This window comes from Cornus florida, unplaced genomic scaffold, assembly GCF_030987335.1.
Source record: "Cornus florida cultivar Cherokee Brave unplaced genomic scaffold, ASM3098733v1 CherokeeBrave_3.0.0_Hap2_Chr07, whole genome shotgun sequence".
Taxonomy (NCBI): domain Eukaryota; kingdom Viridiplantae; phylum Streptophyta; class Magnoliopsida; order Cornales; family Cornaceae; genus Cornus; species Cornus florida.
Genome location: NW_026775577.1, coordinates 266,149 through 397,680, shown reverse-complemented (window position 1 = coordinate 397,680; position 131,532 = coordinate 266,149). Strand labels below are relative to the sequence as shown.

Here is a 131,532-nt window from a genome sequence, read left to right as displayed (position 1 = left end):
CATAGGATGATTGCAGTGGAGAGGATGACTGTATGGGCATTTTGGGAAGAATAAAAGGACAAAATGAGTATTACAGCACTAATTTATGTCAGATTTTTGATAGATGGGTAATTTTTCACAATATCAAAAGATTAGAGATATTTATTACATACTTTTTTAAATAAGGGATAAAAATATACTTAAGGAGTGCCTTTTCACTTACCCCCCCCCCCCCCCCCCCCCCAAAAAACACACACACACACACACATAACGTCCTTCTTCCATTTGGCCTTATTGATTCGATAATCCACCACCACGTACGTAATACGTATTGGAAATGAATTAATTAGTTGATGATCTATTCTAATTATTAATTAATCTACCACTTATTATTATTGATTGGATATGTCGAAGCAAGAATGTGGATCCACATGGGATTGACGGAACAACGACTTGCACTCACGCTCTAACACGTACTAACACCAATTCAACCCGTCATAACTTACTTGGATTTTTATATACTATTATATGTATATAAATAAATGTTCATAATCTCAAAATTATTTTTTTTGGTTCACAAAATCGGATTTTGTTAACTGATCGATAATCACTTTCTTTTTGTAAATGTTGGTTGAATAGCAATATTACTGTACAGTACTTTTACACTTAATGATCACATTAATTAGTGCAATGCAGGACTTGTTTAATGATAATCGTTTAAATTTATTATGACTATAATACTATACTAGATAATTAATTAGATTTAATTAACAAAGTAAGACAACAAACTGTCCAGCTTGTGGGTATCACAATGATCAAGTTTGTCTAAGGGTTGTCTCCACAATCTCAGTTAAGATAACGACCTTGTTATTTTAGTGATCTGTTTATGTGCTTTTTGCACTTTCTTAGTTAAGACTTGTGCATTCTATATTAATTAATACAATACTTAGGAGTATAATTTTGTTAATTAATTTGAATTTCTTACATATATCTAGGTTTGTTAGGTAAGTTGCCGTTGACACCAGAAACCTCACACCACATGCACATTGGGATGGGACCCTACCACCATCACAACCCTGCTCACTTTACTTTATAACCACCCATTCACGTATGTTCTTAATTTAGATTAGTATATATATAGTGATGTTTAGTGGTAGAGATTAGCAGCGAATTGAAATTAAGATCATGTCTGGAAAAGATGAAGTCTATGACCGCGCCCGCCTATAATAAATTGGTCTAACCATATAGGTCTGTTAATTTACTTGGTGATATATAATTGGCATCATTGGCAAAGGAGATGTATCTGCCACCTTTTAAATCTCAAGATTGTTGTGTCATCCCAAAATCTGATCTGAAGTGTTTATACATAATAATAATAATAATAATAATAATAATATGGATTTCGAGAAATCAATTGATCTCCACATTTACTATACTATAAAACATGAGAGTCAATTAAGTTAAAAAAAAAAAAAGGATTGCTCAAGTTTAAGTTCAACAGTCAGAGCATCTTTAATCTATATGTCAAATTTTAGGTATTGCTTTTAATGGATAATTATGACATGAAAAACTCCTTCAACTAATATATCAAATTTTTACTTGGTATTTGGTATAATATCAAATATGTGAAATTTGAATTATTTCTATTATTTTAATATATGAATCCAATATATTATTAAAACTTACATGAATATATGTCAAAATATTAATAAATTTGACATATCACGTGGAGTTCTTATATATGGATATGTAAATTTTTTATATGTCAATTTGTCACATCATACCTAAAATAAATTTAACATATAGAACTGGTAAAAATGCAACAAAATCCCTTAAATTTTACCAAGTGAACAATAACTCTTGTGATTTAAAAGTGAGCAAATCAAGGATATGGATTCTCTAAGTTAAAAATTCTCTAAGTTATTCATAAGTTAAATTTCATACGAAATGGCACTTAACGTTAAAAACTTATCTACTGTTGGTATTAAACCACGTCAACTAATTTAAAGAAACTTTGAAAACTAAACCGTTTTAAAATAAGGAAAACTTACCAAAATTTAAAAACTGTACCGATTTGAATTAAGGAAAATTCACCATACTCTAATGACGTTTAACATCGTTATCTCTCCCTTTATCTTTTCCAAAAAAAAGATCCTCCCTCTCTCTCCTCTTTATTCTTTGCCACTTTTTTGGCGTTAAAAGCTTTGGAAATATTTCGTGCAAAAAATGAATGTTCATTGCCACTTTTTTTATGGAAATATTTTGCGCCAAAAATGAATGTTTTTTGCCACGTTTTTTTCTAAATTACAAAATTACATGCCTATGGTTGAGATGAATTTTACTTTAGCGGATCCATTACCTTTTTTAAATGATAAAAAAAAAAATCTAAAATCTAAAAATTTCGTGCAAACAATCCTTTGGAACGTGGTTGTGTAAGTACCAATTAGGAAAAAAAATCTAAAATTTGTTACTATTTAAAAGAGAATCAGACACTTGACTTGTTTCAGATATTAATAAAGAGGAGAGGAGAGGGAGGGAGGATCTTTTCTGAAAAAGATCAGCGAGAGATAACAATGTTAAACGTCGTTAGAGTATGATGAATTTTTCTTAATTCAAAACAGTACTATTTTTAAACTTTGGTAAATTTTCCTTATTTCAAAACGGTATAGTTTTCAAAGTTTTTTTAAATTAATTGACGTGTTTTAAAGCAAGTAGTAGATAAATTTTTAATATTACGTGTCATTCCGTAAGAAATTCAACTTACAATAACTTAGAGGATCCAAGTCTGCAAATCAGTCTCTATAGTTTCAAAAGTGAACAAATTGCCCTCCTACATTTTACCTCTGGCCACTTTCTGTTGGATGTCATTATACATTTACCAAACTATCCCCTATAATTAACTTTTTTTTCTTTTTTTTTTTTTTAAATATAGAAAAATATAAAAGGCAAAATATCTCAAATTCATCTAAAATAAACTAATACATTAAATTGACCAAGTGTAACTTCTCATTTGGGCCTCCGCATGGATTATGTGAACCCAGTTTTCCTGCTCTTTCTTTCCCAACATGTGTTTCACTTTTTTCTCATCTGTATATACATATATTTTTAATTGTGATGCTTTCTCATTTCTATTCATGGTCGGGTTCAGTAGAGAACAAACAGAGTGAAGCATACATAGGTTCTTGTATGTGGACTATGTACTAATAATGTATACATGTAATGTTTTGACAAGTTTATATCACAAGGGCATGTTCATCATGAGATCAACTCTCTTCAACTATCAATTTTCGAAAAAAACCTCTCTTCAACTATTGCATTGATAAATATTTAATGGTTATGGATGCACTTTTAAATTGAGAGTACCGTAATGATAACCAAACTAATTAGCAGGTAATAGAAGAAACAAGTGAAAGAAATGCATATAAACATATACATATATATATTTGATTGTATATACAACTTACCATAATAAATAAATAAATATATTTATTTATTTAAATATTTAAATCAAATTACCTTAGAGCGCATATGCAAATTAAAAGTAGAGAGCAAAAATGGGTTTGATTGGAACAAACGAATACAAAATATTTTTATAGGAAGAGGGGTATAACGGTCATATTAAAGGGTACTTTCAGTATTAATAAATAAAAAAATCAATAATCTGCATCACAATATTATGAACAAAAAATGGTTAGAGGTGAAATGCATGGGGACAATATGCTCACTTTTAAATTATAAAAAATATTTTGCTTACTTGGTGAAACCAAAATTTTATTTTACTATTATTATTTTATTTCAACTTTTGCCTATAAAATTTGAAGATCTCACATGAAGAAGATGTTTTTAGCAGTCCCCGGGGGCGTAGCAGCGATGGTAGGAGCTCGGCGCTTGCACTCCACAGGCCAATGTTCGAACCTCCCGGGACTGTGCTACATTACCTCCAGTTTAGCGCCATGGAGTGGGGTCCCCAAGGGGCCTAGTTTCAGGGAGTTTTGGGTCATCAAAAAAAAAAAAAAAAAGAAGAAGAAGAAGAAGAAGAAGATGTTTTTAGCAGCTAACTAAAATTAAGCTTCATATGTGTCTTTTATCAAATAATTTATCTTCAAAGATCGAGTTCCTAACTTGGTCATAATTATACTTTCCTTAATTTGTTGCGTTTAGCTTTCCCAGCACCGTGACCTTAGCAACCGATGATGCATCTATTACATATATATTAAAAGAATAATATATGGCTCCAATTCAGGTTAGATAAACTTTATTCAACTTATTAATGTAGCTCAATAAAATTGTCACAAGCGTTACAATTAAATATAAAATTAAATTGAATATTACCTAACTTTTACTTTTAGACACTTATTTTAAATTTATTGGACCACGTTAACAAGTTGGATGAAATTTATACAATTCGGACTCAAATATTGTTCTTATTACAACATAAATATTTTAAATTAATTAATCCATATATGGTTCCAATTCAGGTTAGATGAACTTTATATAAAATTAAATTGGATATTACCTAACTTTTACTTTTAGACACTTATTTTAAATTTATTGAACCACGTTAACAAGTTGGATGAAATTTATACAATTCGGACTCAAATATTGTTCTTATTACAACATAAATATTTTAAATTAATTAATCCATATATGGTTCCAATTCAGGTTAGATGAACTTTATCCAACTTACTAATGTGGCCCAATAAAATTGTCACAAGCGTTACAATTAAATATAAAATTAAATTGGACAGTGCTTAACTATTACTTTTAGACACTTATTTTAAATTTATTAGACCACGTTAACAAGTTGAATTAAATTTATACAATTTGAATTGGACTCAAATATTGTTCTTTTTACAACACAGGTACATTGACTATTGGGCCGGTGGCCACTAATTTTGCGGTAAATAAAATATTTAATGTCAAATTAATTAATCCATATATAGGAGTAAGTTGAGTAACTCACTAATGAATCATGTACAGTTCAATATTGCAGTTAAGAAAATTATAGTTGAATTTTATTTTATTTTTTCCGGAAGGATAGTTGACTTTTTTTGGAAGGGAAATCAATCATGTACAGTTCTATATTGTAGTTAAAGAATATTATAGTTGACTTTTTTTTTTTTTTTTTTTGGGAAGGATAGTTCACGTTTTTTTGGCAAGGGAAATCAAATTGTCCTTGCAACTTGGGGCTTATTTGGTACATGTTTGTTTTTGTATTTTTATTTTAATTCCACTAAATAAATTTTTTGTTTATAGAGTATTTTGAAGTTTAAATAGTAACGGAATCATGTTTGGTATCGCCAATTTGTTATAAAATTTTTAAAAGCAAAAATTTGAAAACATATTTAGTGAAAAAATGTTGCAAGTTTAAAAAATATATATTTAAAGGTTTTTTATAAAAAATTTTATTATTCATCGCTATAGTACTAAAACAAGTAAAAATACCAAATTGGTGTTTCAATTTTTAGTCACTATTCACGAAACATGATTTGCTTCGTATGCGTTTTGTTTTTGATTTTTTTGTTTTTTTGTTTTTGCCGAGTTTTGTAGCGGTGAATAGTAGAAAAAACAAATTTGGTAAACACATGTTTTGTTTTGCACAGTGTTGAAACGTTTGGTAAATAGTGTCCAAATATTGAAACACCCTTTTTACATGTTTCAGCACTGTAACAATGGGGGTAATGTAACAATGAACAGTAAAAAGAAAAATTAAAAATCTCATATTCTTAAATTAACCATTATATTTTTCAAGCATGTAATATTTTTTTTACCAAACATATTTTTATATTTTTGTTTCAAAAAATCTTATAACAAATGAACATTATTAAATGTACTTGCATTATTATTCAAATAACTCTAAAACAAAATATTTGTTTTGTTTCAAATTAAAACGAAATTCTAAAAACAAAACTTAGAATCGATCGTGTGGACACGTACATTTAAGAGTCTCCTCCATCTCTCCATCAAGCACCATATAGATCGAAATTAACTCCCTCCAATAAATATGACTTGACTCTCTACTTAATTAACACACTTTGTCTCTCTAGAAAAGGAAAATGGAAAAGATATCTGTATTTTCCTCTCTCTTCATTAGTCAGTAGAAGCTTTTTACCATTTTTTTTTTCGTTTAAATATTAATGTGATGGTGATGAGATTCAGTAGTGGCTCAAATTCATGACATAAATGTTCATGAGACCAATATAGAGGTTTTTCGAATTGTAATATATGGAGGTATTTTTAATTTCCATTTCTTTATATTAAAAGTAATAATTATCTGCAAAGCATCTCAATAGAAAAAAAGAAAAAAAAATCCTTTTAAGAAATAAAGAAGAATTAAAGAAGCTTCGTAAAAGAAGAAAATGTGTAGTAGTTAAATACGTAGTATATAAGAAAGAGGTCCTAATCTTTCCAAGAAAAAATGTTCGGTGTTTTGCTTGGTTTTGTCTTTTATTAGAACAAATAAACAAATGAGAATGAAATGGATAGTGTAGTGGGCCGGCAAAGTCATTAAAAATTTGCATGTTACTCTATAAATCATGAAAATATTATAGTACGTGGTATGGTATGATGTGTAGAGTACATGTTATTCTTAATTTAGAAAAAGAAAACTCAAACGATGAGGCATTTTTTAATTTACTTACGAGTGGGCCCACAAGATTGTTTAGTAGGGGTAGTGGGACCAGGGTTTCTGAGTGTTATTAATTTACGCTCCGTTCCGTTGGAGCTTGCTTACCTGTTACCAATACAGGCAGAAGTCGTCATTAAATAGGATGGGGTCCTACCAACAGAGAGAAGCCAGCTAGCTCACTCGCATGGATCGAGTCCGACTCCGTAATCAATACAGGCACAGGCCACTTTTAATTTCTCTACCTCTTCCAATCAATTTTGTAATTAATATTTTTCTTTCAACATTTTCCAACACCAATAACCTACGTGGTCACCATCTTTAGTAATTACTATCACCTATTTGTATAATTAATAAAGTCTGAAAATCTGAATTACATCAATCCTATGACTCATAAAAAGAGCACACCAATGTGATGTGATTTTGAATTCATTGTTAGGTGGTATCAAATTAACATTGAAGTTGTAGTATCATTTTTCATCCCTTATTTATTTATTTATTTTCTTAAGCAATAAAAATCATTACAAATTAAATTGTAGTGTGAATATTTTTTTGAAGGGATATAAATTGTTAAAGTGAGAAAGGGATAATTTGGTGTTATAATTTATGAAAGGGCCAAAAAAAAAAAAAGAAAAAGAAAAATGGTTAAAAAGAATTTAAATAATTATGCAAACTGGGTAGAAATAGTTATCTTTGTCCTTACGTACCCACCTCCACGTACATAAGTTTTTATTCCTTCACCTTGTTCATCTTGTCATAGGGAGTGCGCACATAGCTAATGAAATGGTGTAATTTACCATCATCCCTAAGCACGATAACATTAGTTAATTCTGTATGTTCCGAACACAATTACTACTGTAATATTGTTATTATATATATATATATATATATATATATATATTTGGGAAATAAGAATTTATGAAAAAAGAAAAGAAAAGAAAAGAAACAAACAAAGCTAAAAAGGCCATCGCATCAAGCAAGCCTGGCAAGCGGCAAGCCAAACAAAACTGAAGAGATTACAAACAAGTATTAGTGTTGAAAACATCAGATCTGTCAAGAAAATAAACAGCATAAGAAAGCTAGCGGAAGTTGAAAGCCGGACAAAGCTATCGAACCACAACACCAAGACAACTGAAAAGGCCAAACCACCCAAATGTCATTGCCAACACCCAGCTGAAAGCAGCTGAAGCAGGCATAACATATACTACTATTTTTTATTTTTTATAATATTAAATTACTCCACTAGGTAGATACCTCTATTCGTATTTAAAAGCTTGACCTTCCCACTGCTCTAAATTAAACTTCAATCCTACTCTGCCACTCCATCTCTCCTCTTCTCGCCAGCCAATCCCTCTCTCTCTCTCTCTCTCTATATATATATATATATATAATATGTATATATACATGTAATGTTACAGCAGGAACTTGCGGTATATACTATAAGTAATTGCGCGCGGTAGTCTGAGATCCATCGGAGCTTGACATCTTTTGCCAACCACAATGCTCAGATTACTAAACAGGTCTCTACATCTCATCCCTTTAGCTTCTGAATATATATATATATATATCTCTAAATTGAACCGTGTTGTTTTGATTATGCAGAGAATTTAAGATGATCTCTGATGAATTGTGGTGTAAGGGCTTGAGATATTATTCTTCGAGCACTGGGGCTAGAAGGTACGGTTTCGAATTTCGATCATCAACCCTACCTAGCCTATTGATTCCAATCAACTCATTATTTAATTTACTACTCCACTTAATTGGTACTACTACTACTGCTATATATGCTTTTCACACCTACAATATATAGCTGCTCTCTAATCTCATACATGGGACGGAGACACCCATTAATCCACATTTATATATGTATTCATGATTAGCCGGCGCTTAGCAACTTGAAAACATATAAACCCCACATTTCTTTCTTTAATTTGTGGTTGCCTATACCACTTAACACATCCATCATGTTCTGTGATTTACTTAAATAGCTTCGTTTTCTGATCAGTTTAGAATATTAGATTGATTTTCTTCGATTGATACTAGCTACTCTTAGAGTAACCGTAGTATTCCCTCTGCTCCTGCTTTTACTTTCAACCATGTTTATTTTTTATTTTTTTTTCCTGCTTAATTTGGCATTTCTGTGTAAAATTTGTGTTTGTATACATATTATATAGGTTTCTTATTCACTAAAAAGTGAAAATTCTCATGCTGCCTGAAACAATAAAAGTGGAGGAGCTTGCTTATGGACTCGATCAATCCAAATACATCCAGTTAGTTAATCTAAAACAATCTTTATACATCCGGTAGCTAGTAATAGTATGGCCGATCATTTGAGATATATATATATATATATATATATAGTTTTAGTGGCTTGTTATATAGGAGTAGGTTATAGCTAATAGCTTAATTCTCGTATGCGAATTGAATCAATCACTTTGTTATCTCTTACATCAAAAGACCAATCACCACATAATCTCTTCTTTTAGCATACTTCCTCTTAAATGGATGCAGTAAATGAGTGGTTTGAATCAGATTTTGTATATATATATATATATATGTAGCTGGAAATTACACTCTTCCTCTAACATTTCTTATAATAAAAATCCGGTGCCTGCCTTCAATTTATTTTAGTAGTTTTTGTGAATAATATATGGACAACAAGTTGTAGTAAATTTGCATGTTCTAATACCTTAAATTCAGCACATCATCATTTCTTGGCCGACTATGAAATGGATTGTCTCGTTACAATTTGGTTGGTTGGATAGAAGAGCCGCCGGAGTAGGAAGAAATTAATGATTAATAAAACAACAAAACGTGCTTTATTTTTTTTATCCTGAGGGAATATTTATGCATATATCATTGTACTGTGGCACATGCAACTCGAAATCTGCCACTTTTTATGGGGTTGAATTCAATATTGTGAGAATGAAACAGATCACCAACCTCTCTGCTCTCATTTTCGTCTCATCTTTAAAGAAACTGTCTGAAGCTTATCCCTTTTCACATTCTCATACGCATATGCATATACCTTTTTTGTGGCTGTCTTGCGCGCAATGATGGATTGATTGATTGATTGGTATCAAACGTTAGCTATCATGGACATTCGTTTCTTTCTCAATTTTATGTCGCAGTCTCATCCATAACAATAGTAGTAGTATTATTGAGCTAGTAGTGTTGATAAATTATTTGATTTGAATGACACTATGTGTTGGCAGCAGCAGGCTAGAAGGTAAGGTGGCCCTAATCACAGGGGGTGCAAGTGGGCTTGGTAAGGCAACGGCGTCCGAGTTCATCCAACATGGAGCCCAAGTGGTCATTGCTGACATTGATAGCCAATTGGGCCCTCAAGTCGCTCAAAGTATGGGCCCTAAAGGCCACTTCGTCCACTGTGATGTGGCCATTGAGTCTCAAGTAGCAGAAGCTGTGGACATCACTGTAGCCCGTTATGGCAAACTTGATGTGATGTACAATAATGCGGGAATAATAGGGCCAATATTCCCACCGAGCATCGCGGATCTGGACCTGGATGAGTTCGACAGAGTCATGCGGATCAACATTCGGGGGTTGATCGCGGGTATAAAGCATGCGGCCCGAGTGATGATCCCTGTGGGCACAGGCTCAATACTCTGCACGGCTAGCATAAGTGGGCTCATGGGTGGGCTTGGTCCGTATCCGTATTCCATCTCAAAATTTACAATACCAGGGATTGTGAGGTTCGTGGCCAGCGAGCTGTGTGGAAAAGGGGTGAGGATCAACTGCATTTCACCGTGTCCGATTCCGACACCGCTGGTATTGGGCCAGTTTGGCCAGTTCTACCGAGGAGTTGGGAAAGAGGAGATAATGAAAATGGTGAATGGGTTGGGAGAGCTAAAGGGGGCCAAGTGTGAAGAAATAGATGTGGCCAGGGCTGCCCTGTATTTGGCTTCGGATGAAGCGAAGTACGTAACGGGCCATAACCTTGTTGTGGATGGAGGATTCACTTGCTTCAAAAATCTCGACCTCCCCACTCCACAACCTTAATTCTATCCAAATGTCTTCTTGTACATCATCATCTGTTATGCTGCTGATTTAATTAACGCGTCCTCTGTTTGTTTCTCATTCACTATCATTTTTTCCCCTCATTTTATTCATTTATTTTATTTCTAGTTTAAAACAAAGAAAGAGGGTCTATGTTAACTTTCACTCTGTCCTCAATGTGAGTGAGTTAAGTCAATGATGACATTGCTTTAGAGATTTAAGTATTCATTTACACCAAAAAAAAAAAAAAAAAAACCAAATTTATAGAATATATAAACTCCTTTTTGACTGATTCAAAATATTTTTACCACGAGATTACTTTATCATATATGTTTGAAAAAATGTCCTCCAATATTGGTTAGAAGCACTGTTGAAAAGTTTATGAGGGATCATTAATTCAGAAAAAAATTGTTATTTAATGTATGTAATAGACGTGGATAATGGTGTATGTGATATTCAAGTGGACATATTGCAAATTGGGTATCAACCTCTTATTTTATTTCAACATTTAAAACAAAGGAATGTCCATCACAGAGTTGACATTGATGATTGGGCGAGGGAATTGATGCATGATGGTTAGTGGGGGATTGCGACTATTGAAGTAATGAGTGAGAGAGATGGTAACAGAGTAATTAGAAAAACTAAATTAAAATGGTTGAGTGGTGGTGATGAGAGAGCCATCTTAATTAATAATAATTTCTTTTTTTACTACGGATATTATTATTATTATTATTATAGAAGGGGGAAGAGAGAATTTTGTGTTGTTGAATTGTAAACCCATGTATATATATATATATATATATAGCATTATGAGTGTACGTATTGTCGGAGAAAAGAGGCAGAAGAATTAGAAAGAAAATTGGTCAGACTTGTCTGTCATATTTGCGCTTTCCCGGAAGGAGAGTGGTGATGGTGATGAAAGGCCACCTAAAATATCTCCGAAACGTTTATTAATTCATACGTACATACATAATGCCAAGTCTACGCACGCCGCGTCAGAATGTTGGACTCACAACAGCAAACAGGTCACATCACCTCAATATTCAACGCTAAAAATAAGTTTTTCAATTTTATGGCGTTGAAATTTCGCTTTACAAAGGCAGACGCATATCTAGCATAGCAATCCATGACTGAAAAAGCATATGATTCACAATTATATTATTACAAAATCAATTGTTAGATTTTGATTGGTCGGTCACCAAGTATTACTGGTATTAAAATTACACATTTCTTCTCCCTAATACCATTCATTCCAAATGAGAGGGCGGCGCCGAGTCTCTTCTGTTTCACCCAGATTTATTATTGAGCTTTTCTTCCTTCCTTCCCCCCCTCTCAAGCGGACCACTTGAGGGAGGAATCCATTGCAAACACCAAAACCCTAGACACACACATCCTTCTCTCTGTCTCAAAACCTAACTCGCATTGCCTCCTCATTCTCCTGCCCTGCCCTGTCCTGTCTCTCTCAAGGTACGTCCACTCTTTTTCATGTAGCCCATTTGCTTGCTATGGATCATATGTACCAAACCCTTTTTTTAAAATTTATTTATTTATTGAAACATTAGTCTCACATTTCCTCCTTCAGTTGAGATCAATCAAGCACAAAACCACCCTACTACTCGTAATTATACTTTTTTTTTTTTTTTTTTCAGTGTTCTTCACAATTAGAGCTATTTAGGCTTTTATGTAGTATCTCCATCTCATTTCTTTCTTCATTTCATATTTTGTTGATTTTTATACACAAAAATATTCTATTAGCTGATCAGATCTTTCAACATTTCTATTTCATCAGCAAACATTATTAGTTAATTCTCTCTGGTGGTTTTCGGAAAACACAGAGTACCTCATTTGTCGAAACAACTTGTTTACTCATCATCCATTGTGTCTTCAATTGGTATGGCCAATACAATGCATTTATGTGGTGTTAAAACTCTCTACCCTGGATTGTCAAAGAGAGCTTGGCACGGGCATCCGCTGCCGTTTTCACAGCAGCACCAGCAGCTTCATTTTGGAGTGTCTATGGCTTCGGTTTCTGAGTTATCTACAACGGTGTGGAATTCAAGTCGGAGAAGAGCTTTAACCATCAATTGTGAGAAAGCAAATATAGATGTGCTTGAACGGAATGATGCCAAGCATAAAACTTGTCACAGAGTAGCTAAAGAATTGACATGTGTGATGAAATTTGGTGGATCTTCATTAGCCTCTGCAGAGAGGATGAAAGAAGTTGCTCACCTTTTTCTCAGCTTTCCAGAAGAAACCCCAGTCATTGTTCTCTCTGCTATGGGAAAGACAACTAACCTCCTTTTGATGGTATACTCATTCATACCTCTCACTTTCTTTTGTAGGAGTGTTATTATTCCTTATCTTATTAATTGTGTTTGGTTGTTACTTCCCTCTTAACAAGTTTCTGAATCAATTTTGTTGCTTGTCTGTTAGGCTGGAGAAAAGGCAGTCAGTTGTGGCATTTCTAATGTCTCCAATATTGATGAATTCACATTTGTGAAAGAACTGCATCTCAGGTATGTGGATACCTAGAATCCATAATTGCCTTGTGTAAGTTGAATCCATTCTCATTTACCATAAATACACTCTTTTCAGAACCATTGATGAACTGGGAGTTGACAGGTCCACCATTGCATGTAAGTTCCTATTTTGCAATAACATTCCGTTATTGTATGTTGATGTGAATACTTTCGAGTTGAAGTTTCCTTATTGCTGTTTATACATTCTCTGTAAAGAATTTACTATATTATGTTCAATGCCTTCTGGTTGTTCTAACACTTGTGCAGTGTGCACTATGTATTACTTCCTCACCATTTTATGCATAAATACATAGATGGATATCAAATTTTATGACATTTGACTTGGGGTACATTTAGGTCATGTATTGTTTGATTTGCTAAAACTGAATTCCGGAAACTGTATTGGGGAAACCCCATTAATGATGTTCGCACCTCAAAAATTTGGAATTCCACTGATAACAGTTTGAAAATGTTTCATTAATGAAGTTAAAGAATTCATACTCTCTTTTTCTTCCCTTTTCGGAAGCAACTCTCCAGGATACAAGTTGATATGCCAGCCTTACTCATCATCTCTTGATGACCAAGTTCTTCAATAATATGCCTTATTATAGTACAAGTACAATGAAATATAGCTGTTGATATAGACAATAGAGGCTTTTCACATTGACAGCCCATTCTGTAAAACATACTCTCCATTTATGATTCTCTTTAAGATATCTTCTGATTTCCCTCTATTTGTTTATGGTCCATAAATTCTGTTATTTTTCATCATGTATGTTGAGCTAATATTCATGCAATCTTACTAGTGTATATTTTCACTTTCAATTCACTTTTTTTGTAAAACTATTTTGCAGTACACCTAGAAGAACTGGAGCAACTTCTGAAGGGAATTGCTGTGATGAAAGAGTTGACTCTACGCACAAAAGACTACTTAGTCTCATTCGGGGAGTGCATGTCAACAAGAATTTTTGCAGCTTATTTAAATAAAATTGGTGTTAAAGCCCGGCAAGTATGATGTTTTCTGATCATTTATATCAAGTATAGTATGCTTAGCAAGTTCGTATTCTCCATTAAGTGATAAAATAACTTAGTAATTTCTATAATGAAGAACGTGGCTAGAGATATGAATTCGGGTCTATATGTTACTTCTTGGTCAAACATCACCCGTCCTGTGATTTTAGATGTGGATTTCCCATCATTTATTTTTCTTTCATCTATTTTAATAAGACCATCATTTTCTTTTTATACTTATCCCAACTGCTGAGGAAGAGGTTTCATTGTATATAGAATTTCCAAATGGAATAAATGTTTATTCGTAAAAGGGAAAGAAATTTTCTATGAAAAGACATATATATATATATATATATATGCAGTATCATCAGCACCTCATGTTATTAATTTTGTAAGGCAAAGAACTTGCAAGTCTAGAGTTGCTTAACAGTACATCAGAAAGGCGTAAAAAACCAAAAAGAAAAAAAAGGAATATCGGATTGAAATGATTATTTGTAGAATCAGATGTTATTTGGTGGTTTCACAACTCGAAATTGTGCTTAATCTTGAAAATCTCTGTAATTAGGTTTTGCTTTATAATGTGTATCACTTCTTGTCTTCCTTGCACAGTTCAGATATATGTTTAAATTTAGTGATGTGTGTTGTGTTGTTTTAAGTCCATGTATTTTACATCTAAAAACTGCTGCTTTCAACCTATTCTCATAGTACTCTTGATAGATTATTGGTTTTATTTGTGGTTGGTTAGAAACAAGGGGATAAATGTGGTATTCTTTGTTACAGAGTTATTCTATGAAAGGCTCTGTGCAGGGAAAAAGAAAAAGAAAAAAGAAGGTAGTAACTCAGATGGGATTATGAAATAGTTGTGTTGAGCCGTCAATCATGGAGGAAGCCTATTAATTCTAGTTGATAGAAGTATGGTTGACCAATGTAATGGTTGACCAACGTAATATATAAGCTGACAGAAGTAGCCACTTGAACATATATAAATATATATTTAGCAATTTTAGCAAGATCAGATGGGAGTAAATATTTTATACTTTATACTTTCTTTTTTTATTGGTTAGGGCTTTGTAGATAATTTGAATGTCGTAAATTATACAGAATATTTATTTCCTTATGTCACATTACCTGCTGGCCATACTTTTGCTGTACTTGTAGGTGCCTTTGCTAGTACTGCTTTTGACAATGGCTGATTGTCACTGTGTATTGTTTTTGCAGTATGATGCGTTTGATATTGGTTTTATAACAACCGATGACTTTACAAATGCGGATATTTTGGAAGCAACTTATCCAGCTGTTGCAAAGAGATTACAGAGTGATTGGATGAGTGATGCTGCAGTTCCCGTTGTTACTGGCTTCCTTGGAAAGGTCTTTCTACTTGCAGTACCCTTATACTTTTTCTTTGTTAAAGGTGTCATAGTGTCTGCTCAACTTAAGTGGGATTTTCAATTTGTTGGTCTATAATAATGTGATATATTGGAATTTTGTGATTGCAGGGCTGGAGATCTTGTGCAGTGACGACATTGGGTAGGGGTGGTAGTGATTTGACAGCAACCACTATTGGTAAAGCGTTGGGGTTGCGAGAAATTCAGGTTAGTGCACACCACCACACCCTGAATGCATTATATGTTGAGATTTGTTGATAGAGCTGCACAATCATCATGAAAATGTGAACACACGGACAAATCAGAAGTATAGAGAAATTCGGTGTGTTATACTGAGGAGTTCAAAATTCTTTAAATATTTTAATAAGCTTCAAGATTATGTATATATATGAGTAACATGACTCCTATCTGATAATTCTAGGCAAAATATTTAAGAACCTTTTTCTCGATCCATTACAGGTATGGAAGGATGTTGATGGTGTTTTGGCTTGTGATCCTAACATATATCCACATGCAGAACCTGTGCCATTTCTAACATTTGAGGAGGCATCTGAACTTGCATATTTTGGTGCTCAGGTATCAAGCGATGTTGCTTTCAGAGTATAAGAACATTACACTCTTGTGTTTGATTGCTTGCACGGGTATTAATGGGCCAGGATCTGTGTTAGTTCTGGCTATGATTTTCATTTGAATATCATCTTTGTGCAAATTGTTCAACTGGCAGGATATTTGGCTGAACTTTAGCATGACTTTTTCTGAATAAATTTACCTAGTGATTGTATTTTGTTCAAATATTCATGCAAAGGAAAAAAAAAATTGAAGACACCAAATTTATGGAATTAACCAATGCCGTTTAATAACTATATTTTCAATCGTTTCATGCACGGTATCTGATTATTGGGGTTAACCATTGCTGTTTAATCAACTAGATTTTCAATTAATTCATTCACACTATCTGATTAGGAATTCCTAGAAAACTAAATTATTCCGCCCTACTTTTAGGTTTGTGGTGGGCTAAGGTTACTGAAAGCTTTTAGAAAACTAAAATGAATAAGAAAAGTTGGAAGTAGCTTCAGCATTTTATCCTTAAAAAGAGTAAAATTCAATGTTTATTTGGCATCAATTTTCCTATTAAAAAAAGTTAGATAATATTAAAATGTCCTGTTTCATCATGCCATTTAATCTGGAAACAAGTCTGCGGTAGTTCAAAACTTGAATTGGCACAATATCGCGAAGTGGCCGCCCTTGCTCAATTTGGGTCAGACCTTGATGCTGCGACTCAGGCCTTACTCAGTAGAGGTGCAAGGCTTACAGAAGTACCGAAAACCATCGAAGAAGATCTATAGAGGAAGAATCTCTCAGGTCCCTCTCTCTCGTCTCCGACACGATCTGATTCCTAGCTTGCTGGTTCGCTTACTATACCTCAAATAATGAAATTGATGGCTAGAATGACTTGCAAATTAAAAATATCTTTAGAGTTTCTGGGGACACATTGTTAACCAGATATTATCCTCCAATTGGACTTCACTGGCTTTAGTATTATGATCATCACTATTATTGTTTTCCTTTCTGCTTCTTCAGCTATCGCAATTTGCAACTAACTTCTACTTCAAATTTGGTACCAGTAACATCATCTTACTTGTCTTTATGTATAACTCAACAATACAGAGTACCAAATAAAAAAGGCAGCTGTTTCATTCCTTGATTTTAAATTTCAATTTTTGAGACTTCTTTTCTATTGGTATACACATCCAATTCCTTGACTTTAATGAAAGAAGGCAGGATCGTCTTCTGCCCAATGCGGTACCCCCCAGCAGAAGCCATTAGGGATTAAACTGTAGCCTCCAAAGAACCCATCCTCTTACCAAAATTTATTTTTCTAGTTTCAAAGCTCTTTGATCCGAATTCAAACTTAGATACAAGCTTTACATTAATCACCACAGTGGCAATATAAAAAAACAGAAATTAACATTGAATAAAAAAGATGGGAAATTTTATTTTATTTTTTTCCTGAATGGAAGATGGGAACTTTTCTTTGATAACAAACTAAATTTAGGAAATTTTGAATAATGCTGCCTACATTCAGGCTAATGGTGGAATAAGGTTCTGGAAGCCCTCAAAGTGTAGGGTTTTAAAGTTAGAGGAAAGGTCGTAGTTTTTGTAGATGGAAATGGTAGGATTGGTATCATTGGTTTTAAAAGTGATTGGTTGCAGGAATCACAGGGAAGTACTGGAAGAAACTAATCACGGTATGTGTGAATTAATCGAACGGGGAAATGCTAGAGAATGGTTTCAGGTCAATTTGAGATTAGATATGGTAGAGTTTAAGAAACCAAAAGGATCTTCAAGACAGTTATTAACAGTAATCAAGATAAAACATATGTGAAGTTTAAAAATAAACAAATAAAAGAGAATAGAAGAATAAGAATATAGAAATCAACGAATCTGTATCGCACGTCGCAATTAACTTAAAGTTAACTGTCAGATTCTCAAACTTTAATTCGATTGCACAATAGCAATGGTGTTCATCATGTGAAATTCCTGATGCGCCCCTTAGCATGTTCTGCATCTCCATCTTAATCGAAAAGTTCTAACTTTATGCAAATTGGTTCAAATTTATGATATACCTGTTTTAATTTGCCCCTATCCTCACCAGAGTGTGCAACTGATAGAGAAAAATTGGCTACTTACTGTCCCTTTCTGAGATGGTTCAAGAAGTAAGATTGGATACTTGTGTGTGTCATCATAATTATTTAGATTTTCAAAGTTCCTTCTTTTATGCTTCTTATTTTTTGTAGAGCATGTGTTATCCATCCAAATGCTCAAAATTATACTTTTTAAACTAAAAGTACCTTGAATGATCCTAATCTGGTGTCATTAACCTTGATGCCAATGTTCAGCAGTTATTCTCTATGTATTTGTGTCTTACTCTCTGTAAACTTTGGCAATTTCAGAAACTGAGACAGAAAGAGAAAGAAACTCAGAAATTATATAATAAATAAATAAAACAATGAACTTGCTGAATACATTTTTTGTGTCCTTACAGGTCCTGCATCCACAGTCCATGAGGCCAGCAAGAGAGGGAGATATCCCTGTTAGAGTTAAGAATTCTTACAACCCCAATGCCCCAGGTACCCTCATCACTAGAACAAGAGATATGAGTAAGGTTTGTTGCAGCACAATCTTCAATAAATGAAAATCATTATTGCATAAAAAATTGAAACAGCTGAACATGACTTCTTTCCACTTCTAGGCGGTACTAACTAGCATCGTTTTGAAACGGAATGTAACTATGTTGGATATTGTTAGTACTTACATGCTTGGTCAATTTGGATTTCTCGCTAAGGTAAAAGTTGTAATTGCTGAATCTACTGTTTTAGTCTCTGGCCAGCCAGCTCAATTTATTTTTAAGTCTAATCAATAATGCTTGGCATTGTCTCTGTGCAGGTATTTTCAATCTTTGAAGACTTGGGTATATCTGTGGATGTTGTAGCTACTAGTGAAGTTAGTATTTCCTTGACATTGGACCCATCAAAGCTCTGGAGCAGAGAACTGATTCAGCAGGCAGGCATATTGTTTCATGTTCTTGTTTCCCCTCCCCCCCCAAATTAATACAACTATCTTATAAGTCTCTCTTTCCCTTTTCCCGTGCTTTGACTTTTGACTTCTAAACTCCGTTGGTAATATGTTTCTTTGAGCAGGAACTTGACCATGTTGTGGAAGAACTCGAAAAAGTTGCAGTTGTAAATCTCCTTCAGCATAGATCAATCATCTCTCTCATTGGGAATGTTCAAAGGTCCTCACTGATTCTAGAGAAGGTGCTGTAAAACCTGCATACCTGATTCAGTGATTGAGTCAAGTTATTTTTATTCAATTTTTCTTTTTGTAGCTTTTATTTTATAATGACAACCATGTTTGTAGGGATACATCATTGATGTGTAGTCTCTTCATTCTACTCGTTCACCAATCAGGATCCAACTTCCCCATCTTAGGGTGTCTTGAATTGAAAGTTCATTAAAGAATAACCTGTACATAGCCTCTACTTTGAACTCTTAATGAATATTGGGTACTAACTTATCTTCCAAAGTGGAAGGTCAAGAGTTGAAGTCTCCGTGGGGCAATTTGGGTGTGTGAGTTTCTTGTCAAGATAAAGCATGTTCTTTTCCCTTCTCTCTCTCTCCCTCTCTCTTTTTTTTTTTTTGTTTCCCTGGGCAAATTTATTAAACAATCAACAGAGGAATGGCTCCTCAAACATACAAACCACTGGAAAAAACTCTTCCAGAAGCAACAAATAACAACAACCAAACAAAAAATAAAGCAAAAGATGGCATTGTTGGTGGGGGTGTTGAAGGAAGTGTACTCACTTCAACCTTGGTCTTTTGCGACCCCCACCAATGTGTTGGAAGAAAGTGTATTTCATCTATGTTGCTTCAGAGTACCCTCACTAACCCTCTTTTTTTCTTTTTAATCTTTGTTTTCCCACCATTTGCATAGTGATAATAGATTATCAGTCTGTCGACTCATTAGCCCTCTAATGCTGCTCGGTTTGCTCATCATCTATCTGCCCGTTTGTTTATGACAATTTACTAGTTGTATTGATTCTTGTTGCATTTTTTGGCAGGCATTTCATGTTCTTCGTAACATAGGAGTCAATGTTCAGATGATCTCTCAAGGTGCATCTAAGGTATTTGGCCTCAAACATATGATGTTCTCTGTTGCATATGCATTTTTGTTTTAAGTTGTTGGTCTGCTTTGCATCCCATGCATAGGTCTTAAAGCAACATGACAGAACACTTAAATATGTTGAATGGTCGGGGATCCATAGCTAAATGTACCAACTGAGGAGATTCCCGTGCCTATAAATTTGAACTAACAGATTTGAAGATTTTGGCAAGCAGTCAATATATACATATTCAAACGAACCAAAAAGGCATACACAGGCACCATTTGGTTTAGCATGATTGGGACAAATTAAATAGTCAAGATTTCTAATATGTGGAGTTCTAGGATTGGACCTCCCCCTCCTCCCTTCCTCCTTTTTTTGGTGCCCAGTATCTCTATGGAAAATCTTGAGAGCAGTAGATGTGATTATAATAATTAAGTGAATATGTAACTTATAGTATCTATTTAACACATCATTTTTTTTAATTTTTTTGCTTTTTCTGTCAACCAGGTTAACATCTCAATGATAGTAAATGACAGTGAAGCAGAACAATGCGTCAGGGCTCTCCATTCTGCGTTCTTTGAGAATGATCTCTTCGAAGTAGTCTTGAAACACGGATATGAGAATGATTCTGTTTCAAGATTGTCAAATGAATGTTCATCATGATGATCAATGTCTTTTTTATATATATGATCCATTTAAATTTGGGAACCTTTTTTTCCCTGTTATGGTTGATTCATGTGTTGTATTGTACTGTAGATCATTTTTGGATTTTGGATAATAATATTTTATCTGGGAGGCTTTAGTTGGGCATGCATGTTTCACAACTATATCAAAGACTTTTTGGAGTAGTGGAAGACTTTGACACAAGGGAGAAGAGTTGGTGTCAACTTGGTGCCAAACACAAAGCTGTTGCTTGCATCTTGTTGGTTGGTAATTCTAACTATAATTTTTGGGAGCTCTGCTCAGCTGAATGAATGAATCATGGGATGGGAGGATGCATTTATATTAAAAAAAGAAAAAAAAAAAAAAAGGATATTTATGAATGTCATTCTTGCGGATGATATATAGTTAGGAACACTGCCTCTAATTGGGTTTGGTTGAAAAACTCCAACCTAAAGAATCTAATTTAGAGATGGAAACGGTTTGAGTCCCTTCTCCGTTTTCGCTCCCGTTTAAGTTTTTCGATTTTGTCACAACAATGTTTAAGTATCCCTTCCCCTGCCCCATTTTTAAATTTTTTTTAATAAGTCCCTCTGCCCCATTTAAATTCCAACTCAATTTTTTTGTTCCTAATTTTTCCACTCAATTTTGTTTTTAAAATCCGTAGTTAGACATTAACCAAATAAGCATTCTTCCATAATTTACACAAATGTTACCAAATAAACATCAACACTTTTGGAACAAGAAGGGTAATTTTGTAAAGGGGAAAATAATATTTTTGCATTATACAAGACTAAGGAGTTATATTGAATAATAGGAATAACTAAAAAAACAAGATTAATGGTGTATGTGCGTGGAAAACACCATGTATAGAGTCTAAATAAAATATACACATGAAATTCGAGGCACATGATACTGAACCCCAAGTACAGTTTTTTTCGTGGACCAAAATGCCCTTTGAACTTGCTTGCTTTTTGATATTTTTCTTAGTTGTTAGCGTTGTTAGTGACAAAACTTGATAATAGGTATTTTTATCTAAGTCACAGAATCATTCTCAACAAGTGTCGCTCTCCTGTTCCGAACATGCTCTTGCTCTCACACTCCGCGTGCACTTTAACTCAAATTCTCACTAATTGTTACTTAATTTTATAATTTTTGTGCTCTCGCTTGACCTGACTTAGATTTTTGTTTTGTAAATTTTTGGCAAAATTTGCATCCATTTAGGCCATATTCAGTGTAATTATTAAGTCAGGAAAAAATAGTCCATTGGGGATAAATATTAGACCCAACTTCGAAGAAGCCCAGATGTGCAACTTTGGTAAGTGGGCAGGACTGATTTAGAAAGATCGCTTAGTTGGAATTAGGAAAGGAGTAGGGTAGCCTATAAAAGAAAGAATTGGCTACGGGGCAAGAGAAAGGAAGGGTTATTACACAACCTGAACAGAAAAGAAAGAAACCCTAATCAATCGATCTCTGCTTTGCTCTGTGGAAGGCATCATCATCATCCATGGAAGAAAGTTTTAGGGTTCGTGTGGACAAGGTGTTCGGCTCTCTCGCTTTTTCAAAGTCATCGTCATCTCCAGCTCCATCTTCGTCTCTTACTTCCCAGTGGTGTCTGACCGACGAAGAGAAGGAAAGAAGAGAATGGAACCGAGAAAGAGATAGCCCCGACCTGGACCATCTCCAGCCTCAACCCTACCCGTCCAACAACCGACAAAATAGACCCACCCGTATTGAAGACCTTTCGGAGGCCGACGAACTTGAAGACCTCAGCGACTTTGAAGAATCAGAAGATGATGGAAACCAGCGATCCTCACGTCAACTACTCAGACAACCAGATGACCTTGAATTCGACATTCGATCCTCCATTGGTCTCGATCCTACTCTAGACTACGAGGTATGCTACCACCATCTAATGATCTTCTTATTACTATTTCTCTCCCTCTCTATCTATATATATATATAATATGTGTTTGTGTAATCAAGACATGATCAATCTGTTATCATATCATCTTTTTGGTTTTCTAGGTGGAAGTGCATTAAAAAATAAAATTTTGATAATAATAAAATCCTTATAATCATTTATTCAATATAAGAAATTGAAGATGAACTCAATAAAAGATTCAATACAGGAAACACAATCCATGTAAGTTGCGATTTATATATGAGAAGGAGCCCCATGTAAACAAAAATTATAGTAGTTTCATATACACCCCACCCAAAATCTACAATAAAAACTTAACCAATCTCATATTCTTTTTCTCATTCCAAAAGTACAATGAGTTCAATACTGAATGCTATAGCTTAGCTATACTCCAGATGAAAGAAAAGATGGGCAATCTATCTTTTCAAAGATATTGCCCCGACAAAAAAATTATTCTTCTGATAATAGTCCTTGTTCCTGGTCAGAAATATACCGAAATCACCTTTCCTATTCTTTCCCCAGACCCCGCTGCGAAGAAAGATGCTCACTTCAACTATTCCCCTCCTTCCATATGCACCATCACAACAACCATACATTGATCCATCCATCAAGAAGACAAGAACTCACAATACAGTCTCTCTCTAGATGCACGTGTTTTTTAAAAGGCATTCATCCGTAGATCCATCCATATATGGCTTGATTGATTGGAACTCAATTTAACTCCGTCCAGTTTGCTTAAAAACTTAGTGTATGAGAATTGCTCTGCATACCCAAACGCATCAATGCATAAAATGTATACCCACTTTGGTGATCATGAAGTTAGTTTCACCTTTTTCAATTAATGACCATAGTTAATCTCTTTATCTTGATGCGTTATTATCAAAGGTATTCTCTGAATTTAAAATAAACAAAACTCAAACTTTGGATTTTGTTACAAAATTTGCCCACACTAAACGACAGCAAGTGCCAACAGTTTATACTTTTGTTAATGTACCATCTAATGTCTTTACATGATTTTTTCATATTGCCTGAGCGTAAGAGTTTATTTTTGCTCTTAATTTCTACATTAAGAGTTTATCCCTCTCAAATGGAGACTCTGGATCTGAAATTTTTATCTTCTCCAATTCTTCTGCAGGACGAGGAAGATGAATTTGACAAAGTGGCTGTTGGCAGGGAAGAGGCCGGTGATCGCTTGTATATGAGTGATATTACTGATTATGGGACAGATATAAATTCTCACAACGAACTTCCCGATACATTTAAGGATGTCACAAGAGACCCTCGTGCAAATCACTCGGCTGCAAAAATTAGGCTTAAAGAAGATGCAGAAGCAGCTAGTAATTTTGGGTTTCCACGATCTTCTGAATGTATTGGTCGACCTGCTGTGGATACCAACAATAGTGAAACGTCAGAAGATGTTGTACACTTGAAGTCGATTCTGAAGAGGAGGGAAAATCAGATGGACCCGAAATCACAGAAACGTGTTCGGTTTGACCCTGGATGTACAAATGATTGTGAGGAAAAGTCTGAAGGAGCCAAAGATTTAGCACTGGAAACCTGTTCAATGGAAAAACCTAGAGTGCCAGTAGGAGCATCTTCCCTGCCCCAATATTCTTCGGGTGTTCCTGATTATATACAGAATCCTTCGAAGTACACACATTATACTTTTGATTCATCATGTGATGTTGATGAAGAATCTAATAGGAAAGCCTACATAGACTTTCTGAATCTGATGAAGAGGTCAAACACCAGTGAGTCACAGCCAGATGACACTTCCATTGATCTACCTACATCAGTAACCTTCACTCCAAAAAAGAAGCTAGGTGACAGTTCCATGGTAAAAAGTAGGACTGAGTCCAAGCAAAACTCGGAAAGTGCTTGCAAGGAGTCTATGCACAAAAAAGGTTGGCCCATTAGCATTGCCTCTGGGTGTGCCGAAGAAAGTGAAGTTTGTGCAATGGAGGAAGATGAGGCAGAAACTGCTGCCAATAAAAGCAGGAAATCAGGTCGTCAGTATCGGGCAAAGGCCAATATGGAGTTAGATGAGACTGCTTCTTGATGGGCACTTGACCATTCAGTAAGGCACTAGGCCAGTATTTTATTTCGCATGTAACCCTGATTTTACTTTTTTGGAATGTTACTATGGTTTTTTTAAGTTTGCAACACCTATAATTTACCCTCCTCATTTTGCTCTATAAGGTTTTGACCGTATTAAGATGAAAAAATATTTTTATTTGTATGTATGCAAACAGGAATCAGACTGCCACATAGGAAATGAGAAATCGCAACCTAAGCTGGAAAACATTTTTCTTACTGTTGTTATAGTAAATATTGAACCTAAGCCTCAAGAGGGGAATGGTTCTATTTTTCTTGATGGCCAGAAAATGTTCTTACCTCCATTCCCTTTGTCATCACTTAACTGCACAATAGAAAACTATGAAATGTTAAAAGTAATTTCGTCATGTACATCTTTGTTGCGAATTGAACCATTTGGGCGCAGTTGTCATTTGTAGAATTAGAACTAAACAGTGAATTACTGGGAGGTGCTGATTAGGGCAAATGAGTTGTCAGCTCTCTCCCCCCCCCACCCGTGTGTGTTTAAGTATATGTTGCGCAATTGATGAGATGCATTTAAAATTATTAATTTCTGACCACTCCTCGAATGATGCTTTTGTGATGAAAGATGATTGGGGAAGGTTAAAGTTTTCTGTGAATCAACTAGTGGCGAGTAAAAACAACATACCAGGTGGTGGTAACTGAAGACCATATAGATGGTTTAGCTGGGGGCTTTGGTCCTGTAATATTGGTGGTTCCTTCTAGAGGTGAATTCGAGCTGATTTTGCTCACAAAAAAAGGATTACAGGGAAAGAAAATGGTCCAAAGTTGAGATAATTTGAAAGAAGATGATAGGCTACACCAACGGGTCTGTGCCTAGTGGTATTGGCTTCTTACTTTTCAAAGGAAGGTCAGGAGTTCAAATCTCAGAAGAAACATGTGCGCGTGAGTATCAACTAGGAAAAAAAGAAGATGGTGATAAGCTACTATTTACCATAAATAGTTAACTCGCACTTCTGAATCATATAAAAGTGGATTAATGTTACAAGAAGAGAGTTGTCCCACGTCGGATCCGGATGGGAGAGTGATTGGATATATATGGCCTGAGTGTCAACCCTACCTAATAACTTAAGTTTTTGGGTCGGATCGCGAAGCACCTACTCGTTACAACTGGATAATAGTGGAAGAAGCAAAATTACTTGTGGTTGCTATCCTAATCTTTGTATTTTGCTTTATACAATAACTATTGACATGATGCGAGTGAGAAACCGAAAACACAGATACTTTTTAGCAGGTTTGGGACTTTCAGATGTTTTCATTCCAATCAACTGCAGAAATTGAAGGAACATATAAGCAGTATAATCTCTTCCATTTTGTATCAGGAGGGCACTTTATCTTATCAATACTTGAGATGGTTTTGTGTGCATGACATTAATATCTGTTGACTCTTTATAATTAACTCCTGGCGTCGTGTACAATATGATCCCTCTTCTTCCTAGTTTCCTATTTGTTATTGACTTCACTCAACTATGGTGGTTACATGCGTGCATACTCATGCTCCCACTCGTGCAATGGTGACGAGAGTGCATAACATGATGTTAAAATGACACGGGATGCTTATTTGCCAATTAAACAAGAGAGTTCATGGTTTCACGTCCTGCTGCTCCAAAAGTAGTAGTACAAAGGAACAAAGTTTTCTAAATGGTAACAAAGAATAATTGCAAAGAATTAAACATTATGCGAAGGAAATATATGTAGGATAAATTCTGTCACAAATATATGGTACAACACCCTCTATGATTCTACAATACAATGAAACATTCTGTGGTTTCTGCAACATCTTTCTTTTTTAAGGGTAGACTGAGTTGTCTAATAATCATATTTCAAACTTTGAGCTTTGTAGCAGAGAACTTTATTCTGGTGGTACATGATCATTTTGCCCATGGCTCTCATTTCCAGTGGCCATCATTGGAAGGGAACAGTATAACTCTGGGTGGGGAAATAATAGCTTCAGTCGAAAAGCATCAACTCCATTCAGGTAGTAACGGAAAAGCCTTTTTGCCCTAATAAACCCAAGACGGCCATATAGTGCAAGTGCTCCCTTATTTGTAACTTCTGCTTCCAAGGTTACCTTGAGAATTACACAAAATCATGAGCTAACAACTTTACATTTTCAATTCTGACCATGAAAGATATAATGCATTGACAAAATAAGACAATACATCCAAATCACATTACTGTACAACCGGGGGATATGCAGTAGGGATTTGTTACATCAAATGGAGTATGGCTGAATCAGAAAGAGCATTAGAGTCGTAGACAATTTAAATAGGTTTCTAAGATTCCAGAAAAACAGGAGTTCCAATATATAGATTACTTGTGCCTGTGTAAAGTGTAGGAAGATTTCAAATTCTTTTCATATCCCTACAATGAGAATGTTAGAAGTGAAGAAATTGTACTGGTCTACCTGTCTTGGTGGCTTTAGGTCTTAACTTTCAAGCCACAGGTCAAGGTTTCAAGACTGGTAGAGAGAAGAAAGAAATAAAGTGAATAAATTGTGAACACATTCTTTGCTATTGTAAGAAACAAACAAGACAAATGCATCAATTATTCATGTATAAAACAAGTTTCTATAACATATATGTTTTGGATATCACAGGGCATCAACTCATGTGCAGAGACTAAAAATGTGTGAATGCAAAATACAGCAAGCTTGGATGGCTTTCAAATCCAAGAGTTTGGAAAGAAATGAGAACCACATGTACATATACATACATATATGTGTGTGTGTGTGTGTGTGTGTGTGTGTGTGTGTGTGTTATATTTACAAATTACAGGGCAATGACTAATGTGAAGAGACAATTAAAAAAAAAAAAAAAAAGGAATGCACATATATGTGATGCAATCATGCAACCATAGTAAGAGAATGGACTCAGAGATTATGTTGGCTCAGTACCTACCAAAGAAGAAAATTATTAGCACAGATTGATGGACAATGATTTCTCAGAGCAACTAATTTGGCATGGAATACATGTCTAAATAGTCTCAAGCTCAACACTGCATTGTTACAAAATGAGCAGTATTTTCTCTCCTTCAGTTCAAAATCACTAGGCTTGAGGCTGCATAATTATCATCCCTTGTTATATTTAGTAGACCACACATCCAGAAGGTTGGATTGAGGAGGATTTTCCAATAGAGATCGAGATGAGTAACTAGAGTGGAGATGCTTATCAAAAAATGTGCAACAAATGTAATAGAAATTAAAGACAACACTGTGTGGAGCTAGCATTGTTGAACAGAACAGGAGGCAATCAGATATAAAACTCAACAACCATTTGAGGAGCTGCATAGAATTGAAAGGGACAAGTTAATCTGCTGGATATCTAAGAAAAAAAAATGGGACATTTTACATAATATTCAAAAACTTAAAAAGAATTTTTCTATAATTTCCCTCTAAAAATTTCAAAAGTAGGTTGTGGCCAATCTTTAATATTGAAAAGTGAAAGTAGTTTTTTCATTTCTCAAATTAAGAAATTAATTTAAAATTCAAGCGCATGTTTGTGTGCAAGGGGGAGAAAAGGTAGAAAATAGGGAAGAAGAGAGATAGATCTTTGTGAAAAGGAGTTTTCAACCTTGTGGAAGTATTCCTTGTTCAATCTTTAAATTTTCAGAAACGTAGTCATGAAACAGCCACTACCTAGTGTTAATCTTGTCTCAACAAGGTGCGGCAAGGGTGAACTGAATATAAAGCTTTTGTTCTTGGGAGTATTGTGTGAATCCACTGGATTTCTATAAAAATAAATAAATAAATAAAATGGGGCCTATTTATAATATTCAAAAACTTAAAAGAATTTTCTATAATTTCCCTCTAAAATTTTCAAAAGTAGGTTGTGGCAAATCTTTAATATTAAAAAGTGAAAGGAAAGTTTTCATTTTTCAAATTACGAAATTAATTTAAAATTTAATTTAGAGGCCGTCTTTTCTCTCTAATGTTACGAAACCTTACGTGTGAATCGATAATACAAAATGATGGATAGATAGATAGGGATATAACTAGTAGAATTGGAGCAGGTTGGACAAATGGAGCCAACTAGTGGGATATTATGTGATAAAAGAATGACACATAGGCAAGAAGGAAAATTCTATAGGTTACTAGACTAACTATGTTGTGTGGAGCGGAGTGTTGGGATTTGGGCCCTAAAAAAGAAATAAGAACAATGCCTTCATGTAGCAAAAATGAAAATGTCAAGGTGGATGAGAGTGGTGTTACCAGAAGAGATTGGGTCACTAATTAAAGAGAGAGAAATTAGCCGTGGCATCCATTGGTGAGAAAATTAGAGAGAGTAGATTTAGTTGGTTTGGACACTTACATTGGAGACCTAGTGACAAGTCGGTCAAACGAAGAAGACTAGTTGTAATAGAAGGTAAGAGACAGAAAGGATGAGGTTATTAAAAATGACTTAAAAATGTTAAATATAGTAGGTGTAATGGCATGTAATAGAAAGGAGTGGAGAGAGAGAATTCATGTGGCCGGCCCCATTCATATGGGATTAAGGCAAGGATAATGATGATGTTATTAAACCTTATGTGTGCACCTAAGTGCATGAGCAGGTATGCACAAGTTCGTGTGCAGTGTCACTGTGTGCAAGGGTGAAAAAATGAAGACAATAAGGAAGAAGGGTGATAGCTCCTGACTTATAAAAAAAAGAAAGAAACAAGAAGGGTGATAGCTCCTCGTGAAAAGGAGTTTTCAATGTTGTCGTAGTATTCCCTGCTCAGTCTTTAAATTTTCAGAAAACGTAGTCATGAAACGGCCACTACCTGGTGTTCATCCTATCTCAACAAGGTGCGGCAAGGATGGACTGGAATCCTGGATATAAATCTTTTATTCTTGGGAGTACTGTAACATAAATTTTATTACTAATTTTCTCAATCTAGATTCTAGAGGCTCCTCAAATTAACATTATCCCATGTCCTTTCACCTAAATTTATGTCTTTTCTGTTTTGTCCCATCTACATACTAAATTGTGTAAAAGTAGATAAAGCCCCATAAGAAATGTCCCCTGCCATTGCTTCTCTTTCTTTTTGAGTAAGAATTGCCATCTACCTTTAAAAAATAAGAAGGTAAGAAAAATTTCAAAAAACCCTTATGTAGTTTTTGTCTTAGCCTCTTGTCTAGAACTCTATCTTTACGAAACTCTAAATATTCTAGGAACAGGAAAACTCTAGTATTTTGGTCATGAAGAAGCAAGTACGAGAATAAGTGAATTAAACAGATACACTCTTACATCAATATTCAAACCCCTGAGTTATAGAACTAAGAGTTTTTCCTCTAATAAAATAAAAAAAGAAGGAAGCAATATTGCCTGATTGAAATAATAACCCCAAGGAACAGCCACACTGCAATGACAACATACCTCTTCACAACCTGATTCCATCATAACTTTAATAGATCTGGTAACAAGTTCTGTAGCTGCAATAAGAGAAAATATTGACTTAAATAGCAGGAATATATATTAAACAAAAGAAAAAATTGTAGTTAACACATCATCTCAAAAAGAAATACTCTTAATCTTCATATTCAAACTATCTTTCTACATTTGATCTTATTTTTTAAAAAGTGATGATCTTTTCTACACATACTCCTACAATTTATTAACTTTGGATATAAATGATTTCTACTAAATTATGTATCGATAAAAGGGCTTTACCCAGCCTATGCAAAGATGTAGGCAAGGATTACAGGAGACAAAGTTAAACTTTGCATTATTTTGCACAAAGTGATTGCTCTGAGACTCAAACCTAGTTGAACTTTTACCTTTGAACAAAGCAATGACCTCTCTTTATCAACTCAATAATTTGTTTGTCCCATAACTCACATTAAGACATATAAATCGTATCATCACCACGCATTGTAGTAAAACCTTGCTTTACATTCCACTACAAAGTATATGATGACAATATTATGCAATGAGTCTAATAATTTATCTAATATTTCAACATTTTCTTATGGTTATTAGCATTACATATATATTAAAATTGTCATGAACTTTGAGATAAATGGAAGGTTGAGAGATGTATTAATATTTGCAGTTACATGGTTTTGGTCCTTTTGGAATATAATAGCTTCTGATTCTAGAATCATAGTTGGAAGTATAATCAATTAAACCAAGGCAATACATGTAGTTCTTGAGCATAGATTGGGATCTGTATTAGAATAGTAAGACTTGGGCATTGCCATGATTTCTACAATTTAGAGAGCTTTAAGTGTCAGAATAATGTAATTGTCGGCAATTGAAGGCTTCCTTATGAACCCAATGTAATTCCAGTGCAGTACTTATACCAAATATTTAGTAGATAATAAAAAGCTTAAAATAATATATATATATAGAGAGAGAGACCAATTCCTCTGCCTCTGTAAGGCTTGAGGACGACGAGCATTGCAATGTAACCTCTGAAAGTATTCCGATGCTCTCCCATCTTACAAACAACGGTGCCAACACATTTGCCTTGGTGAAAAGCCTGAAAATCACACAAAGCCCGCCACATAATTTATTATTGTTATTATATAAAATAAAACAAAAAACATAAAAAGTAATTAAGAATTATAATTATTGTAGGAAGAAAAGGGAAAGAAGTATATTATACCAAAAAAGAGAGTTGGGGCCAGAGGTAGACGAAGTATCGGTAGGTGAAGATGGAGTAGGGTTCGCTGAGTTCTTCATCCACAAGCCCCATGATGAGGGGTAGGTGATGCTCCCCACCGTAGCTCACATATTCTATTTTTTCCGACGATGCCTCCATCTCCATCTCTCTCTCCTCCAACTCGTCCACACTTGTCTCCATCTCTCTCTGTCTGTGTGTGTCTCTCTCTCCTCTCCGCTGAGTATACCGGCGTATGTGTTGTTGCTGCGCATCAGAGGCACATGGTACCACGTGCTAAAGATGTGCCGTGGAGTTTGGTCTGGGCTCGTCCTTGTGCTCGACCTAGCCCCAAGTGTGTTTCTTTACCTTTCTATATGGATCGGGTTGGGCCCATGCTAAAAACTTGGTTTTCCAAAACAACCCGTAGGCTCCACTTTGATTTGGGTCAATTTGTTAGTATAAGATTGGAGATGTAACATGCGCTTATCCATTTAAGTAAAAGCTCGACAGGTGGGCGCTTACCCATTTACCTAAAAGCTCAAATTATTGAGTAGTGTTGCATACCCACCCATTTATACACACTTCAATCCCAATCAAAATCTGATGTGGGACAAGTTTCACTTGTAACATTCTCCTCCACCCGAACCCGCGCAACGCCCTTGTTATTGTCGGACCACTACCTTGCTTACCCGGGGATAAACCCGAAAGCCCTCCGGGCCTGGCGCTTGGCGTGATGCCAGATTAAGAACTGATTCTGACTCTGATACAAACTGTAACGGGGTGGGCGCTTGCCCATTTATCCAAAAGTTCGAAGTATTAGGGTAGTGCTGCATATCCACTCATTTATACACACCATTAAAATCCAATAAGGGACAAGTTTCACTTGTAACACTAGGCCACATTTAATTTAATTGATAGACCAACTAGGCAATTGAATGACACAACTGCCACGACTAAGTCCTACCCTAATTTCTATCATTTTAAAAATAAAAATAAAATTAGTGTAGTTTAAACTTTAAATTCAATTCAAAAAATCTTGACAAATAAATTTAATAATTGTTATAATTTATTTTGATTTAAATGTTATAGCTAATTTGGTAAAATTATAAATTAGAACTTAAATGGAACAAAATTTTGAAAGTGGGATACTTGCTTACAGTAAATTGATGGAAACCGTAGAGACGGAACAATGGGTAAGCGAAGCAGATATCCGAATTCCGATTCGAATGGATATGGTATTCGTTCCTTTCTACCGGGCCCTCGGTATTTCTCAAATTAGACCACGCCACGCACCTCCCAACTCCCTGCAAAAACCAATGCAAATCAAAATATAGACAAGACAGAGAGAGAGAGCCATTTTTGAAAGGGGAGAGAGACTGAGAGAGAGAGCCATTGTTGAAAGAGAGAGCGAAGAAGAAGAAGATGTTGAGAGTCGCAGGTAGGAGGCTCTCCTCTTTCTCATCGTCATGGTCATCGAGGCCGCATCAGCTACCATCCTTAACCTCGTCGGCTATCATCTCCGACTATCCCATCAACGGCGTTGATTCCTCGTTGGATGACCTCGGATCCACCAACTTATTTCCATTAGCTCCCCAATTTCATCATCTTCCATGCAGAGGTTAGCTTTTCTCATTTACTCTTTTATTATTACAACTATCCAATTCTTTATTTTGATTAATAATGCGTTGGAGAGAGTATGGAAATGATGAATCTTTTGTGCAAACGCAATCTTTTTACTCAGATTAAATGATTCTAAATTGAACTTAAATTATAATACAGGCAATGCCCGGTAAGTTTCTGGCGTTGCCACTAGATCCAAATGATGCGTTTTTACTGAACCATTTTTTCTTCTCACTTGTGGTAATTTGGTGATTAGCAAGAGTGATTTTTGTTTCTAAATTAGGGTAGGGTCAGTCCAATAAATTATTTTTGGACAAGTCAATGAAGTCGACCTTTTTACCATGACTGATGACTGCATCTCACCAAGCAATGCTTACCAAAGTGCTGTCTCTACAAAGGGCTAGTGCGATTCGCAATGGACGGTGAAACTCTAGAGAGGCAAAAGCTTAATTATTTTTTAAAATACAAAAAGTTTTGTTATTTTTATGTTCATGAACAGTGATTGGTGTATAGGTATTTTCTCATCAGTGATTGGTGTATCCATATAATATTGAAAGGAAAGTTTCATAAAACAATTATTAGACTAGCCACATTTTATAGAATAAAATGTTGGACGACAAAGAAACAAATATGCATAAAGTGAGTATAGTGGAAATATGAATATTGAGATGGATGTGTAGCAACACAAAAAAGGATACAATTAGAACTGGAAACATTAATTAGATGATTGAAGTGCTACCCATTGGAGATAAAACAAAAATATCGATTAAGATGGTTTGGACATGTACAAAGCAACACCGTTAAGTGCACCAGTTATAATATGACGTTGACCACATTGATTGTAATGTTAGGAGAAGGGGAAATCAAAATTAACATTGGAATAATTACCGAGGGAATGTATTATAACATGTGGTTTGACTGAAAGATACTTTGGGAAGAGACTTTGGGTGTATTTTCTTCCCAAAGGAAGATCGTAGTTCTGCCTTGTTGGAGGATAAAAGTTGGTTGCCTTATGCCATATGAAACATAGAGACTTCTATAGAGGAGTTGTGTTTGTGCCCAACATTTTTTTCTACTACAACACTCTATAATTGTGTTTGACACAACAAAAATGTTAAATTGTGTATTTCAACATAATTTTGATATCTTATGCATGGCCAAAGCGTTCCTCATGCAAGCAAAATTATAGTTTTTAAAAAGAATATAGTTGTTAAAATATTTATATTTAGAGAGAGGTTATGGGGTTGTGTGATATAATTAGTAGTATACCTAATCAACAAAGCCTTTTGTTCTTTAAACTATTTGCAGTGGGTTACGTTGATTGTGTTTCACCATTCGGCTCTATCTAAAGTACTAGTCTCAATTAAAAGCACATTTTATCTTTTCTTTCTCAAGTATGTCAACTCATGTTAGTTTTGGTCAATAGTCTCAATTAAAAGCACATTTTATCTTTTCTTTCTTAAGTATCTCAACTCATGTTAGTCTTGGTCTTCCCATCAATAGTGTATTATGCAAAATGATATTTTAATTTATTCAAATATATATATTTTTTTTTGATAAGTAATAATGAATTAAAAAAAGGCGTTCAATTTATTCAAATAAATTAGTTTATGGAAATCTCTCTACATTATTCAAAATTAAGTTTTTCCCATGTAAAGGCATATATAGATATGAATTTGTATAAAGCCTTGTCCTCCCCATGTTTGTTGTACTTCTTCAAGGTTTTGTTGTGTAGGTGTGTCCATGTTACATGGCTTCTGTCTTTAAGATCATACTTCATAAATCCTTAACATAACTTATACTTCCATAATTCATAATACATTGAAAACAACATTGACATTTTAGAAGATCAGAGATTTGTTTTTTAAGCAAATGATTGGCTCCTAGGCAACTTATCAAATCTAAGATCTCTTGACTAGTTAAATTAGTCATCCAGATGGGTGTCTGAAATTCTCTACAAGCTTGAAGTTCATGTGGATTTTACATATCAGTCTTGAACAATGGCTTATAGTTAGCATGCAAAATGCAGCCTTTGTGTATTTGCCTTAAGTTCTGAACATGAAATATCCTCTCAAGAATCCATAGGAAGTATGAGAATGATATTGAAGGGGAAAAAGTAAAACTATATGAACTGACCAGCAGCCGATAATGTTGAAACATTACTCTACTCTCTCAAATCCAAATTGAGATAATCAACCTAAGAAGAAGAACTAACCGTCACATTACATTGATATTGAAAAAGAACGTAGACACAAACACAACCTCCTAATGCAAAGGTTGTCATGCCAACCACTAGAGAAACAAGGGAATTCTTAGTAATTGTCAGCATACAGAGGATCAGATACATTTGGATCGAGGACTTGAAGATAATTAGAGGAAAGGAGGAGGGAGGACTTATCTTGTGTTTGTTTTAAAAATTTGGAGGAAAGGACAGGAATAGGAGGGAGGAGGGAGAGCCTTACTCCTTGATAAGTGCTTTGGTTATCCTTTCAAAAGCTATGTTACCCAGACTCGGTTATGGAGCTGGGTACTGGTAATACATGTCTAGAGGTTGGATTAATTCATTTCTCAATTTATAGATACAGGGACTCAGCTATAAAGTTCCAAAAATTGGATACAAGTGCTTGGACAAATATTAGAGATTTAGAGTTTCCAACTAGCTAAACTAAGTAAACAATATTCTTGTTGAAATTAAACATTAATTTCCTTAAAATTATTTATTATTGATTTATTATTATCATTTTTTTTATAAGTAAGAAATATTATTATCATTTGTTGCACAGAGAGAAGATGTTGAATTTTGATTCTCATTTTTAGATGTAAGAGACATTTATGTTATTATATAAAAAGAATAAAGAGGACATATATTAGCTCATTTCTCTTACTAAGATGTTTAAAGAAACAATTTAAAATAAAGATGAGCGTGCCATCTTTACTGCCATCTCTTTAAAAAAGGAAAGAAAAAAAGAAAGCGACATGTTTTCTGATCTTTTAATCTTTTACAATGATTGGTTACTTCCAGAATTGGTACTTATCAGTTATCACATTTATTTATTTAATTATTTTTTGGTAAGTTAGATTGTATTAGAAACGTTCAAGCGGGGAATGCATCCCATAAAGCTACACAAGGCCAAAAGCCTCTACACTCTCAAAGAGTCCAAAAATTCCCCATTGATTTACAATTTCTCCCCAAAACCCGACAAAAAAAAAAAGAACAAATAATAGAGAACTTTAGCACCCCATTAGGATTCTCCTTGCCATCAAAAGATCTCCTATTCTTTTCAGTCCATAAACACCACCAAACACACAAAGGCGTTACCCTCCAAAAGTCATTGGCTTGAGCATCCACTGTACATCGTCTCCAAGCCTCAATCACCCCTGGAGGACCTAGGCATAACCCAATGGACCCAAACAAACCCAGCAATAAGTCCCAAATGTCCCGTGCCTCATGGCAGTGGAATAGGAGATGATCCACCGTCTCCTCATCTCTCTTGCACATACAACACCAATTAACAATAACAATAATTTGTCTCCTCCTTCTGAGGTTGTCCAGAGTTAGAATCTTTCCCGGAATAACTGTCCAAGCAAAAAAAGCCACCTTGAGAGGACGTTGGAGTGCCAGTATCACATTTATTTATTAAAAAATAATTATAAGTGGTCTTAGTCTTGAAGAAGTAAAAAAGATAAGTATTGTGGTCTTGTAGAAGTCAAAAGGATAAGAACGCATGGTCTAATGTGATTTTAAAACATGCTGCAACTAAGGAAACGTGGCATCAGGATGACCTTTAATTGGCCACCCATAGCAGGAGGATTTAAACGGACTTGAAAATTCCAAATGACGAGTGAATTTACACTTTGCCATACGTAGGAAATCATGCAATAGCAGCGTGCGGATGACACAATCGTCTTAAACCTTCAAAGAAACTTTTTTTCAAATTGGTAACCTTAATTTTGAATCAGAAACTATCAAACACATCATAGATGACACCCGATCTAACCAAGAAAGACAGAATTTTTTTTTCAAAACCCTCACCAGAATCCATCGAAACAATATTCCACGAGCATCTCTTCATTTGTCGTGTTCAATAGATGTGAAAGTGTCCGACCCTTGTCTTGTGCATGTGTCCGCATGTCCGTGTTGTGTCATGTCGACACGAACACCTTGGGGTAACGTGGTGATTCCAGGTAAAGTAGTTCAAAATGGGAGGATTTAGGAGGAGTCGATCGGAGATTTAATAATTACCAGTTTTATCCGGATTTTTTCTTCAGGTAAATTCTTGTTTTGCCCTTATAAGTTACAAATTTGAATCAGTATTCCCTTTTCTAGTTTTTCCCCTTTGCTACTTTTCCAAACACAATGAACATGGTTATTTTCCTCCTCTTTTTTTTTTTTTTGTTTTTTTCTTCTTTCTTTCTTTTTCTAAAAGTGTTATCCTTCACTTTCATTTCCCTTTTTTTTCTCCAAACGCACCATTGGCCTTTTTCTTTTTCCTTATTTATGGATCAATTGACTAGACATATTTAGGAGGAGCTTCCGTGGTTTATGTTATAAGTTTGATAATTTTGGTTTAGTTGAATAAAATAAAGAGAGATAGATGTTGTATTAAAAGTTGAGAGGGAATGATAGAATCAGGAGGATTTAGAATAAGTAGGATTAAAATTGAATGTGTGGAATGTGATTTTTAACAAAAATATATTTATACAACTGGGAAAAAGTGAATATTAGGATTAAAATTGCATTTATGGAATGTGATTTTAGCAAAAATATATACAACTTGAAGAAAAATGAATATCAAAAGCCAAGAGATATATAAGAATGAATTTGTTATCCAGTCTGGATTTTTAAATAGGAGAGATTTGACAGGATGTTCTTCACAGAAATAAAGTAAGATGAGTGTGGAAAAGAATAGGATGTGTTAGATAAAGGAATGCTATTGGAGTATTGCCTTTTTTTTCCTATTTGAAACTCAAACACCCCCTTTGCCTCTATGGGACTTGAAGGTGAGGAAGTACCACTAGGTTAGAGCCTGGACTATTGGTTGAGCAACGTTATTAAGAATCTGAAAGGAAAATTTTATAATATTTGAGCTACTAAGAAATGCCATGTCCGTAAGGTAAATGTGTTGTTATAGAATTATGGTAAGACAAAAAAAAATAGAGATGATAAAAGCAAACTTTAAAACAATGTTGAAATGATACAAATAGCTCAAATTTGATATAAAAGATGAGAGAATCAGCTAAAATGGTTGTGCGGAAGGAAGATTGGTAAATGCATTGGTTGATAACTGCACTTATGAGGTAGATTGATGTGGTTCATGTAGAGAGTACTGTTAAAGAAGAGGAAGAGGAAAACATTAAATTGATGTGGTCTGTAAACTAAGAAAGAGAGAAGCCGAGACCATAGATGGTTGAGTCTTAACACCACCTTAATCTTATTCTATGTACCGCGTGCATTTACTCCATATGCCCCCTTAAAACCAAAGACAATGGACAATTGCATATTTGTAATTCCTCAACTACTACCTGGCTTCTTTTGTAAAGACGAACATGAGCTGATTCTGTGACATATTTTCTTCTTAATAGTGAGAAAATTAGAGGAAGTAGACTTAGATGGTTTTGACACATACATCAGAGACCTAGAGATGTGCTTGTCAAATGAGGAAGACTAGTTGTAATGGAAGGTAAAAGACGGAGAGGGCAACCAAAAATGACATGGGAAGAGGTTATTGAAAATGATTTTAAAAAATTAAATATAGTAGGTGAAATGGTATGTAATAGAAGAGATTGGAGAGATAGAAAATTCATGTGGCTAACCCCATTCATATGGGATTAAGGCAAGGATGATGATCATCATAAATTCATAATCTAAGTAAGTCAGGATCTTGCGACATTTTATTTAATTTATGCAATTGATATTTTTCATAAACCCAAGACAAGATAAATTAACAATTTGTACTTGGCATCCTTTGTTCCTTGCCAAGATTAAATGTTTAGAGATTTCACATACTATTCGTGTAAAATGGTTGATTATTGGTGTTGTTTTATGGTTCCATATATGTTCATTATTTTCAGTTAGACTTTGTTGGTTCTCTTCCTTCCATAAGTAGTACGTATTATGTAATTTTTAAAGGGAAGCCATTTTGTGTAAAAGAATACCTTAAGTCAGGTCTAAACCTAGTCCCCTCTCCTAGCACTCTGGTGGTACTAATAATGACTTCACTTTTTCATCTTATTCACTCTATTGGTTTTTTTTTAGATACATGTAATTGGAGGAATGATGCTTATGTGTCGATTGGTTTTATAACCCAATTTTTTTATTTATTATTATGTTGATAAAGCAGCAGAGTTTGCTCAAATTTAATAACAAACGATAGTGTTTCCTTTTCTTTTGCATTCTTCTGGCACTTTATTGGATAGCAATGGCAACGGGGTGAGTTATGGATGATTTGTAAAACCCTGCCCCTACTCGATTACAAATGTCTTCTCCCGTCCCTGTCCCAAACCCGGGATGGGTTTATATGCCCACTCTCCTCCCCATCCCGACAATGGATTTAATAGCCCGTTCCCACCCCATCTCAACCCTATATACATATATAGATCTATGCATATGTATATAGATCAAGATACAAATCAGAAGAAAATCCTAGATATTTATGTATGTGTGTATATAATATATATATATATATAGAGAGAGAGAGAGAGAGATCTAGCTTATCATGACTAGCTGCTGGGAATTGGAGATGCTAGTAGAAGAGAGATGATTTTAGATGATCGCTGGAGAAGTGAGTTTTCACCATCGATGATTGTAGACAATTTTCTCGCCATAAAAGTGATTATTACTAGCCATAGACGATCGTCGACCTTAGACTCCTGGATGATTTCCGATTGGGGAAGGAATGAGAGTGGAGTGGAAGGTGGCTGAGAGTGGAATCAAGTGGGGGTGGTGGCTGGGTAAAATGGAAACTCTAAGTCCCTAAGGAAATGAGAATTAAGATATATATAAATATAGGTAAGGGCGTTTTAGATATATAATTATAAAATAAGTGTATCAATGTCATTTCATTATATAATAGGGGTTGGCTAGGCAGAACGATGGCACACCCGTTTATTTGATCAGTAATAGTAAATAACATATTTAAAAGAAGTTGTAGCTGTTATTCGGAAAAAGAACAGGATGATAATAATGAAACTAGTAATGAGTGGAAATTTATTTAATGCAACCATCACTCGTGTACACCATCTGGACTAGATAGACATGTTAACATATAATGTTTTGAATATAGCGCTAAATTATAGCAAATGAGATAAATCATGTATAGGAGGATAATTTAATGGTAATGTAGGAAAAGCTTGTGGAGCGTATGAGATGGTGCAAAAGTTATGATGTTTTCCTCCAAATGGGTTGGCGATTTTAAATGCATATACTAAAAAATTATAACTTAAGAATAGTAGGTAATGGAATTTTTTGAAAATAAGATGTTTAAAAGAAGTGCATGTAATTTACAAGACGAAACTAACATGTTATGATTATATGGAATAAGATTGATAAATGTATTTAAATTATATCAAAGCAGGTTCTTTTTTTTTCTTTTTTTTCTTTTTTTTTTTTTTGACAACTAATGTCAGAATAGGTTCTTAGAAAATCAAAATGAAAACCATTATCTAAAGTTTAGAATAATATTGTAGTAATCTCTATATTAGAGAATAATTTTTCACACTATCCGGTGTAGTGGATTATGGAGGTCTAGGAGAGAGGATGGTGTTGGTTGGACATTGGTGGTGGTGATCAGTTTGAGACAAAGAGAAAGAGGGCAGAGAACAGAGGACAAGGAAGGGGGGAGAGAAGGTTAAATTTGGGGGTAAATTAGTAATTCCACCCAATTATCAGCAATTTAGATTTTTATGGATATAAAGTAATGGGGGTAAATTTGTCATTTCACTACCAACCATCTACGAACAATAAGTTTCTTTCTCTGACGGTGTTAAAGTGGTTTTCATGAAGGTTTAAACCGATGGTGCTAGAAATTTAACCTTTAATTAAAGTTATGACCTCAATTTTTTTGATAAGTTAAAGTTATGACCTCAATAAAACAGAATGGTGAAATATGATTCATGCAGTGGACTCCAAATAGTTGAGACTGTGTTATATTTAGTTGGGTTGAGTAATTATGTGTATTGCCAATTTGACTAGTTATGTAATATTGAGGGAGGAGAAAAGCGGGCTAGTTAGGCTATATCAGTTGGTATGAGTTAAGGAATAAAGGCGTGATGTTTATAGAGTAGCTTTAAGGAAGGAATAAAGGTGTGATGTTCTCTCAACTCATATGAGACCCCTTGAGTAGATATTGAGTGCGCCACGCGTGCCATGTATTAAGTGTACCCACCCAATGAAACTTAACTTATTATCTCGTTATCAGCAATTTTGTAAGTAAGTGGGCCAACTTTTTTTGAAATAACACATTGTCATTGGGTAGGTACAGTGGTACACTAATAACATGGTGCGCCTGGTGCATCCAATATCTACTCAGACCCCTTTGACCCAATTACTCCTAGTGTTTCATTTGATGAGGGAATTCTTGGCACCCAAAGAAAGCATGAAGGAAATTTTTGAAGATTAATGAAGAAGATGGAAACACCACTCTTTGTGGGTTAGTTATTGCAACCTAACTTGGAAGATTAACTTCTTTAAAGCACAACTGGTGCCTTGTTTTAAAGTTACTTTTATAGTGATGTCTAGGAAATTTGTTGAAAACTGAGCTGTAATGTTCTTTTGAATGTATTCTTCGATAATTTTGGTTCTGCTCCCATCCTTTAAGAAATGTACCTTCTGTAAGTGGTTCAAACACATACTAAAATATAGAATTTGTGAACTCAGTCTTTGATTATGCATTTTGTTTAAATGTAACCTCTATAGCAAGTTTTTAATCTGATATTTCCTCCTCATGTCCTCTTTCCTTTATTCAGTCATACCTTCCCGTGCTAGAATGGCAAGACAAAAGATTTGTTTGCTTCCTGTTGACATGCAGTAAAGACATAGACTGTTATTGGTGATTGATTTATGTTGCAGGCTTTGCTTCGGAGTCGCTCACCCCAAAGAATGAAAATAACATTATTCCAGACACTCCAGCAACTGTAGCAGCTGTTAAGAACCCCACCTCCAAGATAGTCTACGATGAGCACAACCATGAGCGTTACCCACCAGGTGACCGCAGCAAGCGGGCATTTGCCTATTTTGTTTTGACAGGTGGAAGGTTTGTGTACGCTTCCCTGATTCGCCTCCTTATCCTAAAGTTTGTTCTCAGCATGTCAGCTAGCAAGGATGTTCTGGCTCTGGCCTCTCTTGAGGTTGATCTCTCCAGCATTGAACCTGGCACCACTGTGACTGTTAAGTGGCGTGGAAAGCCAGTCTTCATCAGGCGCCGAACAGAGGAGGATATCAAGCTGGCAACCAGTGTTGATGTGGGATCTCTCCGTGATCCGCAGGAAGACTCAGCGAGGGTTAAGAATCCAGAATGGCTTGTTGTTGTTGGGGTTTGCACCCATCTGGGTTGCATCCCCTTACCAAATGCTGGTGATTTTGGTGGGTGGTTTTGCCCCTGTCATGGTTCTCATTATGACATCTCTGGCAGGATACGCAAGGGTCCAGCGCCGTACAATCTGGAGGTACCAACTTACACTTTCTTGGATGAGAACAAGTTACTAATTGGATAAGCATCGAAGATGAGGTTTCTTTCCGGTGGATAATGAGACGTTAGGATCTCATCATTATGTATTTCATTCATAAATTGACTAGCACTTGTTGCATATATATTTATTTTTCTTCTTCCCCTATGGAAATGCTTAGTGATGGACATGTAACTATGCATATTCCCATTGCTATTGAGGATGGTTTTGATCTGAAACTCAATAAGTTGTCCACAAATTATATAAAAATGTTGATCTTTCATAGAGGCTGCTTTTTTGATAATTTAATAATCCAGGTTATGGTGTTCAATGCTGATTTTTCAATTATTATTATTATTTCTTTTATCCCAAATTATGTCTCTATTGATGAGGTGCAACCCATTGAACGATGAAGTTGCCTTGTTTGGTTCCATGTTGTGTAATAAGATATTAAGATCATGTTCGACTGGTTGCTGAGCTATTCTAAAATTCCAAAAAGAATGTTGAACCAACTCAAAAATAGATGGTGTTCTTATGATTTTCCAGGATAGAAGTAAAAAGAATACACAGTAAATTATTTTGAGAAATAGTGTATCTGACTTTTAATTATCCACAAAAGATGTGCATTGAACAAAGTCTAGTCCTGTTGTATGCTCACAGGGATGATGGACGTAATTGACAGACAATCATCATCACCGCTCAAAGATTCCTTTAACATACACCATGCCTTTCTCACTCAGCTGGAGCTCCTTTCTCATTTCCTCTACTTGCTGGTCATCTCCTTGAACGATGATCTCTGTCAGCGTTCCATCACCTGCAACTATCATTTTGACCTTGATCTGCTCCTTTCTTGATGCTCGTTTCCAGTAATAGAGTCCTCTGTTTCATTCCCAAAACATTAGTACGTTATCTCTAGTTACTGAGTTGGATGGTTGACAAGTAAACGGGATTCTAGTTACTGAGTTGGATAAATAGAAAGTACAAGATTAGTGCAGTGCAGCACTTACGCCAACGGACTTAAGATGGTAAGCCAGAACCAATTATTGCCCACATCTGGAACAGTTATAGTAAGTACAAGGGCAACGCTCGCTAGGCTTACGCAGGTGCAGAATGTGAGAAATGCTGCTTGGCTTTGGCTTGGAACCATCATGCCCTCAAACCTTCAAGCAAAGAGAAACATGTGTATCAGATACACACACTAAGCTAAAATAGCATGGGTAACGAGCTACGATTGAACCTTGGTCCGTGCTTAGCATGGCAGGGAATCAGAATCTGTAGGTAACAAAATACAGTACCCACCTAAACAATAATAATAATAATAATAATAATAATAATAGCATACTAAAAATGTGCGTTTCTCATGAGGGTTGAATTGAGGGCCTGTGGCTTAAGCATTGATGGTCTGAACATTGAAGGTGGTGGTGTTCAAAACTTCTTTAATTTGCCATATGAGAATTATCAAACTATTTGGGTGACTCCAGTGCAATTACAGATTCACTGTTGCTGGGTGAGTTAGCAGTTAGCACAATATCCTAGCAATATAACAAATTGAGCAAAGGATGTGCTTTGTCCAAACAAAAAAAAACAAACAAACAAACAAACAAGAGTTAGTAACAAAATGTAATTCGTAGAAGATAAAGATAAGCAGAGGGAGGGGGAAATGGTAGGTGGTGGGGTTAATTTACCCATTACTTACGTGATGGTTTCTCCTCTGTCTAACACCACAAAATTGTTGCGGGTGAAGAAAGAGAGAATTTCTCCAGCCAACTGGTTAGGCACTTTCTTCCCTTCCCCTTCTCTTATAAATGTCTTCTGCACAATCTGAGTAAACAAACCACAATGAAATTTTTAAGTCATCCCTAAAATGTGAAGACCACAAAATAACAATATATAACAAATTATCTATAAATTTCTCAGCCCAAATAATATAGCAACTTCATGAATCACTAATTTACTCGATCAACCAAGATGTCCATTAATTATTATTATTATTATTATTTAATTTTAAAAAGAAAAAGAAAAATTGAAACCCTCACCTACAAATTAGTCAAGTTATAAATCAAAATTATTGAGAAAAAGAAGGAAATTTAGTTAGGCACCTTAGATTTAACAGAGCGCTTGATGAGGGACCATAGGCCTGGAACAGAGATGACAAAGAGACCCAAAGAAGTGTAGTAGCTGGCGGACGAATAGCCCACACTGTCTGCGAGTAGAAAGACGAGGTTGTTGTGATTCTCTCCTCCTCCAAGTAGTGCCGAAGAAGAAGAAGATGATGTTAATGTAACAGCAACATCTTGGAGGAGGAGAGAGGAGGAGACTCCAACTACGAGCCTCCTCCTCCTCCTCCTCCTCCTGGTGGGTCTTATTGGGGTTTGAGCCGGTCCAAGCCACGGTTGGTCTTCGCTGAATTCTCTTCTGCTTCTGAATTTGGAAGGATAAGAGAGCGTATGGGATGATATTACTTTAGCTGCCATTTCCCACAACCTCCAGAGAGGATAATAGATGATAGATAGATGAGCAGACTGTACTTTACTTTTGTGTTGTGTTGTCTGCCTATTTATTTTACATTTACCTCTTATCTCACCACCATCCCTCAAATTATCCCATGTTACAATTGAAAAATATGAGATAAAGTTGGAACAATCTAATGATTTAAAATACCAATAATTACACAACTATTGGGAAAATAAATTGATGGAGGAGAATTATTAGGTGAAATCTGCGAATTAATGAAAATTACAAAATGAAAAATACACCCCTAATAAAAAGATAAAAAGGGAGTTCACTGAGAGATGATGTTTATTTAGAAAAGTTAATATACCACGTTTGCTACTAAAATTAGTAAATATCAACATGTATAATAAACAAATCTGCAAGTAATATGATTTATTTACCAAATTTGATAAACTTTTGAAAAAATGACATAAGAAATATATATTTGGACAGTTTATAAAGTGGAAAGCGGGTTTGATGTTGTTGTTACCATTAAAAAAAGCAAATTTCGTCAATAAATTTGCTCTTAATAAAATTTGTGATACGTTTTACAATTAATATATTTTTTTATTTATTCAGTAAAATATTTTTTAAAGCATTTTTATGACTAATTTTACAATAAATCCTTTAATAAAATGTTACCATACCACAACATTATAAAAGGAGGAGTAAAATTATCTTTATAAAATAATAAAGAAGAATAAAATTGTGCAAAAAAATTAATTATTTTATTATACAACCTCCACTCAAAAGAGCGCTTGTAAGAGCAACTCCAATGCTTTTTCATTTGGGCCTTTCAAACTCAAAATATGATAGTTGGGTAAAAAAAGGCCTCTCCAATTGGCTCTTATTTAAACTCTCAAAATTTGAGATTCTCAAATTTCTTCTCATATATGGCATCTGCTAAATTTTTTTGGCAAGTCTCATTTTCTAAAATCAAAACGGTGCCGTTTCTCACTGGTCATCACCCACTCGCATCTCTATATGTATATTATATTATATTATATATATAATATACATATATATTATATATAATATATATAAATTTTCGAAAAAAAATTATATAAAAAAAAATAATTCACAAATCGTGGTAAAAAAATTATAATTATTTATTTATTTATTTATTTTGTTCTTTTTTGACCAAATATTTTAAATTTGTACTTTTTTTTTTTTAATTAGGTTTAATTTTAGTTTCCTTCTAATGTTTACAACTTGACTTGGAATGTGCCTAATATTAATATTACTGATGCAAATATGAATGGTGGGAATGGTAGTTGAAAAAGAATAGTTGTTGTGTTAAAAAATAACGTTTTGCGTGAAATGTACCATTGGAGTAGAATTGCTAAAATGTATCATGTTGGCACTGTAGCACATGTCAAAATATAGATTTGGCATGCGAAAATAGATTTTAGCATTGCAGATACTCTAAGGCTTTGTTTCTTTCGACGTTAGATAAAATATATTTTTTTATTTTTATTTTTCAGTATTTGACAAAGGTAGAAAGTTAAGGTTGAGTCTATCGAACGGGAAATGTAAAATAACTTAACGAAAATTGATGAGCAAGTTATTTTTTTTTCTTCGTAAATATTTTTCAACAACCAAATAGTAAAAATATATACATATTTTTATAAATATTTTACATTCAAATAAACAAGTCTTAAGTTAAAATTTTTAACTTTATTCAAAAGTTATACGGAGCTACATTTTAGTAACTATAAAAGTTCCCTTGGAGTACTAGAGACAACCGAGATGAAGAATATAAAAATATGAATAATGATACTTGCACGAATCACTTAGGCAGAATTGTTAGGCCTACTTATTTGATTGGTCAATGCATACCAAATATAAAAAATGGGACGCTTTACTTCCTTATATATTGCATTAATGATCAATCAAATATGCTAGGTTTAACAATTCTATCTAAGTAATCGGTGTAAGTATCATTACTCTAAAAATATATTAATAAAAAAATTTAAAAATTATTAGATAGTCTTGCTAACATACACATTACATATTATAAGGGGAGTTTTGTCTCACATTAGATTCGGATGGGAAGTGAAATGGATTAGGTGTTAGCTCCAACTAATAACTTAAGTTTTTTGGTCGGATTGTAAAACACTCGATCTGTTATAGTTAATACATATTTTTTGATTTGATGTCACTCTAAGCGTCCAACCCTGAGTGTCTGAGCGAGAACCCTCGGGTAGGCATGGTGGCCCGACCACAACAAGGGTGTTGTAAATTTGAATGGAAAATAATTAGGGATGGTAATGGGCGCGGTTTGGGGCGAGGATCTCATTCCCCATTTTTATTCCTATCCCCATTTAATTTTTTTCACCCTCATAACCAGCCCAAAACCTGTCAAGTTTTTCAACGCATCCCCCCATTCTGAAGTCCATTTACATAATTGGTTCCCCAAAATTGTTCCAAGCGGAAAGCGGCCCCACAGGGCTGGGGATTTTTGCCATCCCCACTCGCGGCTCTCTTTATTTCACAAGACTAAAACATTAAACGAAAATGAGGGTTAAAGTTTTCTCATATTTGTGTATATATATAATTATCATATTTTAATAAAATGTCATAATATGTAAGGGTAATTTAAAAAATTTATAGTTTGTTCGGGACAGAGTAACCACCCCCTCCCCCCCCCCCAAAATTCAACAAGGTGTTTTTAAGTAGCCCTCGTTCCCATTTTCATAATAGGCTCTCCAAAACTATCCAAAATTGGTGTAAATTTTTGTCATCATTAGGGAGAACGTTATCAAAAGAGTCTTGTCTTGCGTTGGATCCCATTAAAAAGTAAAAAAAAAAGAATATAAATGAGTTTACTTTTAAACTTTTGGATCGAATCACACTTAAACTTTTGAATTGGATAGCCTTCTCGCCACACTACACCACTTGATAATTCAGTCTAATCAAAATTCGTGTACACGAACCAATGTTGAATTGGGCTGGAGCCAAGCCGAGCCCCAAGCGCGCGCAAACATGAGATTAATTTATCCAGTGGGAGTAAAGGAGTTAACCATAACGGTCCCGATAAACCACATCCGTCTGATCCATCCTTTCTCAATCTCAATCTATATCTCTATCTCTATGTCTATCTCTATCTCTACGTGTTGTTATGTTACTATGTTTGTGCGCCCCTCTTCTCTTCTCCTTCCCCAAGCGAATCGGATAACACCCCCCAACCCATTCCTTTTCTCCTTTCGCTAAATCCATCCAGTTTTCTGTTCTCTCCAAATTCTTTGTTTCTTAATATTTTATTTGTCTGTTTATTTTTCTTAAGGATCAAACTGTTGATTTTATGCGAATCCTCGTCTTAGGTTAGGTACGCTTCGACGCTTAAGAGTCCTTTCTATACTCCACCATTCACTACGTTCCAGGTAATGCCTTTTCTTCTGCCTCTGCTTTGATTTTTAGGGCTTTGTTTTATAGAATCAAAGGCAGTATCTTTATTGCCTATTTCTATTTTATTTCTCGTAATTTATTTTCTATATCGATGCATCTGTGGTTTCGTTTTCTTGCACTCATGAATTGATTGGAACTAATGTTTTCTCCCTTGTGATCCAGGCCTATCTTTTTGTTGATTATTGGTTAATGAGTTGAAGTTAAAGAAAAGTATCTTCTTCTGTTTTTCTTGCATGCAAGTTTGTTCCTTTTCTTTTTTCTTTTTCGTTGTCAAACTCTATTTGCTTTTTTAGGGATGAGGAAGAGAATTGCAAGTTACATTAACTGCAAACTTCAATTGCTATGTAATATGCACATATAATATTTCCTTACTTTTTTTCAGGTTTTATGGGTAGTATGTGTCTGACCAAATTTTATTCTTTCTGAGCCACAGAAATATTAAGTGTCTGGGTAGCATTCCTTTTTATAAGGTGTCTTGAGTAGTGCTTCTTTGCACTATCGGATGATATTGTGTATGTAGATCACTAGCCACCGATCTGATAGATACAACCCTCTGAAGTTGTTTATTTGGCCAGTGCCCTAAGTATATAAATAATGATGTAACTAATGGCTAGAAAATGAATAAGTTTTTTCTCAACTTTGCTGAATCTTTTTTTCTAGCTACACCAAATTATATCTTTAATTAGTTTGGATTAAACACCTTGCAATAGGATTAAAGTAGCCATGTGCATGCACACAAGTGAGCCCTTCCTTTGGCACTGAGAAGCATGTAATTCTATATCCCACTGTCAAAAAGATTGCAGCTGATTCAATATGGAAATTTTGTTTTTGTACTTGATGAGACTCAACATATTATGGAACTCCCATATTTGCTAGGGTGAAACTTTGAGGAATTAAAATTGGCTTGCTATTTGGGAGGGCAGGTAAGATGTCATCCATTAGAAAAGGAAAAAAAAAAGAAAAAGAAAGAAAAGAAGTGGGATAGAGTCATACAGTGGTGGTTTGGAGAACTTTGGATGGTTATTTTGAAGGGATTTGATGATTTAAAATAAGGAAGTGTGCTTCATCTCTAGAATAGTTGTTTTTCCTTTTGTAAAGAGCACATGGTGCAGAAAATAGGAAAAATCTGTAGGAAAAGACACAGATAGTAAGAATGCAATGGTTCACAGGAAGAACGAGAATATAAAGAGTTCTAGGGTTTCAATAAGACTGCAAAATGTCAATTAAATGATAATACGTAATAATATCACAAGAGCTTGTTCCTACAGTTAATATAAGCGGCAAAGAGCTTATTGTTGACCTCATGAAAGAAAAGAATACTCAATGACTCTCATGAGCAATACTTGACCATTAACCCTTTGAAAGAGATATGATGAGCACATGACTCTAAATACAGACTAGGAACTTAATAACATTAATAATAGAAACTGACACTACATAAATAATAAATCATATTATGCTACAAAAGAAGCAAAAGTGGTATCCTTGGGCCTTATTCAGTGCTACTTCCTAGAACTGAAGGTCCTTATGGAGATGGCTTTTATGAGGAACTTATAAAAAAAAAATTGATTGTCGAAACATATTATACAAGTACCTTTGAATTAAAGTTATATTAAACATCAACATATGTTACTAATCAAAATCTATATTAAATTGATTATTGAAGGCACAATACAATTAAAAACCCCAGCAATTTTGAAGAATCAATATAAACAAATAATGGAACTGTAGATTTTTTAATTTTTTTTTTTTTTAAAGAAAAGAAAAAAGAAACTTTTGAACCCTACTAATATGCATATACTCATATACATATAGAGTAGCGTGCATCTGCTCCCTGGTGTGCAGGGAGCATTATCCGCGAAATTGTTTTTGACCATAGGATATAATCCAACGGTTGCTACGTAATCCATCAATTTATATTGGATTCCGGTTTTTGAAAGTGCAAAAACTACCATTCAGATGAGAGACAAGGCTGATTTCTTCTACATAAATAAAGAAAGATAGAAAGGAGAAAAAATATCAAAGATTATGAAGAGCCACTTTTCATCTTCCTCCACCGAAACCCTCCGTTTACAGAGAACTTGAAATTGCAAGACTCGTGATCACCTTAACTAATGATTTCCAAAACACCACCCCCTTGAGCATCAGCAAAGTCAATCTGAACCAAGAATAGATCTTGTGTTCAGGATGCAAACAAATCTTACACTAAATTCATGAAATCCAACAACAGCCAATTAGCCATAAAAAATTGATGTAAAAGCATGAATTAAAGTAAGCAATCATTGCAATTGATGACTCCAAACACAGAAGCTAACAAGAAAACACTAGCCACGATGCCGTATCAAACCATAATAACTACTATTCCAGAATTTGATAACACCAGGCTTAGTGTCGTTCTTCTTGCCTGATCACACAATATTCCATGACCGCCTAGACCTAATGAAGCCATTTGTTAGCAGTCTTTGTCTCACTGTCTCTTTTGCAATAGATAATGTTTTGATTTTCATGTTTTACCTTTTTCTTTTTGATAATTTTGATGTTTACTTTTTAAATAACATAACCAAACTTTTTTTTTCCTCTCTCTCATGCGCATTTAATGCATAGTAGTTTTTCATTCTTTCCAAAACCAAAAGCAGAGAAAGGATGGTTTGCGTAATAGCCGTGCAATTTATTCCCATGGATAGAACTGCTCTTTGCATGACGGGGAGCAATTGAATGTCGCCGTATACATATATATATATGTGTGTTTGTGTGTATATATATAGACACAGAGAGAGAACTATTTTTGTTTTGTGGGGCTTGTTGGAAGAAAGATAATAGAATGTGTTGGAAAGGCAGTAGAAAAATTCCAGCATTAATGGAAGCATCAGATTTATTTTTATCAACAAAGCGATTTATGCAGGCTCAGGCTTTTGCATCTGTTCCCCATTTATTTATGCATGGAAAAAGAGAGAGAGCTAGATCGAGTTCGAGTTCGAGCAATTTGGTGTAGAAGAAAAAAGAATTATGAGAGAAGTACTTTGCGGATCGAAAATTTGTTGTATCAATATATAGATTAAGTTTGGAGTTATTTTAAAAATTGGGGCAAGATGGATATTGTTCTCTATGGAACGGAGTGTTGTGCTTTAAGAAAGAGACAAGAACAACGCCTTCATGTAGCAGAAATGGGAATGCTAAGATGGATGGTTGGAGTGACTAGAAGTAATAGGGTCACAAATGAAAGTATAAGAGAAAAATTAGGTGTCGCACCCATCAACGAGAAAATAAGAGAGAGTAGATTTAGATTGTTTGGACACATACAATGGAGACCAATAGATGCGCCGGTGAGAAGAGGAAGCTCAATTTCCCTAGAAGGTAAGAGATCAAGAGGGCGACCGAAAATAATGTGGGATGAAGTTTAATAGAAATGCCTTTAAAAAGTTAAATATAGTAGGCGATATGGCGGGTAATAGAAAAGAGTGGTGTAGAGAATTCATGTGGTCGACCCCATTCATATGGGAACAAGGCAAGGATGATGATAAATAGTAAGGACTAAACTTGGAATTTGAAATTGTCACTTTAATTGGTATGTAACTTTATGAGAACTCATTTCAAACCCACCCAACCTGCTTAAAAAAGACAGGATTCTGGTAGGAGGCTGTCATCTAGAAGCCCATTTGTTGGGTTCACCAAATGCACGTTGTTTCCTTAGAAGGGTTTCTAGAGCCTGAATGCAGTTGGTGGGCTCCTAAAATCCAGCCTAATTTTACCTTTGTCCTTGGATGGTGAATGTTATGCACTGTAATTTTAAGTTGAAGTGTTCTGATTCGTCCTATTCTTAAGCCTATTAGTATACTTTGTTGCTGAATGAGATTAGCCCTTATAAGTTCAGGAAAGCGATATTCGGAAGAGCTTCAAGTCCCCCTTTCCTCTCTCTGTCTCTTCCCCGTCGCTTTATCTCTTTCTTATCTTTATCCCTCCTCTTCTTTTTTTTTTTTTTTTTTAGTGCCTTGAAAGTCCGCTGTTATTCCCTCTCTCACTTCTTTATTTTTCTTCCACTTCTTTTGCGAATGAGAGGCTTGGAAGGCAATAAGGCATGGCACACCCTCCTCCCCTCTCTTTTCTATTTTTTTGTTCACTTCCTCCTATCTTTCTATTATTATTTTATATAATAAAGGGAAAAAATTGGTGTGGTTCACTTACTAACCATTTGCTCAGAGAAAATATCATTGAGAGTTTGATTATGTCAATTAGTTCTCTCCCGTGTGTTCAAGGAAATTATATTGAGAGAGGTTATGTTAGATCTGCACAGAAGTCCTTAAGGGCAAACTAATGGGGGACAAAGAACAGGAGTAGTGAAGAGAGAGCTAGGAAAACGTCATCAGTTTGGTTATAGAGAAGGTGTGTAGAGAAAAGAAGGGAAGAAAATGTACTTTCCTATGTAGTTGTACTCTAAATCAATTCATTTTTTAAGGTGATAAATTTTTTGGAACCAAAGAGATTTTATCTCTAATTCTCTATTGACTGCTTCATATCTTATCTTTTAGTATGGATCATTTCATGTCTTATCTTCTCTCCACATTAAGCTGAGTCAGCTGACAAAACAATGGGTAAGGGTAGCTTGTACAAAATTGTCCTCCCTTCTATTCTCTTTTCTTGAGCCTAATGGAGTATTATTGAATGGGGTTTGGAGGAATGGTGAATTTGTTTGCCAGGTTGTATGCTCTGGAATTTCTAGTGAAGCCCAGGAAGATGTGCTGCTCAATGAGAGAGTAGATAGAAGGTGTTTCGATGAAGTATTTTTAGTGGTAGAGATGTTCAAAAGAGTAAATTTAGGGCTTTATAACCCCTTCTGGATTTGCATTCTTTATCTGGATGCTGATCTTTGGATAAAGTCTCTACTAGTGGTCACTTGGACCATTCCAAATTGGTGCTGCTCTGTCTTTCTTTCCCCTTTGTTGTTTATATAATTAGGAATAGGCGTTCGTGGAAAAGAAAAATGTTGGATTGTCTGCTTATTCATTGCCTATGACCAGGTGCAATACATGGAATATTGGAAATTTTCTTTAATCATGCAGTGGGTGCCTATGTGCAGATAAGACTCAAGAAAGCTTTTTTTACAACTACTTGGGATCGGCTATAGAATCCTATTTCACCATTCTGCTCTATATAGGGCCAAAGTCTCGGTTGAAACATGTGCTATCACATATTTTCTTCGTAGCTCAACCCATGTTAGTTTGGTCTTCCCCTTTCCGTAGCATTATCCTCGGTATGAAACCAGTTTACAAATAGACATATCCTGGTAATCAGCTAGAACTTTAATTAGTTAAAATGTGCTGTAAGATTTTTGTAAGCTTTATAGTTACTTGCTGATGGCGCATGGATTATTTTGCTTAGCAAGAAATTTTTTTATTCTTTAGTAATATTTGAATCTTATCTCAAATTATTCCTCTTTCCCTCTATAAATGCATAAGAGCCTTCATTTAATATGTTTCTTTCAGTTGCTCGCTTCTTGTAATTTACAAAACACTAGGTTGGCTTATGTTCCAGTTGCATATTTTATGAATGCATGCTGGTTAGTATTGCAAATGCTGTATTGTACACTCCTAAGTTCACTTTAATTCATGCAAGAAAGCATAGAAAAAAAAATACTAAAAAGGTTTTTCGGATTAGCAATGAGCTGGCTGAATGTATTATCATATACAATACGGAACTTACAATGTTATCTTGTATACCTCTCTTTCTCTGTATTTACTTTTGATACATATTTTGGAAAGCTGATTGCGGTGTATGCATAATGGGAGTTCTTTTCTTATCAGAACTTCTTTTTTTTTTTTTATTCTTTTTTTTTTTATTTAATCAGAACATAATGTGCAAAATGAGAAGAGCTGTACTTGGTGAACTACAATCAATTAGCCAATGACAATATTTTCAGTTTGCGAAGGGAGGTTATTAGTTGATTTTGACGAGGACGCCATCTTGTTATACATTTGTCTAATGTTCTGTCCAAGATATTTATGATATTTTGTGCCAATGGCGACTGATCAGCGGAAGAAACGGTTAAATGCTGCCATCATTGGTAGTTCCCAGGAGCATTGCAGAGCAAAAAGAAAGAAACCTGGATTAGTACAGTATGGTTTGAACATGATACCTAATATTTCTCTTGAGTGGGATGACAAGAAGAAGAATGTTGTTGCCAAGAGGGAACAGATTGGTTTAACACGGAGGGACTTGATTCCATCCATTGATTATGTTCCTCATTGGCACAATAACTTGGCAGATGTTTCGACTGTTCCTTATGAAATTTTTGACTTGGAAAATTTAAAAGAGGTCCTTTCTTATGAGGTAATGATAATTTAATGTTGATGCACAATTACCTTGACTTCAAAAAATGATTTTTCTGCTCAGAATATTATGCATTTTATCTGGAACTTGTTATAGGTTTGGCAGACTCATTTATCTGGAAATGAGAGGAACTTTCTCTCCCAGTTTCTTCCTAAGGGAGATGAAGCGCATCAAGTTGTCAAAGAATTGCTTGCGGGGAATAACTTTCATTTTGGAAATCCTTTTCTCAAATGGCAAGTCTTTTTATGCTACACATTTTAAATTTGAACATATATTACATAGTTTTGTCATTTTATTTATAATAAGGTAACTATTTCACTATGTAACCTTTTTAGCAACTTGTCAAATCCTAGCTACACGTTTAAATCGAGTTTATGGATCAGTCACTTGATGATTGTGGATCTGCTTGTTAATCATTTAGCATCCTCCTTGTACTTCTGACAGTTTCCACAGATGTGCGTACTTGTCTTTTTACGAAATGGAAAAACTGATCTCAGCATTCTGGACTCTGAATTGATTGATATATTGTTCCCTTATTTTTAATGTATTCCACCAAGCGTTTTAATTTAACTTTATTGATTTAACTCTTTTATTCTTGTCCCACCTCCAAGTCTCTCAAATATGTGGGCGACGTTCTGATATCTTAATCTTAGCATGTCTTGTCCTATTATAACCCACTTCCGTATAATCTTGAGATCTTTTGAAGAAATGTTCCTTTTGAATGCAATGCTTTATGGTGAACTTTCAAATTTTGAATCTGTCAATTTATTTAGTATATATACTCGCAGGGGTGCATCACTTTGTTCTGGTAATCTTCATCCTGATGCTGTTCTTCATCAGGAACAATGTCTGAAGGCTAATAAGAAGGCATACTACTTAGAGTTACAAAAATATCATAATGAGTATGTATTCTTACGAACTTCCTCTTTTCCACTTTATATTCTACAATTTTTTGAATTGTCTTGCTCTAAATTATATGGTTATGACTTTTTTAAGCTTGTGGCAGCATGATTGGGAATTTACTGACGTGGAAGGAAACATGGTCAAGCGTCAAGGATCCCGAAAAGGAAATTGTGCAGAAGACATGGAGGTTAATACACTCTTGTATATTTTGCTTTATATAGAAATTGTTGAGTTTGGTGGAGGCAGGGTTCTCTTCATGCAATATGGGTAAACGAACCATCAAATCACAATGGCAATGCTTTGTCTTTTTGGAGCGCGCACTAAACCCGGAATAAAACCGTATATTGGTGTTTTTGGGTTACTAGCCCACAGGGACCACCCAGTGCGCACTATATGTTGTAGGGGGAGCTCTCATCCCCCGTACTAGAGCCATATCCTAGCCGTAACATACTCAATGTCCATGTAAGCTTTCCTAAAATCAACAAGTTGTGCATCAAGGTATAATACATATACGCAATATATTAGTCAACTACCATGCACAAACAAGTCAAGTAAAACACACAATATTCGTCCTATGTTTTCAAGCTACAGTGGCATATCACATGTCAAATATATAATATGTATATAAACAAGTTAAACTATAACTTCTACTCATGAAATACTATAATGTAATCATACAACAAGTTCCAATTTTACAAGTTAAGCATGAAAACAACTTTTTTTTTTTTTTTTTTTTTTTTTTTGATACGAAAAACAACTTCAATACTTAACTACTTTAATGGAAGCATATAATGGAATTTAATTAAATTAAATAATTAAATTCTCAAGATTACAAAGTAACTCTAAATATTCTAAAATTAATATAAGTCGATGGTCATGGCAAGGACTAGTTTAATATCACATTACAAGTTATTTCTTCCTAAATTACAATTATGTAAATTAAACTTCATACAAGAAAATAATTAAATAAAGTTCTCCACACTCATTCAAATATTCTCATTTTCATATATGTTAATGAACATATTAAGGCCTAATATCACATTGCAAGTTCATTCCATGCTAGGTACAACCATGTGAATTAAATTCCATACAAAGATAATAATTAAATAAAAGTCTCAAAATCTATTCAAATATTCTCAATTTAATGTATATGATAGTACATGCCATGCTCATCAACAATATCAAGTTAAAAATCCAATTGAGTGAGTAAAACACTTAAAATAAAATTAATTAACCTAATTAATTAATTTTCTCTAGATTTTAAAACAACTCCGAATATTCTCTAGTTCACATATATTAAAGAACATACCAAGGCCTAATTTAATATCACGTTACAAGTTGATTTCATGCTAGTTACAACCATGTGAATTAAATTTTCAGACAAGTGAAAGATTAAATAAAAGTTGCAATACTTATTCAAATCCTCCCAAGTTCTTTTCCATATTCTGATTACTGCTTTTTCGTTCAAACGAATATCTTTTTTAAAAAATAAATCAAACGAATATAATTTTCACTACCAAAAAATATGAATGAACACATAGAATGAAGACATATCTTTTATACTGTGTTCGGTTAGAAGGAGAATGAAGGGAGGAAGGGGGAAGAATGAAGACGCTCCCCCTGTTTAGTGGGGGAAAGGAGGAAAAAAGGGAGGGGGATGAGTTCTCTCTTCCATGCATAATTTTAAACCATGCAAAATTGGGCAGATAAGGGGACGGAAGCTTGGCGGGGATAAGGGGAGGAAGAAAGCTTCCTGTATTTTTTATTTCTTTGCGCATCAAATACAATCACACACATTACATATAGATTATATATGTACTATATATTCATATATACATATATTTATGGATTGTATGTATATGTATATATTATTAATTTATTCTGTATACATATATATGTATGTTTTTCTTGGGCATCTGTGTATAGGTCCAATCTTGGTGGGTGAACTAAATGGGGGGCTTTCTTATGTAATATAGTTGCATTCGTGCTAATAATGCAATCAAATATTTTGTATGCATATGCACAAATCTAAAGATGCTTTAAGCAGTAAGCTTAATTGCATTCAACATTTTAATGCGTCTTGTCTGAAAGTTGTTAGTTCAGTGTTTATTTATATAAGCATTTTTGCTCAATACATTGGATTAACAAATGTAATGGGTAAGAAGGGATCATACTTTATTATTGTTGATTCGCTTCCGATGGGTGATTTTACTTCTTGTTTGAATTTTGAATAGTGGTATATTTGAGTCAGTGATCAGTTCTTTATTTGATTATAATTTTTTTTTTCAAAATATGTTTTGTGTCTCACTTAGACATATTGTAATAAATTTTATGAGCAGCAGGGCAAGAAAGCATGCTGAGAATGAATATAGGTTTCATGACTCTGAGGAGAACCTTGCAGCAACATCTGAATCTTGTTCCTGGACCGATGAGAAAGCTTGCAGTAGTGATAATCAGAACATAGTGATGAAGGATGGAGAGCTGCAAAGACGGTAATCAAGCTCTCTAGCCTTTACCATGAGCTATTCCAGTGCGTTTATACTTTACACAGATTCTCTCCAAATTATATAATGTCTGCCACCAAAAATGCTGTTGGCATCATTGCCGTTGGCGTCGGTGCTCTCAGTGGTGGATTCAAGTTTGGGAAGTAGGTTTAGGTTGGTCCATCAATGTCTCTGCAATGAAAATTTTAAGTATGGGGTTTGTATTTGATCTTAGCTAGGATTCAATAGAGATGGATAGCAGAGGGATGGATAGACATAAGAAAGACAAGTGGTGAGGATGTAAGGGAATGAGAGAGAGAGAGAGAGAGAGGAATGAGGATGGTGGCAAACCGTGGTCGTCGATGGTGGTGGCGGTGGAGGAGCACGGAGGAGAGAGAACAGGAGACTTGGTGAAGGCCGGTGGATATATTAATGAATGGAGGGTAAATTTGTCACTAAAAAGATTAGGAGGATAACAATGTAATTTCAGTTCAAACAAGGGCAATCTTGACATTCAGCATTTAAAAAAGATTAGAAGGATAACAATGTGATTTCAGTTCAACTAAGGGCAATCTTAACATTCAATGTAAATTTTTTGACGGTCCTAATAGATAATTAATGGCTTGGGGGAGATTGACCACAATTTTGACAAAAGTTTGGTCTTTGGGTGCAAAAACCACACATCATGTCAGATCAGAGTAATTCACCCCTATGTTTTATTGTTTTCATGTATCTCTTTTTTTTTTTTTTTTTTTATACTCTTTTCTTATGCTGCTTGTGATTATTATTTTGTGCCATGTATATTTTATTTGGATACAGTTCTCATCTTCCAACTAGTCTTAAAGGAGTCTAATTATTTGTGTTGGGTTTCTTGATCTGCAGAAAAAATTCGATGGAGAAATATGAGAATTCATCAGATGGGCTTAAGGTGGTTGCAAGACCCAGAAAAGGAGAGAAGCTACACAAGCAAAATATCTATTGCAGTGATGGTGCCAAATATATGTCTTATATCAAGGTTGTTCATATAATATATCCTAAATTCTACAAACACCCACGGGATACTATGAATTTACTTGCCTCCTAAATTCTACAAAAACCCACGTGTGATACTATGAATTTACCAACAGGCCAGTGGCCTAGCGGTATCAAGCCCCTACTTCTCAAAGAGAGGTCAGGGCTTCGAGCCTCAGTAGAGGCATGTGTGTGTGAGTACCAACTAGGAAAAAAAAAAAAGATACTATGAATTTACTTGCCTGTACATTTGTTCTTAAACGTGGTTTTCTAGTTGTAAATATTGGGAATTTTGGTCTTCAAAATTCTTTCGCTTCATTCCATGCACACTTCAAAATAATTATTACAGCCCACTTTATTTTATTCTTGTCTGAAATTTGGATTTTGCCTTGACCGTTGTCTGGCGCTTCCAAACTTGTGCATGAAACTTCGGCTAGGACTTAAATCAAGCTCAAACAACTGTCTTAAGTATATGATTTCTAAAATTTTGGAATTCCTTTTCTGGTTGATAAGGAAACAAATAGGAACCTTTTATAAGAGGGTCTATAGCTGATCATTGGTCTATCTCATATTTCAGATTAGCAAGGAGCAGCATCAACGTGTCAAGAGTAGTATGAAGCACTCTAGCAATAGCATTCAATCTAGGTCTCTTAATCGTGTTTTAGGTAACCTTGATACTTTTCATGTGCAACCATATGAAGTATTTGAGGAAGAAGAACGGCAGAATTTGCATGACCACTGGTTAGTGTTTTGCAAAATGAACACCAAAGATTGTTTTACTTCAAGCTCATTGATTTCCCTCCTTAAATTTTGGTCGTTTATACAGGTTGCGTTTGGCAAACACAGATCTTCCAGCAGCATTTGTGAACTGGAGAAGAAGGCAGCTACAGAAATGGCAATTGATGCAGTCTTTAGAGCAAGATATGGAAGATAAACTGAAATTTGTTAAGGAGGTTGATACGAAGCCCTTCTTTTGTATGTCAGTGGATTGTCTTTTGGATTTTGTTGATAGCTTGAAGCTTTAGTATCGTCTTGGATGGCAGTTGTTTGGTTTGGGAGCGCTGCCCGTTTCAGCGTATTTATAAAATCTTTTCATTATCTATCAAAAAAAACGAAGCCCTTCTTTTGTCCTTGTTTATACGAGTGTATGTTGAATGTTAGCAGAGTTTTGTTGAGCCTGTATGTTCATCATATCTTCATTGGTTGTGCTATGCTCACTTGTCAGTTTTTAACTGGGTGATCAGGATGCAGAGAAAGAGAACACTCATAGCTTGCTATCAGAGCCGACGGATGATGGATCAGCAGACCATGAAACCACAAATACAACAGAGGTTTTTTACCATGCCCCCTCTTCTTTGAGTTTGTGATGTGACTATTGGAGGCTATGACATATAACATCAAATTGCTATTTGTTCCACATTCAGCAAATTTTCATTTTCCTTCACCGGTGATGCTATTGTTGGTAATCTTCATTAGTTGTTAAATTTTAACTTGGCAAATTTTTATTGGGTGTTCAGGGTGAGGGGAGAGAGAATTCAGATAGCTTGCTTCAGGAGATGGATAATGGAGCAAATCATGAGCCTACCACTGCATTAGAGGTTGGTACTGTGCTCTCTTTTTTGCTGTGTGTTGGGGTATCTGTGCATGTAAAGTTAACCTTTCAACTAAATTCATGTTTTTTCTAATGATCTTCATTAGTTACAGTATCTTAACTGTTGTCAGTTCATTATTGGGTGGTCAGGATGAAGAGAAAAAGAACCTTGGTGGCATCCTGCAGGAGCAGATGTATAACAGAGCACCAAACCATGAACCCTCCATAGAAGATGCTCATGAATCTGTTCATGTTTCCTCAGAGAATCAGCATGTGCAGCAACTTACTTCCCTCAGTGGTACCTCTGAATTACACCCCGTGCATTTGAATTCTGATGAGGACCATCTGATTGCAGAAACAGACAAGGTCCCTCCTATCGTATCAGAGTACCCAAAAAATTTGAATCATTTGGAGGTAGCTGTCAGTCAGGGGGATCCTCTCTCTTCTGCTACTGATGTTTGGCCAGCAGTTGGCGTGCCAAATTCTTATTTTCATTCTACTTCTGTTAACCGTGATTACACTTCTCCCAGTGACTTGTCAGTTGGGCATCCACAAGTTCTTGAGGAGCAACCAGCCCGATTGATTGATCTGGAATCTAACATCCATGAAGAAGACACCCAGAAAAATATGCTGCACAGACACTCCAATGATCAGTCTTTTGTCAGTCCTTACCCTAACCAAGACCGAAATGAGCTACTTCAACATTACTTTAATGGCCGAGGGGGTTTATCTTACCATCACGAGCGGAAACAGACACGGTTAGATTTCCAGCCAACAGCCAATGTATCGATGGAAGCTGGTCAATCTTCTGGGCACTTCCAGGAGCAGCTGCATCCATCACTGCCATTGGAGGTGAGGCAGAAGAGATTGACTGATCTTTACACGCGTCAAAATATTCAAGAGAACGTGTACTCTGATGGAGGTAGATACTCATTTCCAAGGCAAGAACACTTCTTGCCTGTCAATATTCAGGATTGGGCTGTGAATACTCCCAGCATGTCAGCACCTCTCCGGTCCCATTTGAATGGTGGGGAGTTGGGTGAGAATTGGTTTTCTGGTGAGCATCGAGCCCGTGCTGGTTGGCCTGGCTTGGATGGTGCTGTTGGCCCAAGCCAGAGCATTGGAAGTAGAAACAATGCCGATCAGAGCCTCTTCAGTGTTTTATCTCATTGTAACGAGTTACATTCTGCTGTCCCTTTTGATTCAATGGGCTCCACTGAACAGTTCATTCAGTCTGCAAATTATGGTGGTGTGGGTGGGGGTGTTCCCATACCAGGCAATTTGTTGCAACAGACAGCTCATCCACTTAACTACTTGAGTGGGCAGGAAGCTTCAGCTGCCGTAAAGAACAATAATATAGGATGGATGAACCTGCCAAATCAGACTTCTGCTTTACAGGACGCTATGGGGAAACCATTCCTCAGGTCTTGGAATCACTAAGGTATTAAACATGTGGAGTTTTCTAGTTTGGACAAGTGGATTGCAAGTTATATGAGCTTGGTTGGAAGTCAGATGAGCACAGATGTAGAATACAAGATGCTTGCAACAGGTGTTTTGGGTATTTATTTTTAGGAAGACAATTCAGCCAGGGTTTTTGGGAAGTCGAGTACACAAAATTTGCAATGGAAATATGTACATACACAAACAAGAACTGATCCAACACCTTGTATATACTAGATTCTAGGCAGGGAGGTAGGGGTAGGTTATGAGGAAGGTGGTAAAATTAAGGGATCTCTTAATTTGAGAGGCGAGAACAAATTATATTTTCATTTTCATTGTGATTTTTCTTCTCCCTTGGTGGAGAAATGTCTTCCCATAACTTTGCAGGGTAGGAACACTACAAGAAGCAAACTGCTTTTAAGCAATAAAGCTGCCATTTTTTTGTTTATTGGTTTGCCTTTCTATATATATATATATATAGATCACACATTGAACAAATCCCATGGAGACGTTATTTACATTGAATATTTACAGCTCTGCCCTGGTGTTGGTTGTGGCCACAATAAATTGGCCACCGTGGGGATGTGTTTTGAAGAGTTGGCCTGTGTTTAGCACGTGAACTGGTGTGATTCCAGGTTAGTAATTTTTTCTTTTTTAAAACAGTGAATCCAGTGGTCATTAAGGAGTTTAAATTATGATGTCAGCAAAGGTTATAAAAATATGGGCAAATTTCATAAAACCCCAAAAACTATCAATAAGTGATCATAAAACTCCAACCAGTTTTTAAAACCCCCAACAATATAACAACGTTATCATTTTATCCCAACTCTGGCAATTGGCCTCGTTAACTCAGCGCGTGGTGAACAAATTTTTTGACAAATTGACAATACCCCTGGCATGTGAATGTTGGTGAAGAACAATAGGTTTTGACGTCACTAAACTAGTGAGAAGTGAGAAACAAAGTTCCTTCCAGCCAAAAGCAAGCGAGCTTCCGGGAACTACATGAGCCGATCTCTGGTGACAAGCTTGCAACCTTCCGAAGTCGTCACAACCAAAGGACCATCATCTGCTCATGGGAGTATCGGCACTGGTGTATTTTCGGATGAAGCTCTCGCCGGCGAACCCGTAGATAGGTTTGCTGCTGCAAATGGTGCTGATTTCTTTGCAAAATTCACGGTTCAGGTAGGCAGACCTAAGGTGATAACACCATGATGCCCACGACCCTACAGGTTCTACCGGAGATGGTGATCAAACCAACGATGAATTTACCGTGGTGACGTCGGCGAGCCCTTTGATGGGCTTTCTACCGCAACCTACCGATCTTGTTACAAAAGACCACAAATCATGATGCGTTCCAAGAAGTGAGCACCGAACACTAGGCTCATGTCCACACAATCACCACTCAAAAACCCAAAATCCCTTCCCTCTTCATCTGTCTCTCTCTCTCTCTCACACACAAGGAAGATCTCTTGATTTGTTTCTCAAAGATTTCACTTTTGCCTTTTGCTTTCTTATTGTTTATCTTCCGTCAATGCTTAAAAATTTCAAAAATTTGACTGAAATTAAAATTATGTGGATTTGGCCATAATGGTTCACTATCATTTGGTGGTTTCACTTGACAAGCTTTTGGAATAGGAGCTTCGGAGTCGTCAAAGCCAGAGTCCGAAGCTGTGGTCATCAATGGAGAAGGGAAATTAGCGAACAAATGCCGTTGGGAAGCGGTTGGAGGGGAAGGCTTTCATCATGAGTTCAGAGGCGTCGGTGGTGCAGACTATTCTCATTCAGTTTCAAAAATATGATTTTTTGATTTTTTAAATAAAAGGAAATATAATAAGGGTAATTTAGTCATTTCACATACTTTTAACGGCCAATTGACAGAGTTGGAGTAAAATAATAACGTTGTTATATTATTGGGGGTTTTAAAAACTGGTTGGGATTTTTTGGGGGCTTTACGAAATTTGCCCTAAAAATTTCAGTTTTTGGTCCGGGCACACTGATTGATGTGTGACAGGCAATGAATGGGGTGGGAATTGGAGCGTATGTAGCTTCATTTTAAAGTGTTTTTTTTTTTTAAGGTTTTGGGTACCCTACCAAATACTAGATCCGTCTTTTTGGGGTCTAGAGAACCCCCAAATGCCTCTCAACTTTACCAACCGTTGGACAGATCGAAAATACCGTTAGAAACTTTCCAACCTCTTGAATAGTTCTTATTTAGTTAATAATATATAATAAATAAATAAATGAATGAATATTGGGGGAGGAGACGAGGAGTTACCCAACCAACACAGCTCTAAGGCAAATAAGAGTTACAGACGTATACAGGGCTCTAGAGATAATGAAGAAGAAGCAGATCAAACAAGTTATCCGGCTGGAGCGAGAATCGGTAATTCCAATTCCAAAGCCGAAGCTCATCATGACCTTGGCCAACCTCATTGGTATTTCCGCACAACATTCATCCTTTCTAATTTATCTGCATGTCTATATATATCACACACACACACACAAACACACTCTTTACGTGTATTATCTTACTTATCAGAACCAGCTGCAGGCATCCTCCCCACTCCCATTGTGATTTTTTACTTTTGATGATCAGTTACTGGACTTCTATGTTCGTGTGTATGTCCATGAATTATCTTGCATTTTTCAACCCAAACCTACCATCAAGAAGATCGCAGTTAAAGTAAGAAAATGATGCTTGTCATTAAAATATTTTTATCATTGGCATTACAAAAAATTTCAGTATCTCCATTTTATTTTACCTATCACATCAATAATATGAAATTAGAGTTTCAGTAATTTTTTATGTAATACTAAAGTGTTTGACCACATGATTTGCGCAATTAAATAATTTCAATGTTAACATTACACGATTAGAATTGAACCAGATAGATGACCTCATCCATATGGGATAAAGACAAGAATGATGATGATACGATAGAGTAAAACTTAGTACATGAAATGTGACTTTAGTCAAATTAGAAACACAAATGAAAATGTAGCAGAACTGAGGGTCAAGAGATACAAGAAAAAAAAAAAAAAGAGAAAAGGAAAAGGACGTTCTCATTACCTGGACTTAATTTTTTAATTTTTTATTTCAAATCGGAGATATTGATAATAAGGGTCCTCAGAGAATTAGAGTAGTGCCTGCGGTATATCATGGGATTTATCCTAAAACATAAAAAATAAAGGTCAATTTTGTAAGACAGTAGACTAACCTAACTTTCTAGAGCAGAATGTTTGGCAACTAAGAAACAATGTATTTAAAAAATAAGTGTATTTGAAATGTAAGTGATGAGATTAATTGTGATAAAATAGGAAAAATAAAACTAGAACTGATTACATTTGTGAAACAGTTGAGGTGCCACATTAGAAATAAAATAAGGAAAAATCAAGTAAAATGGTTTGACCTTGTTGAAATGGTAATAACTATACTGATGAGAAAGTATGATGTGACCCAAATTAATAATAATGCTAAGGGAAAGAGATGAAACAGATATTGGTTGAGATTAGTAAAGAAACTTATGATTCTGAGAGATTTAATTAAAGTTATGGTTTTAGACAGCAAAATGGTGAAAAAAGATATGTAGCTGACTTGAAATAGTTGACACATGACTTTGTTGAATTGAGTGAAGTTTAAGAGCATGACCATTATAATACAAAGCTGTGCTCCATCTGTACCAAAGGTAAGAATTTTTTTTTTTTTTGCTGAGGGTTTTTTTTTTATTTTTTATTTTTTTTTTCGGTTATAGTTCTGGACTATGATTTCAATCTTGACAGTTCTGAGTGGACCTCAATTCTTTGAGTTACTGAAATTTTTTGCAGAGCAGAGTTCTGACCGTGCTGAATTTGTAAAGCTTAGCAAGAGAGTTGAGTCCACAATTAGAACTTGGTATCTTCTACAATTTGAGGATCTAATGGTAGTATCATGTTCTATTGACCTTTCTAAGATAAAAAAATCTTCATTGACATATAACATCCATACTAGGTTCATGTTATTATTTCTTTTTATTTTGTTCTAATTTTAGTTTGATGTACATTGTGGTTACAGCAATTGTACTCCCTCTTTGATCCTGTTCATGGGACTCAGAACTTGGAGCAACACAACCTATCCCCAGAAGAGATCAACATTCTTGAACAAAAATTCTTGACATACTTATTTCAGGTATCATGACCGATGCATCTAACTTTTTTCTTTTTTCCTTTTCTAATTTTCTTGTCAATTGAATTGTTCCATACATAATCATATGTATAAAACTCAGATTTTTAATATTTAATTTGATATGTAAAAGGCAGCGGAGTCATATAATTCACATAGGATGTCAAAAATTGCTCTCATTCATTTCCATTTAAGTGTGTGTATATATATGTGTGAATATTGGTATCACATACCAATTCTCACGCGCATGCCCACTGTTGACACATTGGGGATTTGAACCCTCAATCCCTCCTGTGTAGGAGGAGAAGAAGCACACTGCATCCCATGGATTTGAGTAAAAGTATACATGTGAACACAGGAGAATTCACTTAGGATAACTAGAGGATTTTCAACTTGGAGGATCTTGATGTCTTTTGACTTCAGCTTTCACCGGATGCCCCCTTTTCTCTATAAGCTTGCTCACTCACCACACACTCATTGACTCCAAAATTTGGTTTCTCTTTCATTCTATTCTACCTACACCACTTGCAAATGTATCCGAACACCCGAAAGAATAAAACTTACCTTTCTCACTCTTCTATAAAAAATAAAAATAAAAAATTACTTTAGAAGAATGAAGTCTTGAATATTTGGTACCTTGGCTTTGGTTTCTTCAAGAGGGTTATTGCTTGATGTAATTTCAAAAGTTTGGCTAACAAATGTCAGGTACATGTTTGAGTATAAGAACAAGCTCTGTGAACAAGCCAATGTAAAGTTAGGTCTGTTCTTGAACCACTTTGTGCAGAAAAAATGCTAAAAGTCATGTATGTCTTCTAGGGATGGAGCCACCAAGGACCCAGCCTCCCCATTCATTTTTTTTATTTAAAAATTTGGTATATATATCTTTTCATAATTCTAAAACCACAATTTCTAAAAATAATAAAAAATCTTAGATGCCCCAATTAATTTTTTCTTATCTTAATTTTATATACATATCTTTTCATGTATCTTAAGCCACCATTTCTTATAGTTATCAAACCTTTTTATTTTAACATATTTTCCTTTCAAATTATTCTCTCTTCTCACATACCCCTCTACTTTTCTTTTCTCGGACTCTACAACTAGCTCCCTACTTAAAAATCCACCCATCAACCAAGTCTTTCTCTTGGACTCTCTCCCAATATCTTTCTTTCTTTTTCTTTTTATGTATATATTTTATTGGTAAGCTACTAACATATCCGAACTCAAACACACATATCAATTATTGCCCCCGAGAGGCTTGAACCCTTAAATTTTTATTTAGAAAATTAGAAAGAAAAAGAAAAAAAGGATACTACTTGAGCAAAAGACTAAGTGGTAACTCTTTTCCTCTCTTTTGAAAGAAGTGTGAATAGGAAAGTTCAATCTATTTCTAACACTTGATCAATGAACAAGAACAACCACCAATAATTGAAGCCTACTGGTATTTTCATCTACCTTCTAGAGCGAAAGGTCGAGGGTTTCAAGTCCCATTAGCGACAAAAATCCGTATTGAGCTTCTCCAAGGAGTAAGAATATCAACGCATTCAAAAAGTGAAATTTGTTAAAAATAATTGTAAATGTGCCAAATGAAAAAAAATATATTAATCAATAATTAAGAATTTGCATTTATTATTTTGGTTTAAATGTTCTACTTATTATTGTCGAAAATCTGGCCTTACGGATTAGGGTTGAAACTTCCCCCTCCAAGGAATGTCAGGAAGGTAATCCACAATTATTGTTTACTTGACAAGTCGCCCCCACTGAAAAAAATTACATCTAACCATTGTGTAATATTGTAGGATACTAGTTTGGTAGCGCCTCTATTGATCTTTTAGACAATTTTATAGGCATTAGATGATTTATTTTGCTTATTTAATGGATATATTTTTCTTAATTTTCTATTTTTACTACTTTTTAGTTCTAAACCATTGCCTATTGGTTTGCAATTTTCCTAATACCAATTTGATACACCATGACCTAGTAGTCACGGAGACCATGCCTTACATCACTATCAAATCGAAGGCTCAGTGATTCACTTGGTCATGAAATAGCTACAGTTGAACTTTAAAAAAAAAAAAAAAAAAAAATCCCAACTATTTGGGGACTTGAGGCCATAACTTTTGTCAAATCATATGCTATCATATCTTACCTTACTATCTCAAACCATGTTAGTTTTGGTCTTCTCCCTACGTGTTTTTAACTCTTGCGAGAGACCCTTGTAGCCCAAGTACTGACCGGGGGAGGGGGGTGAATTGGGTCTTATGGCAAACAGTGGTAGCTTGTTCGATTATTGTTGAATGCAAGTGAAATCAACGTATATATGGAAGTGAGATACATACAAGCATAAACAATAATGGAGTTTAAGGGATAGAGAGATTCAAGCTCCAAGATGTTTACGAGGTTCGGATCTTTATCGACGTCCACGCCGTAAGCATTCGCCTGAGGATTCCCTAAATCACTATTGGGCCTTCTTTGTGGTGAAGAGCACAACCATTACACCTCTTACACAAAGGCTGAGATTTAACCTGTCTCCTTTCACACGAAGCCTTAAAGTAAGCCTATATCCTCTCATACCAAGGCTGGGGTAATCCTATCTCTTTTCGCTAAAAGTGAGTCTTATCTTCTTTTATACAAAGACTGACGTGAGCCTGTAATCTTTGTCACACAAAAGCCGAGAGGGAGCCTTGGGGTAAAATGGAGTATCTCTTAGAAGATAGATTTGTACAACTTTAAACTCAAATCCTAAAGTTAAGATTGAATACTCTCAGTTGATAGCCCAATCTCGGTTAGATGTGTATGAATGATGATCAAGATAGCTCAAGAGTGTTTCCTCTGTATTTTCAAAGAAGATTCATACAGTTTCATACATATATATGCTGATCTAAGGCCATATTTATAGTCTCTTCAAAAAATAGAGCTGTTGTAAGCATTTAATGCTTGAAGAGACGACTGAACTAGCCGTTTGATTTAGAGTTCCAATGCAGACAAGTCGACTTGCTTATGAAGTAGTTGACTATTTGTCTAGACAGCTCAACTGATTCAAATAGATGGGTCAACTTAACCGTACATCCTTTGAGTGTTACAACTCTCTAAATAGTCCAAATTGACTTATCCAAGGGAATCAATTAACTGACATTCAAATCGCTAGTAAGGCCCAACTCTCTAGAGTGCATAAGGTGACTGGTGAAAAAGTGATAGTCATCAGTTGACTCTTGCTTTTAAGGTGGTCGACTGAATTAGCCTGATTCAAAGATTTTGAAATTCGAAGTACATAGGCTCAATTCCAATAGACTTGAGACTATGAAATATTGAATCAATAGAAGTTCAAGTCCTAAGTACGAAAACTAAGAGACCAAATCAAATAATATGAATTCAATGTGTGGTCCTGGTTTATGAGTGACATTAGTTGAGTTTTTCCAAAGCCTATAGATACTTGGATGGACTCAACCTGAGCAAAGGCCTCATGAAGAATAATAATGAAATTCGTGGCCAATTTACTTACGATTAAAAGACTCAATATAGATTTGAATTATAATGCATGGTCTTTGATTTGAGCTTCAACTTAAAGTTATTCAAAAATAACTTTACAATAAATTCTAGCTCTCACTTGGATTATCTAGCCCAATTCTGTAATGATGTTCATCTTTCAACTTTTGGGATGATGTCTCCATTCTTGAATTCTGATGTCTTTGAACTTTAAGATATGATCTTTTTAGTATTTTATCCTCTTTGCCTTTCCCAGATCCACTAGCTCTCTTGAGTTTCATGTGAGTAAAACCTAGCGCAACTTAAGTAGACATAAAATCCAATACTTTTCCTCTTTTTTGGTAATGTACACCGCTAACGGTACTTCAAGGAAGAATATAACAACCAATTGGATTTATATTAGGTAGAGAAGACGTGACATATATTTCGTGATAATGTAATCTATAACACATATTATGGTGTACATGATATCCTATTTTCGATTGCTTTATGTTGTTGATGGTATATATTGGTTACAGTAGAATTGAGCATGTCATTTGCTCTGTAGGTAAAATGTTTGGTCTTCTTAGAATTTTATTCTTTCTGCTCTACTTGACTTTTCCATTTTCTTGAACTCTTTTCTCTCTATTTTCATATAGGTGATGGATAAAAGCAATTTCAAGATAGCTACTAATGATGAGATTGATGTTGCACAATCGGGGCAGTATCTTCTACATCTTCCTATTACAGTTGATGAATCTAAGGTATATCATTGAACATGGCCATCTAAACTCAAAACGAATGTCTAATTTCCTGGAATTGCTCATTTTCAAACATAAATAGTACATATCTATTTTTTTATATAATCTTTGTGATAGTTGATGTTTCTTTTTGGCTGAATATAGCTTGATAAGAAGCTCTTGAAGCAGTATTTTGCGGAGCATCCTCATGAAAATCTTCCAAAGCTTGCTGATAAGGTATTGTTGTAAATCTAGCTTAAAAAATGGAAGCTGCTTGAAATTCTCATGCATGTATTGTATTCCATGTTCAACGACCACCCAACATACCTGTTTCTTCTAATAAGTCCAACACATATTTTCGTTGGGATAAACTTATACCCTTCTTGAATCTAGCAACTTCAATACCCAAGAAATACCTAAGTTTGCCCAAGTCTTTAGTGTGGAATCGTTATTGCAGAAACAACTTCAACTTAGCAATGCCTTCAGAATCATCACCTGTAATCACAATATTATTTACATACACCACAAGAAATATGAAGCCAGCTTTAATGCGCTGGTGAAATACCGAATGGTCGGTCTGACATCTGTTAAGACCAAATTTTAATGCCGCCTCAGAGAATTTTCCAAACCAAGCCCGTGGAGATTGTTTCAATCCCTACAGGGCCTTTTTAAGGCGACAAATAGTGTGAAGATACTCCCCCCGAGCAATAAACCCAGTTGGTTGCTCCATATAAACCTCTTCTGCTAAGTCAACATGCAAAAAGACATTTTTACACTATTTGTCGAATAGAAGAAATCAAAACACGAATAGAAGAAATCTTAGCAATGGGGGCAAACGTCTCATCATAGTCAATACCATAAGTCTGGGTATAAACTTTGGCAATAAGACGTGCTTTTAAATGCTCAACGGACCCATCTGGAAGATACTTCACAGTATACACCCAGCGATAACCAACAGGTTTGGCACCTGGAGTTAATGGAACAAGTTTCTGTAACGACCCGAATCTGTGGATCCGGACCGTTATCCAGGTCCTTACCCGAACCCGAGGTCAACTGGGTCATACATGTCCCTTCCTATGTTCAAACCTGTCATGCAACTCACTCCGGGGGCTCATAGTACTCAAGAACACTAGCTGACACTGATGATCAAACATTTCAAGTCAAAAAGAAACAATCAGCCGGCTGACGGACCTTCATCAGTCGACTGACGGGGCATGGTCGGCTGGCTGACCTACATGGTCGGTCGGCCGAAACGAAGAGAATAATTGTATGCTCTCGGGACTTTCACTGTGCAGGTGTTTCGGTCTGCCGACGATGGGGTTCGGTCGGCCGAACCTGGGGTTTCGGTTGGCTGATGAGGGGGATCAGCCGGCCGAAACATGGCATCTGAACCCTGATGCTTTCTAGAATGGCATTCAAGCTATGCTTAATGCATGCAAATCCCACAATGAACCTGATATGGACTCAAACTCCGAATTCACGGCAACTGCTCATCATTATACAAGAATTAGATACCATAAAATGTTCCTACAAGACGTCACCAACCCACCATTCATTCTAAGCAATTACAAGGTTTCCATTTACATCAAAATATAGTCAAGTGTCTCAATTATATTACATGGCCATGATTTACAAATAGATATTCTTTTCTAGTACATAAAACTTTACAAAAGTACAGGACAATGCAAAAAGTATCAAAATGGTGTGCTAGTCATCTCCATGCTTATGGGAGGTCGGCATCTACTACTTCTTTTCCCGATCCTGAAAAAAATTAAATAAGATGGGGTAAGCATAAAGCTCAGTAGGTAGTGCCTAAGACACACCTCTTGTCACCCCGTGAATCCAAACAAAGAATAGAACAATGGGAGATGGGGATCATAAAATGTTGGGATAAAACCACATAACAATTAATCTCAAGCATACACAATATGATGCAATGGAATGCAATGCATGCCAATGTCACTCCCCATTTTCATCATTCAAAACCATCACTTTCAAACGGTTAATATGGCCCGCCCTTTGGTGACCCCGCAGCGACATAAGAGTAGGATTGGCTAGTGTCCCTGACCCTTAGTACCCCCGCGGCATCCTTTTGAGCCAGTTAGCTCAACCACGCTAGGGCAATCTCCCTAGTTCCCTCTAGGCTATATTAACCCTCCGGCCCTTTGGTACCCCCGCGGCGACCGGGTTTTCACAAAACCTTTTCATCAAAATTCTCCCATGAAAAATCCCCCTTTTCATTGTTTCAAAGAAAATCATTCCCATCCATGCGAACCCAATGATCTGTATATATATATGTGTCATGCCTTCAATGCTATGTTACTAAGGGATTTTCAACAATACAAGTAGGCATACTTTCCAAACGTCATAGCTAGCAATTAATACACTTTAGACATAGAAACTTAACATTTATCATGCTTTTCAAGTAAACCAACTATTTCACATAATCACATATTTCATACCCTCAATTAGATCATCTAAGGAAGCAATCAACTTAATTTAAGCATGCTTAACAACAATTCAAGTAGAGAAACTCACAAAAGTGCAAGAAAAGTGTGAATTAGAGACCCCTACCTTAAATGATGCAAAATCCCCAATTTGCTTCAAACCCTAGGATTCTAGAGATCCCCCAATTGGTGACCAAATGAAGATTGGCTCCGATCAAAAGAAAGAGCTCGTCGTGGGCTTCGATTTGCCGCAAACGGCACCCAAAATGATCAAGAAATGAAGGAGAGATCTAAAGTTGAAGTTTGAGCTCAAAAGAAAAAAGAAAAAATCAAGTAAGAGAGAGGAGAGAGTGTACCAGCGGGATAGAGATAGAGAATTGAGAAATGGGATCAAAAAAAGTGATCTCTAACCTCTTTTATGACAAATGGTGGACCCTACCTTTTTCTTTTTATTTTCCTTTTTCTTTCTAACTGTAATTCTCACCATATACACATATACACACTTAACAATTTGCACTCACATAAAATTACACTAATTTTAATGAACATAATGCGAATGAACCCAACTAAAATCCCGTACGTTAAACGTGAAAGACGAAAATGCCCTTACGGCGACAAAATTCCTGAAAAAATGAAAAATGCAGAAAATTTGGAGACATCACAATCTCCCCAACTTAAAAATGATTTCGTCCCCGAAATCAAGTCATACCTAGGGAAGAAAACAACTCTGGGTACCTGGAGTGAACTTGCTGTTCAAGCTCCCAAGTAGCCTCCTCGACTCCGTGGTGTCTCCAAAGAACTTTCACTAACTGTACTGTTTTGCCCCTTAACACCTTCTGTCGTGTGTCAAGGATCTGCACTGGGCCCTCTTCATAGGAGACATTCTCATCAATGTCCACGTCCACCCAATCCAAAACATGAGATGGATCTGGTTCGTACTTCTGTAGCATCGACACATGAAAAACATTGTGAACCTTGTCCATCTGTGGTGGCAAAGCAAGTCTGTAGGCAACTTCTCCTACACGGTCCAAAATCTCAAACGGTCCAATGAATGTGGCGACAACTTGCCACTTTTCCCGAATTTCATCAAACCCTTCCGTGGAGAAACTCGTAGAAAAACGTGGTCTCCCACCTTAAAAGATAGCAGTCGTCTCTGCCTATCTGCATAGCTCTTTTGTCGGCTCTGAGCAATCTCTATCTGATTAACTTAATCTACTTAGTAGTCTCTAGTACAATGTCGGGTCCTAAGGCGGCTGTCTCGCCCACCTCTGTCCAACAAACTAGAGACCTATAAGGTCTGCCGTACAACGCCTCAAATGGAGCCATCTCGATGCTCGCCTGATAACTGTTGTTGTATGCAAACTCAATGAGTGGAAGGTGGTCCTATCAATTGCCACCCAAGTCAAGCACACATGCCCGAAGCAAATCCTCTAAGATCTGGATAGTACGCTCCGACTGGCCGTCTGTCTGTGGATGGAATGCCGTACTAAGATGCAATGCTGAGCCAAACACTGTTTGAAGTCCTTCCCAGAACTTCGAAGTGAACTTGGCATCCCTATCTGAGACAATTGTTACTGGAACTCCATGTAACCTTACAATCTCTTTCACGTAAAGAATACCAAGTGCCTTTGCATCATCTGTTGCCGTAACAGGCAAAAAGTGAGTCGTCTTGGTTAGTCTATCAATGATGACCTATACGGCCTCGTTGCCTCTCCGTGACCTTGGAAGACCCGTCACAAAATCCATAGTAATATGTTCCTATTTCCATTGCGCTACAGGCAATGGTTGCAACAACCCCGTCGGTTTCTGATGCTCGGCCTTCACCTGCTGACAGGTAAGGCATTTAGCCACAAACTGTGTAACATCTTTCTTCATCCCACTCCACCAATACTGACGCCTCAAGTTGTGATACATTTTAGTACCACCTGGATGAACTGCAAAGCGGGAAGTATGAAACTCCCGTAAGACGTCCTCCCGACAAACTGTGGGAACCACCAACATAACCCTGAACCGTAGACCCCCATCTGCATGCAAGGTCCAATCTTTCACTGTCTCACCACTGGAGATCAAAACATGAATGACATCTAAATCCGGGTCCGTCTCTGTGACTCAATCACTCGTACAACAAGAGTAGGCTGAGTCACAAGACTAAACAAGAATGCCGATTCACTGCAATCATCGTTGTCAACACAATACAATCCCATCTCCGCCAGATGATTAAGCATCTTCCATTTCCGAATAGCTAATCCGGCCAAAGTTCCACGAGATTTTCGGCTTAAGGCATCTGCTACCACATTTGCCTTGTCCGGATGATACTGGTGTTCTCGCAAAATCTGTAGAACAGTACCCAAATGGATCTCGTGCTCCTCTCGAGTCCGTGAGTACACAAAAATGTCATCCACGAAAACCATCACGAACTGGTCCAAGTACTCGTGAAAGACGCGGTTCATCAAGTCCATGAATGCCGCTGGCGCATTAGTCAAACCAAATGGCATAATAAGGAACTCGTAGTGTCCATACCGTGTACGGAACGCTGTCTTTGGGATATCCTCATCCTTAACCCGCAACTGATAATAGCCAGACCTCAAATCAATCTTTGAGAAACAACCGGCTCCCTTCAACTGGTCGAATAAATCATCTATCCTTGGCAAAGGATATTTGTTCTTGATGGTGGCATGATTCAACTTCCGGTAATCAATGTACAACCTCAAGAAACCATCTTTCTTCTTAACAAACAAGACCGGTGCGCCCCACGGCGACACACTTGGTCGGATGAAACCTTTCATCCTCAAATCATCAAGCTGTTTCTTCAACTCTTCTAATTCAACTGGTGCCATAGAAATCGGCGCGGTACCGGGCATCAAGTCAATAGTAGATTCCACTTCTCGGTGTGGAGGCAACTCCGTCAAATCCTCTGGAAACACGTCCAGAAAATCACGAACTACTTCCGGATAGTCTTCTCCTACAACATCATCTTTTTCGGCTAGAAGACTAGCTAAGAAATGGTCTCCACGACTTCGTTCTCGAATTCCATACAATGATGAAGGCTGGGAATCACTCCGATCTCCCATGAAAAAGAAACAATCTCCCTCAGGAGTGCAAATTGTAACATTACCTCTGAAACAATCAATCGTGGCACGAAAGATAGCTAACCAATCCATCCCGAGAATGACATCAAAGCTAGTCATCTCTAGGAGGATAAGGTCAAACACAAAAGTCCGTCCGACTATCACAATGGGACAATCCCGCACAACTCGATTCAAGGACACTGAAATCCCAACTGGCGTATCAACACACAACGCCCGATCCATGAAACTGACCTCTAACCCTGATGCAAGTGCAAATGGTGATGATATGAAGGAATGAGATGCACCAGAGTCAAAAAGAATACGAGCCCAATAACCAAACACTGGAAAGATACCTCGAAGAACTGACGGTCCAGAAGATGCATCAGCCGGTGCAAGTGTAAAGACACGGCCCTGCGGTGCCGGTGCCTGAGAACTGCCACCTTGAATACCGGACTGCTGCGCTGGCACAGTAGGAGCATCCCTCCCAACGGATCGTGAACCCTGAGAAGACATAGCAGGTTGTGGTGGTGGCGATTTGAACCCTGACTGTACTGTAGCCGACTGTGACGGCCTCTGTCGTGACCCTCTGCCACTACCAGTGTCTGTTCCCTGACTTAGATAGTCTCGAATCAAGTGACCCTGCTGGTCACACCCATAACAAGCCCTTGGAGCTGAAAAAACTGCAGACGATCTCATAGGGCAACTAGACTTGTAGTGCCCTAGCTGCTGACACTGAAAACATACGACTCCACTCTTGTCAGACCCAATTGGTAAAGGAGTAGTAGGAGCAGATCGTTCGGACTGCTGTCCCTAAAACTAAAACGAGCCACCCTTGTTCTTCTTCCAAAAAGATCCTTCCGAAGATGGTCCTGCACCTCTCTTTTGCTTCCACTGCTCCCTTCTTGCATCCTTGTCTTTGATATTAGCCTCAAGCATCAAAGCCCTCTCTACTGCTTCGGAATAAACCTTGATGAACTGTGCCGTTATCAACAGCCTCATCCTATCATTAAAACCGAAAACAAATTTCCGAGTCTTGTTAACTTCATCTCTCACCATTTTTGGAGCAAAGCGAGAAAGTGAAGTGAACTTATTCTCATACTCCGCCACCGTCATATTGCCTTGGATAAAGCCAAGAAACTGGTCTTTCAACTTCCATCTTTTGGAAAGCGGAAAATACTTCTCGTAAAATAGTTCCTTGAATTTATCCCAGCTCATCTCTTCCACCTTATGCCGATTAGTAATCGTCTTCCACCAGAGCTTAGCATCCTTAGCAAAATTGTAAGTTGCTAGGATGATTTTCAAATGATCCTCTGTCACATCCATTGAGGTCAACTGAGTTTTGACTTGATCCATGTAGTCGTCTGCTACCATTGGATCCGCACCGCCCTTAAATATGACTGGCATCAGCTGAGAAAATCCCTTAATGATCTTGAGACGCTTCTGAGCTGGCGTCTCCTCAACTTGAACTATAGGTTGTGGTGCCGACTGCGACTGAGCCGCAATCATCGCCCTCACGGCATTTTGCAACAGACGGTTCAACTCCAATGCCACAGAACTTTTACCCACATCTACGGGTGCTTCAACATTTTCTCTCCTTGTGGAGATAACTCTTGGGGGAATCAAGTCCCTAAGAAGTGTGTCCTTATCATTTAGCTCCTCCGGATTGGAGCTGGAGCTCTCGCCAACATCACCCCTAGTTGGTCTAGGGCCAACTTCCCTGTGCTCCTCACGCCGTGACATCGTACTATAAAACGAGAAAGCGATTCAAAAACATGACACTAAAGCCCACTGTGGACGACTCAACATGAAATGATGCAAAACTATACAATAACACCTTAGCATAAATATGTAAGCACATAACAAACAATCAATTAAACATGCTTATTCAGGTAATAAGCAAGTAGCAAATAGTCACATAAACAACACAAATAACGTCCCATGCAATCCTAAGTAGGCCTCTACCCGTCGTCCTATAGGTTTTCGAACCTTGGGCTCTGATACCAACTTTGTAACGACCTGAATCCGTGGATCCGGACCGTTACCCGGGTCCTTACCCGAACCCGAGGTCAACTGGGTCATACACGTCCTTTCCTACGTTCAAACCTGTCATGGTACGGGTCATACACGTCCTTTCCTATGTTCAAACCTGTCATGGTACTCACTACGGGGGCTCATAGTACTCAAAAACACTAGTTAACACTGATGATCAAACATTTCAAGTCAAAAAGAAACAATCAGCCGGCTGATGGACCTTCATCAGCCGACTGACAGGGCATGGTCGGCTGGCTGACTTACATGGTCGGTCGGCCGAAACGAAGAGAATAATTGTATGCTCTCGGGACTTTCACTGTGCAGGCATTTTGGTCGGCCGACGATGGGTTTCGGTCGGTTGATGAGGGGGGTCAGCCGGCCGAAACATGGCATCTGAACCCTGATGCTTACTGGAATGGCATTCAAGCTATGCTTAATGCATGCAAATCCCACAATGAACCTGATATGGACTTAAACTCCGAATTCATGGCAACTGCTCATCATTATACAAGAATTAGATACCATAAAATGTTCCTACAAGACGTCACCAACCCACCATTCATTCTAAGCAATTACATGGTTTCAATTTACATCAAAATATAGTCAAGTGTCTTAATTATATTACATGGCCAGGATTTACAAATAGATATTCTTTTCTAGTACATGGAACTTTACAAAAGTACAGGACAATGCAAAATGTATCAAAATGGTGTGTTAGTCATCTCCATGCTTATGGGAGGTCGGCATCTACTACTTCTTTTCCCGATCCTGAAAAAAATTAAATAAGATGGGGTGAGCATAAAGCTCAGTAGGTAGTGCCTAAGACACACCTCTTGTGGTTCCGTGAATCCAAACAAAGAATAGAATAATGGGAGATGGGGATCATAAAATGTCGGGATAAAACCACATAATAATTAATCTCAAGCATACACAATATGATGCAATGGAATGCAATGCATGCCAATGTCACTCCCCATTTTCATCATTCAAAACCATCACTTTCAAACGGTTAATATAGGCCGCCCTTTGGTGACCCCGCAGCGACACGAGAGAAGGATTGGCTAGTGTCCCTGACCCTTGGTACGCCCGCGGCGTCATTTTGGGCCCAGCTAGCTCAACCACGCTAGGGCAATCTCCCTAGTTCCCTCTAGGCTATATTAACCCTCCGGCCCTTTGGTACCCCAGCGGCGACCGAGTTTTCACAAAGCCTCTTCATCAAAATTCTTCCATGAAAAATCCCCCTTTTCATTGTTTCAAAGAAAATCATTCCCATCCATGCGAACCCAATGATGTGTATATATATATGTGTGTCATGCCTTCAATGCTATATTACTAAGGGATTTTCAACAATACAAGTAGGCATACTTTCCAAACGTCATAACTAGCAATTAATACACTTTAGACATAAAAACTTAACATTTATCATGCTTTTCAAGTAAACCAACTATTTCACATGATCACATATTTCATACCCTCAATTAGATCATCTAAGGAAGCAATCAACTTAATTTAAGCATGCTTAACAACAATTCAAGTAGAGAAACTCACAAAAGTGCAAGAAAAGTGTGAATAGAGACCCCTACCTTAAATGATGCAAAATCCCTAATTTCCTTCAAACCCTAGGATTCTAGAGATCCCCCAATTGGTGACCAAATGAAGATTGTTTCCGATCAAATGAAAGAGCTCGTCGTGGGCTTCGATTTGCCGCAAACGGCACCCAAAATGATCAAGAGATGAATGAGAGATCTAAAGTTGAAGTTTGAGCTCAAAAGAAAAAAGAAAAAATCAAGTAAGAGAGAGGAGAGAGTGTACCAGCGGGAGAGAGATAGAGAATTGAGAATGGGATCAAAAAAAATGATCTCTAACCTTTTTTATGACAAATGGTGGACCCTACCTTTTTCTTTTTATTTTCCTTTTTCTTTCTAACTTTATTTCTCACTATACACACATATATACACTTAACAATTTGCACTCACATAAAATTACACTAATTTTAATGAACATAATGTGAATGAACCCAACTAAAATCCCGTACGTTAAACGTGGAAGACGAAAATACCCTTACGGTGACAAAATTCTTGAAAAAATGAAAAATGCAGAAAATTTGGAGACATCACAGTTTCCACGAGGTAGTCTGATGCAAAGCATCCATTTCATCTTGCCTTACTTTCCTCTAGCCCGAATCAGACAAAGCAACCTGCATTGTCTTACGAACAAATGTAGTAGACAACTGAGATGAAAAACATGAGAAGGATAGCGATAAGGAATTATAAGAGACATAATGAGCAATGGGAAGATTAGTGACACACGAGCGAGTACCTTTACGAAGTGTAATAGGCAAGGAATCAGACACAGCGGATGGTGTTAGATCCAAAGACTTTGAAGATGACGAAGGAGGCATGACAGCAGACGACTTTGGTCTTTGAGTGTACACCTGTAACGGGGCAGGTGAAGGAGATCTAGGTGTAAACTATAATAATTCGTGTTAAGCCATTAATCACAAATTTACATGAATCCCATATCTTAGAACTTCATGATTTTCACATATCTATAATGCATAAATAAATAGTTAGTTATAAATACCTCGATTCATGATATCAAACCTTGTTGATATTAAATCCAACTTCTAGATCCTTTAACCACGAACTAATCTGCAACTCTGATCAACAGGCAAAGGTGGAAACTGGTTTCTCTCTCTTGGCCTTTTGTACACATAAAAGTTTTACGTGTTGTATCATTAATTGTACATAATTGATGGAGTATATGCACTTTTATAAAGGCAGAGAGAGGACCAATTTTCCTATTAGTAACAGAATTCTACTTTCCATCAAAGTAAGAAATAAGAAAGGAAAACACTTCTCCAATAAGTAATTACCAAAAAGGTAATTATAAGTTGACCATAAATAAATAATATTAATTGATATCTATTTACTTAGCCACCAAGTAATATGTCACATGTCCAAATCATGTGGGCCACAATTAAATAAATAATCTTACACTAGGTTGAAGAAAAAGTGATGGCAAAGGAACCGCAGGAAGAGGTAACTCAGGAGTGATATCAAGAAGTGAATCAGTATCTGAAAAATATGGGATGGACTTAGAAAAAGTTACATCCGCCCTAATAAAGTACCGTTGAGAAACAGGACTATAGTAGCGATAACCTTTATGAGAACGAGAGTATCCAAGAAATACACACTTTGTGGCACGTGGGTCTAGTTTATCAAAACCAGGACTAAGATTGTGGATATAACATACACATCTAAAAACTCTAAGAGTAAGAGAAACAAGGGAGAATCATGAAATAAAATAGAATATGGAAATTTGCCATCTAATACAGATGACGGCATACGGTTAATAAGATGGCAGGCAGTAAGAACAACATCACCCCAAAACCGTTTAGGCATACACATATGAAACAAAAGAGCACGGGTTACTTCTAAGAGATGTCGATTTTTACGTTCTGCAACTCATTTTGTTGAGGAGTATAAACACATGAATTTTGATGAATAATTCATTTATCACTAAGATATGTATCAAAGGGAGTTGAAGAATATTCCTTAGCATTATCAGAACGTAGAATACAAATTGGGCATCAGAACTGAGTTTTGATTTCTTTTCAAAATTTTTGAAAAATTAAAAATAACTCAGAACGATCTTTCATTAGAAACAACCAAGTCAGGCGAGAATAATCATCCACAAATGTCACAAAATAATGAAATTTATTGATTGAAGAATGCCTTATTGGACCCCATACATCTGAATGAACCAAATCAAAAGGACTAGAGACACGATTATTAACCCTAGACTTGATAGATACGCGATGGTGCTAACTAAGTTGACAAACTTCACGTGACAAAAATTTCAAATGACTAAGACTAGGAACTTGACGCTGCAAAACTTGAAGTGACGGGTGACCAAGACGACAGTGCCACTGGAATGGAGACAGAAGAAGACTGAAGAGCCACAGGATAAGGTTCCAAATCAAAGTAATATAAGCCACCAGCTTCATGCCCTGTACCAATCTTCTTCTTCGTTTTGAGATCTTGAAACACACAATAAGTAGGATAAAATGTAACAGAGCACTGGAGAGATTTAGTAAGCTTACTGATAGACATTAAATTAAAGGGAAACTGAGGAACATATAAAATAGACGAGAGAGATAAGGAATCACTAAGTTGAGTTGTCCCAAAACCTGAAACCTTAGTAGATGAACCATTAGCAAGAGTAACACTTTGAGAAGGAGGTACATAATTAAAGTCAGATAGAAGAGAAGAACATCCAGTCATATGTCATATGATTGGATGCTCCAGTGTCTATGATCCAAGGACTGCGAGTGGAAGACAATACACATATGTGTGCAGTACCTGACTGGGCAAAGGTAGTCGTGGATGATGAATTAAATGCTTGCTTATAAGACAAAAACTGAGTATACTCATCACGTGGAATAGGGACCGTATCTAATTTAACTACCTGGTGAGATCCAGAGGCAACATCATTCGGAGAGGAGGAAACTTGATTTGCATAACTAGATGGTTTGCTATGAAGGTCCCAACAAAAATTTACAGTATAATTAGAAAGGCCACAATGAGTACATTTTCCTGATTCCCTGCCACGGCCACGTCTTCCCCATGAATCACAACCACCACGGGTGGAGCGTCTCCCACGACCTCCACGGTAAGCATTATGTTCACCCTTTGAAACTACCAATGCTGAACACTTACCACTCTGCCCATTTATCAAATTTGAGGTGTTACTGGCAAGTGTAGCGCGCTGAAGTCGAGACAACACATCAGCAAGGGATGAAAGTGTGGGACTGCCCATAATCTGTGCACGAAAAGACTCATATGTTGACGACAAACCAGTAAAAAAACGGACAACGTTAAAGTCCTCGCGTTGTTGTTGAATACTTCGAGCATCAGCAGTAATGGGCTGATACATATTTAGCTCCATACAGACTCCCATAACTTTGGAATAATGCTCTTCTATACTGTGATTACCTTATTCAAGATTGAAGTACTGCTTACAGAGTTCATAAACATGGGTGATATTACCTGTCCCAGAATACAGTTGCTTCAATCTGTCCCATATCTCCTTGGCAGTATTCAAATAAAGTAAAGTTGAACTAATTTGGGGTTCAATACTGTTTAACATCACAGAGATGATCTGAGCATCGTCCTTTTTCCTATGCATCAAAAGAAGTATCAGTTTCCTTGAGTTTATCTTTGGTCAGATGAGTACCAAGACCTTTACCTTTGAGAAAAATTGCAACAGATTTAGCCCACAGTATGTAATTCTTCCCATTGAGTTGGCCGGATCTAGTCAAACAGGCTGGATCTGGTCAACTGGGCTGGATCTGAAAAACGAACCGGATCTGGAAAACGCACCGGATCTGTGCTATCCCGGTTTTAGTAAACCATGGTTGTAATAGCTATCCTAGGTTTAGTAAACCAGGGTTGGAATAGCATAACCGTGTAGCCAAACACGGGTCTTCTTCTTCACACCTTCACAAATGCCGGTGAACAATGCAGCGGAGACGACGGGACCCAGTCACAAGCAACGGCCGAATCAATAAGCAGCGACCTCTGCAACTTCCGACCAAAAAACGTGAATCGATGAACCTCACCTCTGTAAATCAAGATGGTAGATGTCGGCGAGCTTGCTGACAACCAAAGAGGAGCTGCCGGCAATGACGAACGAGGCAGAGACAATGACCAACGAGGCAGAGACGATGACGAACAAGCTTTAGATTTGACGACGATGAAAGAGGCCTCAGATCTGACGACGATGAACGAGGAGCTGTTGGCGACAACAAACGAGGCAGAGACACCAACACCACAGTCACGATTCTGATCTTATACAAGAACAACACAATTACAGACTTTCACACCCATTAATTCGTGTTGCTCTGATACCATGTTCAAAATCACTAGAGAGAGAGAGAGAGAGACATGTTTCTGTATATTTTCTCACTATCCTTAATAAGCCCATGTAGGCTTATATAAAGGATACAAGACTTATTTAATGACACAAGGGCCCTACCAACTATATGTAATTACATAATGACCCAACATATACACACACACACACATACACACATATATATATATATATACATTATTTTTTAGTTATTTCAGTTGAGATTCCATTTGGAAGACAACTTGTATTCTCAATCCTTTGGCTTTGTTATTTGACAATTCTGCATCTGATTAATGGGTATTAATGGCCATTTCTTAGTTACTGGTTAACCATTCTGTGAGAAGATTTCTGACTTTGAATTTATGTAGGATTTCTTCTGCATGCTTTCATCATATGTTCCCCCACTAAACCTTTGATACGTAGTCAACAAAATTTTCAGCTTATAGGAACTTAAGTGTCTCATTTAGAATAAAGAAGGGAGAAAACAAAAAAAAGGAAAAACACAATTAGGAAACAGCTAGAGAAGAGCTTTCCGGCCAGATTTGGTATTGTTTCTGCTGTTGTGTTTAGTGGTGATATGGCCTCATATAGATGGCTGTTAAATTTTGGATGCAGAAATAAGAAATGTAAATAAGAAAAGGGAAGAGAGAAAGATGGAGAACACATGCATATACATGGTTCGGAACTAAGGCCTGCATCTTTGGACAAAGAGCCACTAAGGGCTACATTTTTATTATTCAGATATATTTTGCTTGAGTACAAAGAGCCTATATATAGGCATGGTAAAGATAAAAAAATATGGAAGGTGTACAAAATAGTCAAAGGAGTCACCATGATTGGTGGAGGATTTTGTTCCACCGTTATATAGACATATTTATAATTGGAAGGAAATTGACCGGATCACCATGATTGGTGGAGGATTTTGCTCCACAATTATATATAAATATTTATATATTTCAACACTCCACCTCAAGTTGGAGCATGAATATCATGAACGCCCAACTTGATAAAGAACGCCTTGAAAGATGATGAGAAGGTGTCCGGAACAAAGGCAGGAAATTAACCAGATCTTGTTGGGGAAAATGACCAGATTTTGCCGTGGAAAATAAACTGGAACTCACCAGGGAAAATGTCTGGAACTAAGCTAGGAAAAGGCCGGAACAACGCCAGGAAATGGCTGGAACAAAGTCGGGAAATGGGCCCGAACAATGCCGAGAAATGGGCTGGAATAACATCGGGGAATGCCGAAGTACTGAACCATCCGAAAAACGGACCGGAAGGGAAAGGAATGTGAAGACATGGAGAATATGCTCTATGATAATAACACCAATACTCCCCCTCAAATTCTAAATGAGATTACAAGAACATCTAGGGTCTCATACCATGTTGTAAAGCATAAAACGGAAGCGAAGAGATAAATAAAACAAGTAGAACACACATATATTACGTGGTTTAGCCACTAGGGCCTACATCCACGGCACAAAGAGCCAAAAGGGCTACATCACTTTTATAATACTCTCTTAATTCATATACAATATAATGGTGGAAGCTCCTTTATATAGGAGAAAAAATTATGAGAATGGAAAGAATTAGAAAATAGGAAACAAGAAGGATTTTTCTCCATTGATTCCAAATCTTCAATAATAGGAAACAACATCAATTACTAAAAGATTTTCTTCCACTGATTCCTTCATTAAATATGCAATACTCCCCCTCAAGTTGGAGCATGAATGCCCAACTTTTCATTGAGATGACGAGTAACAACAACTGTGAATAATAAAGAGAGAAGAGAGAAGACGAAGAACTATTCTACTGAACACACTGGCAACCCAAACAAATCGATAAAAACTGTCGGAGACCTGTGTTACTTGGACTCGTCAGAGAAGGCCAGAGTGTCCGTGTCGACACGACACGACACGGACACGGACACGGACACGGGATATGTGTCCTACCCTCCATTTTTCAATCGGACATGGCTGATGACGAAAATACATAAAATGATGTGTACTTTGATGCTTGTGAAGGATTAGGATTTTTTTTCGTGTTTTTTTGTTAAATCTGCAGGCATATGAAGCTTTCTGTTTCAACAATGGTCGTTCTGGTTCGGATCGGTGGTCTGAAGGTTGAAGACGACTTGCTGTTTATGAACCCACACGCGCTGCTTTTGTGCAATTTTTTGTGCCATCTTGTGCGTGGTTTCACGAACTTAATATCTAACCTTTTAACGATCAGGATCACAACACCTGTTTATTTGGATCTGGAAAGATAAGAGACATTGGGACACAGCTGTAAAAAGTCTCGCATCTCACGTGGAAAAAATGACCTACTGTGGACTTTTGACTCGGCTTCCTTTTATAGTTACAGCTGTAACTTTGCTTTTATGGTACTGCTATATGAATCGGCTTCCTTTTTAATTGGGCTTTTGACTTGTACAGGCCCAAAACCCAAGCATCAATCCATGACTGGGATGCACATACAGAGACATATTAGCCCATATTGAATTAGTCATCCTTTTTTATTGTGCTTTGACTTGTATAGGCCCAAATGCCAAGATATAGAGGCATATTAGCCCAAGCCCAAACTCACCCTTGGTTAAACAAAAAGAGCCCTACAGCTCAGAATTTCTTATTTACTAGTTCCATAAAAACAGCAGTAACAGGGGAATGCATAGCCATGACATGCCACCTATCAAATGAGGCAAACAAATGCAGTAATAATTATAAAATTCTTATAAAAGAGTACAATTGATATATATATTTTTAGTTTTAGGATTAATGTCTCAAACATAACTTACAAATTTTTCTCTTTTTAAACTGTCCAAGTACCCGAGTCCAATATTTGGACACTTTTAATCCGAGTCCCCGTGTCCTGAAAATTGATAGATTGACGAATCCGACTCCTAGACATGCACCCGTGTCCGACACTCGTACCCGAGTCCGGGTAACATAGTCGGAGACACGGCAAAGACGAAAACAATGCTACCGAACACACCAGTAACCCAACCAAGTCAACAAAAACTGTCGGAGACATGGCAAAGGCAAGGACAATGCTACAGAACACATCGGCGGCCCAAACAAATTGATAAAAACTGCCGGAGACATGGCAAAGGCGAAGAACATTATTGCCGAAGAAACCGGCAGCCCAAACAAGTCACCCATAGCATTAAGAAACCTTTAGCAACATTTCAGATGCTATGGGAACACCCCAACATAAGGTTCCGAACCTAGGAAGAGAAATTAAGCTCTGATACTATGTTAAATTTTGGATGCGGAAATAAGAAATGCAAATAGGAAAAGGGAAGAGAGAAAGATGGAGAACACAGACATATATATGGTTCGGCACTAAGGCCTACATCCATGGACAAAGAGCCACTAAGGGCTACATTTTTATTATTCAAATATATTTTGCTTTAGTACAAAGAGCCTATATATAAGCACAGTAAAGATTAGAAAATATGGAAGGTGTACAATAGTCAAATGAGGCACCATGATTGGTGGAGGATTTTGCTTCACCGTTATATAGAAATATTTATAATTGGAAGGAAATTGACCGGATCACCATGATTAGTGGAGGATTTTGCTCCACAATTATATAGAAATATTTATATATTTCAACAATGACTTCAATGTTTTTCTTAGATTTAATGTTTACTGTGTCATATATTTTGCTCTTGTCATTACACTAGAAAATGGAGATGATGTCCTTTAGTTGATTTTAAAATATCCCTTTTTCAGATATTCTAATCATTCATTGGCCTTCCATTATTCCTTAATAATATTTACCTTCTGAGGTGTCTATATGGATAACCGGGGCTGAAAATAAGAAAATAGAGGAGAATAACAGGTGGATAGAGATAGAAAAAGGAGAATGAAAAAAAGAAGAATTCCAAAAGGGAGTCCACAAAAGTGCCTTTTAAACCTTCTAAAAATAAAGTGATGTAGGACAGAGCCTTAACAGGGGAATTATAGCTGCCCTATTATCAAATGTGGTAGGCTACGCCATCAATCCTCAGGGTATATAGTTGAGAAGGAGAGATTAGGCTAGGCTTTAAGGACAAATTTGGGCTTGAATCTGTTGAATTTTGAAGGCTGGTTTTTTAAAAAAATAATCAAGGATGGAGATTGCTGGAATTCTGCTCAGTAAGGAAAAAGAGTGGGACTTATAGATAAAATAAGAAGGGCGTTTTAGGGTTAGGGTTTTGGAATGAATTTAGGATTTTAGAAATGCCATGGCTATTAATTTTGCACAAATGTGCTGGAACCAAAATTAAATAAGAAGAAAGAGAATATGAACCGTAGAATCTCTCTAACGTCTTCTAAGGGCATCCCTAGAAGAGATCAATGAAGTCTCACTTTAAAAAGAGAAAAATAATTTGTCTAGAACTTTTATTGATCAACTAAATAAAAACTCCCCAATTTAGAATTTCCTAGTAGGCAAATGAGTACCTAAAGTGATTGTTACTGGCCTTATATCGAGCAACTGACCCATCTGGATTATGCGTAACTGTAAAGACCCAACAACCCACAACCTTTCGTCGAACAGGAAGCGGAACCAAGTCTGATTTTTTTTGTCAAGTGCCTGCAGTTTTTTAGTCATACCATCACACCATTGAGCTTGTGCTAGTGCATCTGCAACACTAGACAAAAGAGGAACCAAAGCACCAGAAACAAGAAAACTCCAATAGAAGAGTGAGAGAGCACAATCAGAAACTAAATTCGAAATAGGATGAGTATAAGAACGTTTACCTTTCGAAGAGCAATAGGACGATCATCAAACGGAAGAGCAATAGGAAAATCATCAAGTGGAACAACTGCTTGAGTAGGCGGAGCTGGTTTCGAAGGGACAGGGTAGTTGGTTGTGGGATTAGAAGCTTGAGTCTGTTGTCTATGACTGTAAACCTATGAAAAAGGTACAATTCCTCCCTACTGGAAGGGTATCATGAGGACGAATATTAAAAGAGAAATTATAAAAGGTAGAGGAGTTGAAGATGGAAGGAGGTGATCATTAATTGTGTTAACTGGGAACCACTCACTCTGAGAACCAAAATAACCTTTATAGTATGGTGTGTTCTCAAAGAAAAAGACATTTATTGATATAAACCTCTAAGGACAGGAGGATTGTGACGACCCAAATCCATAGATCTGAGTCATTATCAGTTATGGTTACAAATCCGGGTTCCTATCCAAGTCCTCAAACTAAGCCAAGGGTAAAAAGGTCATTCGACAAGTGTAATGTTACTCCATAGGTTCATTGTAGGTTTAACATGTACTATGGTGCAAAAATGGGACGTACAAGTATCATGTACTATGGTGCAAAAATGGGACATACAAGTATCATGGAGTGGCTAAGAGAGGATTTCCTACAATTTGGTAGTTCCGGTGTAGGAGTTTTAATGACCCTACCTCAATAAAAAGTGCATAACTCCTAACATGATTGGAATTTGTAAATAAGATTGATATCATTGGAAAGAAGACTTCAACACGGTCAGTTTGGACATAAATTTGACCCCATTCGGATGTAAAATGAAAACATTACGGCCATTCGAAGTTGGGGACCCAAAACTGGGATCTGCCCAAAAAGTCAACCGGTTTTGAGACACTAAACCGGTTCAACATGGGCAGTAGCCCGTTTTCGGAACCTAAATTTACATTTCAACCGGTTCTAAGGGGCGGAACCGGTTCAACTTGGCCAGAATGCACAAAAATGACCCAGAAAAGCCTATTTTGAGTGCCAAAGGCCATGAACACCTTTTTATATAAGACATCCAAGGCTCCCTTTACATCCACAAACATGAATATACCAAATTATAAAATTACAAGCATAGTCTATTTTCCATCCATTTGAATTATATGAGCCAAAATATTCCATTTATATATATGAACATAGTCTCCAAGTTCAATTTAACTTTACATATATGGAAACTAAAGTCAACATACATGCCCAAATTACATTTAGTCATGCAAAAATAGGATTACAAGGATAAATCCATCATGGTTACATATACAATGCTTATACGTCTAGATACAACATAATGGTATTCACAAAACGGTCATCCTCCAATACTAGTATCAATACCAAAAATGGATCCAAAGATCGTTATGCCTACGCCTAAGCTTGTGGGGGTGCGTCCTCCACTATCTCCTTCCTATGTCCCGAAAATATTAAATATAGGGGTGAGCACGACGGCTCAATGGAGAATGCCTAAATGACGTTTCCTCAAGTCAAGTAAGTGAAACAAATACCACATAACAAACATAGAAAGAAGAAAAGGGGTCATGCTAGGGGATTCCAAAACACATCTCAATTCTTCATGGTATACTTTAGAATTTGAACAGTGAAATGCATGCAATGCATTATAGAACCGCATACCACTCACACAACTAACTCCAAATGCACCCACACCAAAAACGTGCTAACTAGCCAGACTTTGGGTACCTCCCTTCGTCCTTAGGGGGAATTTGCTATTGTCCCTAGCAAAAGGGTACCTTCCAATTACCATTTAGGCCCCGAATCGCTAAATTACTCACGGGTACCTCCCGTGCCCCTATTAACTAATTAGAACCTCCGACAAAGGGGTACCTCCCCAATACCGGATTTGAGAAAACATTTTCTCCATAAACTTCTCAAATTCAATTTCCACACACCCACACACATCACCACTCACAACCATCATATGCAATGCACTATGTAATGATAATGAGCCATAGCATACTTGAATCATCATTTCTTTCATAGACTATCATTCTCTAGCAACTACAACATTGAAAACATTGCATTTTACAAAATATAACTCATGTAAGCATTTATACAAGCAACCTGCATTTAAACACAAGTATCATGGGATCATAAATAACACCTTGTCCACATAATAGACATGAAAGTCCACACTTATCATCAACCAAACAATAATTAAAAACAATTGAAACTATAGAACCAAAATCATGTAATAAACATCTTATTAAGAATGCTTGACCAAGGGGATCAAGAAAATACTCACAACCACCTAGGATTACACAATTTAGACAAACCATACCTCAAAGATGAGCCAAATGTCACGGGCTTAGAGTTTCAGCACCACTCTAGTTGCTCCCGTGCGGCACCAAGACGTTGCTTCCACTCTCGCAAGTACTTGGTCAGCCTAACTCCCATGCACACCTTAGCCAACACACTCCCCTCGTGCGCTTACTAGTGTTGTAGTTGCCCTCGCCCTCTCCTCACTTGGCTTGCACACTCACACACACTAAGGCACTTAAGTTGGCAAGGAAAGAACACTTCTATTACTTCAAAGAATGCTTTGTACAAGGCTAACACTCAAGCTCTCTACAAGGCTCTCAAGACTCACTCCAGGACTTGTTGGTTGCAAAATGAAGTCCTACTCCTATTTATAGGCATCCCCATCCCTAATGGATGGCTAGGATGCATTCTAACCAACGGTAGAGATTAATTCTCTAGAATCTTCTTCCACCTTCTACACATCTCCATACATATCTACAACATTCTAGAACCCTCCATACTACTCCACACAATTCTGGAGAATTCTAGAACCTTCTACACACTTCTAGAATATACTACACATATCTAGAATCTTCCACACAACTCTAGACTACTCCGGAAGACTCTAGAAACTCCACTTGCCATGCAGCGTCCTCCTCAGCGTCTGCGTGTCGCCTGCGTGGTACAACCTCTATAGGCGGGGCGTGACATTCTCCCCCACCCATTTTCGTGACGCCCTCGTCACGGTTTCTTCAGCTGACCCAGCTTCTCACAGGTCATCAGCACTTGCGCATATGTCCTTGGCCCAAACGTACGAGCGCCCTTCGGGAGATGTGAGGTCCTCACGAGCTCCATCGTGTTGATTGCCACCTCTGGACTCTCCTTCCTGCCCACGAGCGGCACCATGCATGCGGCCTTGCCTTCCTCGCCTCCAAGTATCATCAACGCACCAAGGCATGGTAGTGGCGCGGCGTTGTTCCTGTCCATGAACTCCAGCCCCAGCACCATGTCGTGGTCGTCCATCTCCGCAACCTGGAAGTCGGCCTTGCCCTTCCATCCTTGCATGCATAGCTCCACCTCCTTGCACACTCTACTCACGCGTGCCTCCTTGGAGTTGACGGCCTTGATCCAGCCCTCCATCTTGCGCATTTCCAAGCCAAGTCGTTGCGCCTCCTCCGGGGTAATGAAGTTGTGTGTGGCGCCCGTGTCCACCAACGCTTGCACGGCTTTGCCACCAACCTGCGCATCCACATAGCGTACCCCAGTTACCTTCTTTGCCTTGCCCTTCTTCTTGGTGTCATGCGCAATGCTACTCAGCATCTGCATAGCCCCCATGCACCTATCTTCATCGCTGCCTGCATCATCCACCTTGCCCTTGCCCTTATCCTTCACAAGGGCGCTCATGGACTTCTTGTTGGGGCAGTGTCGCAATATGTGTGGCCCTTCGCACAAGTAGCACTTCGGCTCCCACTTGCTCTTATCGCGGCGCTCCCCATTGCCACTAGCCTTAGACCTCTCTCCATGGTCCTTGCCCTTATCATGGCGTGGGCGTCTCTCCTCATCGCTATGCTCATCATCAGTTGACTTGGGCGAGCCCTTTTTCTTGAAGCGACGGTCTCCCCCACCTTTGCCGTGGTCCCTCCTGGGAGACGTGGCCCTCTTGTCATCGCACCTAAAGTCTTCAAGGCGCTCCGCTATAGCCATTGCGGATGCCAAGTCTCTAAGCTCCCTCCTTCTCAGCTCTGTGGCTACCCAAGACTGCAACCCATCAATGAACAGGCACACGCGTTGCCGCTCCGGCATCTCTGGGATCTCCAGCATCAAGTTGGAGTACTCCTTCACATACTCCCTTATGCTGCCCTTCTGCTTCAGGCGCCTTAGGTTGATCATGGCGAGGTCCTCAACGCACTCAGGGTAGAACTGCCTCTTGAGCTGCCTTTTGAACTCCTCCCATGTATCAACTGCTCTTGTGCCCCTACCGGTGAAGCGCTGCCTCCACCATAGAGCGGCGGTGTCTGTGAGGTACATAGTGCCTGTCTGCACCTTCTCCTCATCATCCTCGATCTCTATGCACTCGAAGTACCGCTCCATGTGCCAGAAGAAGTTGTCAATCTGGCGCGCATTCCTCGCCCCATCGTACTCCTTGGGCTCCGGCGCTTTTTTCTTCCTTGGCTTCACCACGACCTCGCGCGCCTGGGAGAACTTCTTCTTGCACTCGGCAATCTCCACGCGCAAGTCGTCTACTAGATTATGCAAGTCCCTTTCCTTCTCTTGCGCCTTGTTGGCGATGCCATCAATCAGCTCGTAGAGCTCCGCCATCCTTCTCTCGAGCCTATTAAACTTAGTCTCCGTGTAGACCAAGTATGTGGCAAGCTTCTCCTCCAAGCTCTGCTCTAAGATGTGGACTTGGTGGTCTCCTCCGCTAGCCATGTCTACTCCAACAAAGCTCCCTTGACGAACCTAGCTCTGATACCAACTGTCACGGGTTTAGAGTTTCAGCACCACTCTAGCTGCTCCCGTGCGGCACCAAGACGTTGTTTCCACTCTCGCAAGTACTTGGTCAGCCTAACTCCCGTGCACACCTTAGCCAACACACTCCCCTCGTGCGCTTACTAGTGTTGTAGTTGCCCTCGCCCTCTCCTCACTTGGCTTGCACACTCACACACACTAAGGCACTTAAGTTGGCAAGGAAAGAACACTTCTATTACTTCAAAGAATGCTTTGTACAAGGCTAACACTCAAGCTCTCTACAAGGCTCTCAAGACTCACTCCAGGACTTGTTGGTTGCAAAATGAAGTCCTACTCCTATTTATAGGCATCCCCATCCCTAATGGATGGCTAGGATGCATTCTAACCAACGGTGGAGATTGATTCTCTAGAATCTTCTTCCACCTTCTACACATCTCCATACATATCTACAACATTCTAGAACCCTCCATACTACTCCACATAATTCTGGAGAATTCTAGAACCTTCCACACACTTCTAGAATATACTACACATATCTAGAATCTTCCACACAACTCTAGACTACTCTGGAAGACTCTAGAAACTCCACTTGCCATGCAGTTGCCATGCAACGTCCTCCTCAGCGTCTGCGTGTCGCCTGCGTGGTACAACCTCCATAGGCGGGGCGTGACACAAAGCCCAAATCCTCCAAAATTAGAAATGCTCCAATGCCTCCAAAATTAGTACCAAATGGAAGCCCTTAATGAGTAGGTCACATTTTCCTTCTAGCACTTTGTTTAATTCTTAGAGCAACTTGATCAAAAAGGGGGATCAAGGAGTGTTGTTTGGTGTAACAGAAAAGAAGAAGAAAATGTAAAGAGGGAGAGAGAGAGAAACGTGAGGAGAGAGGGAGGAGATAGATTTGTGGCCAAAATCTTATATATCTAGCACCTTCTTGAGTCAATTTGTCAATGGTGGGGTCCATCTTGACCTCCAAGGCTCCAAAAGTTCTAAAATGTCCATTAAGCCTCGGTCTATCTACAACCATGTCATTAACATGCAATTTTGCCACCTATACATATATATAGTCACACACACACATATATATATACACCAAATAAATATATAAATGGATGAAAAGAAAACTGGAATTAATTCCCGAGCACGAAAACCTCACCTTGGGCCCACACGGGACCTCTCGGGGCCGAAAACCCAAAAATGACAAAATGAACGTAAATGCATTTCTAAGAGTTCTAAACTCGAAGAAATGTCCCAAATGACCCTCGAAACCCATGTGGCACGCAAAATGACACTCGGAATAAAATAAATAAGAAAATAAAGAAAAATGCCAAAAAATGCAAAACATTCTAAGGATGGTAACCTTTTTGAGATTGAGAATAGCCCAAAATACTCACTTCAATGTTTTGGGGTCAAGCTTTGTACGAGTTTAACCCAATTGCTAAACAAAGCACACAGACGTAAAGACCCTTGAAAAAAGAAAAGAAAAAGAGATTGATTGGGATATAGGACTGAGAGTGGGGCTGCAAAGTTAAGAATCATGAAAGAGGTCCTATTGATGATGTAGACAACGGTAAGAACTGCATCTCCCCAAAATGACTGGGGAACATTCATGCCAATTCAGATGAAGATGGCTCTTGCTAAGTCAAGAATGTAGCGATTCTTTCTCCTGTAACAACCATTCTATTAAGAGGTTTGAACATTAGATATCTTATGGGCAATCCCAAATTTTATACATAACCGTTATACCTCCCCATAAGTGTACTCCATACCTTAATCAAATTTGATTTTTCAATGTTACGACCATATTGATTTTAAACCATCGTCACAATTTTTTTTTTAAAAATAGTGTACACCTCATTTTTTATCTTCATGAGATAGGCCCATGTAACATGGTTATGATCATCAATAAACAACATCAAATATTGAAATCGAAAGACTAGAAGTGACTGGGGAAAGCCCCCACACACCTGAATGAACAAAATAAAAAAGTATTGAAGTTGTTTTATTACTACTAGTAGTTTAGCTAGGTGACATGTTACACATGATAAATCTGAGATTACCACATTACTAAATAAAGAAGGAAACAAATGTTTTAAATAACCAAAAGAAAAATGTCCTAAATGCAAGTGCCAGCGCACAAGCTGGGCTTTATTAGATGAAATAGAACTAGAAGAGGAAACTAAATGTGCTTGAGGTGACAAAGGATTATCCAACAAGTATAGGCCATCCATTTCACGCCTACTGACAATAGTTCGCTTCAACACTAGATCCTGAGAAACACAGTGGGATGGAAAAATTGTTACACTACAATTTAATTGTTTAGTAAAGCTGCTAACAGAAATTAGATTAGTAGAAGTTGTAGAACATGAAGTGTATCCAACAAAGTTAAAGGAGTAATTGATATGTGATCCTTCTCAAGAATGAAAGACAGAGATCCATCTATGAGGCATACGTTGCGATGGCCAAAGCAAATACTATAGGAGTGGAAGGAGGGCATACCAATCATATTTTTTGAAGAACTAGAATCAGTTATCTATGGTGTTGAAGATGTAGGTACATTATGTGCGAATGTTGTAATACCTGAGTGGGCATAAGTGGAGGTTCGCTGGGATGATGCCTCTGTCTGACTGAAGAACTGTTTGAACTTGTCTAAATCAGCCTGAGTCAAGGTAACTGTAGCATAGGATGAAGAAGCAGGGTTGTCAGGAATTGAAAAAGAGTCCAACTTTGTAATAGAATACAGAGGATCGAGGCTGTTATTGCTTCTATTGTGGTGGGCATCCATGTAGTGTATAACAACGAGATTTGATGTGACCAAGCTTCTCACAATGGTCACACCACCCATGTTGTTGTCCAAGAGCAGGGCCGGTACTAGAACTTTGAACCGACTGGAATGGTGCATTTTTTGATTAGTTAGGAACACGAACTGCCATGGCAGAATGATCAGCAGAAGCAACACCTAATGGCCGTCATCTAACAACACATAGAATATGCATACTCTAGAGCAGGGAATAAAGACAAGCCTAACAAATGAACAGAAGCATACTCAAACTCGTAACTCGGCAAGAAACTGAAACACCCGATTCTTCTCCACAATCTCCACATATAAAATTGCATCCTTTGGATCCTTCCAAGAGTGGGAGGAATCATAATATGACAATCCGACTTATGATTGTGGAATATTAAAGTGTAGTAGAAAAAATGTGATTTGGTTACTATGAAGTTTACGTTGTAATAAGAGAGAGAGCAGATGGAGAGAGGTGCAGCCTCTGTATATTTTCTTTATACATTCAACCCTAAACATAAAAGTTTAAATATACAATACAAGAAAGGCCTATTTGCATAATGGCCACACACCCTAAATCTAAATACAATCTGACCCCAACATAAATATATATTTACATATAAATATTCTAACACTCCCCCTCAAGCTAGAGAATATATATCATATAATCCCAGCTTGGAACAAATCACTTTTAACCGATTATGACCAAGAGCCTTAGTAAACATATTAGCTAATTGATCTTCAGACTTCACAAATGGAGTAGAAATGTTCCCGTTCAATATTTTATCTCGAGTGAAGTGAAAATTAACTTCAATATGCTTGGTTCTTTATTGAAATACTGGATTGGATGCAATGTGAACAACTGCTTGGTTATCATAGAACAATGGATTCCGTGGATCTAGCAACTTTAATACCCAATAAATATTTGAGTTGACCCAAGTCTTTAGTGTGGAACTGATTTTGTAGAAACAACTTCAATTTAACAATACTTTCAGAATCATCACCTGTGATCACAATGTCATCTGCATATACCATAAGGAAAATGAAACCAGCTTTAGTACGCTGGTGAAACACCGAATGATCTGTCTGACATCTCTTAAGACCAAATGCTAATGCTGTCGCAGAGAACTTTCCAAACCAAGCCCTTGGAGATTGCTTCAATCCATACAGGGCTTTCTTAAAGCGACAAACGGTATGACGATACTCCCCCTGAGCAACAAACCCAGGTGGTTGCTCCATATAAAATTCTTCAACTAAGTCGCCATATAAGAAAACATTTTTCATATCTAATTGAAACAACGGTAAGTTACGATTAACAACAATGGAAATAAGGACCCGTATAGAAGAAATCTTTGCAACAGGGGAAAAAGTCTCATCATAATCAACACCATAAGTCTGGGTGTACCCTTTTGCAACAAGATGAGCGTTCAAATGCTCAATAGAACCATCATGGAGATATTTGACAGTCTAGACCAACTTACAACCAACCGGTTTGGAACCAAGAGGTAAGGGAACAAGATCCCTTGTCCGATTATGATGAAGAGCATCCATTTCATCGGTCATGGCTTGTCGCCAACCAGGATGAGAAAGGGCATCCTACAAAGTCTTGGGAACAAGTATAGCAGACAGTTTGGATAAAAAACAAGATAAAGTGGGTGAAACATGATTATATGAGACAAAGTTAGAAATAGGATGTGCAGTAACACAAGATCGAATACCTTTGCGTAAGGCAATAGGAAGATCATTAGCAGCAACAGGAGCCTCAATAGAAGTAGACAATTGGGGGGCTGCTTCTCGTGGTCGTCTACTATACACTTGAAGTGGCGGTGACACTGGAAGAGGTTGTGGTGTGACAGACTCTAATGAAGCAGACACAGCTGGTAGCGGAAACAACAATTCCGTATCTAAAGATGAACCACGGGCAGAGAAATAAGGAGTGTCCTAAAAAAAGGTAACATCCATATACACAAAAGCACGACGAGTGTTAGGGTCCCAACATTTATAACCTTTTTGAGTCCGAGAGTACCCAATAAAAACACACTTAATGGCACGAGGAGACAATTTATCAGTGCCAAGACGTAAGATGTGAGCAAAGCACACACACCAAAAAACACAAGGAGTAAATGCAAATTACAGTCGAGTAGGAAAAACAACAGAATAAGGGCATTTCTAGTTAAGAACAGAAGATGGCATACGATTAATTAAATAGCAAGCAGTTAAAACTGCATCGCCCCAAAATGGCTTTGGAAGATGCATATGGATCATTAAAGTCCAAGCTATTTCAATTAAATGCCTAGTTTTCCGTTCTGCTACGCCATTTTGTTGAGGAGTATAAGAGCAAGAAGTTTGTTGCAAAATACCACAAGACTCACAAAATGTAGAAATAACAGCTTTGACATATTCCATAGCATTATCAGATTGTAAAATTTTTATAACACAGCCAAACTGGACCTCAATTTCTTTAAAAAATAATTGGAATATGGGAAAAAGTTCAGACCGGTCTTTCATTAAAAAGAGCCAAGTCATCCTTGAATAGTCATCTACAAAGGTAACAAAGTATGAAAAACCTGAATTACTAACATGACGCACAGGGCCCCAAATATCAGTATGTGCCAATTCAAATAAAGAAGACCGGTGATTAGCAATGCAAGGAGGAAAAGACACTCTATGGTGCTTACCCAATTGACACGACTCATAGTCTAAAGAAAACACCGACTTAAGAAAAGGCAAGGCAGACTTTAAGTATTTCGATGACCTAACAGATAATGCCATTGGTGTACAGAAAACTATGAATGGAGTGCCACCTCACTAGTAGACAACTGACAATCCAAGTAATAGAGGCCATTCTGTTTACGGCCGCCGCCAATTGTCTTCTTCGTTTTAAGGTCCTGAAATACACAAAAGGAAGGATAAAAGGTCACAGAACAATTAAATGCTTGAGTCAATTGACTCACAGATAATAAATTAAAAGGAAATTGTGGAACCAATTGAACAGAAGATAATAAGAAGGAAGTAGTAAATTTAACAGTGCCTTAACCAATAATGGGACATGTTCTACCATCTGCCAAAGTAACAAAAAATGTGGAGCTCGACTTACGGAAATTAGAAAGTATAGACTCATTACCCGTTAGATGAATAGAGGCCCCAGAGTCAAGAACCCAAGGGGAGGATGAACTCTGGGCATCTGAAAAACATGTAATATGACCCGACTGGGCAAAGGTAGCAAAATCAGAATAGTCTGACATGATGAACCGAAAAAAAAAAAAAAAAAAACCCTTACTGTCCCAAGAGAAGCAAAAGTAACTTGGTAAAATTAACGTACTCAATTTGAGAGCCTGACTATCATTATATACAAGAGGAAAATTAAAAATATGGAAAGAAAATAAAATCAAATCAGAATAAAGAGAATAAAATAAAATCAAAATAAAAATAAAATCCCTAAATATTATCCTATATTGAAGACCCAATAAATCTGCCACAATCATTGAGTCGACTTATGGATATGATTTCCAACACTCTCCCTCAAGTTGGAGCAAATATGTTGACCAAGCCCAACTTGACTATAGAAGACTGGAGAAGGGAAAGCCCAACAGACTTTGTGAACACATCTGCAGTCTGTTTTGAAAAGGGAACAAAAATAGGATTAATGATACCTGATCGAACCTTCTCTTAAATAAAGTGAATGTCTACCTCAATATGTTTCGACCTTTCATGTAAAACAGAATCGAAAGCAAGCATAATGGCTGATTTATTGTCACAAAATAGCCTTGAAGAACCGTTCTCTACAAGACCCAACTCTCCCAAAATTGATTGAAGCCAAAGGAGCTCATAAGTACCTTGAGCCATAGCTTGGTATTCAGCTTCAACAGAGGATCTAGAGAAAACAGCTTGCTTTTTACTCTTCCATGATATGAGATGATTACCATAGTAAGTACAGAAGCTAGAGGTAGAACGTCTATCTGTCTTACATCCAGCATAGTCTGCATTAGTAAAGCATGAGAGTCCAGACTGATTTCCAGCGGCATAGAACAGACCAAGACCAGGGCACGACTTAAGATACCTCAAAATATGGTAGACTGCATCCATATGAGTTGAGCGAGGGGCATGCATGAATTGACTAACCACACTAACAGCAAATGTCAAATCGGGCCTTGTGTTAGTCAAGTAGATAAGACGACCTACTAAACGTTGATACACGGATGGATCTGAAAGTAATTCCCCTGACTCAACAGAGAGTTTGAGATTGGGGTCCATAGGAGTGGAAGCGGGTCGACACCCAAGCATGCCAGTATCTTGAAGAAGATCCAAAACATATTTCCTTTGAGATAAAGAAATTCCACGATGGGATCTAGCAACCTCAATTCCAAGAAAATATCGAAGAGGACCTAAGTCCTTCACATCAAAGGACTTTTGAAGATGAAGTTTCGCCTGAGCAATCCCTGAAGCATCATCACCTGTGATAATGATATCATCCACATATACCAATAACATAATGCAACGACCATCAGAGCGACGTCGAATAAAGCAAGTATGGTCTGAGTGGCAGCACACAAAGCCCATGGATAGAACAACATCGTTGAAACGACTAAACCAAGCTCTAAGAGATTGCTTCAGACCATAAAGAGACTTTTGCAACCTACAAACTTTCCCATCATACTCCCCCTCAGCTCGAAATCCAGGAGGTGGATCCATATATATAGTCTCAAGTAAGTCTCCATTAAGAAATGCATTCTTGACATCTAACTAATGCAGAGGCCAAGAATGGGCGGCAGACAAGGAGATAAACAATCGCACAGACGTCAACTTTGCCACAGGAGCAAAGGTAGCACTAAAGTCTTTGCCTGGAATCTGAGTAAATCCTTTTGCCACCAATCGAGCCTTATACCGATCAATAGAACCATCGGCTAAGTACTTCACATTAAAGACTAATTTGCAGCCAACCGTTTTTTCCCCAGCAGGTAAAGCAACAAGTTCTCATGTATTATTATATTGTAAAGCATCCATTTCTGTTGTCATGGCAGACACCCAATTGGGATCCTGGAGGGCCTCTGACACTGATCGAGGAATAAAAACGGTCCCAATCTTGCTTCAGACCATAAAGAGACTTCTGCAGCCTACAAACCTTCCCATCATACTCCCCCTCAGCCTGAAATCCTGGAGGTGGATCCATATATATAGTATCAAGTAGGTCTCCATTAAGAAATGCATTCTTGACATCTAACTAATGTAGAGGCCAAGAATGGGTGGCAGACAAGGAGATAAGCAGTCGCACAGACGTCAACTTTGCCACAGGAGCAAGGGTAGCACTAAAGTCTTTGCCCGGAATCTGAGTAAATCCTTTTGCCACCAACCGAGCCTTATACCGATCAATAGAACCATCGGCTAAGTACTTCATATTAAAGACCAATTTGCAGCCAACCGTTTTCTCCCTAGCAGGTAAAGCAACAAGTTCCCATGTATTATTATGTTGTAAAGCATCCATTTCTGTTGTCATGGCAGACACCCAATTGGGATCCTGGAGGGCCTCTGACACTGATCGAGGAATAGAAACGGTCCCAATCTTGCCCAGGAATGATTTATATGCATCTGAAAGACCATTATAGGAGATATACTGGGAAATAGGGTGGTTAGTGCTACTAGAAAAACCATACCAATTAGGAGGGTGACGATCACGTGTAGGATAAGGGGAGGTATACTCAGGAATGGTAGGAGCCATAGGAGAAGGAGAGTTACCTGGACCTGGTTCTGAAGACGATTCTGACAGGGGAGGTTGAGTGAGATGGCAACGAGAGTAGATCTGCAAAGGTGGAGGGGAACCCTGCATGGATGGAGAAGGAGATTCCAGGACAGTGTGATTTTCAAAAAGAGGAACAGGACGGGCAATAGGAGAAATCTCCTTCTCCAGATCAAAAGAGAGAGAATCCTGTACCACAGAATTAGTACTATAAAAAGGAACAGTTTCATAAAATGTCACATCAAGAGAATGATACATATGTTTGGTCACAAGATCATAACAACAATAGCCCTTTGACATAGCAGAATACCCCAAAAAAATACACCTAATAGATTTATCATCAAGTTTATGACGAGAAGGACTACGGTTATGAACAAAACAAGTTCAGTCGAAAACACGAGGCAGAAGGTGAAACAATGTATAATCAGGCTGGAGAATCTGAAGTGGGGCCTTACCACCCAAAACTCGACTGGGAGTACGATTAATCAGAAAAGCAGCTGTAAGAACAGCCATATACCAATAGAATTTAGGCACATGCATACCACTCAGAAGACATCGGACCACAGACATAAGATGACGGTTTTTGCGTTCAGCCACGCCATTTGCTCAGGAGTGTAGGGGCAAGTGAGTTGATGTAAAATCCCCTTTTTATTAAGTTCAGTCCGGAACTCATTTGAAACATATTCTCATCCATTATCAGAACGAATATTACGGACAACAGTGTTATACTGGGTTTTAATCATTTGAAGAAACTGGGTAAATAAAAGAAACACGTCAGATTTCTTTTTCAATAAATAAACCCAAGTACACGAGAATAATCATCAATAAATGTCACATAATATCGATGTCCAGATAAAGCAGTAACTGGGGAAGGGCCCCAGACATCAGAATGAATAAGATCAAATATACTAGGAGCATGACTCATATGAGAAATATAGCTAGTTCTAGTATGTTTAGAAAGCTCACAAACTTCACATTGAAACTTATGGTCCTTACATGCTTTATTTAACGAAGGAAACAATAGACATAGATACTAAAAGTTTACATGCCCCAAACGTGCATGCCACAGACTAAAGATGTGAAAAAAAATATCATAAACACTAGAAGTAGGTAGGACAGAAGCTTGAAGACTCGTTCCTGGTGGTTCCCTAAACTAGTAAAGCCCATCACGCTCATAACCCCTGCCAAAAATCCTCTTCGAACAAAGGTCCTGCAACAAACAGTGATCTGGTAAGAATATAACTATACATTGGAGGTTTTTTGCAAGCCGACTAATAGATAAAAGGTTAAAGGCAAGTTTAGGTACATGAAGGACAGATGAAAGAGTAATATTAGGAGATAGACAAACATCACCCTTACTGTGAATGTAAGATGTAAAGCCATCCGCAAGATACACAGATTGGGTAACGGGTATGACATTAGAAGAAAACACTGATAACTCACCAGTCATGTGATCATTAGCCCCAGAATCCATAACCCAAGTGAGCTGCTTGGCCTTAACATGAAATGCAGTAGGAGTACCTGTAGCAATAGTGGCAGTGGGAGCAGCTGAAGGAGCTCTAACTCTAGAAGCAAAGGAGCCAAGCTGGTCTCGGATCCGCCTAATCTGAGACTGAAGCTGGCTCAGTCCAGGAAATACAGTAGATCCATCAGTAGTAACAGGAGTTTCTGCAACAGCCGCAGTACGAGAAGAACCAGTTCCAGATAAACGGTTCCTAGAAAATTTTTGCTTCAGTTCAGGATGAAGTTTGAAGCAACGAGCCTTAACATATCCAACCCCTCCACAATAGTGACAAATAATCTGACCTCCAGAAGCTCATGATCCAAAGTTGGCTGCAAAAGCCATACTATCCCCAGCAGGCTCAGACACTGGTAAAGGAACAAGTAAGGACTGAATTAAACGGTGCTTGCGTGCTTCACCATCAACAATAGCAAAGGCTTCTAACAGGGATGGCATTGGTGATGCATTCAAGATCTGAGACTTTAGTGGTTCAAATTCTGGGCGTAATCCCAACAAAAACTGATAGGTATGCTAACGATCAAGACGTTTGACAAGAAGAGAGGCTGCCTCGGAAGGAAATTCACTGAGAGGCTTATATTGAGTAAGTTCCTCCCAGCGAGATCTCAAATACCCAAAATAATCAGCTACAGACAAATTCAGGCCTTCCTGCGAGGCCTTAGCAATATCTTGGTATAATTCAAAAATACGAGCTTTATTCCTAGAATGAGCATACATTTGATTCAAAGCAGTCCATAAGTCATTAACAGAGTCATAAAACATAAATATATTATAAATGCGTTCCTCTATAGAATTAAACATCCATCCTTAAATGGTGCAATTGTCCATATCCCACTGAGCATATTTATGATCTTTAATATCTGGCATCTTTTCAGTACCCAAAATCCACCCTGATTTGCCTTTTCCACCAACATAGAGGCGGAGGGAACGAGCCCAGGATGCAAAATTAGGCCATTCAACAGCACACTAGTAACTCGTTGAGCCGGTGTGTGTTGCGCCGAAAAGAGCGTTTCTTTATTATTACTTGATTCAGCCATAATATTAAATACAACAATTCAACAGATTACCAATAATTTCAAATAAAGGAGGAATAAACCTGATTTTGATCAAACTAAGAAGCCGAAGACACGGCGGTCTGATCTGAAAATGCTGCTGAATATCCCGGCAGCCCCAAAAAATTACAAACACGTCTTCTGACCCTTAGTGCATGAAAAAGACTAAGGGAATACCCCTACAGGGGTCGAACCTAGAGGAGATTGGCTCTCCTTAGGACTGTCGCAACAACGGCCTAAAAAAGAGAGATGGTCTGTAAAGAAAAGGAAAAAAAGAAATAGGGAATGGGCTATGACGAGATAGAGAAAGAGATTAAAAGAGGCGGTGAAAGAGAAAGAGAGGGGGGAGGCGTAGGTTTGGGGCTCTGATACCAAAAAGTAACTTGGTAAAATTGGCGTACTCAATTTAAAAGCCTGACTATCATTATATAGAAGAGGAAAATTACAAATATGGAAAGAAAATAAAATCAAATATCATTATAAAGAGAATAAAATCAAATCAGAATAAAAATAAAATCCCTAAATATTATCCTATATTGAAGACCCAATAAATCTGCCACAATCATTGAGTCAACTTATGGATATGATTTCCAACAGAAACAAAGAAAAAAAAAACTTCGGTACCAAAGAAAGCAGAACAGCACATACCCGGATCTGAAATGGGTTGGACCAGACCCGGATCTCTGCAAACCTGGTTTTAGTAAACCAAGGTTGGGATAGCTTCACACCTATAGCTAAACAAGTCTACAAATCCGGTTTATGTAAACCTGGATCAGGGTAGCATATCCTGGTTTGTGATAGCTTCACACCTGTAACCAAACACGTCTCTTCTTCTCTGCGATCAGCGCCGATGAGAACAGAAATCTGTTACCGACACTAAACTTAAGCAACAGAGGTTTGCGAATGAAGAATCGAGGCTAGTACACCCTAGCCCTTGCAGTGGCGACGGCAAGCCAACAAAAAACAACGATGATGGAACCTCTGTTTTGACAGCCAAGGCAGTCCCGGCCAACAACACGAGCTTTAGATCTAAGAACAACAGAGCTTCAGATCTAATAACAACAAACCAGAGGCGTTGACCACAACACCAGCTTCAGATCTCCGGCTCTGAATAGAACGACGAACAGAGCTCCGGCGAAGAACAGATTCAATCTCTTTCTCTCTTATTTCCGGTGCCGATCAGAGACTCTCTTTCTCTCTCGATTTTGATTTGTACAAGAACACACAGATGCAGCAGAAGCACTGATTCGAGAACTGGCAGCCACCAAGAAAGAATTGCTCTGATACCATGTGAAGTTTACACTGTAATAAGAGAGAGAGCAGATGGAGAGAGGCGCAGCCTCTAAATATTTTCTTTATACATTCAACCCTAAACATAAAAGGGTAAATATACAATACAAGAAAGGCCTATTTGCATAATGGCCACACACCCTATATCTAAATACAATCTGACCCCAACATAAATATATATTTACATATAAATATTCTAACAGTTACCTTCTCTTGAAAGACAAGGGAAGATATTAGTATCCAGTAAAAAATTGGAAACGGCTGAGGCATCTGAATATATACTTGGCCTAAGAGATAATAGTATTTTCCACTTCAAAATTGGAAACTACATGATTGAAAAATCTGATGCAACAAATTCCAGGATGTTGATGATTGTTCCATCTGATCGTACTGAAATTTATAGTAGTTGTCTGTCTTTAATTTTTTTCACAGTTCCTATTAAGTAATGGCATTGCAAGATCTGTAGTGATGGCTACAAATATTTAAAATAAGATGCTATGGTTTTGTAAGAATAACTACAAGAAATGACAAAATTTGCCTTTTTCTACTAAATTATTTATTTTTTCTAGTACTTAATCTTCCGACGTGGCATTGGAATTGATCGGACAACTGACTACTTTTTCATGGTGAAAGTTGACTTGATCATTTCACGTTTATGGGCATGGCTTTTGAGAAAGACTAGGTGAGTAACTTTTTGGATACATCAGCATCGTCAAGCTAGTAGCTTTACCATTAGACAACTTATTTTTTTATTTTTAGTTCTTGAATTTTGTTTGGGTGCAACTTGCAAGATAGTTCAGATGAGTTTGTTTGTGAATATCTTTCCATATAGATTTTATTTTCATCCTTTTGGATTAAGCTGTCATGTACACTATTTTTTATATTATTTTTAATCCTTTCTGGGCTTTTGTTGCTTGCAGGCTAGAAGGGCTTTTTTCCACAAAGTCCAGTACACAGCATAAGGGAGATCCAAATAAAGATGATGAAATTAGCACAGAGACAAAGCAGGATGACTTATATGTTGAAAGGATCCATATCGAAAATATTGAACTCAGGTTTTAAATGGCATCTTAGTATTGCAGCTCTGACTGTTGACATCTTAGCTCCACGGCATTTGTTTTAGAAGCAGTGAAAAACATTTAGATCATGTCTTACTTTTGTTGGCACAACCACAAAACTCAGCCCAAACATTGTCTCATTGATTGTTGTTTTGAATAGCTAGCAGCACTCGATTACATAGGCATCTTCATTTCGACATACATGTGATTGTGTGTATTCCTGTGTTTATTGCCACTTTATGACATGTTTATCCCCCCCTTGCTTCCCCCAGTTTACGCAGTCTGTTGAGCAAGATCACAATCCAAGAACCAACCTTCGATAGGATAATTGTTGTTTACAGGTACTGAATTATATCTTCTGCTTTACAGTGTTGTGAACTGTGTGATTCAGATTGCCATAAACAAAATTTCTATCCAAAACTTGGTAGTTATTGTTGGCGTGGAGTAGAGCATTTATGATGGTAATTTTAAAAAATAAGTGAATTAAATGCTTCCAATTGTTTGAGGCCTTTATTCACCTGAGGGAATTGAGGGCTCCTGAGAAGGGATTAATTGCATATTAGAGAAAGGTCCATTAATTATATTGTAATGAATTCATTGGTGTGTAAATAGAATTGTGACTATGCAGGCTAGCAAGCACCAGAACAAAAATGGAACGAGGAATATATGTGAAGCATTTCAAAAATATCCCAATGGCAGATATGGAAATAGTCCTTGTGAGTTTTTGGCCTCTATGAGTGTGTGGATTTAATTTTTCTATAGCCTTTTCTCCGTTGAAGTTTGTGCATAACCTACCTCTGGTGTCTAAACTTTGACAGCCGGAAAAGAAAAATCCAAGTTTAACTCCAATGGACTGGGTTAAATTCCTCATCTCTGCTATAGTTGGTCTGGTCAGTTCTCCATTGGCTATGAAGTTTGTTGAGTGGATTGTTCTTGTCTATTATCCATTTCCTTCAGATTTCCTATGATGCTAATTGTTTACAGGTTGCTGTAGTAAGTTCGCTTGACACGCGCGAAACTGATTTTTGGGTCATTTTTGCTGTCCTCTCCACAACGATTGGTTACTGTGCTAAGATATACTTCACGTAAAGTGATTTCTTTTATTTGAATTTGATGCATATGGACAATTATTTATGCAACAGATTTTATGCATAACTGTGGGTGTTGTTATCCACCATTTTTGATGGGTTCACTTGGGGAAATCTCCTTTCACATGTATAACTGCACGTGTTAACTCATTTGATGGGTCAGTGAAATGTCTGTTCAACAAGTAGACCTGGTCAAAATGCATATCTACTTTCACATGTCTTCATTTTATTTACTCCTTGATGCTATAGTGTGGATGATTACATCAGATCAGGAGAACTTCTGTAGCAGGAGTTTTTGTTGGTTGAACTTGGACCCACTGGATCATGCATTGGGCCTGGATAGTTACCATGTTTTAATGTTTCTTCAACTGCCTGTAGGTTTCAGGAGAACATGACTACATATCAGAACTTAATTACGCAATCCATGTATGAAAAACAACTGGACAGTGGAAAGGGGACTCTACTTCATTTGTGTGATGATGTGATTCAACAAGAAGTAAGTTGCAAGCTAAGACATCCTTCACCAACAAACATAGTTGGCGTTTATGAGAGAGAGAGAGAGAGAGAGAGAGACGTAGTCTCAGGAGAGAGTCTTCGTGTGTGAAATGGGTCTGTGAAGGTTTTCATAAGATTTGTGGAGATTTAAGGGAGTGGCAAGGTTTTTTGTTGTTGTTAAATCGTTGTTTTTGTGCATCGGATTTTTTGTCGTTATTTATGATCAGATCTCACTTGGGCACCCTTCCTGGCAAACAATCTAACTGAAGCAACTTGAATGTGCAGGTAAAAGAGGTAATTATTTCATTCTTTATATTGATGGAACAGGGTAAAGCTACCCTACAGGTATGCATCACTTTACCTTTTCCCCATTTTCAGTCATTGTTTTCTTGATTCCTGCCTGCATCATATTGGATACAATTGTTTCAGAATTACTGGTGTTTGATTTTTGTGATAATCTGAAATAGGACCTTGACCTGCGGTGTGAAGAACTAATTCAAGAAGAGTTTGGTGAGTGCTGTAACTTTGATGTGGATGATGCAGTTCAAAAGTTGGAAAAGTTTGGCATTGTTGCTCGGGTGAGACTCTCTCTCTCTCTCACTTGGGTGATAATAGTTTGAAGTTGCAACTAAATTTGACCAAGACATGGAAATGCTGTACAAGCAAATTTGAAATGCTGTACTAGGTGTACAATAAATAAGAGGCATGACACGTCTCTTTATGTATCGTGAGACTGACATATCATGGTCGGTCCCATTTCTAAAAACTGAAAATCAATTTGACAAGTTCACCTGATTGATTTATTGCATTTAGACTAGTAAGAAGAGCAATTGACTCTCAACCTTGCAATAGACGTGATCTGTTCATTAAGTGTGGGAGAATAATGCAGGTGGGGGGATTACTATAGGATTAAACTAGTTGTACTCTGTTAAATGAAGTGGTTCTCCAAGCAGAATTCTCATTGAACCTGGTGATCTAAGTCTCTTTTCCAATTGCCACATCTTTTGTCAAGAGAATGTTTCTTTGCACTTTTGTCTCTCAGACTTGGAAATAAATCTTTGGATTCAGGACATCATTGGGAGGTATTCCTGCGTAGGTCTCAAGCGTGCTAACGAGATAATTGGCACTACCACAGAGGAGCTTGTCCTCAAGGCGAAACAGGTTACAAGTGCTGCTGCTTGATATTTTATTGTCTTTGGGAAGGTAAACCCCACTGCTCTCCCATCCCATGCCCTAATGGCTAATGGCTTGGGAGAAATTCACTGGCAATGTTTGTTTCTACATCAACCACCACCTCGACGTGGACATCTCCCACTCAGGTCCCTGTTTTGTTAGTTCTTTTATTTATGTTATAACTTTCAAATGTTTTGGGAATTAATGTAAACTATATCGTTGGACATGCCGGCAGTAAAAAGCACTCTCTTGAGTCTTAACCCATGTATTTATCACCAAATAAAGTGAAAGTTTGAGAATTCATGTTCAATGTGTTATTTGCCGGATTAGGAAGAAAAAGAACATTTATCTAAAATAGTAATTTTTGTATTTTCCTCGAGTTGCACTTCATTCTGGATGTGTGATCCGTAGCATATATTTGATACAAAAAGTAAATATTTGATACAAATGAGTTCTCTGAAAATAATTCTCAAAAATTCAGATAACATATATTATTTTCAAAAAAAAAAATAAAAGACAATACTCTGAAAACTGTCATTTTTATAAACTGAACTAAGCATAAAAGACAATTTTCTAAAAACAGGCATTTTCATAACCGACTTTTAAAAAAACTGAACTAAGCATAAAAGACAATTCTCTAAAAACAGGCATTTTCATAACCGACTTTTAAAAAAAACTGAACAAAGCAAAATCCAAGTATTTTTTATAATTTCTTTTAAACATTATATAAACCCGGACAAGAAGAAATGCCAAAGGAATGGGTGCAGGACTTGGATCCCTCCCTATCCCCTCCCCCATGTGTACTAAGATCTCCATTCCATCCACCCACCTCATCTAGGGAACTGTAGTTCCATTCCTCTTATATAGATCCGTACATACCATTCATTTAGATTTAAGAATACACACGCATGCATATAGATGCTTTGCTCATGTAGAAGCAGAAAAATAAGGTATTGTTCCACACTCGCATCATAACACCTCTTGGTGATTTCTGTAGTAGTAACAACTAACAATACGCATGTCACATTGACCATAATCATCAAAGAGAAACAAAATGCATATGTTCCATAAGCAAGCAAACCCCCCACCTGCATAGTTTGTAATTATAATAAATAAATAAAGACCATGTGGTCACCAGTAAATTGAGATAAATCACTGGCGCTCAGGAATAAAAATCAAATGAAACACAACACATGAAGTATGCTATATAAAATTGCAAGATATGGCAATTTGTTCTAGATTAGCTAAATGTTTTTGTGAAATTTCATCACCGTTCATTCTATATATGAAGTCATGGACCTGCAATGCAGTGGTTGAAAGAAATTCACTTGCAGCTAATCTCAATGCTCAGCGTTCGACTTGCGATTTCTCTTTTCCTCGATGCCTGTTTGTGAAAATCTGTGTCTAAGGACTTGTAGAACCTCTTCTGCTTCAACACCTCTGAGCACCAGTAGAACCATTGCATGATAAAGCATATCTGCCATTTCTGAGGCAGTTCGTGACTTGTCCTCATTCTCCTCCAGTGTTCGACATAACTCATCTGCTTCTTCCCTGCAAAGAAAATGCTATATTTTTAGAGGTCTCTACCTGAAAAGATTATATGTATTTTGCGCTCAGTGAACATATATAACTTCTTTAATTTATTAAATATTATTATTTGAAGATATTTTGATAGTTTGGTTAAGGGAGGGAAAAAAAAAAAAAAAAGAAAAAGAAAAAGAAAAAGAAAAAGAAAAGGAAAAAAGAAAAGAAGAAATTGTCAAGTCAAATGCAGAGCTTGTGATACCGGATTTTTGAGCACAATAACTTGTCATCAAGCAATAGTCGTTTTGTCCAAGAAGGTTTCTCATTTTGTGATCTTGATAGTTCAGCTTTCCTTTGGAGGATTGTGGATTGCAATGAGTACAGAGTTGTCAATGCCATCTTCTTTTCTTCAGCCTAATGCAAATGACCAGTATCAGATTTCATATGAAACGAAGAAACTTACTAATCGATTGAATTGATGAAATACTGGCAAAAGAAATAACGGCAGGGTAGGAAAAAATATGAACCTGCGGATTATTTAAGAAATCAAAAACTGATGTGTAATAGCAAGTCTCTGAGCCTGTGTGGCAAGTAGGGCCATCAGGCTTCCCTAGGTATATTAACTGGAAAAAATCTATGAGTTAGATTCTGAGATCCAATAAGGAAACTCAATGAGATGATTACATGTAATCAAAGATTTAAGCAGCAGTTATCAAAACTCACAGAGTCACGATCACAATCAAGAAAAATGTCATGAACATTGATGAAATTCATGGAGGACTCTCCCTTTGTCCATAGTGTGGATCGTGACCTGCTATAGAATGTTGCCTTACGAGAGGAAATGGTTCTTGCCAGTGCATCCCTGTTCACGAACCCTTGCATTAAGATAGCTCCCGTGTCAACATTTTGAGCTATTGCCACCGCCAAACCCTTGGCATCCCATTTCACATTGTCTAACAATATATCCACCTAAATTTACCTTGTTAGATATTTAACTCCCTCAATTTGTAGACAAAAATAGATCATAAAAGGGCAGGAAGAATAAAATAATATATAGATATATATTAAAAAAAGATGAGAATGGGCATGACTTTCTCAATTTCATTCCTAAAGCAAATTTATGTAAGTCCCCCTCCTTATATGGTGAACAAGAATTGGCTCTGGTGATCGGAAAAGTGAAAAGCACACTCCTGCCCGAGGGAAATAGTAGTATATAATTGATGCTAGGACCATTATGTAGCTTCTTTTTACACATATACTTTTATTTTTTTTTTTATAAGTTTCTTTTTACACATATACAGGGTCCAAAAATGGCCTGGATTATGATCAAATGCATATCATCAGGCAACATTAGATACTTCCATGATATCTCCATTTTTTTTTTTTTTTTTTTGTTGGGACATGTAAAGTTCCTATATAATGCCCACAATAAATCTGACTAAGTAATTATGTCTGGTGGTTTAACCTCCAGCATACATTAATCAAAAACAAAAACATACAACGGAAGAATAAGAACTCGCTAGTTATAGAGGATTCTGTGCAAAAATAAATAGATAAACAGATGTAATTAAAATAAATAAATAAACTAAGAAATTAAGAAAAAAAGATTCAGTATAGCTGCAGCAGGTCAGGGTAATGCTGTATCTGTTCATCTTTCCATCACCCTCACAATGCGCTGACACTTGAGACAAGGCAGCCATAATGACCACCTATCAGGCACAATCACCAGTTCATTCAGGTAGAGAAGTAAATTAAAGGAAAACGCAAAAGTCTACCAAGATTCTATAATTTCACTGACTCGTATATGTAGTAGCAGCTAAATGATGCGTCTAAATTTGCTTTTACAGATAAATATTCATTTCCAGCAGGGATTGAATCAGATATACAGGCTGAAGTCATTTTGTTTCAAAAGCCAATATATTCTTGGGAGCCCCATCCTCAAAAGAATAATGATGGGAGGATCTAACAAAGTAGATTTTTCTAGCATTCACCTCTTTATTATCAACCAGATGAATGCATCACGTGGATTAACTTGGTGCTAAATAATAATACAAAGTTCCGTAGGAATTTAAACTGTTACAACAAACACTGCAAACCAAGAACACAATCAAGAATCACAATACAAAGGTAAACACGCCATACACAAAGAATACAAAGATTTATGTGGTTCGGCATAAGCCAACGTCCACAGTGAAGATCCAGCGAAAGATTTCACTACGCAAAAAACAGGAGATTACAAATTTCAACTCCCAAAGCCTAACTCTCTCTCTCTCTCTCACTCTCTTTCCTGCGCTTTTCAATGTTCTCTCGTGACACACCTCAAACCCTAGATGCCCTTATATACTAAGTGTAACAAGGGTCATTTGTCCTACATCAGATCCGGATGGGAAATTGATTGGGTATAAATGGGTAGGTATACAGTACTACCCCACAACTTGAGCTTTTGGGTAAATGGGCAAGCGCCCACCCGTTCCAATTGGTATCAGAGCTAAACCCAATCCTTGATCCGGTGTCACGCCAAACGCCCGACCCGGAAGGCGTCCGGGTGAGCACCCCGGGTAGACAGGGTGGCCCGACCGCAACGAGGGCGTTACGAGTTCGGGTAGGGGAAAATGTAATAAGGGTCATTTGTCCCACATCGGATCCAGATGGGAAAGAGATTGGGTATAAATGGGTAGGTATGCAGCACTACCCAACAGCTTGAGCTTTTGGGTAAATGGGCAAACGCCCACCCGTTACGCTAGACCACAAAAGAATTCTAGAACAAGGTCCACGACTCGCAACAAGAAAACTCGTCAATAAAATTTCGAACCGAAATTGGGGTCGTTAGTTGTGACCCAAGCCAAAACAAATTTTGGGCCACAAAATCACATAAACTATGGCACCATGCAAATTGATGAGATAATTCAGCAAACAAAGCAACAACCAATAAGAATACAAAAATATCCAAAATCCATAATCTCATTTTAAGAGAAGAAAAGTCTGCATTCCTAATTTTAAGCATTCATATATATATATATATATATATATATATATATATATATATATATATTCAATTCAAATTTATTTCATGCCTTGCGTCAAGTATTAGATATATTCTTCTACACTTATTTGTTGATATAGAGTTTGAGATCACTTCCCTTGGTAAATAGGATTTGTTTAGGGTTAAATACACTAATCTCTTTTGAGATTTGCCTAATTACACACAGATAAAACTTTTCAAAAATCTTGCACTGATCTCCCCTCTAACGATTTGGGGCTATAGACGTAAAAAGTTAGGATAAAATTAAATATTTGCCCACCACTATTTTCTTTCCCTCTCTCCACTCTCTCCTTTCCACTTCTTACAGCTCTGTCAGTACCTAAGAAGCACAAAAACGGATACGGGACACAGAGACGACATTGACACGGCGATATGGCAAATCCTAAAAAATCAGGACACAAACACGGCAAATAATACATATTATATATATATATATATATATATATATATGATGTTGTACTTTAAGAAAATAAGAGTAATATTATTTTTTATCAATCTAATAATGAAAAAAAATAGTGTTTTGGTACGGAAAAAAAAAAAAAGAATGATAGAAAGAGGGTTAAGAAAGAGAAAAAAGTAAATAAACAAAGGGAATTAGGGTTTTGTTAGGAAAAAGAATTAGGGCTTAGTTAAAAATAAAGGTAAGAAGAGAAAAAAGTTGTTGAAACAAGAAGAAAAATAAAAAAAAAGAGCCACAAGAATTTTGTTGTGAAAGAGAAAAAAGAAGTATCTAGGACTTGTGAAGAAGAAGAAAAAGAAAGAAAAAAAAGAGGACGAAGAAGAAGAGATAAAAGATGAGAAAGAGGAGAGAATGACCATCCACCAACAACAAAGCTTGGTCGGTGGGACAACAAAAGGGTGTCAAAGATAATGTGTAGAGAAGTGTATGTCTTACTTAAAAAATAAAAATAAAAATGGCTCAGAATGGGACACGCATGTCGAACACATTTCCATGGCGTGTCAAACGCATGCCGACGGAAATGAACAATACATAACATTCACCACATGTATATAAAGCATTAAAATCATAGATTCCATTAAAAAAAATGCATGAGAGAGATATTTGAGTAGTTTCTTCCTTTAAATCAATTTACCCTTTGCATAGTGATCAACCTTTAAAACAAAACAAAAAAGGGACAACCATAATTTTGGCTTTATGTTTTCTCTTGTTTTGTTTCTAATATAAGGAAATGGGATTTTATAAATTGGGAAGCATGTAATGAACTTAGATTGTGTAGAGACAATTGCTTTTTAAAAAATAGTGTATGAGTGCTTATATAGAGATATAATACAAGGAAACACCCAAGCTTTGAAATTTCCTCCTCTTTGCTCTTCTTGCTCCTACAACCTTGCTTGCCAAAAGAAATCACCTCTATGACCCATATATTAAATCTCTAAGCCCAGGTCTGTGGGAGCCTTAGAGAGAGAATGTGTAGAGAAGTGTATGTCTCTTGTAAAGAATGCTAGACTATATTTTAGGGTCTATAATCCACTATTTATAGATAAATCCTTGGAGTGCCCAAAGCACTCTACACCTAACGCACTAATTCCACTCTCTTGCAACTTTCAAAGTTGGGCTAGAAGTGAGGATCATATATGGTTTCAAACTCTCCTTGGTTCGAATGGGCTTGACTAATTGACACGGTCATCTCATGACCCAATTCAAGTCAACACATTAACCAAACTTAACAGTTAACACTACCATATCAGAATGGTTGCACTCATTTGAGAATGATAAAACCACCATGTTAAATCACCATACTATTGGTAAGAATAATATTGCTATGATGGCCATCACAATCTCTCAACTCATTGTCAATCCCATTCAAATACTTCGCAGATAGAGAGTCCATCCTCTATTACCGAATTCAAACACATTTATGATAATGCAGTGCATCCCTGATTCATTGTGGACGCGCATGAACACACATCATATGCATGAATCAACTTGCATATTCAAAGGACACCACGATCCATCTCACCGAACAATACATAACATTCACCACATGTATATAAAGCATTAAAATCATAGATTCTAGTAAAAAAAAAGTCTATACAATCCATTTAATATGTTACGTAGCGCACATAATCCCAACATCTAAAAATGGGAAGAGAGAGAGAGAAGAGGTGACAATGGTGGTGGATAGAGGAAGAGAGGAAAGAGAGAATGGTAGTTTTGTCTTTGAAAATAAGGTTTTCTTCGTAATTTAATTCCATTCTAAGGATAATTATGTCTTTTCCAGCAGGTAAATGGGCATTTGGTCCGACCAGCATTTGGACGAAATTAGGGGTAGTTGTAGCAAGTGCCGAAACATCAGAGGCACAAGGTCAAAGATTTTTGAGAACTTTCATCCATGTGTAATTAGGGCAAACCTTGGGGGAGGTTTATGATACAAGTATTAGGTCCATAGATATATAATCAATTGCTTTTCTATCCAGCCATAGTCTGGATATTTCATTTTATAAGTCTAAGAATGAATTATTCTTAATTGAAAATATTATACTCTACTTTTCATGTTATACAACTGCGTTTTCTTTGGAGCTGCATGACAACAATTAACAATCTATATCCTTACAACGTTTTTTCTACCATGAAAACTGGGTATTATATATATGCATATAAATATATCAAATTCATAATACTTTTCAGCATCCTAATTAACCAAGAAGAGTAGAAAAATATAAAAAATGGAACATAGAGACTGAAAGCAACTACCTTTGATGTAAGGGCATTATTATCAGTATCCGAGTTTCGAATAGAAGCGGAGACAATGCAACACCTCTTCTGTCTCTGAAGGGTGTGTACGCGACATTTGGAACCAGAACAGGATGGAGGAACTTTAACAAGAGATTGGAAATATGAAACCGCCATTACAGACAAAGTATTAGCACTTAATTTTGTCTCCTCCAAAATTATTCCGATGTCAGTCCTGAGAATATAAATAAAAGCAATCTTTTATTAACCCTAGGATACATTATAGTACTAGGTACTTGGTAGTATACTCCGGTGGCATTTTGGAACATGTTGAGTGAGACTGAGATTAGGTATGGCAATTGTTTAACTGTACCTTAACTTACCTTCATGGGGGTGAGAATGACCAGTGTGAAAGTGGATCAATTATCAATCAATCAGATCATCTTCTCCATTTGTGTGGCGCTGGCGGTCACTACTTTCTATATAGCATACTATCAAATGATAGAAGTGAAGGTCAGTGTATTACGACAATGGCTAACAGAAGGTGGACCGCCTAGCCATTAAATCTGGTATGGACAATACAATCATTGGGGCCAGACCGCAGAAACTTGCCCTTGTCTGGTCCCGAGTGCACTGGCCCGGTTTTCAAGTGGAATCCACCAGTACCCAGCATTGTGATTAGGGATGCCAACGGGACGTGTTTGGTGCAAGTACCCTTTCTCGTTTAATATAGTGCACCCGTTCCCACTCAAAACCGTAGGCAAACTACACCGTACCCCATTCCCACCCCCTTTTAAGTTCTCCAGCTCCACCCCGTTTAAGTATGTAAAGCATTTTCAGATTCTCATCATTTGCTGTAAAATTACAGGCATTTATGGTACACTAACAGAGATATATGCATACATACGTACATATATACATGTATGGACCTAACTGGTTCCTTCATCTCAATAGAAGCTAGAAAAAACTAATCCGCTGATAATAATAATAATAAAAATAAAAATAAACTATGAGCTTCTTCAAAGATCTACAAAATCCATGTAAAACTCATAAATTCTTTGAAAAATCATAAAGCATAGCTTAGAAATCAGTAAAACCTATCTTGACCAAAGTTTCTACTTCTTAAAAAGAAACCACACGGAATCCAACAATCAGAACCCAAAATAAAAAGAAGAAGATAATTTGAAGTATATTCTAAAGATCACATTGGCGAGGGAAAAACAAAAACAAAAAAAAAAAAAAAAACAAACGAAGAGAGGAAAAGGAAAGAAAAGAAACAAAGAATTTTATTAAAGAAGTCCCATAAAACTAACAAATAGAGCTGAAACCAGTAGAATTCCTAGGCATTGTCGCAACAGAAACCTAACAATAGATCAAAAATAATGAGAGATCTATACCATAGTACGAACGTCTATTCTTAGAAAAAGTGAGATCTTTTACGTCCATGAGAAGCAGAGTAGAAAAAGCAGGTCAGAAATGTACTGGGCTCTTTCTCACATTGCCGATTATGAACTTAGAACTTCGATTTATTAAGCAGTGTTGTCGGAGTTCACCAACTAATGGTAGAGAAGCGGGCGTTGTTGTCATCGAAGCTCACCGACTATGAGCAGAAAAAGGTAGAATCGAATTCACACCTCATTGCAGAGACTGAAAGTGAGGTCTCGCCAGCGTCGCCGCTCGCGGCGGAGAGAGAGGTAGCCGTGAGAGGCGACTGAAGTGGTGAGACTTGAGAAAGAGTAGATGAAATGGTAGTCGTTTTGGTGTTTTGTAAATTTTTTATTTTTTTATTTTATTTTTACTTTTTTAGATGTTTGACAAAGATATTGAAAATATTTTTCAAAAAAACACTTCTTAGAGAATACTGAGTTATATACCCAAACACTAACATTTTGAGATTGGAATTCATGGATATGAATTTATATATATATTTTTTACCAGTATTTGCTTTTCAAAAAAATTGTGTCAGAATGGAGCCTAGAAATCAATTACGTAGTACTTCAATTTGTGATGTCAAGTTCCTGTCACTTGCTTCAAAATTACTGATTTAATAAGGCAAAGATTGCTTACCAGATCCGTTCGTTATTCTGCCTTTGCTCGTAGATTATGTCTTGATTGGGCGCTTCCCGACTCTTTCATACGTCTGCCGGTGCAGCCACCGGACTGAAGATGGAGGCGACGCTTGCCTCTTGTTCGCACCTGATATGACTGTAAGGCGCAGACAACATTAGTCTAGGGTTCTCTAGACTGTTATTGTCTTTATTGTTCTTTTGGGCCTCGATGGGCTGCTTGTAATACATGCTGTATTCAGTTTCTTTTTGGGTTTGGCTTTTGGCCCTTGTTTTCTTATTTCATTTATACAAAATTTACCTTCCAAAAAAAAAAAAAAATAGTTCCTGTCACTTTATGGGAGATTTTGTGGAGGATATTCGATCGTTTTTATCATATATTGCAACACTAGTCATTCGAAGGCAAATGAACAGAGTGTAATGAATATGACATTGGAAAACATGGTTAGGTGAATTTCAAGCCACAAGTGGCCATGATCTTGCTAAGTTTTCAATTCGTAATTTAAAAATTATTTTAAAATATCTCAGTGATAGTGACGGATGTTATTATGTATTCTTATTTTTTTAATGTTCCTTGCAAAAACAAAATCTTTCATTGCGGTTCGCATACTACTGTTATTCAAAACAATAATTTAGAAAAAAAAAAAATGAACGAAATATTGAAAATAATTAGAACAAAAATTACTTTAAAAAGTGATATGAATTGACGGCTTGACATTATTTATTATTTAATACTAGTACTCAATTGAATGGATGATAGGATAAATTCACGTGAGATTGCCCTCACAACCGTAATTTTCTATTGTTTTAACGGCGGTTGAAGTATGTAATGAAATTACACTTTTGTCCAGAAACGTTTTAAAGTCTGCCGTTTTAAATGGGTGCCGTTGCTATGTACATCGTGCGGAAATCAATCTCTCTCTTAACTTTCTTTCTCATTTCTCCTCCTCTTTGTGGAAGCAAAGCCTCCTGGAAGGCTCATTCATTCACTCTGGGTTTCATAAATTTTCACACTCCACACGCGTTCTCATTCAAATTCTCCTGCTTATGACTTAATTGTGCCGCTCTCGCTTTATGTAATTTAGGTCTTAACCCTTCAATTAATCTCTTCTGTTTTTTTTTTTTTCGTCCATTCTTGCCTTAAAAGATTACCAATCAATATTGTTAACAACATTTGTTAAAATCTAGTTATCGCTACATACTTGTATTTATTAAACTTGGTATCACTGTCTTGAAGGCTCATTTCGCAGATAGATTAACATGTCATCTATTCTAGCACGAACAGGGCGGCACCGCCAACGTATCAGGATAATCTTAGGCTTGTTTCTGCGTGAGTCATCTCTACATCGATCTCACTACTTTTTTGTTTTTTTATTTTGCATAATCTTTAATTTTATTAATCTGCTTATGTTGCTACCCCTCCTTTCTGGTACTTCTTTAACTTGTTCACCAAGTGATGCATTTTTCATTTAATAACTTTGCATTTTATAATTTTAGTTTATGTATTCAGTGGATGAGGCTGATGAGCTTGAGCATTAGGAGTAGTTGATTTTCTTTACAATGAGGAGAAGCATCTCGGGTTCTGAATCTATAATTTTTAGTACAAGACAATGGTACCCCAAAGCCGGCCTTGTCGTTGACTTTGTTTGTATATATGCTTCTGTGAGGGTTTTGGCTTTTATCTATTTTTGTCCTCTATGTTGTAGGAACTTGTGGATCAATTAGGGTGTGAAGAAGAAGATCTGAGTGGTAATTGGATTCTTGAGGGTATTTTTCACTTCTTATGATGTGAGAGGACGTCTTAGACTATATTATCCATGCTAATAATCCTATCAGCTCTTCAAATTATTAAGCAAAAAGCAAATAAATAAATAGTAATAACCTACTTATAATAACAAAATTATTTTTAGATATGCACTTATTGTTTGCTATCATTCACTGGTGAATTGAAAATAGGATATCACACAGTGGGAATTGTCCTTTGTTTGGACCTTCCAGGGTTATCGATCTACTGTTTCTTACTGGTATGGTGTGCACAACAGGTGTATTCCTAATCGGGTGGCCAAAGATGGTGAATGTCATAGTAGTGATCTGGAGAACAGAATAGAAGTTCTAATGATTTCTTCACCAAATCGTAATGAGTTGGTGTTTCCGAAGGCACATGTTTGACCGCTCTCTGACTTACGTTTGCTATATGAGTAGTCAAAACTTTGTAGGTTGAAATTGAGTCGTCTTTATACCTCTATTTCTGTGTTATGTTGTCAGGGTGGATGGGAGGATGACGAGACTTTAGAACAAGCTGCTTTCCGTGAAGCCCTAGAGGAAGCAGGAGTGAAAGGAATTATCAAAGTAGGTTATACATTCCTTTACGAAAATTAGTGTGGTACCTTTTCCTTGCAAGTTTAATTAAACGGAAAAAGAATTGATCCTTAGACACTTTGTGAGATATCATGGATAGATTTGCAAATTCATGCGATGGATCATCATTTGTCATATATATATATACATACATACATATATATATATATATATAATGGTTTTCTTATTGCATTTGTTTTACTGATCAAAAGGGTAATTTAAATATATATATAAATGATGATGGACTAGGTGTCATTGATTCATTATCCTGTATGATTCTGGAGGAGAAAAGTAAAGGAAGCCACATTGCCATATAATTTTTAGTTGCATTTTACATTAAATTTTTAATAATTCCTGTCATGGTTGAAAATAATATAATCTAAACATTTTTTAAGCTCAAAATAAAGTTTACATTTCGGTAAAATAATTGAAATTGTGCAAGATTCCCAACTCGAGTGGCGTGTTTGGGAGGTATGCAAAATATTCAACTGATGTTACTAAAAGTATCTGTTTGTGGAATGATTTTTATGGTCTGAGTGAGTTGAAAGTCATACTAACAGTTCTAATAAGATTATATGGCATTCTTGTCCTCGCTTACTTTTATATGTAAGCATGATTTGTGCCTACGAAAATTTATTCAAAATGTGCAGTTCATTAGATTCCTTAGTGTTATGGCTATCATTTCGTTTGCTTCAAATTTTTTTAGTTTGTTGACGTCTAGTTTAGTGGCATTGTGATAAATTGTAACTCAAAAAACGAAGATGAAATTTATTGTTGAAAATATGAAGCTGAAAAGCACTTGGACTTCTATTTCAAAAGAAGGGAGGAATTTAGTTTTTGGTCTTGAAACTCCAGCATACTAATATTCTTGTCATCAATACGTGTACGTATATATGCACATAAAAGAAAATTGATAATTATTGGTCCAAAAACTCAAGCCTGATAGACAAATATTGATATGTAGATGACATATATTGATATCTAGACGGTACATGGCCCTTTTTATTTATTTATTTTCCCCTGAATTCAGAGCATATGGCTCCAAAAACTTTCAATTGTTAATTTTCAACTGTCATAGGACTTATTTACATAGCTTGTAGATATCTATGATTATGAAACTCATTGTGATGGCGATAACTGACAACACTTTGTAACCCAATTGGTGCAAATATGTATTGACCAGTGTCAAATGAATGAACAAATTACATTTGGACTTATCCTGATATCTATTTCTGTTTTGCTGCAGGAATCATATGCATGTTCCTTTGTATAATTTAAACTTGATCGTATAAGTGTCACATTTAGTTATTTTTGTTAAATTCTATCATCATTTCTTCATCTATGTTAGTTTGATGTCTCTTTATGTAGATGTGTTACCGCCATCACTCTCTTGCCCTTTAAACATTAATAATTGGAAGAATTCTATTTGTTCAGGAAAAATCTTTGGGAGTTTGGGAGTTTCAGCAGGGGACACATGTTTGCAATGGAGGTGACTGAAGTGTCTTAGGCTTGGTGTAACGGGTGGGTGCTTGCCTATTTACTCAAAAGCTCGAACTATTGGGTAGCTGCATACTCACCCATTTATACCGAATCACTTTCCCATCCGATTCCGATGTGGGACAAATGACCTTGTTACATTCTCTCCCACCCAAACTCGCAACGCCCTCGTTGCGGTTCGGGCCACCCTGGGATGCTAGCCCGGACGCCTTCCGGGCCGGGTGCTTGGCGTGACACCGGATCAAGGATTGGGTCTTGCTCTGATACCAACTGTAACGGGTGGGCGCTTGCCCATTTACCAAAAAACTCGAACTATTAGATAGTGTTGTATACTCACCCATTTATACCCAATCACTTTCCCATCCGATTCCGATGTGGGACAAATGACCTTTGTTACACTTGGCCAGAACAAGGAGACCGTGTGAGAAAAAGGGTCAGTATGCAAATTAAGATGTAGATGAATCGTATTCTGGTACAAAATGATTTCATTCTTGGGCTTGCAGTCTTTGTAGTCGCCTGATGCAGGCTATATGTTTTTGTCTAGATAGGCCTTATGAATGGTCTTATAGATAGATGTTAAGTCTATTATGACTGATCCAGAAAAGACATTGGAGTTTTTTAACCATTAAATTTATTGTTTTGGTCTGTAGTTACACATAAAAGAGGCATTCAAACTCTGCCGATATTAGTGGATGTGTAGAGCGTTAGAGGAGTTTTTGAGAGTAACAGACCTAATGGTTGAAGACAGGAAACAAGAGGCGCAGGAAGTGGTATTGGATCCACATCTTATTTCAGTTCCAGATGCTGTCATTGGGCGCTGTTATGTAAATGTAAAGCCTTCCTGTACCAAGCACCTTTTAAAAGTAATGGTTGAAGACAAAAAAGAACAACTGTGGAAAGAGGTAGTGGAGCCGCATCATATTCCAGTTTCTGATGTTGTGACGGTGTGTCAAAATATTTCAACAAACTGTTCTGTAAAGCCTTCTAGTAGCGACCACCATCTGAGAGTAATGGCCAAAATTGGGAAACTAACCGTGCAGGAAAAGATAGTGGATCAGCATCATCCTGTTTCGACGTTGTCCCAGAGTGTCGAATTATGTCGACATATTGTTGTGTAAAACTTCCGGTTACCCAACACCATAATATTAGTCCTATTAGTGCATCATTTGGGGTTATGTTTCCTGTCATATCCCTCTGATCGTGACAGGATCAGTTGTGACATCTTGTTCAGGTCATTCTTGCACTCTGTATGCAATAGTAGGGTATTATTGTATAGCTAATGGTTCTGTTATGCGACGACTCCATGTTGGGAGAGGAACAAAAGCTATTGTGAAAGATTGTTTTCTTTCTGTCATAGATATGAAGTGAAAACATTAATTTCCATTTGTTGTGAGTTCTTAGTTTAGTTATACTACTCTAGGCTCTAGCTAGCTGCAATCTTTTTAAAGCAAGAAGCAAGAAACTTGCAATTAATCAATGTATCGGATGGTGGCACAACTGATGTAAGCAGAAGCGATTAAACGTTCACAAAGAACGAGGGTTACCTTGAATCTACAAGAAAAAAGAGAATTCGCAGAGAAATATGATAATATATTGATAATTGAATGAATGATTTACTCAGCAATACATGTATTTATAAATAATAATAATAATAAAAAACCCTAACAACATAAAAGAAGCTACCGATTTTTTCGAGTTGTGCCGTTTCTTATCAAACTGGGCTTTTTCCGAATAAAAAACAGATTCATCAATATCATTCGAAAAAGAACTAGTTAGCCCGCTCGTTTGACCTTTTATTGATCCAAATAGGTTCCAAAATCTTCAGCCATCTGTTCTACATCAGTCTCCTCCACTTGAAAAGAACTAGTCCACGAGTTCAACTTTGGATAAAGAGTCTCGTCAAGAGGATGATACTCAAATAAATTTGCCACGTTGAAGGAATTAAAGATGGACATACGATCTAGAAGCTCCACCATATATGCATTATCATTAATCTCCCTTTTGATGCGACATGACCCATATTTTATGTTCATGAGCTTGCTATAAGTTAAAATAAAAAATCCGCCCTTGCGCAAATACACCATCACGATCACCCTCTTCAAACACCTAGACTCGCTTATGCTTGTCTGCAGCAGCCTTGTACTTGGCATTGAACTGTTCCAAAATTTGTTTGACTTCATCTTGAATTTTCTGGACCCTTTCAGCCATGTTTTCTACTGCAATGCTCACCCCTAAAAGTTTGGGCAATGAGACCAAATCTAGGGCATGCTTTGATGCTTTAGTATAAACAATCTCAAACGGCATCTTTCTAGTGGACTGGTTGATCATGTTGTTAAAAGCAAACCCAATCCGAGGAAGAGAAGGACCCCACTATTTTGGTTTATCACTTGAAATACACCGAATCATGTTTCCTAATGTTCTATTTACTACTCGTGTCTGACCATCTGTCTGCGAATGACTAGTGTTGCTGGGAAAAGATTTAATTTATTGAGGATATAGTGAAAGAAATGATGTAGTGGGAACTTGACTACACCCAGATAAACAATCGAGAAAAAGGATCTCCCCCTTCAAGAGATCGTCACCGGTCTTAGGTTCAATACTCTTAGGACAACGTCTAAGGTAAACATCACTGGGAATCTCACACCAGGCATAGAGGGATTCAAGGTCGTCGGCCATGGGAATGACTAAAGAGAACTCCCCCCCCCCCCCCTCCCCAAGCAACCAATAGAGAAAGAAAAAAAAGAAATGAATGACTTTTTAAAAGCTATAAAGGAATTGAACTGACCTCAAAAAATGAAGTTACAAGATCGTTGCTAAGAGTTACAGACGAAAAACCTCTAAAAAAGAATCGTCGGAGAATAATCTTTTGTTGCCAGATAAAAGTAAAAGATCGGGACGTTCAAAAAGCGAAAAAAGCGTAAGAGAAAGGTCAAGGTTTTTTAGCGTACATCATGTTGACCGAAGTGGCACAACAATGATGACACCACTAGTTCAAAAATGTGAATCTTCATGCAAAACCGACTGTATCCCCAGGCCAGCGCTTCAAGACACCATATCACTAACATCATGTCCATCGTTAATCTCACCCTAATAAATAAGAGAAATATTAAGGGGCAGGTGAAGGGACCAAATTGGTCCCTAGGCCGATCCAGCAAAACCAAGGATCATTCCCGGTTTCGGGTTAACCCAACTAAAGGTCCAGGAGCTAATTAGGCCTCTATTGGCTATACCCCATTAACCTTAGTCATAGTAAGGCCAACTCCAGGCCCAACTCCACTTGCATTCCACGTGGGCCTTACACCCATCATGGCTCAAGAAGGAGACCCAATTCAGAAAAGGCCCAAGCCTGAGAGCCAAGGGAGGAATTTTAAAGCAAATGTAAACTTTTACAAATAGAAGTTAGAGAGAGAATGGAAGGAGTATTGTTTGGAGTGTAAGAAAATTCTTTCCTAATATAGAGAACTATTTCTTGCATCTTTATATATATATATATATATATATATATATATATATATATATATAGCAGAGATTGGGATTTGACTAGATTAATATTTGTAGATCGAGAGAGAAAATGGAAGAAGGGTAACCGGGTTAGAGAGAGAAAGAAATGGATTAGAAAGTGAAAGGGTGAGAGTGGGAGAGGGGTGTTAGTTTTGAGTGAGGTATCACGTTTTAATTGGTCCTTGAGATTATAGCTACTACATCATTTATATAAGTGTATAAGTGCCAAAACAACGTCATTTTAGTAAGGGTACAATTATCTTTTAATTTTTCTGATCAAGCCACATGCTAGATTAGGGAAAAGTGTAACAAAACAATGGTTGAGGGAGTATTTCATAGTTTAAGGGGTTTTCTTGCACTACCATAATGGTTCAAGTTCTTTCCTTTTTTTTTTTTTTTTTTTTTTTTTTTTTGCATTTTACCCTATATTATATTATTATCATTTGACGTATCTTTGCTTTATTCGTGTTATATTTCTTAGTTTTGCCGTATTGGTATTGTATCGTAGTTGTGTGTGTTGGGATTTATATACCCTGGCATAACAAATTCCTATTTGGATTTAAGTGACATATGGTTCTAATATATCTGAAATATTTATGCTTTATATAATTAGTGAATTCAATGTATTATGTTTCGATTCATTATGGAATTGATAGTGTACACTTGATTACAAGATATATATATATATATGTGTGTGTGTGTGTGTGTGTGTGTGTGTGATGGCGATTAATACATGAACATAAATAGTAATCATAAATAGTTCATAGTCGGTAATTATGGATGGACTCATTATTAACTAAGACTTGAACTAGATCCGTGTTAGGTTGAGATATATTGCTAGAGCCGTTGTATGCAATTGCTCCCTATCACTGTCATGACATTTGACTCTTGAGCATGAGGGAAGTATAGACTCTTTTATTAATTAGTAATTACTTTGATTTGTTTGGCGGAATCTTCGGAATTCATAAACCAGCACTCCCCAGGGTGAAGTACTCCTATGAATAAAACCCTGGCTGAGTAACTGCTGAATCTGATCCCTCAGCTCTCTCATCTCCACTGGTACCATCCTATAGGGTGCCCTAGAAATAGACGTAGTGCCTGGAGCTAAGTTAATCACAAAATCGATTTCGCGACTAGGTGGCAACCCTAGAATCTCCTGAAATACATCTGGAAAATCATGTACAATCGGTATGTTATCCAATGATACAGTAGTCCCCTTCTCCGTTTCCTCCTCCATATGGAACAAATAAGTGCTAGTACCTCTATTAGAACGTGACATAGCTACAACGTACAAATCCCGACTAGGTATGGCAAACACAATAGACCTATCATACCAGTTAACTTATCATGGTAATGCGATAACTAATCCATCCGTTGCATCATATCATAAGTGTACATGTCTAGGACCAAAAGACTAGCTAGAAATCTGAGTCTGCCAATATCTAGTGTCACAGGCCTATTACTCCTATGTAAAATGGCGGTATTACCAAAAAGGTGTAAAAATACCCTGAGGTCTATTACATACATGTATCACCAACCTAAATCCCAACTGTTCTGAATACTCCGTAATGCAAAACACGTAAAGTAAACAAAACACTCCGTAAGCTACCCATTTTTTTTGTTTTTTTTTTTTTACTATCATTAAATCCTAGAAATTCTGCCTTCAAAACCAAGCCTACTATGTTGATTACACAAGTTCTTTTATAAACTTCTTGGTAACCAATCTGTCTTCACACCATGTATTTACAAGCAACTATTTGCTTGCCTGTTCCACAAACCCCAATTGCTCACTGGGATAATCATCTATTAATGCAACATAATCATCCCAATATAATCTAATAAAACCATATATATCACCAAAATGCTATCACACAACACAATAAAGATAGCCAAAACCACCAGTTCACTTTATTAAGAACTTTTCCAAACCAAAAACTGTCAAACGAATAATCATAAAATATTCTTTAACAGAATCTTAATGTACGTGCTTAAATTTGTACTACATTCCAACTAATACCTCATCCACTACTAGTAACTATAAGTACTCTTAAAAGAGCAGTCATCCCTGAACTCCGATTCCGTCCATTTTGGATGCAACGGTATCTCCTCCAACCTGATCTTCTTCGGGGTCTTCCTCTCCGCTTGGCTCAGCTTTGAGTACCGCCGAAGTTGTCTTAGGTCCACAGTATGGTGGCCAATCCCGCACGCAAGAAACTTTCCTTGACTTGTACTCCGATGCAACGCCTATTGGAATCAACTCTCTGGTCTCCAATTCTGTTTTCTTGGTCGGCCTTCGTAGGGGAATCACCAGAGTAACCTTCCTCAGCCTTGGGCCCTTCTTTGCTTTCATCGCGGCCCTCATCCTTCTCCTAGTGCCAAACATTTTGAAATTACAGAATACACTTGACATTAGTACTTTCTAAACGAACCATAAAGGAATTCAACGAATCCTAATCCTAAGCTCTAATCAAGAGAAAACGCTACGCGGAAGACTTAATATGAAACGTCCTAGAGACACTTGAACCTGGAGTGCTTTGATACCTACTGTGATACCTCTCGGATCCGAGACACGGGTTGATTAGGCCCAGGCCAGAACCCGAGGGAATATCTAACAATTAATATGTTATAACGAACACAGAATACAAAATTGAATAAGAATAAATATTATAAGCTGAAAAGAATACTAATATAAAATCCTCAACTGATAACACTTAACAAAATCCAATTTCCAAACCTCCATGATTACAACTCGGGAATCCATCTCTAGTGGACCCCTATTTAAAAATCCCAAACTAGATGAAAATAAAACTGAAGATAAAAATCCAAACCAAATATCTGAAAGGAAGTCCTACATCGTCGGTAAAATGGAAAATCGTCTCTGCTCAGCACGAACAAGCTTAAGCCTGGAACGAACCTACACCTGAAAAATAGGAGTGGGTCAGGCCCACGAACAAGTTCTATCCTACTACAATCCAAGCAGAGACTCGATACGCATGTACATTCTAACCAACTCAACAATAGCTAATAGTTAATATGTATATATATATAATCACACTAAAGGACTCTCACTGGATTACAGGCCGGTCTCAACCTGAATAGAGGCAACATGCAAAACGCACACAAAGTGGGCATGCGTACCTAAGCCTAACATGGTACACCTCCAACCATCATAGCCAGCTATGCATCCCAATGCATATACGCTCCCTAACGTCGATCCTGAGACTCAAGCTCATATCGAGGTACCATAAAAATATATTTACAATCCATCCAGAATCCATAGCAGTGCCGCTCAACTATGCGTTGCCTTGACACTACAAATCAATAGGATTGAACTTCTAATTAATCCATTCCTTAATTCCAGAGTAGGTAGGACTTAGCGTTTTTTGAGCTAATCCCCCTAGTATGTCACCGTCCCATACCGGTGCATACAATCCATCCATCCAGCAATTGATAATACATACCATGCATGTAAATATCAACTAAATCCATACATCCAACAATTGAGAATAAAAACATTAAATTTAAACATCAATTGTTCCATAATAAGCATACCTAAAGTTATGTATTTTAATATGCTGATTTAAACAACACAACCAAAAATCCAACAATTAACCATACAACAGTATATGTAAATATCAATTTATTCCCAAGATCCATATAATTGAGAGGACATAAATAAATGTCTGCACACAATTATAAATACATCCATTGATTTCATATAGCCATGATATAAATCATGGGTACAATCTTTGCATATTATTTAGCAATAATAATCTAAATAGCATGCATATAATTTATTTTATACAAATTATCAGGCATCTCCAATTGACTATATAACATCCCCAACATAATTAAACTATTTCAATTCAGTTGATTGATTTAAAACAGTTTGAATCCATAAATTAACCATTACGTTAATTTTATTCCAAACCTAGCATATCATTTATATTATGCATTCCAGTTAATTATCGAGTCCCAGAAGTTTACTAAAAATTAACCATTATGTTAATTTTATCCTAAACCTAGCATATTATTTCATATTATGCATTCCAGTTAAATATCAGATCCCAGAAATTCACTAAAAATTATTTAACCAGTCCCAACCATCCCTAAATACCAACTCCTATGCCAAAATCCAACACTAGACAACCCATATGAGAGTTACAAGAACCAGTTGGTGTAAAATCCCAAGTGTTGACCGGGACGCCTAAACCGGTTGATGTAAAATCCTAGGTGTTGACTGGTTCGCCTAAACCGGTTGATGTAAAATCCTAGGTGTTGACTGGTTCGCCTAAACCGGTTGATGTAAAATCCTAGGTGTTAACTGGTTCGCCTAAACCGGTTGATGTATACATCCTAGATGTCAACTGGTTTGCAAAAGTCCACTAAATCCATAAGGTGTCAACTGTTTTATCATAGATGTCGACTGGTATAATAACCATTTGATGTTTTTAACAAGGCGTTAACTGGTTGCAACCAACCAGTCAACCGAAATACCAAGGTGTCGACCGGTTCATGCCAACCGGTCGACGTGTGCACTAAACCGGTCGACCAAACTGTGACAGTTCGTCTTCCACGACTCTGGCGACTACGTCTTTTTCCGTTAAAATACTAAGGCTACTATTTTAAGTCCAGAACAACCATAAACATTATGTAAACCTCTTATGCATAATTTAAACAAATTATAATCAAGAATCATACAAGAAATTCGAAGTTAAACAGACGTATACATATATACATAATCTACTGTAATTCAAGTTTTAGCATGCTTACATAGTTAAATTCTAACCAGATTAATTTAACATTTATTTACTCCTGGAATTGTGATAGAGATGTAAAGAACACAAGTCAAAGGGAGAGAGTTAGGAACAGAACTTGCCTTACATCGACGTTCGTCTAAGTTTTCCGGCGAAACTCTCTCTGTTGGCTCACTGTTTTCCTTCC

General features: G+C 37.0%; 9 protein-coding genes and 1 pseudogene across 18 annotated transcripts; 7 read left to right on the top strand and 3 right to left on the bottom strand.

Moving 5' to 3' along the window:
• The first annotated feature begins 7,503 nt into the window (after positions 1 to 7,503).
• On the top strand, positions 7,504 to 10,706 carry LOC132315605 (secoisolariciresinol dehydrogenase-like). Of its 3 annotated transcripts, none has more exons than XM_059813942.1 (3): positions 7,504 to 8,124; positions 8,207 to 8,281; positions 9,826 to 10,706. In XM_059813942.1, the coding sequence occupies exons 1-3, from the start codon at positions 8,105 to 8,107 to the stop codon at positions 10,622 to 10,624; spliced, it is 894 nt and encodes a 297-aa protein (XP_059669925.1). In that variant the 5' UTR covers positions 7,504 to 8,104; the 3' UTR covers positions 10,625 to 10,706. The 3 variants fall into 3 exon arrangements, with proteins under 3 accessions (XP_059669925.1, XP_059669924.1, XP_059669923.1); XM_059813941.1 differs by having other exon boundaries at positions 7,505 to 8,124; positions 9,823 to 10,706; XM_059813940.1 differs by having other exon boundaries at positions 7,505 to 8,124; positions 9,820 to 10,706.
• Positions 10,707 to 11,757: 1,051 nt separating this feature from the next.
• Positions 11,758 to 21,012, top strand: LOC132315604 (aspartokinase 2, chloroplastic-like). 2 transcript variants are annotated; one of them, XM_059813939.1, is made up of 14 exons: positions 11,758 to 12,088; positions 12,457 to 12,928; positions 13,055 to 13,137; positions 13,217 to 13,257; positions 13,995 to 14,149; positions 15,370 to 15,519; positions 15,648 to 15,743; positions 15,996 to 16,112; positions 18,583 to 18,702; positions 18,790 to 18,882; positions 18,984 to 19,100; positions 19,238 to 19,354; positions 20,158 to 20,220; positions 20,710 to 21,012. In XM_059813939.1, the coding sequence occupies exons 2-14, from the start codon at positions 12,515 to 12,517 to the stop codon at positions 20,863 to 20,865; spliced, it is 1,722 nt and encodes a 573-aa protein (XP_059669922.1). In that variant the 5' UTR covers positions 11,758 to 12,088; positions 12,457 to 12,514; the 3' UTR covers positions 20,866 to 21,012. The 2 variants fall into 2 exon arrangements, with proteins under 2 accessions (XP_059669922.1, XP_059669921.1); XM_059813938.1 differs by having other exon boundaries at positions 12,411 to 12,928.
• Positions 21,013 to 22,237: 1,225 nt separating this feature from the next.
• Positions 22,238 to 24,984, top strand: LOC132315603 (uncharacterized). The gene is made up of 2 exons (XM_059813937.1): positions 22,238 to 22,759; positions 23,922 to 24,984. The coding sequence occupies exons 1-2, from the start codon at positions 22,370 to 22,372 to the stop codon at positions 24,843 to 24,845; spliced, it is 1,314 nt and encodes a 437-aa protein (XP_059669920.1). The 5' UTR covers positions 22,238 to 22,369; the 3' UTR covers positions 24,846 to 24,984.
• Positions 24,985 to 26,534: 1,550 nt separating this feature from the next.
• LOC132315602 (N-alpha-acetyltransferase MAK3) lies at positions 26,535 to 31,838 on the bottom strand. Of its 2 annotated transcripts, none has more exons than XM_059813936.1 (4): positions 31,490 to 31,838; positions 31,294 to 31,363; positions 30,259 to 30,314; positions 26,535 to 26,972 (listed from the first exon to the last, which is right to left on the bottom strand). In XM_059813936.1, the coding sequence occupies exons 1-4, from the start codon at positions 31,685 to 31,687 to the stop codon at positions 26,754 to 26,756; spliced, it is 543 nt and encodes a 180-aa protein (XP_059669919.1). In that variant the 5' UTR covers positions 31,688 to 31,838; the 3' UTR covers positions 26,535 to 26,753. The 2 variants fall into 2 exon arrangements, with proteins under 2 accessions (XP_059669919.1, XP_059669918.1); XM_059813935.1 differs by having other exon boundaries at positions 31,243 to 31,363; positions 31,490 to 31,837.
• A 937-nt stretch (positions 31,839 to 32,775) lies between these two features.
• Positions 32,776 to 43,054, top strand: LOC132315601 (cytochrome b-c1 complex subunit Rieske-4, mitochondrial-like). The gene is made up of 2 exons (XM_059813934.1): positions 32,776 to 33,104; positions 42,174 to 43,054. Exons 1-2 carry the CDS (start codon positions 32,909 to 32,911, stop codon positions 42,815 to 42,817), a joined length of 840 nt encoding a protein of 279 aa, XP_059669917.1. The 5' UTR covers positions 32,776 to 32,908; the 3' UTR covers positions 42,818 to 43,054.
• A 265-nt stretch (positions 43,055 to 43,319) lies between these two features.
• Positions 43,320 to 45,316, bottom strand: LOC132315600 (protein COFACTOR ASSEMBLY OF COMPLEX C SUBUNIT B CCB1, chloroplastic). The gene is made up of 4 exons (XM_059813933.1): positions 44,869 to 45,316; positions 44,466 to 44,590; positions 43,777 to 43,929; positions 43,320 to 43,648 (listed from the first exon to the last, which is right to left on the bottom strand). Exons 1-4 carry the CDS (start codon positions 45,241 to 45,243, stop codon positions 43,462 to 43,464), a joined length of 840 nt encoding a protein of 279 aa, XP_059669916.1. The 5' UTR covers positions 45,244 to 45,316; the 3' UTR covers positions 43,320 to 43,461.
• Positions 45,317 to 48,366: 3,050 nt separating this feature from the next.
• LOC132315599 (uncharacterized) lies at positions 48,367 to 62,870 on the top strand. 5 transcript variants are annotated; one of them, XM_059813928.1, is made up of 13 exons: positions 48,368 to 48,645; positions 48,833 to 48,880; positions 54,513 to 54,994; positions 55,091 to 55,227; positions 55,783 to 55,896; positions 56,001 to 56,084; positions 58,237 to 58,389; positions 59,263 to 59,395; positions 59,969 to 60,132; positions 60,218 to 60,344; positions 60,636 to 60,722; positions 60,909 to 60,989; positions 61,133 to 62,870. In XM_059813928.1, the coding sequence occupies exons 3-13, from the start codon at positions 54,683 to 54,685 to the stop codon at positions 62,420 to 62,422; spliced, it is 2,682 nt and encodes an 893-aa protein (XP_059669911.1). In that variant the 5' UTR covers positions 48,368 to 48,645; positions 48,833 to 48,880; positions 54,513 to 54,682; the 3' UTR covers positions 62,423 to 62,870. The 5 variants fall into 5 exon arrangements, with proteins under 5 accessions (XP_059669913.1, XP_059669911.1, XP_059669912.1 ...); XM_059813929.1 differs by having other exon boundaries at positions 48,833 to 48,909; XM_059813930.1 differs by lacking the exon at positions 48,833 to 48,880 and having other exon boundaries at positions 48,367 to 48,645; positions 58,240 to 58,389.
• A 1,497-nt stretch (positions 62,871 to 64,367) lies between these two features.
• LOC132267473 (uncharacterized) lies at positions 64,368 to 110,230 on the top strand. The gene is made up of 16 exons (XM_059768635.1): positions 64,368 to 64,857; positions 66,248 to 66,342; positions 66,474 to 66,587; positions 70,706 to 70,810; positions 70,952 to 71,023; positions 106,660 to 106,772; positions 106,886 to 106,902; positions 106,950 to 107,145; positions 107,421 to 107,489; positions 107,777 to 107,864; positions 107,967 to 108,038; positions 108,133 to 108,233; positions 108,615 to 108,732; positions 109,017 to 109,076; positions 109,199 to 109,309; positions 109,800 to 110,230. Exons 1-16 carry the CDS (start codon positions 64,758 to 64,760, stop codon positions 109,911 to 109,913), a joined length of 1,545 nt encoding a protein of 514 aa, XP_059624618.1. The 5' UTR covers positions 64,368 to 64,757; the 3' UTR covers positions 109,914 to 110,230.
• A 735-nt stretch (positions 110,231 to 110,965) lies between these two features.
• LOC132315598 (histidine biosynthesis bifunctional protein hisIE, chloroplastic) lies at positions 110,966 to 119,423 on the bottom strand. Of its 2 annotated transcripts, XM_059813924.1 has the most exons (6): positions 119,234 to 119,423; positions 117,188 to 117,401; positions 112,152 to 112,397; positions 111,956 to 112,051; positions 111,691 to 111,842; positions 110,966 to 111,455 (listed from the first exon to the last, which is right to left on the bottom strand). In XM_059813924.1, the coding sequence occupies exons 2-6, from the start codon at positions 117,341 to 117,343 to the stop codon at positions 111,245 to 111,247; spliced, it is 861 nt and encodes a 286-aa protein (XP_059669907.1). In that variant the 5' UTR covers positions 117,344 to 117,401; positions 119,234 to 119,423; the 3' UTR covers positions 110,966 to 111,244. The 2 variants fall into 2 exon arrangements, with proteins under 2 accessions (XP_059669907.1, XP_059669908.1); XM_059813925.1 differs by lacking the exon at positions 117,188 to 117,401.
• Positions 119,424 to 120,298: 875 nt separating this feature from the next.
• On the top strand, positions 120,299 to 124,205 carry LOC132267472 (nudix hydrolase 13, mitochondrial-like; annotated as a pseudogene).
• The last annotated feature ends 7,327 nt before the right edge of the window (positions 124,206 to 131,532 follow it).

What these genes read in the sequence shown, in the direction of transcription:
- LOC132315598 (XM_059813924.1), bottom strand. Translation starts at nt 117,343, where the DNA reads ATGGCGGTTTCATATTTCCAATCTCTTGTTAAAGTTCCTCCATCCTGT. An exon ending in TTGATTGTGATCGTGACTCT is followed by an intron (nt 112,052 to 112,151) that starts GTGAGTTTTGAT and finishes GATTTTTTCCAG; the next exon opens with TTAATATACCTAGGGAAGCC. An exon ending in ATTTCTTAAATAATCCGCAG is followed by an intron (nt 111,843 to 111,955) that starts GTTCATATTTTT and finishes CATTTGCATTAG; the next exon opens with GCTGAAGAAAAGAAGATGGC.
- LOC132315600 (XM_059813933.1), bottom strand. Translation starts at nt 45,243, where the DNA reads ATGGCAGCTAAAGTAATATCATCCCATACGCTCTCTTATCCTTCCAAA. An exon ending in AGCGCTCTGTTAAATCTAAG is followed by an intron (nt 44,591 to 44,868) that starts GTGCCTAACTAA and finishes TTGTTTACTCAG; the next exon opens with ATTGTGCAGAAGACATTTAT. An exon ending in ACCATCTTAAGTCCGTTGGC is followed by an intron (nt 43,649 to 43,776) that starts GTAAGTGCTGCA and finishes GGAATGAAACAG; the next exon opens with AGGACTCTATTACTGGAAAC.
- LOC132267473 (XM_059768635.1), top strand. Translation starts at nt 64,758, where the DNA reads ATGAAGAAGAAGCAGATCAAACAAGTTATCCGGCTGGAGCGAGAATCG. An exon ending in CAGATATGGAAATAGTCCTT is followed by an intron (nt 107,865 to 107,966) that starts GTGAGTTTTTGG and finishes AAACTTTGACAG; the next exon opens with CCGGAAAAGAAAAATCCAAG. An exon ending in TCTCTGCTATAGTTGGTCTG is followed by an intron (nt 108,039 to 108,132) that starts GTCAGTTCTCCA and finishes AATTGTTTACAG; the next exon opens with GTTGCTGTAGTAAGTTCGCT.
- LOC132315603 (XM_059813937.1), top strand. Translation starts at nt 22,370, where the DNA reads ATGGAAGAAAGTTTTAGGGTTCGTGTGGACAAGGTGTTCGGCTCTCTC. An exon ending in ATCCTACTCTAGACTACGAG is followed by an intron (nt 22,760 to 23,921) that starts GTATGCTACCAC and finishes ATTCTTCTGCAG; the next exon opens with GACGAGGAAGATGAATTTGA.
- LOC132315605 (XM_059813940.1), top strand. Translation starts at nt 8,105, where the DNA reads ATGCTCAGATTACTAAACAG. An exon ending in ATGCTCAGATTACTAAACAG is followed by an intron (nt 8,125 to 8,206) that starts GTCTCTACATCT and finishes TTGATTATGCAG; the next exon opens with AGAATTTAAGATGATCTCTG. An exon ending in TCGAGCACTGGGGCTAGAAG is followed by an intron (nt 8,282 to 9,819) that starts GTACGGTTTCGA and finishes ATGTGTTGGCAG; the next exon opens with CAGCAGGCTAGAAGGTAAGG.
- LOC132315599 (XM_059813926.1), top strand. Translation starts at nt 54,683, where the DNA reads ATGGCGACTGATCAGCGGAAGAAACGGTTAAATGCTGCCATCATTGGT. An exon ending in ATTGTGCAGAAGACATGGAG is followed by an intron (nt 56,085 to 58,236) that starts GTTAATACACTC and finishes TTTTATGAGCAG; the next exon opens with CAGGGCAAGAAAGCATGCTG. An exon ending in AGCCTACCACTGCATTAGAG is followed by an intron (nt 60,990 to 61,132) that starts GTTGGTACTGTG and finishes TTGGGTGGTCAG; the next exon opens with GATGAAGAGAAAAAGAACCT.
- LOC132315602 (XM_059813935.1), bottom strand. Translation starts at nt 31,687, where the DNA reads ATGGAGACAAGTGTGGACGAGTTGGAGGAGAGAGAGATGGAGATGGAG. An exon ending in TTACAGAGGCAGAGGAATTG is followed by an intron (nt 30,315 to 31,242) that starts GTCTCTCTCTCT and finishes CTCTTATTGCAG; the next exon opens with CTACAGAACTTGTTACCAGA. An exon ending in TGGAATCAGGTTGTGAAGAG is followed by an intron (nt 26,973 to 30,258) that starts GTATGTTGTCAT and finishes GTAATTCTCAAG; the next exon opens with GTAACCTTGGAAGCAGAAGT.
- LOC132315601 (XM_059813934.1), top strand. Translation starts at nt 32,909, where the DNA reads ATGTTGAGAGTCGCAGGTAGGAGGCTCTCCTCTTTCTCATCGTCATGG. An exon ending in TCATCATCTTCCATGCAGAG is followed by an intron (nt 33,105 to 42,173) that starts GTTAGCTTTTCT and finishes TTTATGTTGCAG; the next exon opens with GCTTTGCTTCGGAGTCGCTC.
- LOC132315604 (XM_059813939.1), top strand. Translation starts at nt 12,515, where the DNA reads ATGGCCAATACAATGCATTTATGTGGTGTTAAAACTCTCTACCCTGGA. An exon ending in TTGGTGTTAAAGCCCGGCAA is followed by an intron (nt 14,150 to 15,369) that starts GTATGATGTTTT and finishes TTGTTTTTGCAG; the next exon opens with TATGATGCGTTTGATATTGG. An exon ending in TGGGGTTGCGAGAAATTCAG is followed by an intron (nt 15,744 to 15,995) that starts GTTAGTGCACAC and finishes GATCCATTACAG; the next exon opens with GTATGGAAGGATGTTGATGG.